This window comes from Schistocerca piceifrons, chromosome 5, assembly GCF_021461385.2.
Source record: "Schistocerca piceifrons isolate TAMUIC-IGC-003096 chromosome 5, iqSchPice1.1, whole genome shotgun sequence".
Classification (NCBI taxonomy): domain Eukaryota; kingdom Metazoa; phylum Arthropoda; class Insecta; order Orthoptera; family Acrididae; genus Schistocerca; species Schistocerca piceifrons.
In genome coordinates, this window is record NC_060142.1 from 71,890,626 (window position 1) to 72,026,777 (window position 136,152).

The 136,152-nt window shown below is 43.6% G+C and overlaps 1 protein-coding gene across 1 annotated transcript; it reads right to left on the reverse strand.

Annotated features, from left to right (window-relative positions):
- Positions 1-7,669: 7,669 nt before the first annotated feature.
- LOC124798231 (UDP-glycosyltransferase UGT5-like) lies at positions 7,670-119,321 on the reverse strand. Its single transcript, XM_047261546.1, has 7 exons — positions 119,211-119,321; positions 108,701-109,011; positions 80,072-80,323; positions 67,603-67,923; positions 63,037-63,259; positions 32,165-32,384; positions 7,670-8,318 (listed from the first exon to the last, which is right to left on the reverse strand). The coding sequence occupies exons 2-7, from the start codon at positions 108,968-108,970 to the stop codon at positions 8,027-8,029; spliced, it is 1,578 nt and encodes a 525-aa protein (XP_047117502.1). The 5' UTR covers positions 108,971-109,011; positions 119,211-119,321; the 3' UTR covers positions 7,670-8,026.
- Between the last annotated feature and the right edge of the window lie 16,831 nt (positions 119,322-136,152).

A 136,152-nucleotide genomic window follows, 5' to 3' on the forward strand; every position in this document is an offset into this window, starting at 1 on the left:
CTCGAGTTATGTAGTGATCATGCTCTAACAGGAAAATGAGCTGATCCCAAGTTTGATAACCACAATTGCTCATTCTCACGACATGACAATGGGAACAACGGTAGATCATGTAATAAACCTCATGGTAAAAACGATCACAATCGCGATCATAGACACCGTCCTTGCGACGCGTAAGTCTGGCACCAAAACAACTACAAAGACAGGGGCGATTTCAGAAGTCACGATTCATATTCTAATTCCGGAAATAAACATCGTTTTGGAGACAATCATAAATAAAAAACAACCAAATTAATAATCACGGACATTCATGTAATCAGCAATGTAATGAGTGGGGTCAAACCAACACCTTGCATAACCATGGAAATTCTGGCAACAAAAAATATCAGACTAACACTCAGCAAAACAAGTCTATATGGAAAAAGTCTGGCAAATCGTCATCACAACGGCAGGTAGAGATGGTCGAAGTTACATCACCGACCCCTAATTACAGTCAGCGATAGGGTAAAATGAATAAACGATGACTTCAGGTCTCCGCAGCTGAAGCGAAAAGACAGCGAAGAGATAACTCTGTTGCCGTAACTGTTAACTTTATGCAACTGGAAAATATTAGGGACATTCTGCTCCAAGAAAACTAAGTTAGACCTAAACAAATTGTGACGTGTGCGAAAAACAATGTTAAAGCAGTTTTGGATTCAGGTAGCGCAATATCACTTATTAGCGAGCCAGCATATAACAAATGCACAGTAACAATACCTCGTCCGACACTCCCTCATTGGAAAATTAAAATACAAGGTGCCATTTCGGGAAGACCGGTTGATGTTAAACATGCGACGTTTCTGGAATTTACTTGTCAGGGACATAGTTTTGCTATGAACTTCCTCATTGTCCCGTTGCCCTCTAATCAAATAATTTTAGGTATTAATTTCTTTGATCATTATAAAGCAGTAATCAACTTTTTTACTTTTTTATGTAATGAACGTTTGAGTCTGACAGAGCACTGAAAGACCTGAGTCGAAGCAAGGCCCCGGGAGTAGACAACATTCCATTAGAACTACTGACAGCCTTGGGAGAGCCAGTCCTCACAAAACTCTACCATCTGGTGAGCAAGATGTATGAGACAGGCGAAATTCCCTCAGACTTCAAGAAGAATATAATAATTCCAATCCCAAAGAAAGCAGGTGTTGACAGATTTGAAAATTACCGAAGTATCAGTTTAATAAGTCACGGCTGCAAAATACTAACGCGAATTCTTTACAGACGAATGGAAAAACTGGTAGAAGCCGACCTAGGGGAAGGTCAGTTTGGATTCCGTACAAATATTGGAACACGTGAGGCAATACTGACCCTACGACTTATCTTAGGAAATAGATTAAGAAAAGGCAAACCTACGTTTCTAGCATTTGTAGACTTAGAGAAAGCTTTTCACAATGTTGACTGGAATACTCTCTTTCAAATTCTGAAGGAGGCAGGGGAAAAATACAGGGAGCGAAAAGCTATTTACAATTTGTACAGAAAGCAGATGGTAGTTATAAGAGTCGAGGAGCATGAAAGTGAAGCAGTGGGTGGGAAGGGAGTGATACAGGGTTGTAGCCTCTCCCCGGTGCTATTCAATCTGTATATTGAGCAAGCAGTCAAGGAAACGAAAGAAAAGTTCGGAGTAGGTATTAAAATCCATGAAGAAGAAATAAAAACTTTGAGGTTCGCCGATGACATTGTAATTCTGTCAGAGACATCAAAGGACTTGCAAGAGCAGTTGAAGGGAATGGACAGTGTCTTGAAAGGAGGATATAAGCTGAACATCAACAAAAGCAAAACGAGGATAATGGAATGTAGTCGAATTAAGTCGGGTGATGCTGAGGGAATTCGATTAGGAAATGAGACACTTAAAGTAGTAAATGTGTTTTGTTATTTGTGGAGGAAAATAACTGATGATGGTCGAAGTAGAGAAGATATAAAATGTAGACTGGCAATGGCAAGGAAAGCGTTTCCGAAGAAGAGAAATTTGTTAACAACGAGTATAGATTTAAGTGTCAGGAAGTCGTTTCTGAGAGTATTTGTATGGAGTGTAGCCTTGTATGGAAGAGAAAAATGGATGATAAATAGTTTGGACAAGAAAAGAATAGAAGCTTTCGAAATGTAGTGCTACAGAAGAATGCTGAAGATTAGATGGGTAGATCACATAACTAATGAGGAGGTATTGAATAGGAGAGGAGTTTGTGGGACAACTTGACTAGAAGAAGGGGTCAGTTGGTAGGACATGTTCTGAGGCATCAAGGGATCACCAATTTAGTATTGGAGGGCAGCGTGAAGGGTAAAAATTGTGGAGGGAGACCAAGAGATGGATACACTAAACAGATTCAGAAGTATGTAGGCTGCAGTAAGTACTGGGAGATGAAGAAGCTTGCATAGGATAGAGCAGCATGGAGAGCTGCATCAAACCAGTCTCAGGACTGAAGACCACAACAACAACAACAAACATGAATTTTTATAATGCAGCAATTAATCTAACAATTTTGTTTCTACGTGTCGTTCTAAAATTTGAAGATTGGTTAAGTTGACAAGAATAAATCAATAGCCTATGTTTCATGTATAATTATTGTTTTCAATGCTCATCCGATTCTGTTGAGAGAAAAACAGTTTACCTTTGTACAATCGACACTTACGATATTGTAATCAATTTATGTACACTGAGTCATCAAAAGAACGAGGAAGCAGAGGATTGTAATGACAAGACAGGAAAGAACTTGCGAAATTGTACAAGATCATGCGGTAGCTTTAACACATATACTCAATAGCTGTTTCAGGTTAGAGAGCACAACTTCTGTGTACAGTCTTAAGTAATACCGGTTCATTTCCGAGAAAAGGTGAAAGCTGAGATACAGACGACGTCAGAAAACTGCGTTATTGAGCCAGCTGTCAGTTCCTACAAAAGTCCATTGCGCATTGTTAAAGAAAGAAAAAAGAAATGGTTCAATTAGGTTGGTCTTGGACTCACCTCAGATCAATATATTCATTCTTCTGGGAACTTGACGAATGTTATAAAATTTCTATGGCATACAATTATTCCAGTTTTTGGAAAACAGAGTTACATTCTGACTGCAAGAAGTATGCAGCTTTTTTATCCTTTGGTACATGTTCTGTAAATTGCCTTTTCGTTTGAACATTTCATCAGCAGCATTACTTCGTGGACTACACACTATTCTTCCAGACCATCTAATGAGACACATCACCACCTACAGCGACGATACGTATTTCGGTAGCAGAACCAAGCTGGCCAATAAATAACAAAATCTTAGACTTTTTGGGCTATTTTAGAAGATTCGAGCTCGACAGTAAACAAAGGAAAAATCACATTTTGGTAAGACGAGTGTAAAATTTTTAGGCCATCTTATTTCAACAGGAGGTATTGCACCCGAACCTGAACAACTATATGCAGTCACATAAATCCCATAACCTTCTACTAAACGACAAGTCAGAAGCTTTTTAGAAGTAGTAAATTTTTACTGTAGATGTTTGAGACTGAAAATTTTGACCACACCAACATTATGTCCCTTGACAGGCAAAAACACCTTTTGGCGCTGGAATGAACAAGCAGAGTTCGATACGCTGAAAGAGGCAGTGCTAACCGCACTTACTTAGCTCATCCTGCTCTCTCTGATAAGATTTCTGCTTATCTACAAATTCTTCCAAAATAGGAGTCGGTGCTCAACTGTCTCAAGAGCACACTGAGAATGGAATCATTGTCCAAAATAGTATTACGTTTGCCAGTTAGTGGTACGTGAATCAGAAAGAAAATACTCAATCACAGAAGTAGAGCCTCAGCCCGTGTCCTGGCGTTTACGAAATTTATGTGCTATTTATTTGGCAAGCATACAGAAGTTTATTCAGAGAACAAAGCTTACAGATTCTAATGACCTCCAAGTTAAGCTACAAAGGTTACGTCGTTGGGCACTGACTTTGCAGGAATATAATTTCATTATCTGTTACATTAGAGAAAACGACTACATTATTGTTGATGCTTTATCTCATACCCCATTGGCTTAGCTGATAACAAAACATATACTTTACAGTACACAAGTTTTAGCATGCTTTACCTACAAAGAAATAGCTTTCGAAAACTTTACCTCAAATTCATTACTCGACATAGCAGAAGAACAAAATAAAGATCCAGTTTGGAATGACATTAAAGGTAAGTGGAAAGATAGGAGAAATACAGCTATCAGATAGTTTTATTTGGTCAGAAACGGTATCCTCTTCAAACGTAGTTCTGTAAATGGTACACTTTGGGTGGTGTATATTCCAGAGGAATTTGTCAATAACCTGATATGGCACACGTACTTAAGCTCCGCGCATTTCGGTCCATGGAAGTGTTTCTACAAATTACGGACCACGTGCTGTTTTAACACCTTGGAGAAAAGCATACGAAAAGTACTTGGGATGTGGAAACTCTGTTAAAAAGCCAAACATTTCACCATCTGACATTGTATCCTACTCTTTCCAGTCTTACCATCCAAGCTAAAGGAATTAACAGGCATAGATTTAATAAGACCACTAGTTAAATCCAGAAATGGCTTTTCTTGTGTTTGCATCGCAGTGGTGTTGACGTCTAAATTTGAATCACTCACCCCTTTACCTAAGACTACAGTTGAAACAGTGTCCAAAGCTTTCACTAAGAAGTTGTAGGACATGTTGACAAGGTCATATCAGATAACGGTCCTTAGTTTCGATCCAATGTTTGGCTATGTGCATTAAAGAGGTACAAGATCCAGTCAATATTTATTTAATTACAGTCTGCACATTCAGATCCATCAGAACGTATAATGAAAGAGATTAACAGGTTGTGTAGACTCTGTTCCACAGTCGTCAGTTAGCTGGTACTGCAAAACTGATGCTGTTATTCATACTTCATTTTTTGCAAAGCGGGAACATGGTACATAATTTTGCCACCTATTTCATTCTCATGCAAATCAACAACATTGTGTGTATTTTTAGTATTCATATTTCTTATTTGAGTTGTTTTAAACCTACATGCAACCCACTGTAGTTGCTTTTGTTGCGTCCATTGCATCAGAATAATGACGCCTTAGCTGCCGCGTGAATGCACAGGTCGCACGTTTCTTTCTGGTGACACAGCGCAACCTTTGCGTGCAGTGAGTCTACAATCTGCGCTATTAATGTTAACTTTACTTTCTCTGTTTTCCCAGTCACACGACGAATTTGATTAAACAATACCTGTACGTTTACTGATGTCGTTCGTCACAGTTTCGATTAATATTCCGGCAAATTTCCTTACTTTTTCCTCAGTGTCTCTCAAATTGACTTGAATCAAATTGAAAAGTTTACATTGCTCCTCAGGGACTAACACAATGCTACTGCACTTACTTTGATTATTTGTAATTCAAAGTTTACTGACCTGACTTGCCGTCCCAGCAATTTAATTAGCCTTACAATCTAATGGCCCAAAGTCAGCGTGAATTACTTTCATACCATTTTTACTAACTGATTCTATGTTAGCAACGTTAGAGTTAATATCACGTTGTTTCTCAGACACTGAAGCAGGTTGTGTCAAGTGCCGTGTGTAGTCTGCGTTACAGATCTCATTGACATTACTTTGTAAATCAACAACACTGCCAATTTCAGAATCTAACTGATTCCTGCGAGCTGCTTTGCTCATTACAGCTGTTTATTAGAAATCTTAGTTTGATTATTTATCGTATCCTGCTTTTTATCCTGACATTAGGTGACATTTTCTATCTGCTCTTTCCTCTCTGGCGACAGATTTTGGTTTTGTTTTACTACAGTATTATTTTACACACAACTACTCTCATTTTGCAAAGTGTCAACAAACTCATCATCATGGCTTAATCTGTATCACAATCCTATCGGTTCATTTGAAATGTCAAAGTCACAAAAAATGTTCAAATGTGTGTGAAATCTTACGGGACTTAACTGCTAAGGTCATCAGTCCCTAAGCTTACACACTACTTAACCTAAATTATCCTAAGGACAAACACACACACACACACACCCATGCCCGAGGGAGGACTAGAACCTCCGCCGGGACCAGCTGCACAGTCAATGACTGCAGCACCCTAGACCGCTCGGCTAATCCCGCGCTCGAAGTCACATTCAGCGTCTCTGGCGCCATGATTCAAATCTTCAACACAGTCATTTGCTACAAACCCCGCACTTCCATGCACATTATCCCTAATTATACCACCTGTGGCTTGTAGCTGATGTACGTTACAAATATTACCGAATGGTAACCGCAGGTGAGTGCACAATAAAAAGTGTCCGATGGGTCCTTCGTTCGGTTTCGTCCCATATCGGATCTGTCGGGAACACTTCATGTAGACTTCCCTGCTTTTTTTTAAATTTGTGCAAATGCCAGCAGTTGTAGTGTCAAAATCGCGTGGCTAATCTAAATGTTGGTTGTTGGTTGTTGATGGCGCCGAGCGCGTCAGCACTTCCCTTCACACGTCGCCGCCCACCGCAAAGACCAGTCTCGTCACTTAGATCTTTGTTCGTCAGTTTCAGCAACTGTTTGTGAAGAATGCCGATGTGAAGAACTAGCACACTAGTTGCGTTAAAAGTTGTTTTTTAACGCAAGTGGTTCGCTTTTTCTTCACATCGGATATCTTGTTTTTCCATTCACACCGCCGCCGCCGACTGTAATCGGACTTCTTCTTTGCGCCTTCTATACTTGCTTCACACAGTCAAAGAAAAGACAGGACGTGATGAGAGCTCAAAAGGTAGTAAGATCTCTTCACACAGTGAAACCAAATTATGTTCTACTACAATTTCAAAATAACAACTTCAAATATTTATCGATAACTGCGAAAAAAATGTAATACAAGATAAATATATCGGCAATCGGTGTTGCCATGTCGATATCGATAGATCGTTATGTCAGAGAAGGGAATCTGCAGCGTTGATGCCCTGCTGAGTCATGAGTGAACCTCTCGGATAACTCATATTTCTATACCAGAAACCTCATACTAGCTGTTGTTTCCACACCAGACGGTCACAGGCAGCGGTGTTAAGCGACTTCCGAAAATATCAGCCAAATGTTGATGTGTCATCATGGGCTCCTACCACAAGCAGGTGGATAACAAACCTCATCAGTAATCTTTCCTTACAAAAGGAATGTAGATGGTCTCGCTAGTACCAACTTCAAGTTGCTGCGCTGAAACGGTAATCACTTGTCTAAGCAAACATGACGTACACATGTCGCCAATTTTGAGTTTTCTGTATGCCGTATTCATGATGTTTCAGTTTTAATGTGTATCTCTGCACTTTTTGCTAGGACATTTAATCAAGCCCGTATGCTAATGGCGAAAACGGGTCTCTGGACGATTTACCCGAAATTCAAAAAGTTTTAATAGATTATAGTTTCAGATGTGTGTGTTAATAATGTTGGGGCACAAAGTGCCAGAGCACACTGCACGTGTGCAGTAAACTAAATATTAAAGTTTCGTAAACGAGTAGAGCTACAGTATTAAACGACTCACGCACTGCCTCAGAGATGGTCAACTTTCATTAAGGATATCATAGAACAAGGCAAGGTATAATGGTATAAAACAGTCGGCAACTGATGAACTACGACTACCACACCATTAGTCGTCCGAGCAGGGCTATTATTTTTGTCTCCAGAATTATACAACAGATCATTTCAGTGCAAGTGGCGCTGTATCTGACCGACACATACGACTCTTACTGCAAGTACGCTTTATTTGTTCTACTCGTGAAAGTGTTTTAATACCAGAGTGCGCGGGAATAGTAAGTCAGTCCATCTACACTGTGAGATGTTAGACCCACTGTCACACGCTAGCACCAAGTATTTTACAGGCAATCTCATAATATTATTGGCGGTGCTTCAGAATGTCATCGGAAACTGGTTCAAATAAATTAGCAAAGTTCTTTTTGGCAGATCTTCTATCTACATCAGTCCCAAATACAGCCTCCTCGAAGATGCGACTGTGGATGGCACATTTAACTGTTATCGTGGCTTGTGGTGTGGATCATCTCAGTTCCTCTTCTTCCCCTTCGGTATGGGGCGAGAGGTCCCCACGAAGCAGGACGATATTTTGCGAATGACGAGGTACAGTACGAGCAGCACGGCGGCCAGCGTGGCCACCACGAAGGCGGCGACATCTATGAGCAGGTACTGGTACCAGGCCAGGTCCAGCGCGGCGGACCTCAAGTGCGGCGCCCCCTGGTGTCTGATGACGTACTCCACCCAGTACACCGCCTCCTCCAGCGGCGGCCGGGGCCGGTCCCGGAACAGCCGAGACAGCTGCTTGGCGCGCTCGTAATATCTGTAACGACAGGAAGGACAGAGCATAGTTAGAAAAACATCTGACAACATAATACTTTGGAGAAATTAACCAATCCCAAGATCCTAAAAACAATGTGTCCTCACTAAGTAAGATACAGTTGCTTAATTATACGCAGCGGGTAACGATACTCATTCAGTATTTAAAGCTTGTGATACACCAGATGGCTCACCCCCACCCTGAAATACCTTGGCCTCACCCTTGACCAACACCTCACCTGGACCCCTCCTGACCATCCAGCAGAAAGCCCATTCCCGCCTCCACCTGCTGAAACTCCTGTCTGGCCGGACATGGGGATTGCATCCTTCTACCATCCTCCACACCTACAAATCCCTCATCCGTCCTATCCTCTGTTATGCCAGTGTCGCCTGGATCTCCGCCCCCACCCGCTTTTACAAGGCCCTCCAAATCCTTGAACGCCATGCGCTCCGCCTTGCCTTCCGTATCCGCCTTCCTTCCCCCACACGGCTCCTGTATGAACTGATCCCCTTCCCCCACCTCCTCCTGTTCCTCCAACATCTCCGTGTCCTTTACATTGTTCGCAGGCTTGATCCCCCCCACCCTCTGGTTTCCTCCTTCCTCTCCACCCCCCGCCCGTTGCCGCGCCTCTATCGCTGTATCCCTCCCTCTCACCACCTCCACACCCTCCATCTCCGTCATCAGGGCAATTTCCAACGCCTCCCCCTCCCGGATGACGAACTTCGCCGTGACATCTACCCTTCCTTCCAACTATAACCTGGCCTTGTTCCCCCCCCCCCCCCCCATGGCCCCCTTTTCCTCTTCCCTCCTTCTCTCCGAGCGGATTTTCCTCCATCCCCCCCTCCCCTGAGACCCTGCACCCCATACTTGTCTCTTTTCTTCCTCTTCAGCGCGCCCCCCGCTCATGTCCCCCATCCCTTCCCCACCCTCCCTTCTTCAGGTCTCCCTCATCTCCTAGCACCTGACAGATCCTCTGTTTTGATCATCGTCAGTGTGCCACATCAGTGTTGTGTTTAGTGCTGTTTCTCCTGTGCGTCAAGAGGTGTGATTTTAATTGTGTACTGCCTTGAGGTTCGCCGTCAGTGTTACGTTATGTGCTATGCCATCCGTCGATACCTTTATGCTCTGGTCATACTATGCCTTGTGTTCTTTTAATCGTCGCAGTGTGTGGCTTTTTGTGTGTGCTACTTTTAAACAGTTTTTATCTACATTTTACAATCACCCCATTTTTTGTCTATTGCCTTTCATGATGTTCCCCCTTTTTTATATCTATGTTCACCTTATTCTCTCCTTTGCTGTTTTTAAATGTCTTCTGTTGTTTTGTTCTATGTCTTTCGGCTGAAGAGCAGCGCATTTGCTGCTGCCAGCCCGTCCCGATGGGGAATTGAAATACAATAAAGAAAAAAAAAACAGATGTCTTACGACTACTCCTGACTTCTTTAGGGTCCTGCATGTAACGAACAGCAAGGCCACTAAGGTGCAAATAAAACAGGCCTGTTATTTTCAGGCCGGCCGCGGTGGTCTAGCGGTTCTAGGCGCTCAGTCCGGAACCGCGCGACTGCTACGGTCGCAGGTTCGAATCCTGCCTCGGGCATGGATGTGTGTGATGTCCTTAGGTTAGTTCGGTTTAAGTAGTTCTAAGTTCTAGGGGACTGATGACCACGGATGTTAAGTCCCATAGTGCTCAGAGCCATTTGAACCATTTTTTTGTTATTTTCAGGAGACAGAAAATAAGGCGATAAGCGTACAGTTATTACATATTTACTTTGTTTTACTTCGATCTGAATATCTGACTGAAATCGCCGTGTGTGTCTGTACATTTATCCCAGAGTGAGACAAGACGTTCACTGCCTACAAGGAAAAATGTTTGCAGTTACCTACGTGAAACATGATTCTACACAGCCGTGCACCTCTTCGTCCGAGGCAAAATGTCTTTATTCAGGGCTCCAAATGGGGAGAGATCGGGACTGCATAGAGGGTGTGGGCGGGCCATGTGTCCCCAAGGTTGTTTTGACTATGCAACAGAAGTCTCCATGAAAAGCGGGAAAGCCCTTACACATCCTCCATGCGATTTTTATAGTTCTCGAGCCCTGACGAAAGACACTTGTGGCCATCGATTTACTTCAGACAAAGAGGTGCACGCCAGGGTGCAATAACTGCTCCGTAAGCCGAAAGGTCAGTTTTCATTACAGACTGTTATTCATTTAGTTATTTAAAGTTTTTTGTTCTGGATCTTCTTAACTTCGTTCCACGAATGTTTGTTCACCCGTTTAAATTTCATCAGCCAAAGTAACTAAAAATATTTGCCGTCAGCGCGCCTTCTTGATATACGCTACGTAATGCACAAGAGCTACCTACATCTAGTTGCGGAGTACCAAATGGTAGAGCTCATAAAAATCAAAATAAAAGTCCGAAACAACATATGCTGATCTTATAATTATTAATTATTTTTGGCATTAGAAGTCACCCATTTTAGAATCTACAATGCAACAAAAGGATGATTGCGACTTAAGTGTTAGGGACAAACATATGCTCTCGCGGACTCTTTTGGAGTTCTTTTTGAGGTCTACATAGGCATATGGCACCCCACTTTCTTCCGACCTCATTTCGATTTACCGCCATTTCTTTTATTCGTGTAACCTATATTAGTTAAATACACAGGGTGGTCCATTGATCGTGACCGGGCCAAAGATCTCACGAAATATGCGTCAAACGAAAAAACTACAAAGAACGAAACTCGTCTAGCTTGAAGGGGGAAACCAGATGGCGCTATAGTTCGCCTGCTAGCTGGCGCTACCATATTTCAGACGGATATCAATTGCGGTTTTTTTTAATAGGAACCCCCATTTTTTATTATATATTCGTGTAGTACGTCAAGAAATATGAATGTTTTAGTTGGACCACTTTTCTCGCTTTGTGATAGATGGCGCTGTAATAGTCATAAACAAATGGCTCACAATTTTAGACGAACTGTTGGTAACAGGTAGGTTTTTTAAATTAAAATACAGAACGTAGGTACTTTTGAACATTTTATTTCGGTTGTTCCAATGTGATACATGTACCTTTGTGAACTTATCATTTCTGAGAACGCATGCTATTATAGCGTGATCACCTGTAAATACCACATTAATGCAATAAAAGCTCAAAATGATGTCCGTCAACCTCAATGCATTTGGCAATACGTATAACGACATTCCTCTCAACAGCGAGTAGTTCGCCTTCCGTAATGTTCGCACATGCATTAACAATGCGCTGACGCATGTTGTCAGGCGTTGTCGGCGGATCACGATAGCAAATATCCTTCAACTTTCCCCACAGAAAGAAATCCGGGGACATCAGATCCGGTGAACGTGCGGGACATGGTATGGTGCTTCGACGACCAATCCACCTGTCATGAAATATGCTATTCAATACCGCTCCTACTGCACGCAAGCTATGACATCCATCATGTTGGAAGTACATCACGATTCTGTCATGCAGTGAAACATCTTGTAGCACCATCGGTAGAACATTACGTAGGAAATCAGAATACATTGCACCACTTAGATTGCCATCGATAAAATGTGGGCCAATTATCCTTCCTCCCATAATGCCGCACAATACATTAACCCGCCAAGGTCGCAGCCATCGTGGATTTTCCGTTGCCCAATAGTGCATATTATGCCGGTTTACGTTACCGCTGTTGGTGAATGACGCTTCGTCGCTAAATAGAACGCGTGCAAAAAATCTGTCATCGTCCCGTAATTTCTCTTGTGTCCAGTAGCAGAACTGTACACGACGGTCGTCGCCACTCAATTGCTGGTGCATAGAAATATGGTACGGGTCCAATCGTTGTTGATGTAGCATTCTCAACAACGACGTTTTTGAGATTCCCGATTCTCGCGCAGTTTGTCTGCTACTAAATGGTTCAAATGGCTCTGAGCACTATGGGACTCAACATCTGAGGCCATCTGTCCCCTAGAACTTAGAACTACTTAAACCTAAGGACAGCACAAACATCCATGCCCGAGGCAGGATTCGAACCTGCGACCGTAGCGGTGTCCGCTACTGATGTGAGGATTAGCCGCGACAGCAGCTAAAACACCTACTTGGGCATCATCATTTGTTGCAGGTCGTGGTTGACGTTCCACATGTGGCTGAACGCTTTCTGTTTCTTTAAATAACGTAACTACCCGGGGAACGATCCGGACACTTGGATTATGTCGTCCAGGATACCGAGCAGCATACATAGCACACGCTCGTTGGGCATTTTAATCACAATAGCAATACATCAACACGATATCGACCTTTTCCGCAATGGGTAGACGGTCCATTTTAACATGGCTAATGAACACGAAGCAAATAGGGTAATGTATCACGAAGCAAATACTGTCCACACTGGCGGAATGTTACGTGATACCACGTACTTACACGTTTGTGGCTATTACAGCGCCATCTTTCACAAAGCGAGAAAAGTGATCCAACCAAAACATTCATATTTCTTTACGCACTACACGAATATGTAATAAAAAATGAGTGTCCCTATTTTAAAAAAATGCAGTTGATATCCGTTTGAAATATGGCAGCGCCAGCTAGCGGGCCAACCATAGCGTCATCTGGTTTCCCCCTTCAAGCTAGACGAGTTACGTTCTTTGTAGTTTTTTCGTTTGAGCCAGTCGGAGTGGCCGTGCGGTTCTAGGCGCTACAGTCTGGAACCGAGCGACCGCTACGGTCGCAGGTTCGAATCCTGCGTCGGGCATGGCTGTGTGTGATGTCCTTAGGTTAGTTAGGTTTAATTAGTTCTAAGTTCTAGGCGACTGATGATCTCAGAAGATAAGTCGCATAGTGCTCAGAGCCATTTGAACCATGTTTTTCGTTTGATGCTTATTTCGTCAGATATTTGGCCCAGTCGCTATCAATGGACCACCCTGTATACTAAAACATAGTCAGTGAATATATGTGTGAATTAGTAAACAAAGAAGCACGTAAAATGCATAAGCAAAAAACATCTATCAGCGGAATTTCCTGTTTTGTCCCAGAAAGTACAGCTATGCATCTAGGGTGTAGTGTCAATCGTACCGTGTATGCTAATAAAATAAGAAGTTCAAAAAGTATGAAATCAAGTAAGTAAAGAATACATCTAAAAATGATAAAGGATTAACTTTAAATACAAGTCAGCTGCCTATGAAACGTAGGTAAATCTCAAAACAACAATATTAAATCGTCGAGTCAAAGTCTAAATTAATGTACTCCGGAAAATTCACAGAGACCAGAGGTATACAAATTCTCCTACCAGCTTGGCTGCCCCTATCTCCGCAGCAACCATTACAGCTGCTCAGCCTGCCGCAATAGAGACACCAGAGTACATGTGTACCGAAGCACAGTGGTTACAGCAGGGCAGCTCGGGTTTCCCCAAGCGTGGCGGGCTTCACGGGACCCGTCCAGTCTGCTCCAGTCCAATGAATGTGTCTGCGTACGTATTTTTACTGCAGCTCAGTTACCACGATGGCGGGAGCAGCACTGCACAAATCAACCTCAAATGAGACTGAGGAGAAATTACGAATTGGGAAAAATATACCAGTCACGGAATAGGGTCCAGCTGGGAAAAAGTTGTGTGTATATGGGTCAGTTTCAAATAAATCAGGTGTGTAGCAATGCAAAATGTGTGAAAAGTTGCTGAACACGAATTCTGGAGCCTCGAATATGTTGCGACATAGAATTAACTAGCAGTTTGCTCACTCGATATATATTTTGAAACCAGACAGAGGATTAGTGGCTGACAAGTGTGTGGAAATGTGTTCTAAGGACTTGAGGCCATTGAGCAGGATGTAGGCTTTCTAAATGTAGGGCAGACATTGATTGAGAGAAGAAAAAAATGTGGCCCAGTGGATATTAAAAACCACATTTTGGTAATATGCAACGTAGTGCGACGAAAGCTTAGTATGAAAGAAAACGATATTCTTTCAGAAACGTGCTCTTTAGATTGGTATAATACGAGAAACGAAGTTCGTCTTTGCTAAAATGCATTGGGGAATTTAGAATGAACTATTTTCTCCGATTACGGCGTCGCAAAGTAGTAGTCTTAGGTGTATAGGATCTCGACATCCGGAGATGGTTCTGCTTACTACAGGGCCATGAATCTGAGGTGACCTGATAGCTGTTCTGAGTATTGTCACTACTAGTCGAAAGAGAATGAAAAATGGTTCAAATGGCTCTGAGTACTATGGGACTTAACATCCGTGGTCATCAGTCCCCTAGAACTTAGAACTACTTAAACCTAACTAACCTAAGGACATCACACACATCCATGCCCGAGGCAGGATTCGAACCTGCGACCGTAGCGGTCGCGCGGTTCCAGACTGAAGTGCCTAGAACCGCAAGGCAACACCGGCCGGCGAAAGAGAATGAAGGTAAGAAAGAACCATTCATATTTAAATAAATAAATAAGCCCGAAACACACCGAAAAATAAAAAAGGACAAATAAAATCCACCATTATCTGGCCTAAAACGGCTCAGAATGGCTATATATTTATTGAGCCTAGTCTGATGATACTCGGACAAAAAAGTTCAACTTCCGAAGCCCTACTCATTACACTAAAATGAAAGCGTACAGAATAGACGGCTACGTAGCGTAGCACAGCGGGAAGACGGACAGGCAAGCAATGTTCCTTTAGACTGCTTGGGTGGGGCAAGCTCGGCTGGGAGTAAAGCAGGCTGCTCGTTCTGTGACGTAACGTGCGGCAGCTTCCAGGTAAGCGCGGGCAGGTTAAGAGCGGAGTGTGTACACCTCTGATAGAGACACGACCGCCCTGCCCTCACGCGACCGCCCGGTCTGGTCGCCGGACTCTTTGTCACTCCACGAGCCGCGCGACCCGAGCTCGCGGTTGAATGGTGGCTGAGTTGGCACGCTAACACCAGACCACTGCAGGACATGGGTCTCCTAACATAGATTAATGCACGAATGTACGTAATTACTTAAACATATGATACAAAATGAATAGGTAACTCTGTTCTTTACCAATGGACTAATTAAAGACGGATTGGTTTTCGTATCATCTATATTTCAGCTTATTCCACAATTGGTGGCACGTAAATGCATCGTGTGTGACTGTGATTTCAAATAATTTCCGAGTACAATGTATTTCTTCGTCTATTTGAACCAAATAGCTGTTATATCCTCGAACATTCTCGAACATCTGTACTAAAGTCGTAATCAAGAAACGTCTAAAAAACATTACACATTTTGTCGAGAATGAGTGTTACACGTATTGTGGAGGAGAACATCGTAACTAAAATCGTTCCCGGTCTCACCAAGTAATGTGTCTTGTATGCGTGGAAAAGAGCTCCAGCAGGTGTTTGTACACAAGAAAACTTCTTTACGTTTTGGGATACTGACGGCGTGAAGAAACTCTGGAACCAATGCGTCGATTTTCACTTATATTCGTCTGAAGTAAGTCTTAAAACTTTGAAGACGGGGCCGAGTCCCAGCGCCATGACGTTTTACTTTATTACTTCTTTACTATTAACTCTATTCGCACCAAATTTTGCTGACAGTATTCGCATATACTACTGAACGTACCTACAAAATTACATCATAGTACGACACACAGTTCAGGAGATATGCCGCTGTCGCTAGGGTCTTGTGCTCGAGTGTGACTTGGGCTGTCTACAAATGGTTAAATAAGATGCCATGTTTTTACCCAAATCTGCCATCGGTTCCCATCGAAACAACATGACCGGAAGAACAGAGACCACGCATTCATGTGACTGAGTCGCCTTCGGTGTGAATGCACAGTCACGTACGACTGCTGCGGCAGTCTCAAAGCAACGAGCACGGAGGACATGGAGAGTTATTGCGGATAGGTCACGCTATATGGCAATGTTGTAATAAAGGGTGGCACAGTGGTTAACGCAACTGCCTAGTAAACAGAAGATCTGGGTTCGAATCCTGGTCCAGCACGCATTTTCACTCAGCGCCGCTGATTCCGCATACACTCCCGATGCAGCTGACACCATGATTTCCTTCCCTTCCCTTTGTTTCTCCCCCCGTCCCCTTCAATTTACATAATACGAACCACAGCTGTGGATTCCGCCTGGTGTCATTTTTTAAAGACATGTACAAAAGAACAGAGGCGGAAATTCAGGCACTCTGATGGCCACGTCGGAGCTCTTTCGGCTGATCACGCGGGGTTCTGCCTCTGCATGCTGCGTGTCTTCGAACTTACTTTTGAGGTACCACAAGACGTGGTCGTATCTGCCTCTCGATGGTCAAGTCGCAGAAAATTGGCAAAACATCGTGACCTACCACGTTTTAAATGGCGTGCCTCAGATCAAACTTAAACTGACGAAGTACATTCCTTGTTAATTGATGATTAGCCTCGAACTCGTGCGGGCTATGGCCAGGAGAGCGACGTCCAGTCGGCTTGCCTCCACAGACACCTGTAAGAGATGTCGTACCCCCGTGACACCAAGAGTACCATCTGTCACCTTCGCTGCTCTTGCGGAGGTATCAGATGCACTGATCCAAATTCCTTCCTATCTGCCAGCGTTCCCTCACACTGACGGGACGGCGAGTCCATCCCCTCAGGAGGAAACAACGCCTTTGGATGCCTTCACAACCCGAGAAGCAATGTTGCAGTTGCGTTGAATATCGGTTCAGGCGTCGTATCAACCTCTGATTTCCTTCTGGTTGGGGTGGCGTCAGATAGTGACCAGTGACACTCCTATACGGAATGACTTTGGAAGCAGAAATCACCAACGAATCGCAAGAAACACAGTCGTACGCCACCTGGCTATTGTCTCCTCAGGATGGCCACATGGGGTGTTGAACCACCGTCAGAAGATGGATCTATGTCATAAGACTTGCTATTGGGCTTGACTCCTTCCCCAGCTACGTCAGTGGTTTGTGTTCCACAGCCTGTGACGCTTCCTCCTCCACCGCCTGTGCCCTCTGTTGACAAGCCGTATATGGAGGTCGCTGAAATGTGGTGGTGCCTTGATTCTACCACTCTACAACGTACTAGTGCTGCTTCTGTTTCTTGAGAGGACGACGTAAAGGAACAATTTGAACAGGCTGTTCAAATGGCTCTGAGCACTATGGGACTTAACATCTATGGTCATCAGTCCCCTAGAACTTAGAACTACTTAAACCTAACTAACCTAAGGACAGCACACAACACCCAGCCATCACGAGGCAGAGAAAATCCCTGACCCCGCCGGGAATCGAACCCGGGAACCCGGGCGTGGGAAGCGAGAACGCTACCGCACGACCACGAGATGCGGGCTGAACAGGCTGTGAATATTGTGGGTGGTTACGTTCCACCAGTTGAACCCCCCCCCCCCCACCGGCCCGCCTCCCCCCTCCCCTCTCTGTCACATCGCAGTGACGACCAAGCTTTCGATTGTCTTTTGCGGTCTGCCCCAGTTGGCTGTCACTGTTAGATCCCATGTCTCGACAGCAGGAGTGCCAGAACAGCTGTATCGCGTAGCTACGATGAATGTCAGCGCTATCTGTGCCCCTCATAAATTGGCGATGCTCCACGATACACTTCGAGTGGCAGATTTAGATGTGGTCCTCTTACGAGAAGTGCATATCGATGGTCGATGCTATCCTAACTGGTCTGGGGGCATTCCTTTGCTCTCCCATGTGTCAGATACTGGTAGCAGAGTGGCGATTCTCATACGTGAAGGATTACCGTTGACAATGTCCACTATCTTCCGGATGTGAGCGACATGGCTCATATGCTATTTGGTTTCTGAATTATTAACATCTAGGTTCATTCAGGATCAGGGAGGAGAGGGAAATGCTTCACCTTCTTTGTGAAGGTGATCTTACCGTTTTTCGTTGGGCGGCATAATGCATTGGTGCTGGTTGATGATTTCGATTCTACCATACATCCCAAAGATCAGCTGCTGCATCGATCGCATTGGGCAGAGCTTGCCACGATCTTCGACCATCTCCAGTTTGTGAACACACGAGAACAAGTTTATGACGACCGTCCGGGTTCCACACATTACGCCTCTCCCAGTCGCCTTGATTGCTTTTACATCTTGCGCCTGTTGCTAGAAGGAACCCAACTGGTTGCGATCTGACCTGTCACTTTTCCCGACCATGCAGCTTATGACTGCACAGTCACACTTGACCACCAGAGGCGTAGCATGGAAGGGGTGTTTTTAAGATGAATGTGGTCCTACTGCCGTCTCCCGACTATCGGCAGCTTATCAAGGTGGCTTGGGATTCATATCGCCACTGCTGTAGCGCTTGTCTGTCTATGTTGTCATAGTAGCCGTCTGGTGACAAAGCAGCCGTCCACTGGGCCTTGATAGTGTATAGCAGAGACTTGGCGGTTTGGAGGAAGCAATCCGCGAACTTTTATTACCAAATACTGAGGGACTGCTCTACGATGCCTTTTTCACCTGAAAGATGTACAATAGTGAACTGATACGTCAAAGATCCGCCTCAGTTGCGAAAAGTTACAGGTCTTTACCCAGGTTTCAGCTAGAGTAATATAGCCTTCTTCAGAAGCATAAAATAAACTAATACATGCCAGAATAAGGCACGGTCAAACATAAAAAACTGAAGTACCGTGGTACCATGTCAAGCTACGTTACTTAGCTGAGACACAGCCCTGGCCCCACTTCATGGAAAGCAGTCGGTTAGCCACGGACGCGCTTCTGAAGAAGGCTAGATTACTCTAGCTGAAACCTGGGCAAAGACCAGTAACTTTGCGCAACTGAGGCGGATCTTTGACGTTTAATTTATCACAGTTGCTGACAGAGCTGCAACATGTTACAAATAGTGAACTGCACCAAAGCACAAATTGCCGCTCTCACATGCCACCACCTTGAGTGATGCTAGCCCGCAGTTGTATGCCTTTGGGAGCTCCATTCATGTACCACCTTCTAGCAGACAGGCGACGATATTGCCAGGCCTTGATTCGTACCATCGCTGATGATGATGGCAGGTAGCACCCAGTGGCACTGGATGCAGCCTTCATGTCCATTATGGTACACTGCACACTAACCACCCTCATTCACAGCTGTTATTGAAGAAATGTCTCAGCACATATTTGGCATAGCATAAGAAATTCGGACAGTCCTCAGCCACTACACAGACCTGATCGCCCTCACTTGAACTCTACATCTGCCTCCAGCTTCGGCATGATTAGCCTTCAGCCAGGCCGCCATTCTTTTCTTACAGCTGTGATCCATTGCTCCATAGAGGTGGTCACACGTCTCCTGCAGAGTGCGATATCCTTGTTGCTGTATAATGGTCGGTTTATACAACCAATCTATATCGGGCGTCTGGTGCTACAGGGGTTTCCCCGCCCACGCCGCTGCTCGCCTTCACCCTAGAAGCATTGTTATGTGGACTATGACGACGTGTGATGATAATGTCCCTGGGTGGACATTATGTTGTTGCACCGACTATGCAGACGATTTGGTCCTCTGTCTTTGAAGTGCTCAGAATACCCGAGTGGTGCTTGTATGGGTGGCGACCTACAGTGAGGTGTCAGGCAGCTCCCTCAATGCACATAAACTGCGAGCTATGTGTATAGCCTGCCTGAGAGAAGTGTTGACCCACTCAGTGTGACCAGTACCTTAAGTTGTCTTGGAATCGGTTTTATGGCTGACATGCAGTGCTCTGCAGCCTTCAGTTTCTGAAAGCAGTGCAACGGATCACGTTTGGACTCATTGAACATCGCCTCCACTCCCTTTACTTCCTGCAATGCATGTGCTATGTTACTACCTACATAACACTGCAGATCCCTCACATGGAGCAAACTATTTCGGCCCTGCATACCCCGGCTCGATGCAGGTTAACTATGATGGGTCCCTCTGTTAACCAGGGGATGACCTCCAAGCTTCTCTGTGAGTTTCTTATCCTTCTCCAATCTTGATGGTGTGTGGGTCTTTACCATGTTCTGGATAGAGTTCGGCGATGTGGCGATGTTGCTTGACATATCTTACCAGATTACTGTTTGACGCATATGCGCCAGCCTCGTTGGTTCTTTCAGCGATGTCGTCGGACATCCCAGCACCTTTCTATCACATTGGACGCATTTTTCTGGAGCACAGCTACCTATCTGCCTCTCTGCCGCCAGTTTGTCTGTTTTAGAAGGCAATTTACACTAAGATGCATGTGGCCTACGATGCCATTGTGATAAAACAGAAGTACCTGCACAACTGGTGGTGGAATGTGTAGTGGACTGTTAGTGCTCCTTTTCTTGCCACTGCAGCACATTCCGCGTAATATGTCACCATCATCTGGAAACAATCGAATCATTCTCATCTCGACCAAGTTCACCTCTCCAACTCCCCACTTTGTGCCACATGCGGGGTGCCTGACACGAACGATAATCGTTTGTGGCCTGGCAGTAGACGTCTGGTTGTTGGTCTACCGAATTCTGGCATTCCTCACACGAGCTACTCCTGACCGAATAACAACGCAAACAGTCTTGTTCCTGCATCATGTGACCCACCCGCAGATGAAGACACACTGTGAATTGTTTCTCTGGCACTGCAATTCGATATTTTTTGGACTTATGGGAACAAACGACATTGCGCCATTGTCCATAATCTGAAATACAGACAACGTTTTTCCATCTTCATTTAGTGTGAGGTAGGAATGTCCCTGTAATGAGTAGTTGATGTAATGCACAATCTTTGATTCTTTTCACACTGTGGTCCCCAACGATATTCCCTTCTGTTTCGAGAAGACGTTCATGGATTTCTCCACAGCTATGGGTGACTTTCATAGACTTCACTCTGTAGATCAGAGAGGAAAAAAAAGAAATTCTCTGGTATATACATGGTACCCCTCCCTTAATTTCTTTCTTCCTTTCTTAGTTTAGGCAGGCCTGCTGCGATAGTCGTAGTGAGTGGCCAATGACTGAAGTGGTGCAGATATTTTTGTTTTTAGGATCCAAGAGGCGGTGGCAAATAGACCCCCATTTTTAATAGGTTGCTTTATACACAAGAAAGCGAGGGATGAAAAAAAAAGAGTGTTCTGAAATGTCGAAAAAAGAAGTAAGCAGTAGACCGAGTCAAGATCTGGCACAAAATTTCAGCTTGCCCAACTGACGTAAATCAATGTACACTGGCAGCTAATGTCTCAGTGCCTTTGTGTCTTGACTCATAGTGACTGCAGGGCCAAAATTTTGTCTGCTCTTTCGTACATGTCCGAAAGAACATAGTACACTACACGCTTTATATACCACACGCTTTATATATATAGCTTTTCGCGAACTCGATGCACTCCCCCATTTGCAAATCCTCATCGCCAATTTTGTAATTTTGAAAAGGCCTCGTCGCTACTGCTGTGGAGGACGAACTACCACTGTTGATATGATAAGCCGAGTTTGTGAGTTCGTGAAACGGCGCCCGGTGCAGTACACCGCTAAGACAATTTCTCACTGCCACTGGATCCAACACTACAGTTATATTTCGGGTAGCGTCCTTATCGTCCGCAGTTATTTCCTTTAGAAGGGGCTGAGGTTTAGATGTAGTTAGGATGGCAGCGCCGGAAGAATGTTCAGTTTATTTTTGTTTGATAGGGTCACAAGCGGCGTAGCCCCATAGGTTTAGCCCTTCTTCTTTCGTTTCCTTTTGATAGATACCCTTAACGTGTCAATTAAAAAACATTAATAGCAAGAAAGCGATAAAGAAATCAGACTACCAAACCGCTGGTCAGTGTTTGATTCTTGGTCGTCAGTCTTTTTCTCATTCGATATTTTTTCGGTGTATCTGATAATCAGAATATTTTCCTTTCCCTTTTTCTGAAATAAAAGTTTGGGAGGTGTGATTAATGACCAAATAAGCTTGCATTGAAAGCTATTTTCGTTGCGATACATGATGCTCTATGATAGGACTTTTGTACATGAAGGTACTCAATTTACGTGGGAAAAAAGTCAGTAGATCACTTGCCCACAAAAGGGAAAGGTCTCGTCTTGGTTCAGCAAACAGTTTTAATATGCCAGTGAGCTTCATATCAGCGCACACTCTTCTGAAGAAGCAAAATTTATTTAATGAATTGCTCACATTCAGAGATTTGTATCTTATTGAAGTGCGTCTTCAATAACAAGAGATTTGTACCAAGTATCTCTGAGAGACTAGCACTGAGTTAAAAAGTAACAGCCCTTCTGAAAAGACTTTAAAATCTAGAGTAAATTTTTTAATCTACTTAAGTCGTCGTGGAAATACTTTCCTGTTGACAGATACTTGGTATCAGTAAAACTGCTACATAAGTGTTTGTCATGTTGTGAATGTTTGAAACGTACAGCATGTGTCATAACTGATAATCAACAGTGACTTAAGAGAAAATATACGACAACAGAACGAAAAACGTTCCGCAAACAGTCATTTTCATGGTAATTGCGAATGTCTAGTTTACTCACTCCAGTAAAAACCGTCTCTAATCACGTCGTTAAACTCATCTTGTAGTATGAAGTACTGTCCTAGTTACTACAAACGTATTTTGTATGTAAACTTCCAGACGAAAACTTTTTCGGATTTGAGCTGTGTCTACTACAGCTGCTACTTCCGGGAGTGTTCGATACAGTTCCATTTAGTAATGAAAATACAAGCTTACAGAACGCAGGATCGAAATTTTGTCTGAATTCAGTCTTTTCTTGCAAGTAAATCTCAACAAATCGTTCTTAACGGCGCGAAATCGACAGGTGTAGAAGTAGCATTGGGAGTTCCACAACTGACAAGGAGAGATCCCCAGCGGTGGGGTCGACGTATTGAAACATTCTATACGGTTATACAGGTTAGAATTCCAGGTATCAGACACTGCAGCCTTTCGCTATGGTAGGTATCATTTGCGAGTAACTGACCCCTTCCCCCCCCCCACCCCCCCCCCCCCCCCCCACACACACACACACAAAAATCGGATTTTGCGAGACGCTTGACACATATAAAAATGTTACATTACGGAGACTGGTTGTGTGATGTAATGGATAAGGTAAGGGCTTCACATAGGTTTGAATCTCGTCAGACTCATTTATTTTCTTTATTTTTAAGTCTTTACCGGAATGACTTCCATCGCCATTTTTATTCAATTAATTAATTTAAATGTAATTTTTTATTTCCATTCCTTTGTAATTATAGTATCAACTTCATCATATGAACTTCTTTTTCTCCCTAACCCCCCTTTTTCCACTTAAAATCTTTGTTCATATGTTTTAAATTAACTTCATGTATTAATTTCGATTTAATTTCATTTGTTTCATCATCCTCTTTTTTCGTCCATGTTATTGCATTCATTATACCTATTCCTATTTTTCTTGAATTTCGTTTTACTTATAAACCCTTGTTTCCTTTAAATCTTCATCTGCGTTATTTTGTCCATAGTAAAGTAAGAATTAGTCTAAATTTTAAATGTTTGTTTGACGATTATCATGCAAAAAGAATTGCACGCTTGTAATAAAAAATACATTTTTCACACCACTGCACGGTCAATATAAATTGATTATGTCGTCTTTTGTTTGTAACCGGTAAATTGGAATTTTCAGATAACTGAATATTATCATAGATAAATAGAAATAAATTCACCTCCACAAACATTCCTAGTGAAAAAATAATGATATAAAGAAAGAAATGAAACGAATGAAAAAGTTCGTACAACGATTAAAATAATGTGACAAAGGAATAGAAATAAAGAAATACATTTAAACCCATTAAATGAATAAAGATAGTAACTAAAGTCATTTAAATTCAAAGAATAAAAAATTTAATGCACCTAACAAGGTTTGAACCTTCAACTGCTTGCATGTAAATCTCTTATACTATCCAATACACCACGCAACCAGTCTACTTACCATATAATTTTTAACGCTATTGTGTGTCAAGCCAAATTCCGAATTTTTTTCCTTAGTTACTCGCAAATGAGGTTCCACCAGAGTGAACGGTTGCAGCATGTTATTGCGGGGATCTTAACATACATCACCGTATATTTGGTTTCAAAAGTCGATCCCACTTCTGGGGACAGCTCCTTGTGAGTGTTTATGGAGCCGTTATGGTTTACAATTTATATAAATGGCCTACTGCAGTGACAGCCAAGGATTCGGCACACGAGCGGGGCTCTGGCTCTCTTGCCGTGGGGTTATTTCTCTCGCCCGTGGCTGCACACTTAACTCACTACGGCACCTCATTGTCTGTATGTGTGTGTCTGGGTGGGGGGAGGGGGACACTGAGAGAAACTGAGAAACTGCAAACGCACTGCCCTTAAATGTCAAGGCACTGTGTAAAACTTGATTGCGTATTTCATATTTCCAAACAACACTGATCGCAATAAAGCAAATTTCGAAAATGGTATAATTATTTTTGGCGCACTTACGGCATAAAATAATCTTTGTCTGGTACAAACTGTGAGCGTACTGACAGACACAGACAGATTCACAGATTTTCATATTTAGGCTTCCATGTAAATGTGAATTATTCAGTTTCGTAATCGTAAAAACCTTTCACACAGATATGTTGATCGAAATATTTTACCACGTTTGCAGTATTATTGTAGAGACGTGGACTCTCTTCAGGAGGAAAACGACGTAGACCTCGGCGGTAGTTGTAATGTAAGATAATTTGTCTTTCAAATATGAGTTACACTGCACATCACTCAGTTCGATCTGCTCATGCACGGGGGTGCTTTCAGCTGAAGCAGCAAACGGCCTCGAAAACAGCTGGAAGACTGTTGTAAGATCGGAAGTGTAGCCAAAACGTTAGAAAACTACGCTTGTAAGTCTTTCAAGACCAGAATGAATTCGTCAAAGCACGAATTCTTTAATTCCAGTTAGTTTAGGAAAATGGACGGTCTCTTTGTCAGAATTTGTCTCTTCCAGAATGCGGCATTCATTTTAAATACAATAGCACCAAATTAGAAATAAGTTGTTTCTCATCTTGCAATGCCTGGTACTGCGGGCAGTGTACAGTAAAGTTCACCTGAAACATGAGGTCTGTAACCCATTCCGGATCTTCGAATTTTTGTTTTTGGTCACCTTTTTCCATTGTGACAACGGGCGGTTCTAAACCGAGAAATCGTTCCAGGCATACCCCTTGACTAAACCAGTGCACTTCGCAGCAATATGTCTACTCTGTATGTTTTTCATTGAGTGTCATAGAAAACGGTTGTAGACGGCAGTGGAATAATGTGTGAGATTTCAGAAAGCTTACTGTTTACATCATCAGTTCCTTCACATGCTTCATGCCTGCCAATTTAGCACAATGTGCTTCTCGATGTACAGAGCAATGAATCCTGTTTGTAACTTTTTGCTCTTTCGTCTTCAAGTACATCTTAAAATTCTTTTGTCATGGTGTTTTAACGTAATTCCATAGCAAATCTTCAGTGCGTGTCGATTATGCAGCTGTATATCTCACAGTAAAACCATAGAATTCTTAGACTTCTCTTCTGTCACTACTGTTCATTTTTTAAGGTTTGTGACGATAGACAATTTTCTGCAAACAGCCACTGGACCTGTTAACTTCTTTTACACCAGGAACTAATAACAGAGGGTAAACAACGCTGGCACCACGAAACGCCGAGCTGAAGAAAGTGTGTCGACAGAGAAATGTCGTACCGCGGTGCTAAATGAAATGTCACACTGTACTGAAGACCGCCCCGCGAATCTGCCCGCAGCCCGCGCATCGGCCTCACTTGTGGTTGGCCACACAATGACCAATCCTCATCCACTGGATAACGTTGGAGGCCTCATAAGGCTGTTCTCTGAGCGGCAGTCAAGCGCGAAGCACCTGTTCCGCTTACTCGCTTTCGTTCAGCCATAGGCCCCCGCTTGTACGGGCTACAAATCAGGAGTCTCTTCCGGCTTTGCTTTTATTAAAGCATTGGCGGGTACTCACATTGAGGTCTCGCAGCATAGCAAAACGGCACTTAGGAAGTTTAGCATGGCGTCATCCGATAGAAGAATTGTCGTGTCTTCTCGTCGAGGGGGGATGTCGAGCTTGGATGGTGCCTTGGGGACGCGGCGGTATGATTCCGCGCGTTCCCTTGTTGCCGCGGGCCGCGCCCCCTGCCTTTTCGAGCATCTCGGCTGTCGAAGAGCCAGGTTCTGTCCCCCCCTCCCCCTCCTCCCCAAGAATAAGGAAAAAGTAGGCCAGGACCTGGAAGCAGGCCGCAGAACCGAAGACAGGTTTTCCGCCGCCTCCGTCCAGAACTCCCCTACAACCATCGCGCTATTAGGGCCAGCAATGTAACTGGGAAACCCAACGGTGCCAACAAAGGTTGTAACTGCCAGTCCCCTGGCAGCAAACCCCCTTTCCACTCCGGACATTGCGACGTCTACACAAAATGCAAATACACACAAACCACAGACAAATAATTACATTGTCGGTATTTGCGATCTCCTCCCTCCCTCCCGAGTCCGCTCCTGCTTGCCAGCGCCCAAAACCATCTCGCCCAACACACCTCGACCTAAATGATGGCAATCAGAAATTCTCCCCAAACACACATCTGCTACCCAATCCCTCACCTGATCCCAATTCCTCAAATCCCCCCTCCCCCCCCCCCCCCCAACTCAAGTTCACGTCCACGAAGCAGCGGCGTGCAAAGAAGGACAGAAAGGACAGACATAAAAAGAACAGGAATCCCCCCCCCCCCCACGCTAGCCCAAATCTCACGCCCCCCTTCCCCTGAGGACCCTGCGGTTTCTGAACCACCGACAGCACCTGTCGTCGGCCTGGAAGGGAACCAGGAAACCGCTGCCCTGAAAGGGAACCATGAAACCGGGGAAGATTCAGAGGGCTTGGTGCTGACGAGGAAAACATTTCGCCAGCCGAGACTTCCACCTGCTGTGGGAGTGGAACCCACCACGAACAGGTTTCAGGCTGTGGCCGATGCATCAGACGAACCACACGAAACAACAGCACAGAATCACACATCACACCACCTCCCACCGATCGTCGCGAAGTTTCCCGCAGGTACGAGGAGCTCCGCGCCATGATCAAAATACAACTCAAGGCGGACAACTCCAAAGCAAAACCAACAGGGAGGGGGTCATGATAAAGATCACACTACACAACATAGAAGACTCCAACACCATACAAAATGCCCTCACAGACAAAAATGTACCACACTCACGTTCCCCAACACTAACACAAGAAACAAAAACATCATCATTAGGGACCTCCCCAGACGGCTCTCTGCCCAGGCAGTCAAGACAGATTTGTTGTAAAAACTGTCGAGCAGACGGGCAAAAATGGGGCACAGAGTAAGTGGCCTTTATTTCAAGTCACTCTGCCGGACATACCGCAGAACAGGTGCGAGATCAAAGCTGTTCTGTCAGTCTCTGTCATCATGGAGCCGCTCCGCAGAAAGAACAAGGTGATGCAATGGTTCAGGTGTCAGGGACTGGATCACATACCCGCCCATTGCCAGATGACCGTGCGCTGCACGAAATGCGCCGAACTCCACGACATCAGGACTTGCACAATAAAACACATGGCGCTAGGCGCTACAGTCTGGAGCCGAGCGACCACTATGGTCGCAGGTTCGAATCCTGCCTCGGTCATGGATGTGTGTGATGTCCTTAGGTTAGTTAGGTTTAATTAGTTTTAAGTTCTAGGCAACTGATGACCGCAGAAGTTAAGTCGCATAGTGCTCAGAGCCAATAAGACACATGGACCCGCAGATAAGTTGCGTGCTGTGTGGAAAACACGACACGGCAGGGTACCAAGGCTCCACATAAAGCACACACAGAAGGAAAAGGTTGCTTAGGCCGCCCCCCACACACGAAATCAAGACACCAGCACCCCATCAAACCACACAGAGAGACAAAACAGGACAACACACACAGAAAAAACTTGGGTAAAACCAAGGCCTGACACACCAAGGTCAACGTATGTGGAGAACGTGGAGAAATCGAAACAAGCCCAGTCACCACAACTCCAGACACACACGTAACAACAACGACGGGAAAAACACAACAATGACCATATCCACCAACCCAGAGGAAGCTCTAGGGAGTCTCACACTCAGTCCACCCCTTCGGATCAATTGTTAGGCATTATGGTCCAGACCACGAACCTCGTCATGGAAATGATGAAGGAATTCAGGGAGGTCCAGAATCAGAACACTCACATCCTCGTTGCCCTTCAGGCAGCAGTCCAGCAGTCGCTCCCCTCTGCAACTTCCTCAGTAGTTTCAAAACCCCATCATGGATAGACGACCAATATCCAAGGCCTGACAATGTGCGTCTTTAACGCAGTCAGCATTGTTAATCAAGAGGTCGAGTTCAGAGAACTCATGAAGGGGTTCTCCATCGGCATATGCATGACGGGGAAACCCACCTAAAACCGGGAATAAAAGCGACAGCTCCCAACTACGTTAGGTACCATAAGGACGGGCCAACCCAAGGCACGGGAGTGGCCATATACATAAAAAGAGGGATTGCCACCACCAGGTATTCTTACCAGCTACCAATAAAATCGAAGCAGTGGCGGTGGAAGTAACCATTGCCACTGGACCCCTAACAATTGTTGCAATCTACCGAGCCCCACAAGACGAGATAGACGAGGGAGACACAGCTGCTCTAGTGCAAATCGAAGGCGACTTCACTGTCAAACACCCCGATTGCAACTCTAGAGTAATCTCCAGAGTAGGCGCCAAACTGCAACAAATAGCGTGCTATCACCACTTCGCAACACGGGGCCCAGTCAAGCCCACACATTTTCCAAAAAATGGAGGATGACGGGATTCTAGAGGTCGATGTGGAAGAATGGGTATCACTCCCACAGTAGCAGACGTCTTACAAACGTACAAACTGGAAGCTATACCGAGAACATATCGCCTCTGATATCGCTCGCGCTCAGCCACCTACTGCCAAAACAGTAGAACAAGTGCTACAAGACCTAACAGGTACCATCTTACAGGTAGCAGAAGATGCCACTCCCCCACAACGGGACGGCCCGCCCCCGCGAGTGCAACTCCCGGAACATTTGCTAGCTCAAATCCGACAGAAGAACAGAGTGGCAAAAGAGTGGAAGATCGCCAGAAATCAGGCCACCAGGAGGCTGCTCAATCGTCTACACAGAGAGCTGAAGATAACGCTCAATGAGAACAGAAACCAGCAGTGGCACACCAAAAGACACATTAGGATGCCGCCACTGCAAGGCGAGCGGGGTCTGGCTTACAGCCATACTGAAAAGGCCAACGCCCTCGTCGACACCTTTGAGAAGCAGTTTCAGGCGGCAGAACCCCAGGATAACGAAGAGCTAGTCCATCGTCGACTGGCTGTCTTCCTCAATGCTGAGGAGGACCCAGAGCACGAAACCCCACTTTTCACTCCCGAAGACTTGGAAAAAGTAATGAGGTCCCTCCCTATAAAAAAAGGCGCCAGGACGCGACAATACCACCAACCAGCTAGTTAAAAAACTTCCGTCCTCGGTTATCGAACACCTCGCGAATGTCTTCAACGAGATTATTCGTACCTGCGAGTTCCCAGCTTACTAGAAACATGCGGAAGTGGTCGCGATGCACAAACCAGGGAATGACCCTTTACTCCCACAGCACTACAAGCAGATTAGCCTCTTGCCAACTCTCAGTAAGACCTATGAGCGCCTCCTCCTTATTCCCATACGAGACCACATCACCAACGAGCAACTTCTGCCGGATTTCCAATCCGTATTCCGACAGGAGCACTCCGCCCCACAACAGGTCATGGGACTGGTGGAAGCAGCCACAGAGGGCTTCAGTCACAGACGCTACTGCGGGACAGTGCTACCTGATGTAGCCAAAGCCTTCGACTCAGTATGCCATAAGGGCTGTTATACAAGTTATATACACAGGGGTTCCGAGGGACCATAGTCAGGTTAATCTAAAGCTATCTCACGAACAGAACTTTCTCTGTCGAGGTAGAAACAGCTACCTCCACCAAAAGGCGTATTCGTGCAGGGGGTGCTACAGGGATTGGTCCTGGGGCCCATTTAATACAGTCTTTACACTGTGGACACTCCCACAGCCCCCCTGGCGCGCACCACACAGTAAGCTGACGACACAGCCTTTTACACTCGTAATGCGAATAACGTAGGCTACAAAGGGCTTTGGGTAACACAGAAACTTGGGCCCATCGCTGGCGCATCACCATCAACCCTGAAAAGGTACAGGCTATGCTGATCACCTGGAGACTCGGGAGACGTGGACCCCCTCAATGTCTCCCCCTTCACCTGCACCTACATGGATCCCGACTCCCTTGGTGCAAATCTGCCAAGTATCTAGGCGTAACCTTAGACTCGAGACTAACTTAGAAACCCCACAGACGACGTCCACAGGAAGGTCTGTGACAGAATGTCCATCCTATACCCAGTCCCAGCTCCCTTCCCTGCTCTGTAGGAGTAAATGTCTATCAGGCCCTTATACTCCCCCTAATGGAATATGCGTGCCCTGTCTGGGGATACGTGGCGAAGGCGCATCTGGACAAACTCCAGAGGCTGCAGAACCGCGCCCTCAGGAGGGCACTGCATCTACCCATGGGATTCCCCACCGACTATCTGTACGCTGCATCCTAAATCCCCCTCCAATATCTGGCAAGGGCTTCCTACGAGAGCTCTACCAGATCTGAAAATAACGTCATCCACTCCCTAGGTCGGTGTGACATGTCCCGTGATAAGCACAAACGCCCTATGACGGTCTTCGAAGAGAAAAATCCCAAAATCTCCAAGTCCTAATAACAATCCTTAATCCTTAAAATACCTAACATCTCGCCAACCCCAGGCAAGTACAAGACACCACCAGAACACCACCACAATACACAGACAGCCAAAACAACAAAGATAATCACACACACACAACACACATTGTAGAGTACAGCCAACAGGCTATAAACTCCTCCATACACTTCCCCAAGGAGGGGAAAGTAAAAGGTGAGAGACAGAGAGTTGTCTGTATCAACTTTGCCCCTCCAGACGATTGTGGCGGGATACAGGAAGGCCTGCAGAGCGTTGACAGATGGTGTAAGGACTGCCAACTGACTCTGAAGGTAAATAAATGTACTTTATTGCCCATAAAAAGACGAAGAGACCTTCTGCCGTCCGATTACTCCACCAGCGACGAACTATAATAGAAATACTGAGGAGTAAGGTTTCGGAGCGATCTGAAGTGAAATGCCTACATAAAACAATGTTGTCTGAAGACAAAAAGTGGTTCAAATGGCTCTGAGGTCATCAGTCCCATAGAACTCAGGACTACTTAAACTTAACTAACCCAAGGACATGACACACATCCATGCCCGAGGCAGGATTCGAACCTGCGACAATAGCGGTCGCCAGATTCCAGACTGTAGCGCCTAGAACCGCTCGGCCACCCCGGCCGGCTTTGTTAAGACGGATGACAGGCTAAGGTTCATTGGAAGGATACTGAAGAAAAAGCAGTTTTACCAATGAAGAATTCGCTTACAAAATTCTGTTTCTACCGATTCTTGAGTACTGTTCCTCAGTCTTGGAGGCTTAGCATTATTTAAATGCTCAAAAGACTACTACTTCCTCCCACATACGTCTCGTGAAATGATCACGACGTGAAAAATCAGCCAAATTAGATGTCATATAGGACTGTGCCAACAGTCATCCTTCACAAGCAATATTGCCGACTTGTGAACAGGAAAGAGATGAAAAGCGAGCAGTAGCAGGAGTGTCCTCCGTCACACACTGTATGGTGGCTTGTGGCGTGTGGACGACTATGTAGATATCATAATGTTACCGCACGAGGGAGGATGGTCGTCGTTAAGCCCCGATTCCGTCACTACCTGTTTCTGTGTTCCCTCGGTGTCACTCATTTCGACTTTCGCAACAGGAAACTCGTACACAATTAGAAAACATTTCGTTACAGAGAAGTGTGAAGGGGTGCCAGATTGGAGGCGGCTCACCTCGGGTCGTTGAGGAGCTGGTTGAGGGCGGCGGCCAGCGTGCCTCGGCTGAGGTCTCGGTAGAGCAGCTTGAGGCCGCTGCCGCCGGCGACGACGCGGTCCGCGTTGAGGAACTGGTCGCCGAACATGGGCATGGCGAGCATGGGCACGCCCGCCGCCACCGCCTCCTGGGTGCCCATCAGGCCTGAGTGCGTGATGAACACGCGCACGTTCGGGTGGTCTGCAAGCGGGAACGCGTTCACTGACCAATTGGACCAATTTACGAGTACATTTAACAGAGACCCCCTATACAGGGTGTTACAAAAAGGTACGGCCAAACCTTCAGGAAACATTCCTCACACACAAAGAAAGAAAATATGTTATATGGACATGTGTCCGGAAACGCTTACTTTCCATGTTAGAGCTCATTTTATCACTTCTCTTCAAATCACATTAATCATGGAATGGAAACACACAGCAACAGAACGTACCAGCGTGACTTCAAACATTTTGTTACAGGATATGTTCAAAATGTCCTCCGTTAGCGAGGATACATGCATCCACCCTCCGTCGCATGGAATCCCTGATGCGCTGATGCAGCCCTGGAGAATGGCGTATTGTATCACAGTCGTCCACAATACGAGCACGAAGAGTCTCTACATTTGGTACCAGGGTTGCGTAGACAAGAGCTTTCAAATGCCCCCATAAATGAAAGTCAAGAGCGTTGAGGTCAGGAGAGCGTGGAGGCCATGGAATTGGTCCGCCTCTACCAATCCATCGGTCACCGAATCTGTTCTTGAGAAGCGTACGAACACTTTGACTGAAATGTGCAGGAGCTCTATCGTGCATGAACCACATGTTGTGTCGTACTTGTAAAGGCACATGTTCTAGCAGCACAGGTAGAGTATCCCGTATGAAATCATGATAACGTACTCCATTGAGCGTAGGTGGAATAACATGGGGCCAAATCAAGACATCGCCAACAATGCCTGCCCAAACGTTCACAGAAAATCTCTGTTGATGACGTGATTTCACAACTGCGTGCAGATTCTCGCCAGCCCACACATGTTGATTGTGAAAATTTACAATTTGATCACGTTGGAATGAAGCCTCATCCGTAAAGAGAACATTTGCACTGAAATGAGTATTGACACATTGTTGGATGAACCATTCGCAGAAGTGTACACGTGGAGGCCAATCAGCTGCTGATAGTGCCTGCACACGCTGTACATGCTACGGAAACAACTGGTTCTCCCGTAGCAGTCTCCATACAGTGACGTGGTTGGTTGGTTGGTTTGGGGAAGGAGACCAGACAGCGTGGTCATCGGACTCATGGGATTAGGGAAGGATGGGGAAGGAAGTCGGCCGTGCCCTTTCAGAGGAACCATCCCGGCATTTGCCTGGAGTGATTTAGGGAAATCAAGGAAAACCTAAATCAGGATGGCCGGTCGCGGGATTGAACCGTCGTCCTTCCGAATGCGAGTCCAGTGTGTAACCACTGCGCCACCTCACTCGGTCACAGTGACGTGGTCAACGTTACCTTGTACAGCAGCAACTTCTCTGACGCTGACATTAGGGCTATCATCAACCGCACGAAGAATTGCCTCGTCCATTGCAGGTGTCCTCGTCGTTCTAGGTCTTCCCCAGTCGCGAGTCATAGGCTGGAATGTTCCGTGCTCCCTAAGACGCCGATCAATTGCTTCGAACGTCTTCCTGTCGGGACACCTTCGTTATGGAAGTCTGTCTCGATACAATCGTACCGCGCCACGGCTATTGCCCCGTGCTAATCCATACATCAAATGTGCATCTGCCAACTCCGCATTTGTAAACATTGCACTGACTGCAAAACCACGTTCGTGATGAACACTAACCTGTTGATGCTACGTACTGATGTGCTTGATGCTAGTACTGTAGAGCAATGAGTCGCATGTCAACACAAGCACCGAAGTCAACATTACCTTCTTTCAATTGGACCAACTGGCGGTGAATCGAGGAAGTGCAGTACATACTGACGAAACTAAAATGAGCTCTGACATGGAAATTAAGAGTTTCCGGACACATGTCCACATAACATCTTTTCCTTATGTGTGTGTGAGGAATGTTTCCTGAAAGTTTGGCCGTACCTTTTTGTAACGCCCTGTGTGTAATAACACGATATGGTTTTGTATTATAGGAATTACAGGGTGCAGTTGGAGAAGCAAGAGATATGTTAAAATGTCATTCCATAAAGCTTTAAGCAACTAGAACTAACACCAATATCCTTCACCGAAATTAATAAATCTCTAAAAAACCGAAAGCTCGTGTGATGTTGACAGAATTTCAAACAGAATTATGAAAACTTCTTTGAACTTAATAAATAATGTCCTTCATAATATACGAAATGCATCACTGGCAAAAGCAATATTTCCAGGTACCTTAAGTATTCAATAGCGTGTTTTATCCCATACATTCATATTGGCCATGCTGCATCTGAATAGAGTAAAAGGCAGCATGAATACACTGCTCCAGTGTCTCTACATCTCAGATTGGCTCTGCATACACGATACTTTTGAGACAAAGTATGGTTTAGTAAATGGTCTCTAGCATCGAAGCCATGCATTTCCGGACATATGTTCATTAGACCTTTTTTGTTCCGTATCGTCTTATCCATCAATCCCTAGGGTTTGTACACCGTGGAGAAAATCACCCTGTAAATGTTAATAGTCTTCTACCTAACATTAAATATGTATTTTTTCCAGACGATGCTCGTGCTACGATAAACCCCACTGGAGGGACAGCCACAGTGGAATTATTAGCTGGTTCTCAGAAAAGATACTCTCTCCAAATTGAAAAAAAGAAACACTATATTCAAATCTGTACAGGAAATACAGTCCTACAAAAACTGATGACGCATATGAGAAGAAGTCAGTAAATATGGTAGGACGCTCCAAAATTTTGGGTGTATATGTTGATTCTAACTTGAACTGGAAGAACTATGTTACTAAGCTTGTGAAATAGTTCAGTTAGCTACTTTTATAGTTTGTACAAAACCTTATCTCGGAAACAAACGAATTAATCTCGTGACATAGCTTGCAAGGTACTGACTGCACAAAAGCGAGCAATAGGAATAATATGTGGTGTTCACCCATAGACATCATGTAGCTATCTTTTCCAGGATCTAAACATTTTAATTGTGGCTTCACAGCACATATATTCCTTACACATATTCATCATAAATAATCCATCACAATTGAAGAACAACAGTGAGGTACATACCTACAACACTTGATGAAAAATGACCTTTATTATCTGTTACTAAAGATGTCAGTTGTTCAGAAAGTAGCTCAAAGTCCAGCAACGAACATCTTTGCCCACTAACATAAAATTTACAAATCTAACCTTAAACCAGGAAAACGCATATTCTATGGATACACTGGTTTAAAAACTGGTAGCTTATGTGGATAAATAACTTTAGGATAGAAATCGATCTGGCTCAAGCCGGTCTGAACTCACATCATATAAGAATTTAAAGGCCGATCAGAAATAATCACTGGGCTCTTGCATCCAAAATTATTCTTAATCCAAATTCGAGGCCGTAATCTGTTTTGTCAGTATCAGCTCTTGAAAACAATTAGACTGTTACCCTAAGGTAACTTAATCTTACGATCGTAACTTATTGATAATGTTAACAAATATAAATCAATTATTTCACAATGAAGAGTTTATTTATATGCTTGCAGTACTAACATTTGGATTGAGTAACCCAAAAGTGCTGCTGCCAGTCCCAAGCCTGCATAAAGAGGAGGATTGACACCCAAATAAGTCGTAAAAAAGAAGCCAGGTCACATCTCAGGGCACCTCTGGGGCTAAGTACCCCAGTTGTAACCCTGTCAACGCTTAGGTGTTGACCCCAACACAAATCATTCGATTCAGCATGACGGCAATTTCGCTTATAGAAGGCACTAACCCAGGTGGTAACCAATCCACAATGACAACGTTAGTGAGCTAACTGAATCTGGAGAGCTCCCACCAGCATGTGAGAGACAGAAAAGTAAGAAAGTGTCATACTTTGCTACCTTCAATGTCAACTCACTCTTCAAAACTGGAAAACTGAAACATCTTACTGATACTTTGGACAAGCAAAGAATTATTGAAACTGCATTACAAGAAACAAGACATACAGACAAAGCAACATTTGAATCGGAAAGATATCACATTCTGAAGGGAAAACCTGGCAAGCGAGTAATGAAGAATGTACCTCAACTGGTCACAGGTTTTATAATCAATAACCAAATCCTGGGAGCCATCACTGACTTCAGCTCTAGAAACAGCAGACTTTCCAACTTACCTTTAGGGGAGCAAATACAATATATAGCATGGTCAATGTACATGCTCCCATAAGCGACACTATTAGAAGCGACCCAGAGAAAGTAGAAGAATTTAGGGAAGACCTGGAGGAAACACTATCCAAGATTCGAACTAAGAATGCTATCATACTACTTGGAGATTTCAATGCTGAGCTAGGGAAAGAGAGAAAGTTTAGAAATATAATGGGGAACTATCCAGCCCACAACAGGACTAACCGGAATGGCGAACGACTAGTGGAAATTTGTAATACATTCAACATGATAATGAAATCAACGGCGTTTAAACGCCTTTCAAGAAAACAGAAAACATGAGTATCTCCCAATCCATTGCTAGGAGAGTTTCAGCTTGACCACGTAGCGATATCAAGACATGCAGAGTAGGAAATTCAAAATGTCAAAGTCCTCAGGGGTGCAAATTTAGACACAGATCACTTCCTATCCAAAATAAAAATCAAAATTCTACCAAGAGCCCATCAGACTAAAAACACTACCCATATTGTGAAGTATGATACAGAGAAACTTACAATTAGCACAGATTTTAAGGCGAGCTTGAAGTAGAAGAACCATCAAGGTTGGGAACAGTTGGAAGATGCACTGATCGACAGCACAAAGGAAACAGTTTGCCTGGAGAAGAGGAAGAAACATGCATGGTGCTCGGTAGGAGGTAAAGCAATCGGAAAGTGTTGGAAAGCGTGTGTCGGTTGGTACTCTCACTAAACACCACAAAATCTAAAGAACTTCCAAGAAGTAATGAAAACCATTGCTAGAACTATCAGAAGTCTCAAGAAGAAATATTTGCAAGAACGTTTAACTAAAATAGAAGAGGACTGTTGGAAGAACAGCACGTGAGACTTCTATAGAATATTGAAGACCAACTTAAGTAGCTGTGATCCTCCAAACCTCAGCTTTAAGAATAAAGAAGAAAAGACAGTGTATGGAGACATGGAAAAGAGTCAGATCTTGGCCGAATACTTTGAACACCTCCTGAATTGTGAAGCGCCATCCGATACATTCAATTACAATGAGAAAGAACCAAACCATGACGCGGAACCATGAACTATAGAGTAGGTTAAGAACATTATAAGAATCTTGAAAAATAACAAAACACCTGGGAATCACATGATTATCGCAGAACTCTTAAAGTATGCAAACCAGAATGTGATCATAGAACTAACACAAACTATACGAAAAATCTGGGAGGTAGAGCAGCTTGTATAACGTTGGATATCGGCACTAATACATCCTAAACACAAGAAAGGCGATAAGACGAACCTGGGAACTACAGGGGAATTTCTTAAATACCTGTGACCTATAAGGTATTCTCAAAATCATTGCTAAACAGAGTGGAAGAACAATGAAACCCACCAATTGATCAGCACCAAGGAGGCTTTAGAAAGGAGAGATCACGCGCAGAACAGATCCTGAATCTAAAACTGATAATCGCTTGTCCGCAGCTCGTGGTCGTGCGGTAGCGTTCTTGCTTCCCGCGCCCGGGTTCCCGGGTTTGATTCCCGGCGGGGTCAGGGATTTTCTCTGCCTCGTGATGACTGGGTGTTGTGTGATGTCCTTAGGTTAGTTAGGTTTAAGTAGTTCTAAGTTCTAGGGGACTGATGACCATAGATGTTAAGTCCCATAGTGCTCAGAGCTATTTGAACCATTTTGAACCATTTGATAAACGCTTATCAAAAACAGAAGAGCAAAAAGTTAGTGCATACGTTCATAGACTTCAAGAAAGTCTTTGATTCTGTAGACAGACACACACTGTTCCAAATTTTAGGGGAGATGAGTTTGGATAGAAAATCCAGTGAACTGGTTAAGCAGACCCTAAGCAACACAACATCCAAGGACAAGTTCAGAGGAAAGCTGTTAGAGGCCTTTAAGATTAAAACCAGGGTGAGACAGGGAGACGGACGCTGCCTTTTGCTCTTTAATTGTGTCCTGGATAAGATGATCAGAGAGTGGCGACATGGAATGAAAGGACTGGGTAAAACACGACTGGGGTGTAAGAATAAAAGAGTAAAGGTAGATTGTCTAGCATTCGCAGATGACACTGTGATCTTGTCCGAATCACTAGAAGAGGCAGTTAACCAAATCACAGAACTGCAGAGACAGGCAGCTAAAGCAGACCTACAGATCTCTATCGAGAAGACCTAATATATGACAAACATCACAACAGCTCCTAGACGGATGACAACAGAAGGAAGGAAAATTAAGAAGGTGGAGGGTTTCAGATACCTTCGAGAATGGATAGACATTGGACTGACCGAAAAAGAAACAATGAGAGGACGAATAAACAAAATGAACATAGCATATAAACTATCAAAACCTACAATAAGAAGAATATTTCGACAAACGCAAAACTGAAACATTACCAAACAGTCATCCACTCTGAAGTTCTGTACACAGCAGAATCTGTCAACATCGCAAGAACCAGAGTGATCAAGAGGCTAGAACTGATAGGACGAAAGATTCTCAGGAGAATATTAGGTCCTTGAAGAACAGAAGATGATCAATTTAGAAACCGAGCCAACCAGGAACTGAATACTAAGATAGAAAAAATTTCTGACGTCATCAGGAAAAGAAGGAGCACGTTCTTCGAACACATCCTCAGAATGGACCAGGGGAGGTTAACACGACGAATCACACAATTTCTGATGAACAAGAAAACCAAAGTACGATGGATTCAAAAGATACAAAGAGATCTGGAAGAAATCAGAATACAGGAACCAGAGATATACAACAGGGTAATTTTTAAATTAAAAATTCAGGGGTTCTAAACTTTCGAGGACAGAACGAGACCCAGAACAAAATCATCTTGGACAGAAGAACGAAGGAGGTTGAAAAGTATGAGAATGAAAGAATATTGGGAAAGAAGAAAGACCAGAAGAAACGAAGCTGAAGCGAATTAACGTGGTCCTAAGACTGTCAAAGCGAAAGAAGAAGAAGAACAAGAACAAGAAGAAGAAGAGTTTATTTATTCTTCACCTCAACTCAACAAAACATTAACATTAAATGTAGAAAGACCAAGCAAAAAGTCTATAAAAGTAAAATGTTAAGCTCTATACGATCTTCTCGTCCTAACGATAAATTTTGACTTAAAAGTTAAACTCAAAAATTTATTAAGAGACATTTGATTTCTCATCAAGCCACTGATTAAGAGACTAATCATTATGCTACCTTTGACATGGTCAAAATACAGTGGATGTTTAAAAAATGACTAAGTGAGCAGCCCAGAACTCAAAATATTATCAAGAGGACATGATTTTGACAAACAGGCAGAAATCTATTTTGCATAGTTCCTTACAACAAGTTAACAGTAGCAAATATTAAATACAAGTAGATATACTAAAATCATCATTGTTACAAACATTGTTAAATTAAATCTAAAATCTTAATTAAATGCCCAAAATTATTATCGAATCAAATTCTAAAATAATGAACTCAAACATAATCTTAAAGATAGCTAGTTTAAAGCTTACTATTATATTCTAAAATAAGTACATTATAGGTTAATAACTTTAAAACTTATCCATTAGAGAATAAATAAGTTAATATTTGAATTTAAAAATTAAGTAAAAATATATTAACTTTAAAAAGTTAATTTTTTTCTTAAATAACTAGATATCTTAGGAACCGATCAACATATCATTTCTAAAAATAACTTAACAATAATTATGACATATTAACTATAAGTTATTTGTAAATCAACCTTAATCGAGAGAAGCAAAATAACAGCTAAAATTTTTATAAACCCTGCTCCAAAGTTACAACAAATTAAGTTTACTTTAACACATTTAATTTAATATTTCATAAATCACTTACATCACCAATAAACTATGAGATAAATGAATAATATGACAATGGAACACAAGGAATTTATTTCTGTTAATAACTGAATAAACAAAAACTCAATACAATACAGTCTCGAACCAAAATGTTTTGATCTGCAGAGAAAAATTTTCAGTGTAACTAAAATACTTCACTAATATATTATGTCTTGAACCTCTTCCTAGATACAGTTTCCAATAGATCTACTACATTATAGTTTATCTCATCCAAGTTGAAACTATCTTAAAAAATTCCTATAGAATAATCAATAATGAGAGTGATGGGTGATGTGTAAACACCTCAGAGTCAATATCAATTAAATTAATTAAATTACGTTACTACCAAATTCATATGCATTAACAGTATTTCACATTGGATCCATTATAAATAAAAATTTGTATCCTTTTTAAGTGTAATTTTTTTGAGTAGGAACAAAACATAATGTGTTCATTATGTTAAAACAAACCATGCACACATGTCCTGTAAATTGAGTCTTTACACATTGTTTCAACGAAAGAGTCGTTCAAGTCATCTATGAAACATGTAATTAAATAACTAACTAAAATATACTTAAAAGATCTGACGATGCATGATGTGCCTTGTTATATAAAGATGTTGACAGACTCAAGTTTGCAGTCTGCAAAGTTGACTTGTACAGAACACAATGTCAGCCCGCAATGGAAGGAGCAGAGCAAAGCATTGCTGTTATGGAAACCAAGGAGCTTCGGTGGATTTCTGCCCTAGAACATCATTATCATATCACTAACGATGAAATCCCCTGTATGGAGTTGTACCTATCATTGAAACCAAAGGGAAATTATCTTCATTGCTATCGAGACGCACTTAGGGCAGATCAAGAAACAATAGCAACTATAGGGTTTTCGCTGAAAGACGACTGTAAACGACGTATCGGGAGACGGAAGCAACGTTCCGTAGATACCCTTCATATTGACCTCAGGAGGGCAGGTTTCCAGCCCTAAGAAGCATAAAATGGCACCATGTGGAAACTGAGAACTAGGGGGGCGTATCCTGCTACAGTGTGAGAGAAACAATTAAGAAGAATAAACGCAACTTACGAAGGTACATGTCTCTAATACCACACATATTTCTATGACACTCTTCACTCTTTCTTTGTATAGCGGGAGAGCTTCGATTCGTAATAACAAAGGTCAACAATGAGAGATATCTTTTGATAAAAGTGACTTACTTGTGAATGTAGCATAATGACACCATGGTAACAGAAGGGTAACGTCATAATGGTGACTTCACATAGTGTCACAGAAAGCATAGATCAATTGTAAGAGCAACTATTCATTTACTGACGCAACAGAAAGAAATGTCTGAAAGTAAAGTTGAGAAATCATCTATCAACCAATAGAGCTAACCAAATGGGAAAACCAGGATGCATGATGTCATTGTTGCCTCACTGTGCCAGAGCACACAAGCGCACCCACCATACACTACTGCTGTCTTGGTGGATTTCTATTCAGCTTTCGTGGTCCAGTCAAGACCAAGGTCCAATCTACATGAGTAGTCACCTTCAAATTACCGTGGAGCACCATGGCATGTTGGAGGGGCGTTTTCAGCTGTGAGTTGCAAAGCTGCAGTGACGACTACTGAGCTGCGACTGACGGGATGCTGTGACTGTCACCACCCAGCTGGCCTTCTGTAGGCCTGACCGCTAGGGCCCAGTAGCAGATCGTCATCTGTCATGTTGAGGGTAAGCCACTGCCTCTACTCTACCTGGTGTCTGCAGCGGGCACCAATTCTGCCAGCATCTCTGTCCTAAAGGGAAGCTGTAGCCTTCCCCTGCACAGCTACACACACTCCAAGCAGGGCTAGAGAGTGACACTCTTGGGCATTGATATTTGAATTCAATAAGAATGTTCTGTAGAGCAATTAGCAGAGTTTCAGGCCGCCACCCTGCCTGACTTGGTGGCACTACTGGAATTGTAGTCCACCTGTGACACAATAGCATTCTTAATGATTTCTAGTGTCTGACAGATCGTCACCACAATGCCATACAGCACAAGTTTGACGACCGTGGGTAACATGCACCAGCGCTCTACAGCATATAAACGTGCAGGGGTGCAGCAGCAATGTTCATTTTTCTGCAGACAAGTCCATTTCCTAAATCTACGTACACGACATGACTGTACGACCCTAAATGGCCTAGTGAACAACCCATCTGCCCTCTAGTACTTTGCTGGTTGGTATATCTTCACCTATCCATAGGTTTGTGGCTTCAATGAGCTGCTTGTCGTGTAACACAGGGAGCATGGAGGCGGCAGCTAGGATTGTTGTTGCATGGGGAATTGCAGAGTGATAACAAGTGCAGGCTCATCTGTGGCAGGATGTAAAAGAACGTGTGTGTAACAAGTGGGACTATGGCAGTCAATCTGTGACTGACGTGGAAATTTGCAGTGGTTACCATGTCAGTCTATGGAGATTTTGAGTCCCAGCCTTCAGAGTGGAACTAGGCTTGTATACCACGGACGTGGTGGAAGCCGCTTTTCATGGAACGAGGCAGGAACTGACATTATTCATTGCTTGTTTTCACTTTGCTTTACACCAAAAGTCATGGGCGGTATAGTTGGTCTTTCCTTGTCGCCCCCTACGTATAACTCACATAATGGGAGAGGCGTTATTGGTGATTGTTTGCCTACTGGGTTAGTGCATGTGCTGTTGTGCGCGTATGAAGTCCACAAAACAGTGATGTGAAAACTAGGTTATAGTGTATTTCTGATATCAAATCATTTTCACCTAACTGTGGAATGCTAACTGTGTCGTGGGACCTCACACTGATTTTGCTGTATCATGCTGGGGAGCAGGAACTCTATTGTACAGTATCTACCTGTTATCTGTGTGGACAATAAACAGAAAGGTCTGAACAAGTCACGGCAGCTAGACAAGTGGAACTGTACCATACGTGATAGAAGATGATCTTTACATTCTACATTAATGTGCTTTTAAATTTATTATTGTATGAAGATGTAGTTTTTAATTTTAATAATCCTACTGGTGGTTTCAGATTTTAGAAACGTAATTGCTGGTCTTACGTGAAAATTTTCAAATAAGAGTGTAGGGGGCTCCATGTAGAAAATTATAAGATGGAGATGTGTGGACATAGAACAACTGCGAGTACCTGAAAGGTTCACATTAAAATATATGTTGGAATAATTCTGACCTGGGTTCGACTGCCAGCCATATTTGTTCTGTCAGTATTAGGGTTTTTTTATACAAATCAAAAAAAAAAGTTTTGCATCACCTCGGTTCCGAGAGTTCCGGAACCTGTACAGAAAATTGGATACAGACCTACATAAACATCATTCCCGCTCTTTTTATTGCTCATGAAAACCACATATTGCATGTTGTACCACCATACAGTGAAACTTTCAGAGGTGGTGGTCCAGATTGATGTGCACACCCGTATGTCTGATACCCAGTAACAAGTCCTGTTGCATTGATGCATGCCTGTATTCGTCGTGTCATACTGTCCACAACTTCATCAAGGCACTGTTGGTGCAGATTGTCCTATAACTGAACAGCGATTCGGTGTAGGTCGCTCAGAGTGGTTGGTGGGTCACGTCGTCCACAACAGCCCTTGTCAATCTATCCCAGGCATGTTCCATAGGGTTCATGTCTGGAGAACATGCTGGCCACTCTAGTCGAGCGATGTCGTTATCCCGAAGGAACTCATTCACAAGATGTATACAATGGGGGCGCGAATTGTCGTCGACGAAGACGAATGCCTTGCCAATATGCTGCCGATATGGTTGCACTATCGGACGGAGGATAGCATTCACGTATCGTACAGCCGTTATGGCGCCATCCATAACCACCAGCGGCGTACGTCAGGCCCACATAATGCCACCCCAAAACAGCATGGAATCCAACCTTGCTGCACTCGCTGGACAGTGTGTCTAAGGCGTTCAGCCTGAACGGGTTGACTCCAAACACGTCTCCGACGATTGTTTGGTTTGGAGGCATATGCGACACTCATCGGTGAAGAGAACGTGATGCCAATTCTGAGCGGTCCATTCGGCATGTTGCTGGGCCCATCTGTACCGCGCTGCATGGTGTCGTGGTTGCAAAGATGGACCTCGCCATCGACGTCGAGAGTGAAGCTGCACATCATGCAGCTTATTGTGCACAGTTTGAGTCGTAACACGACGTCCTGTGGCTGAATGGAAAGCATTATTCAGCATGGTAGCGTTGCTGTCAGGGTTCCTTCGACCCATAATCTGTAGGTAGCGGTCATCCAATGCAGTAGTAGCCCTTGGGCGGCCTGAGCGAGGGATGTCATCGACAATTCCTGTCCCTCTGTATCCCCGCCACGTGCGAACCACATCGGTTCGGTTCACTCCGAGACGCCTGGCGCCTGGACACTTCCCTCGCTGAGAGCCCTTCCTGGCACAAAGTAACAATGCGGACGCGATCGAACCGTGGTATTGACCGTCTAGGCATGGCTGAACTATAGACAACACGACTCTTGTACCTCCTTCCTGGTGGAATGACTGCAACTGATCGGCTATCGGACCCCCTACGTCTAATAGGTGCTGCTCATGCGTGGTTGTTTACATCTTTGGGCGGGTTTACTGACATCTCTGAACAGTCAAAGGAATAGTGTCTGTGATATAATATCCACAGTCAACGTGTATCTTCAGGAGTTCTAAAAATTGGGGTGATGCAAAAGTTTTATTGATGTATGTATTATCGCTGTGAAACGTGGGATATGTTATATATCTGCAATTAATGTTAGGAAACCCGTGTGGTATTGCTTTCGAAGTGAAGTGGGGCTCAATCACCACGACCTTTCTGTAACAGCTTATTGCCTATAAATTGATCATGCTGTGTAACCTAATCGTGTCATTTTCTATGTGACGGTTATGTTATGGGGACTTTGGTAACATACAACATAGTTGTAATGTTAATGTTCTAATAGATGTGACTCTGCAGGCTTTTTTCCGAGTTCAGTCTGAATAACTCAAGTTCCACGGCACAGTACGCAAGTCTCGTAGGGTCGTTATGTTCCTACTTGGCGTTGAGTATGGTCCTACTTATCATCGATTTAACATTTTGTAATTACGATTCCAAAAACGCTGCTAAGTCAGACCGTATTAATCAGTACAACAGGCCTGTGAGCAAATAGTCATCGTCAGGTCATCTGTAAGTAAACGGTACATAATTCTGGTACAATATTTCTAATATTACACGTAAATAATAACTAGAAAACATTACTATACTATTTGTTACATACTTGATATGGCTATGACATCAATACGTTATAGTGGTTCCGTCACTGTGTCTTTATTTTAATTACAATCTATTTGTGTTCTTGGAGTAATAACGGTTGGTTGTACTAAATCTGACTTGTCATCAGATAGAATTTTCAAATTGCCTTTCCTTTCTTTAGAGCAACTATTATGTAATAGTTTATTTGACAGATGCATGGTTGCCATCAGTTTCGCTTATCAAGCTGTAATTTCGGTTGTGTTTGCGAGTGGAATCGTTGGTGCACAGACATACATTAGTAGGCTGACAATGGAGCATCTTTTACTGAAACCTCAAGTTTTTTTTAAGTAAGAGCGCGCCATCAGGAAGTTTGTTTGTGGTACTACTACTATTTTCTGAAACGAAATTACGATGTGAGCTTTACGAGGCGATCTAAATAAATTCTACAATTGAGTAAATATCTGCGTAACAGTTGATTTTCTTAACACGATTTTGTAATGTATGTGTTAAACTCAAGTTACACGTTCACAGGTTTAAATCACACAATGGTTTTCGTAAGAACACTCAAATGAATTAACACACTTGCTATCAACGACAAATAGCACGCTCTGCTTATAGGAGACTGCCATAACGAACATACTATTCGAAGAATAGCCGAAGTTAATCAGAACTGGTTAAGAACATATCAGTTAGCTACGTTTCTTAAAATCCGTTAAAAATGTATAAATTATTTCAACATTGCCGGTATTTCGGATAAGACAAACTGTATTATAATTGTGTTACTTCTGCCAGTACCTCGTCTCCTACCTTCCAAACTTAACAGAAGCTATCCTGCAAACCTTCTAGAACTAACACTCCTGAAAGGCAAAGGTCTCGAGTTCGAGTCTCGGTCTGGCACACAGTTTTAATCTGCCAGTTAAGTTTCGTATCAGCGCACACTCCGGTCCAGAGTGAAAATCTCATTCTGTATTACAATTATTTATGGTTACATACAATACAAAAACAAAAATATGGAACTTGTTTCTAGTTATGCTTACATTGAGACATGTTCTTTCTCTTGTGTCATCCGTCTGCTGTACGAAAAATTACAGCCAAACACGACGCATTTTTCTAGATGTTACGAAACTCGAAAAATGGTTCAAACGGCTCTCAGCACTATGGGACTTAGCATCTGAGGCCATCAGTCCCCTAGACTTAGAGCTACTTAAACCTAACTAACCTAAGGACATTACACACATCCATGCCCGAGGCAGGATTCGAACCTACGACAGTAGCAGCAGCACGGTTCCCGAATGAAGCGCCTAGAACCGCTCTGTCACAGCTGCCGGCGACGAAACTCGAAACGTAACGTAGTTATATCAGTTTGTCCCCATTTTGACGACTGTTTTATCAGTAAATAAACAGCCGTTTACACGTCCTTTGTATTGGCCTTCACACGGCAATTCTTCGGTGACACCAGTGGTACTGTATAGGGTAAAGCCTGTATAGTAATTTATGTCTGTGCGTTGGTGGTCTTGCGTAATCTCTGATTGTTTCGTAATATTTTGTGTCTCTATCCGTTTTATTGACTGATAATTTCAATGAAGTCGTCGGATCCCTATCACCGAGAGCAGCAATATCGCGGAACGATAGATCGTTATCTCAACAGGACCACTTGCTGCCACTGCGAAATTCGGACACGTGCTGCTTTACGCATCTCCTTCATACACGAGACGTAACACGAGCTTCTAGCAAGCAAACGACAATCAAAGGGCCTTTCTGAACACGAAAACCGCTGCGTAATGTTCTCTTATATGCAAAATGTAGACAGTGTCACTCCCACCTACTGCGTGCAGTTACTAATCATTTGCATATCAAAACATATAGTACACCAGGTGGTGCCAGTTCGACTTTTCTTGCGTGACTCTTTTGTGCTGTAGCAACTGTCTTTGCTAGCTGTGCATACGGAGGTAGGGAAGGAGGGGAGAGGGAGAGATGGAGGGAGGGAGGGAGAGAGAGAGAGAGAGAGAGAGAGAGAGAGAGAGAGAGAGAGAGAGAGTTAGGCGGGAGGGAGGGGGGAAGAGAGAGGGATAGAAGTTCTGAAAGAATACTATATGATGATGAATATTAAATACATGTTAGTACTGACCTCCTAATGTACCAGTTAACGCGAAAATGACACAGCAATAGAATGGAACTGAGCTTTCAACAGTGAAAAGAGTGTGTTGAACTTAATATCTTCATTCTGTCGATTTTACTAGGGCAGTGGTCGCCAAACTACGGCTGGCTAGCCACCTGTAGCTCTCTGGTCCACGGAGAGTGGCTCTTCCACAAAGTACCACGTGAGGGCGTGCTGCTGAAACTTGGTGGCCCATGTGCAAAAGTAGATTTTTCGGCCTGATCGAGTCCATTTACTTCGTTGTAGACGTTACGCCTAATCTAAATCAGCTTAATAGTAACCCACAGGAGAAAGTAAACACAATTCTGTTGGCTTCTGTCTCGGGCTCTTCGGCCGACGTTTGTTTGACGATTTTTCTTACACTTCGTCTGCAAGAGTGGCTCGCATTTTTAAATTCCACCCGCCATTGCTGGCGAAGAGTGGCTGGCGTTGGTAAAACTTCACCTCCATTGCTGGTGGTGGGCTAGTGTCGAGCTCGCGGCCGCAGATTGTGCCAACGCCCAAGGGCTTTTCCGTGGTCATTACAGCTGTGGTTCTCCCGCTCCTACCTTCAACGTTCGTTCGTTGCAGAACTGAAATTCGGGTTCTGTTTACCCTGAAGATTTCTTCTTTCTTGTTTGAGGTATTGTCGTGTTTGTGTTTTTGCATAGCTTCCCTGAACAAGCAGGTGTGACAGCTCTTTTCTACACGAGTAAATTCCTTGTCGGCGAATTTTACTATGTGGACAGCCTCACACAGCGCGTGCCCCGCTACGGCCGATTTGGCCACCACCTGCAATGCCGCTTACCTTAGGTGATGACTGATCGTCCAGTCATACCAACACAGATTTTTCCACATGTACGTGGTATGCGGGATATTCCCGACATCGCAAGTGGGGTCCTCTCTCTTTCCAATCTGAGACACTCTTTGAATTTGTTTATAAATAGCCTCTACGCTGTGTTTCCACAATACAAATCCGATTCTGTCGGTCACCCTGGGAATGTACGACAGAAAGGCTGTACCCGACATGTCTTTTTCCGATGTGTCACGTAGCCCAGTTCTTGATTTTATGTAGCTTTTTATGTAACGAGTGGTACTCACAGAATTAAACAGGGAAGCAATGCAGATACGGAAGCATGACAGCAGCTTCAACAAGAAGGGAGAAAGCCTCGGGGTGAACGGATCATGGATTCCCACGCTACAGCAAACGTAGCAAGGGGAAACCCGCAGTAGTAATGACTACGGAATAGCCCTTGCACTTTGGCGTGCCAGGTACATACAGTCTGCGGCCGCGAGCTCGACTTCAGTCCACCACCAGCAATGGAGGGTGAAACTTCGACAATGGCAGCCATTAGTGCTGGCGAAACGTCAGGAAAATCTCATCAGACAAACGTCTGCCGAAGAACCCGTGACAAAAGCCAACTGGCAGTTCGCTAACACGTGGCCACGAATTGTAATTTTGTTGATGTTAGAAATTACTTCATTTGAAAATAAATTATATCTTTTTGTTTAAGGTTTAGAAAGAAAAATTTTGATTCACTTTCTAATTATTTCAGAAGATCTCCTAGAAAATAATTGTAATACTGAGATTTGCTAACTGAAGAAACACTTTTAACTATGAGTGAAACTTTTCTCATCAACTTTCAAAAATTCAAAATCAGCAAAGCGACGTTAGTCTTTGTTTAAAAACCGATTGATAGTACTGTACCACTATTAAATTTTTATTTCTGTGAAATTGACACTGGAACTTTGAAATGCAGTTGCTGGATTTAAAAAAAAAATGGCTCTGAGCACTATGGGACTCAACTGCTGTGGTCGTAAGTCCCCTAGAACTTAGAACTACTTAAACCTAACTAACCTAAGGACATCACACACATCCATGCCCGAGGCAGGATTCGAACCTGCGACCGTAGTGGTCGTGCGGTTCCAGACTGTAGCGCCTTTAACCGCTCGGCCACTACGGCCGGCAAAAAAAAAAAAAAAAATCACGTGATTGTGAAGCTCCAAATTTGGACGTCTGTGCTAATATAGAAGTAGTAGCGAAGCTCAAATGTGAATTTAGTTTACAAATGGTCTGTTTTCAAAGACCTGGAGAAAGAAGACGTGTTCATTTTTAATCTTTGTAGTACTATTCCTGGCACATAATTACAATCAGCTGGAAAAACTAATGTTTGCTGTTCTTTCCTCATTCCAAACTGCACGTTCATCTGAAGAATCATTTTCAACCATAAACCTAATCATGAGTAAATTGAGAATTCGTATTACGCATGAGGTCCTGGAACCGTACATAAATTTAAAACCGACAACACTCAATTTAACTTACCCGAAGGAGGAATTTTTAAATTTCACGTTCAAGAAATGTTCCAGCAGGAGAACCGTACAAACATATCGTCATTTGACCGTCGGGTACGCTCCCGTATGAACGACATAGCAATAAGCATAACTTGCGTAGAGAAGCAGCTTAAAGATTTGAAAATAAATAAATCAGCAGGTCCGGATGGAATCCCAGTCCGATTTTACAAAGAGCGACACTGGCCTCATACCTGGCCTGCATTTATCGTGAATCTCTCGCCCTGCATAAGAGGAAAAAGCCTTTGTTCTTAAAAGAAATTTCAGTCCTTGTACTGTTGATATTTGGCGCTGTTAACAAACGAATTTGTCGGACAATGGGCTAATCCAGCACTATCACGGTAACGATTTACTCTTGGACCTTTCATTCTGATCAAGCAACAAATCTGTAGATTACCATCCACGTCGTCGGAAAGACATGGCACGTGTGTGTGACACTGGAGTTGCAGTCGTGCGGGCGGGGGTTCAAATTCACTCCCGGCTATCCAGATTTATATTCTCTGCGATTTCTGTAAATCACTTAAGGCTAGCCCCTAGGCAGAGTTTCCTTCACACGTATCCCGAGCCCGAGCTAGTGTTCCGTCTATAATGACATCATCGTTGACGTCATGTTTAACGTTAAACTTCTTCCGTTTGTACCAAGTACGTCATACACGTTGCAGATTTACCTGTAACAGAGAAAAACTACCCTCGCTTCGCAGATAAAGGACAAAAAAAAAAGGTTCTAATAGTGCCGAAACTCTGATCAGCCTCTAAATTCGCACACAAAATCGGGAAGCTTCCCGTTTACCGTCTGCAGCAACCGCTGAAAAATATTGGTACTAGACCATTAAAATGGGATACTCATTGAGAGATACGTTCGTGGACATAGATAACTTTACAAGATATTTGTCATTTGAAAGACCCCAGGAACCATGGGGCGTGCCAAGTTGAGGTGACTTGCGCATTTCAACCATACGCAAGTACACTGAGATGACGAAAGTCATGGGACAGCGATACGCACGTATACAGACGGCAGTAGCATCGCGTACACAAGGTGTAGAAGAGTAGTGCATTTGCGGAGCTGTCATTTGTACTCAGGTGATTCATGTGAAAACACTTCCGGCGTGATTATGGTCGTACTATGGAAATTAACAGACGTTGAACGTGGAGTGGTAGGTCGAGCTAGATGCCTGGGACATTCCATTTTGGAAATCGGTAGGAAATTCAATATTCCGGGATCCACAGTTTCAAGAGTGTGCCAAGAACACCAAATTTCAGTCATTACCTCTCACCACGGACAACACAGTGGCCGACGGCAGCGACGTTGGCGTAGAATTGTCAGTGCTAACAAACAATCAACACTGCCTGTAATTACTGCACATACCAATGTGGAACGTACAACTAACGTATCTATCAGGAATGTGCGCCGAAATATGGGCTATGGCAGCAGACGACCGACGCCTTTGCTAACAGCACGATGTCGCCTGCAGCGCCTCGCCTGTGTTCGTGACCATACCGGTTGGACCCTAGACGACTGGAAAACCGTGGCCTGGTCAGACGAATCCCGACTTCGTACGATAAGAACTGATGGTTGGGTTCGAGTGTGGCGAAGAACCGACGGAGCTAAGTTGTCGACAAGGCACTGAGGGAGCTGCTGGTGGGTCCAGAATGCTGTGAGCTGTGTTTGCATGGAATGGACTGGATCCTCTGGTCCAAATGATCACACTGATTGGAAACGGTTATGTGTGGTTAATAGGAGACCATTTGCAGCCATTCATGGGGTTCATATTCCCAAACAACTATGGAATTCTTACGGATGACAGTGCGCCATGTTACCGGGCCACTACTGTTCGCGACTGGTTTGAGGAACATTCTGGATAGTTCGAGCGGATGATTTGGCCACCCAGAACTCCTGACATGAATCCCACAGAAGAACCACAGAATCCCACGTGTACAACGACGACATATCTGTGGAGAGGCAGACATTGACGTGTTTCCTGAACAGGGGAAGCAACCTTTTTAGCAACTGCAGAGGCAACGGCCTCGATGATAGACTGATCTGGCTTTGAAAGATTGGCCGAGAAGGTTTCGCTGTGCCGGTACTGCGAATGGCGGAAACCAACGGGAAACTTCCCAAGAGCATGCAGCTCTACTATATGGCTAAATGTATTTGGTTCTCAGGACGTCGTTATCACGAAAGATATTTCTCTGGAGTGTAGCGTTGTATGGCAGTGAAACGCGAACAATAAGCAGTTCAGTCAAGAGAGAACAGAAGATTTTGAAATGTGGGGCTACAGAAGAATGATGAAGATTAAATGGATATACCGAATTAAATGGCAAAAATATTGACTATAAGAACGGTTTGTTGACAGGATACACCCTGAGACTTCAATGAATTGTCAGTTTGGTAATGGAGGATATCAAATGCTAGCTGGACGCCCGAAGGACTGTGACCTTGCGGACGGGGAGCATTACAAACGTGCATACCTCCAAGGTGTCGACTCCCAGCACTTCTACATCTACATCTACATCTACATTTATACTCCGCAAGCCACCCAACGGTGTGTGGCGGAGGGTACTTTACGTGCCCTTTCCTGTTCGCGGGAAGAACGACTGCCGGAAATCCTCCGTGCGCGCTCGAATCTCTCTAATTTTACACCCCTGATCTCCTCGGAGGTATAAGTAGGGGGAAGCAATATATTCGATACCTCATCCAGAAACGCACCCTCTCGAAGCATGGACAGAAAACTACACCGCGATGCAGAGCACCTCTCTTGCAGAGTCTGCCACTTGAGTTTGCTAAACATCTCCGTAACGCTATCACGCTTACCAAATAACCCTGTGACGAAACGCGCCGCTCTTCTTTGGATCTTCTCTATCTCCTCTGTCAACCTGACCTGGTTCGGATCCCACACTGATGAGCAATACTCAAGTATAGGTCGAACGAATGTTTTGTAAGCTAGCTCCTTTGTTGATGGACTACATTTTCTAAGGACTCTCCCAATGAATCTCAACCTCGCACCCGCCTTACCAACAATTAATTTTATATGATGATTCCACTTCAGATCGTTCCGCACGCATACTCCCAGATATTTTACACAAGTACCTGCTACCAGTGTTCGTTCCGCTATCAAATTATCATACAATAAAGGACCCTTCTTTCTGTGAATTCGCAATATATTACAGTTGTCTATGTTAAGGGTCAGTTGCTACTCCCTGTGCCAAGTGCCTGTCCGCTGCAGGTCTTCCTGCATTTCGTTGCAATTTTCTAATGCTTCAACTTCTCTGTATATGACCCCATCATCCGCGAAAAGCCGTATGGAACCTCCGACACTATCTACTAGGTCATTTATATATATTGTGAAAAGCAATGGTCCCATAACACCCCCCTCTGACACGCCAGAGGTTACTTTAACGTCTGTAGACGTCTCTCCATTGAGAACAACATGCTGTGTTCGGTCGGTAAAAGGAGCCAATTATTAACTTAGCTCGGTTGTTGAGTATAACCCCCACCCATAATAATTCACAGGAACTATACACTTCTACTCCACTACAGGATAAACTACTACTAACAGCGACAAACACGCCACCACCGGTTGCATGCATCCTTTCTAAACACCGTCTGTGCCTTTGTAAAAATTTCGGCAGAATTTATTTCTGGCTTCAGCCAGCTTTTCGTACCTATAACTATTTCAGCTTCGGTGCTTTCTATCAGCGCTTGAAGTTCCGGTACTTTACCAACGCAGCTTAAACAGTTTACAATTACGATACCGATTGCTGCTTGTTCCCTGCATGTCCTGACTTTCCCCCGCACCGTTTGAGGCTGTTGCCCTTTCTGTACTTGCCCGAGGCCATCTAACCTAAAAAACCGCCCAGTCCACGCCACACAAGCCTTGCAAACCGTGTAGCCACCTGCTGTGTGTAGTGGCCTCCTGACCTATCCAGCGGAATCCGAAACCCCACCACCCTATGGCGCAAGTCGAGGAATCTGCAGCCCACACGGTCGCAGAACCATCTCAGCCTCTGATTCAGACCCTCCACTCGGCTCTGTACCAAAGGTCCGCAGTCAGTCCTGTCGACGATGCTGCAGATGGTGAGCTCTGCTTTCATCCCGCTAGCGAGACTGGCAGTCTTCACCAAATCAGGTTGCCGCCGGAAGCCAGAGAGGATTTCCTCCGATCCATAGCGACACACATCATTGGTGCCGACATGAGCGACCACCTGCAGATGGGTGCACCCTGTACCCTCCATGACATCCGGAAGGACCCTTTCCACATCTGGAATGACTCCCCCCGGTATGCACACGGAGTGCACTTGGGCTGCTAGCGAGGGTCTCATCGCAACCAGAGGTCCTGCTCTCAGCGGATCCAGTTGACGATTTCTTAGTGGAACAGAATAAGCTTTCTGGGCCTGCGCCTACGGAATGGCTGCTGCAGTTGTATAACAACTGTCTTCCTAAAATCTGGAAGAGGAGAATGATCATCGCCACACTGAAACCCGGCAAGCAGCTGCTATGCCAAGAACTTTCGCCCTATAATGTTCGGAAGAATATTACTTAATCGTCTCGGCAGTGTCACCGAACCACAACTGATCCCACAATAATCTGAGTTTGGTGCAATAAAAATTGCACAAAATGATTTAGAGCGCGGTTTGGTCACAGGAGCAGTGTTTGTGGATCCGTCCACAGCTTACGGTACTGTGCAGCACAATACCGTGTTCCAAGAACTATATCAATTAATAACGATTTTTGGTACCTGTAACACTTGAAAATCCTCTAAGGCCGAAATCTAGATTGTGGAATAAAACCTGTTGTACACTCAAACGACGGTTAAATCTGTCAAAGAATTAACGAGAGCTTTTGACTTTACCGAATTCATGGGAACTGTCCTTTAGGACCGTAGATTCTACGTCGATCTAGATGGCGAGGAAAGTAGATGGAGAATACAAAAACGCGTTCTACACCAAAGTAGCGTCATAGTACCATCCTTGTCTGAGATGTAAGAGTATCGATTACCCACAACTTTTTAACACAAAAATCTTCAATTATGCTGCCGATCTGGCGCTAATGGCTCCAGTCAAATATTCCGACTTCACACCCTCGCAGGGGGAGTACTAAAATAAATACGCGAAACCGAAACCGGCTAAAACTAAAGTATGCGCTTTTCGTCTACGAAAAAAAGACGAAAATAGAAAATTAAAAGATGTATGGGATGGCATGGATCAGAAGCACTGTCATAATCCAAAATACCTGGGGGTGGCTCTGGACGGTGCGCTGACGTTCAGGCAGCAGTGTCCAAACTTTAAACAAAAACTATGCGCCCGCAATAACATAATCAGTAAGTTCACAAGCAATGGATGAAGTGGCCAACCGACAGTACTCAGAACATCGGCACTTGCATTACGTTACTTTGCCGCTGAATACCCCTGCCGTCTTTGGTACAGTTGTACCATGTGGATGTTGCCGTCAACGAGACATATAGAATGACATCAGAATGCTTGAGGGACGCTGCTACCTACAAACTCTGCAGTTTGGTGGGGATAGCCTCGCCAGATATAAAGACGGTAAGTTACCGCTAACACAGAGAGATGCAAAATGGAACTGAAAGCTGCTCACCCATTGCGTGGACACCAATTTCCGCTAAGCAGGCTGAAATCTAGGAAGAGCTTACCAGAAACTTCCGTCCACGAGAGAGCATCACCGTCAATGGCACGACAAAACCTGTGGTCAACCAGAAACGCAGATATAGCATCATGGATCCCAGCTTCGGAGGCCCTACCCTCAGTAGAAAATCTGCAATGTAAAACGTGGAAGTCCCTCAACAGACTGAGAAGAGAGGTGTGTACAACAAAGGATAATATGGCCAAATGGAACGAAGTGGGGGTGCATAGAACACAGGATAATATGGCCAAATGGAACTATCTTGGGGACCTGTCAAACCACCTAGCCCCTCTGCAGCTGTGGCAACTTTCCTCTCGGCTGGAGGATTTACTGTGGGCCAGAGACAATGCCGTCGAAGTCGCTAATTTTTGGTCTGACTACATTTAGAGTTTGTAATGTATTTATTTACAACTATTATTATATGGCTCTAATTGTCTCAAAGTATATATATATATATACTTTGAGACAATTAGAGCCATATAATAATAGTTGTAAATAAATACATTACAAACTCTAAATGTAGTCAGACCAAAAATTAGCGACTTCGACGGCATATATGTTGTTGTTGTGGTCTTCAGTCCTGAGACTGGTTTGATGCAGCTCTCCATGCTACTCTATCCTGTGCAAGCTTTTTCATCTCCCAGTACCTACTGCAACCTACATCCTTCTGAATCTGCTTAGTGTATTCATCTCTTGGTCTCCCCCTACGATTTTTACCCTCCACGCTGCTCTCCAATACTAAATTGGTGATCCCTTGATGCCTCAGAACATGTCCTACCAACCGATCCCTTCTTCTGGTCAAGTTGTGCCACAATCTTCTCTTCTCCCCAATCCTATTCAATACTTCCTCATTAGTTATGTGATCTACCCACCTAATCTTCAGCATTCTTCTGTAGCACCACATTTCGAAAGCTTCTATTCTCTTCTTGTCCAAACTATTTATCGTCCATGTTTCACTTCCATACATGGCTACACTCCATACGAATACTTTCAGAAATGACTTCCTGACACTTAAATCAATACTGGATGTTAACAAATTTCTCTTCTTCAGAAACGCTTTCCTTGCCATTGCCAGCCTACATTTTATATCCTCTCTACTTCGACCATCATCAGTTATTTTGCTCCCCAAATAGCAAAACTCCTTTACTACTTTAAGTGCCTCATTTCCTAATCTAATTCCCTCTGCATCACCCGACTTAATTAGCCTACATTCCATTATCCTTGTTTTGCTTTTGTTGATGTTCATTTTATATCCTCCTTTCAAGACACTGTCCATTCCATTCAACTGCTCTTCCAAGTCCTTAGCTGTCTCTGACAGAATTACAATGTCATCGGCGAACCTCCAAGTTTTTATTTCTTCTCCATGAATTTTAATACCTACTCCGAATTTTTCTTTTGTTTCCTTTACTGCTTGCTCAATATACAGATTGAACAACATCGGGGACAGGCTACAACCCCGTCTTACTCCCTTCCCAACCACTGCTTCCCTTTCATGTCCCTGGACTCTTATAACTGCCATCTGGTTTCTGTACAAATAGTAAATAGCCTTTCGCTCCCTGTATTTTACCCCTGCCACCTTTAGAATTTGAAAGAGAGTATTCCAGTCAACATTGTCAAAAGCTTTCTCTAAGTCTACAAATGCTAGAAACGTAGGTTTGCCTTTCCTTAATCTTACTTCCAAGATAAGTCGTAAGGTCAGTATTGCCTCACGTGTTCCAGTGTTTCTACGGAATCCAAACTGATCTTCCCCGAGTTTGGCTTCTATTAGTTTTTCCATTCGTCTGTAAAGAATTCGTGTTAGTATTTTGCAGCTGTGACTTATTAAGCTGATAGTTCGGTAATTTTCACATCTATCAACACCTGCTTTCTTTGGGATTGGAATTATTATATTCTTCTTGAAGTCTGAGGGTATTTCGCCTGTTTCATACATCTTGCTCACCAGATGGTAGAGTTTTGTCAGGACTGGCTCTCCCACGGCCGTCAGTAGTTCCAATGGAATATTGTCTACTCCGGGGGCCTTGTTTCGACTCAGGTCTTTCAGTGCTCTGTCAAACTCTTCACGCAGTATCGTATCTCCCATTTCATCTTCATCTACATCCTCTTCCATTTCCATAATATTGTCCTCAAGTACATCGCCCTTGTATAGACCCTCTATATACTCCTTCCACCTTTCTGCTTTCCCTTCTTTGCTTAGAACTGGGTTTCCATCTGAGCTCTTGATATTCATACAAGTCGTTCTCTTATCTCCAAAGGTCTCTTTAATTTTCCTGTAGGCGGTATCTATCTTACCCCTAGTGAGATAGGCCTCTACATCCTTACATTTGTCCTCTAGCCATCCCTGCTTAGCCATTTTGCACTTCCTGTCGATCTCATTTTTGAGACGTTTGTATTCCTTTTTGCCTGTTTCACTTACTGCATTTTTATATTTTCTCCTTTCATCAATTAAATTCAATATTTCTTCTGTTACCCAAGGATTTCTACTAGCCCTCGTCTTTTTACCTACTTGATCCTGTGCTGCCTTCACTACTTCATCCCTCAAAGCTACCCATTCTTCTTCTACTGTATTTATTTCCTCCATTCCTGTCAATTGCTCCCTTATGCTCTCCCTGAATCTCTGTACAACCTCTGGTTCTTTTAGTTTATCCAGGTCCCATCTCCTTAAATTCCCACCTTTTTGCAGTTTCTTCAGTTTTAATCTACAGGTCATAACCAATAGATTGTGGTCAGAGTCCACATCTGCCCCTGGAAATGTCTTACAATTTAAAACCTGGTTCCTAAATCTCTGTCTTACCATTATATAATCTATCTGATACCTTTTAGTATCTCCAGGGTTCTTCCATGTATACAACCTTCTTTCATGATTCTTAAACCAAGTGTTAGTTATGATTATGTTGTGCTCTGTGCAGAATTCTACCAGGCGGCTTCCTCTTTCATTTCTGTCCCCCAGTCCATATTCACCTACTATGTTTCCTTCTCTCCCTTTTCCTACACTCGAATTCCAGTCACCCATGACTATTAAATTTTCATCTCCCTTCACAATCTGAATAATTTCTTTTATTTCATCATACATTTCTTCAATTTCTTCGTCATCTGCAGAGCTAGTTGGCATATAAACTTGTACTACTGTAGTAGGTGTGGGCTTCGTATCTATCTTGGCCACAATAATGCGTTCACTATGCTGTTTGTAGTAGCTTACCCGCATTCCTATTTTCCTATTCATTATTAAACCTACACCTGCATTACCCCTATTTGATTTTGTGTTTATAACCCTGTAGTCACCTGACCAGAAGTCTTGTTCCTCCTGCCACCGAACTTCACTAATTCCCACTATATCTAACTTCAACCTATCCATTTCCCTTTTTAAATTTTCTAACCTACCTGCCCGATTAAGGGATCTGACATTCCACGCTCCGATCCGTAGAACGCCAGTTTTCTTTCTCCTGATAACGACATCCTCTTGAGTAGTCCCCGCCCGGAGATCCGAATGGGGGACTATTTTACCTCCGGAATATTTTACCCAAGAGGACGCCATCATCATGTAATCATATAGTAAAGCTGCATGCCCTCGGGAAAAATTACGGCTGTAGTTTCCCCTTGCTTTCAGCCGTTCGCAGTACCAGCACAGCAAGGCCGTTTTGGTTATTGTTACAAGGCCAGATCAGTCAATCATCCAGACTGTTGCCCTTGCAACTACTGAAAAGGCTGCTGCCCCTCTTCAGGAACCACACGTTTGTCTGGCCTCTCAAGAGATACCCCTCCGTTGTGGTTGCACCTACGGTACGGCTATCTGTATCGCTGAGGCACGCAAGCCTCCCCACCAACGGCAAGGTCCATGGTTCATGGGGGGGACGGCATATATATATATATATATATATATATATATATACTTTGAGACAATTAGAGCCATATAATAATTGTTGTAAATAAATACATTACAAACTCTAAATGTAGTCAGACCAAAAATTAGTGACTTCGACGGCATATATATATATATATATATATATATATATATATATATATATATATATATATATACTTTGAGACAATTAGAGCCATATAATAATAGTTGTAAATAAATACATTACAAACTCTAAATGTAGTCAGACCAAAAATTAGCGACTTCGACGGCATTGTCTCTGGCCCACAGTAAATCCTCCAGCCGAGAGGAAAGTTGCCACAGCTGCAGAGGGGCTAGGTGGTTTGACAGGTCTCCAAGATAGTTCCATTTGGCCATATTATCCTGTGTTCTATGCACCCCCACTTCGTTCCATTTGGCCATATTATCCTTTGTTGTACACACCTCTCTTCTCAGTCTGTTGAGGGACTTCCACGTTTTACATTGCAGATTTTCTACTGAGGGTAGGGCCTCCGAAGCTGGGATCCATGATGCTATATCTGCGTTTCTGGTTGACCACAGGTTTTGTCGTGCCATTGACGGTGATGCTCTCTCGTGGACGGAAGTTTCTGGTAAGCTCTTCCTAGATTTCAGCCTGCTTAGCGGAAATTGGTGTCCACGCAATGGGTGAGCAGCTTTCAGTTCCATTTTGCATCTCTCTGTGTTAGCGGTAACTTACCGTCTTTATATCTGGCGAGGCTATCCCCACCAAACTGCAGAGTTTGTAGGTAGCAGCGTCCCTCAAGCATTCTGATGTCATTCTATATGTCTCGTTGACGGCAACATCCACATGGTACAACTGTACCAAAGACGGCAGGGGTATTCAGCGGCAAAGTAACGTAATGCAAGTGCCGATGTTCTGAGTACTGTCGGTTGGCCACTTCATCCATTGCTTGTGAACTTACTGATTATGTTATTGCGGGCCCATAGTTTTTGTTTAAAGTTTGGACACTGCTGCCTGAACGTCAGCGCACCGTCCAGAGCCACCCCCAGGTATTTTGGATTATGACAATGCTCCAGATCCATGCCATCCCATACATCTTTTAATCTCTTTATGTATTAATTTTATATATTTAGTCTCTTTTTCAACCCTTCCGTCAGGGGCCGGTAGGAGCCACCGACAGAGGACTTTGCACCTATCCAACGTCACCTCCGGGAAGTATCATCGGCCAGTTGCTGCCGAGTACACTCTCCTTCCTGCCAGTGGGGAACTTCGTTGTATTAGTCTTTACTTTCTTAATCTTAACTAACTTTAAGTCATACATGAATGACTGACATTGATTGCGAGTGGGTATTGATGTAAATCAATGGGGGAAAGATGAAAACGTGTGCCAGACCAGGATTCGAGACCGGGTCTCGTGCTTACCAGACAGTTGCTCTGACCAATAAGCCATCCGGTCACAGTGGTTAGTGCATCTGCACGGCCTACCCTGGTACTCCTCCCGTCAGACCCAAATTTTCAACTTATCCACACACTACGAATACAGTGCCCATTGCCCACCATCCTTATTACTCATGGCGTTTCCCCGATTCTCGTAATAGTTGGAGCCTGGTGTGCATCCGAACCGAAGAGATCATTGTCCGTTTCGTCTTAATTATATACAGGGCTATTACAAATGATTGAAGTGATTTCATAAATTCAATGTAGCTCCATTCATTGACATATGGTCACGACACACTACAGATACGTAGAGAAACTCATAAAGTTTTGTTCGGCTGAAGCCGCACTTCAGGTTTCTGCCGCCAGAGTGCTCGAGAGCGCAGTGAGGCAAAATGGCGTTAGGAGCCGAGAAAGCGTATGTCGTGCTTGAAATGCACTCACATCAGTCAGTCATAACAGTGCAACGACACTTCAGGACGAAGTTCAACAAAGATCCACCAACTGCTAATTCCATTCGGCGGTGGTATGCGCAGTTTAAAGCTTCTGGATGCCTCTGTAAGGGGAAATCAACGGGTCGGCCTGCGGTGAGCGAAGAAACGGTCGGACGCGTACGGGCAAGTTCCACGCGTAGCCCGCGCAAGTCGACGAATAAAGCAAGCAGGGAGCTAAACGTACCACAGCCGACGGTTTGGAAAATCTTACGGAAAAGGCTAAAGCAGAAGCCTTACCGTTTACAATTGCTACAAGCCCTGACACCCGATGACAAAGTCAAACGCTTTGAATTTTCGGCGCGGTTGCAACAGCTCACGGAAGAGGATGCGTTCAGTGCGAAACTTGTTTTCAGTGATGAAGCAACATTTTTTCTTAATGGTGAAGTGAACAGACACAATGTGCGAATCTGGGCGGTAGAGAATCCTCACGCATTCGTGCAGCAAATTCGCAATTCACCAAAAGTTAACGTGTTTTGTGCAATCTCACGGTTTAAAGTTTACGGCCCCTTTTTCTTCTGCGAAAAAGACGTTACAGGACACGTGTATCTGGACATGCTGGAAAATTGGCTCATGCCACAAGTGGAGAGCGACAGCGCCGACTTCAACAGGATGGTGCTCCACCGCACTTCCATCATGATGTTCGGCATTTCTTAAACAGGAGATTGGAAAACCGATGGATCGGTCGTGGTGGAGATCATGATCAGCAATTCATGTCATGGCCTCCACGCTCTCCCACCTTAACCGCATGCGATTTCTTTCTGTGGGGTTATGTGAAAGATTCAGTGTTTAAACCTCCTCTACCAAGAAACGCGCCAGAACTGCGTGCTCGCATCAACGATGCTTTCGAACTCATTGATGGGGATACGCTGCGCCGAGTGTGGGAGGAACCTGATTGTCGGCTTGATGTCTGCTGAATCACTAAAGGGGCACATATCGAACATTTTTGAATGCCTAAAAAAACGTTTTGAGTTTTTGTATGTGTGTGCAAAGCATTGTGAAAATATCTCAAATAATAAAGTTATTGTAGAGCTGTGAAATCGCTTCAATCATTTGTAATAACCCTGTATATGTGTCGTCTACCCGAAAGAACAGCCACTAAATATATTTAAGTAACTTTTTGTTTTCTAGGCGAACGCCTGATAGAAGTCTGTGAGAGATCGGTGTTAAGTATTGTAAGCAAATGTTTTTTGTTTAGCTGATATCCTACTGTGTTGTAATAAATATTCCTCTAGTTGACTTGGAACGTGTGGTTTCTCAGGCATGTAACTACGTGAGATTTACCAGACAGAAGAGTGGAGAATACATCAGAGTGGGTCCAAGGCTTGAGAAGAGAAAGCAGATTCAAATGGATGTAGGTTGCGACAGTTACGCAGAGGTGAACGGGGTTGCGCAGGATAGAGCAGCACAGAGAACTGCATCAAACTAGTCCTCGGTCTAAAAACCACAACAAAATTTTCGAGGAAGTGGACTACTACTGCAAACCAGCTTTTTTCTCACGACTGAAAAAGATTTCCCAATAGAGTGAAGCGTATAGCAGCGTAGCAGCTTTCACCGCCCATGGAAGCGGAGTTGAGACAAGCAGGAACATACTGAGGACGTCGTTCTGCGGCATCCACTTGCTGGCCATCACGTTGGGCGGCAGGCGCGGCACCTTGGCGGGGTCCACCTTCCAGAGCACCCTCTGCGGCAGCTCGGCGAAGACGTCCAGCAGCGCCTGGAGCTTCTCCGGCGCGAACGAGTCTGGCCGCACCATGGTGCCCAGGCTGAAGTACACCACGCCCTGCGGGCTGCCGTCCAGGAACTGCTGCAGCTCCTGTAAACGAGTACCAGCCACGAAGGTGAGTAGGGAAGGCGCCGAGCTCGCGCCAGAGTACAGTGGGTGTTGGCACTTTAGTGGGTCAGTGGTGGCTTCATATAAATTACTAACGAACAAAGTGGGCGAGCTAAAATGGTCCCGGAAAGTATTTCATGCACCTTAAGAGAGGCAACCCAACGTACATAATCTGCTCTGGGTTCGGATGATGTCGGTTGGGTCGCCTGTCTTAAGCTGCGTGAAATATGTTCCGGGACATTTTTATTTTGAGCACCCTGTACAAAAAAACATATTACAGTGCCAAACATAGTGTCATTTAACCAGCTTTGCATTTGAGTCGATCTGAAATATTTGCTTCACGATGATACCATCTGTGTCACATTAGCATGTCACATTGCTTCAGTTTGACTAAATTAAAATCGTAATTTCTCATTTCTCTCTCCGATACAACTAAAATTCTACGATACATATTTATCCCGAGCTTGTCTGCAGTAAAGACGATTTACAAGAAATTCTGTTTTCAAACAGTCTCCGCATACTTCGAGAATCTCTCTCTCTCTCTCTCTCTCTCTCTCTCTCTCTCTCTCTCTCTCTCTCTCTCACTATTGTGAATTTGAGTAGGTTCAAAAAATGTTCAAATGTGTGAGATGTCTTATGGGACTTAACTGCCAAGGTCATCAGTTCCCAAGCTTATACACCACTTAACCTAAATTGTCCTAAGGACAAGGACACACCCATCCCCGAGGGAGGACTCGAATCTCCGCCAGGACCAGCCGCACAGTCCATGACTGCAGCGCCCTAGACCGCTCGGCTAATCCCGCGCGGCATTTGAGTAGGTTTTCTATCTACTTGATGTAATGCATGCAATTACAACAAGTAAGTTTAATCCCCTTTTATGTCTGTATGACTTAGGATATTACACCATACTGCATGTTCTACATCTATACCACACTCCGCCAAGGCACCTAATGGTGTGTGGCGGAGAGAACTTTCGGTACCACTATCTGATCCCTCCAGACCTGTTCCACTCGCGGATAGTGCGTGGGAAGTATGATTGTCGGTAAACCTCTGCATTGCCTGTAACTTCTCAAATTTTCTCCTCGTGGTCAATACGCGAGATGTATGTGGGGGGAAGTAATATGTTGACTGACTCCTCCTGAAAAGTGCTGTCAAGAAATTTCAGTAGCAAATCTCTTCGTGATGCACAACGCCTCTCTTGTAACGTCTGCCAGTGGAGTTTGTTTAGCATCTCCGTAAAGCTCTCTCGCTAGCTAAACGATCCCGTGACGAAACGCGCCGCTCTTCGTTGGATCTTCTCTATCTCCTCTATCAGCCTTACCTGATGGGGATCGCAGATAGATGAACAATACTCAAGATTCTGGTGAGCAAGCGCCTTATAAGCCACTTCTTTCGTGGAGGAGTTACATTTCCTTAAGATTCATTCTCTGAATCTGAGTGTGGCCTCTGCTTTTCCCACTACTTGTTTTGTATGGTGATTCCACTTAAGGTCACTCTGGATAGTTACGTCTACATATTTTACGGCAGACGTTGTCTAGAGCTGTTTGTGATGAATAATGTAGCTGTACAGTTGTGGATTTGTTTTCCTATGTATGCGCAATATTTTACATTTATTTTATCGCTAGCTTTTTGGGAGTAGTAGTTTTCTTAAGTTCTCAGTTAGCTTTGTTTTTGAAATATTCCACGTAAAATTTGAGGAGTGAACAGTTAAAGTTTTGTATTAGTCTACAAGCAAATACAAGAACTAATTACTTCAGTTAAAAGTCATCCATACTAAAATCGCTATTCAGTATTAAAAGTAACTGAATAAAACAGTGATCATAAAAAGTGTTTGTACGACATTAAGTTTAAAGGCCCATATGATTAATGACCTGTATCACATGTACATAAAAGTGTTTATTTTCATATATTTGTGTTTAAAAAGTGTTTCCATATTCTGTCTAGCCGGCCGGAGTGGCCGAGCGGTTCTACGCGCCACAGTCTGGAACCGCGCGACCGCGACGGTCACAGGTTCGAATCCTGCCTCGGGCATGGATGTGTGTGATGTCCTTAGGTTAGTTAGGTTTAAGTAGTTCTAAGTTCTAGGGGACTGATGACCTCAGAAGTAAAGTCCCATAGTGCTTAGAGCCATTTGAACCCTTATTCTGTCTTTTCAGAAGTGTTAAGTTCCGATCTCAGTCAACTGATATAGTTTCTGGGTCCCCATACTACGAGCCAATGTTACTACGATTTCTTATAGTGAAAGTACTTAGGAAGTGCAGCAGTTATTTTAACAGATTTTGTGATATTAAAAGATGTAGTGCCCAAGACTGTTCAGTCTGTAACAGATTCAGGCACCTCATGTTTCACTTAATCTCTCTTTAATGCAAAGAAGTATATTGTACCAAACATAACATATAGTGGTCGTATCAGTTAACATACCAGTTTAAGGATCTGTTACTTGTCAGTGTTTTCGCAGACAAAAGCACTTCATGTCCATATTAGTTATGCTGCTCCCTTGTTAAATGATTTTGTGTAACGAGCCTCAGCTTGTTTGAGTTGAATATAGAAAGCAGACGTTAATGAGAGCCAGTGTATTGCCAGAACCTTTTCAGTTTCAGTCTGTGCTGCTCATAGAAAAATTAGTGTTTCAAGAATTGCTAGATTGTGGTACTGTTTCGCCTCCTACTTGCAAAACAGACTCTAGTGCCAAGTAAAGCCATGCACAATAGTCAATTTTCTTAAAGAACAGTATAATCTCATGGTACCATTTTGTCTAATTAAGCTGAGAGCCATTTTTCTTTCCCTTAGCTACAGTTTACTTTATGACCACCAGAACCTTGGTCCCATTCCCATTACTTCAAATATGTCCCGCTGGCGAAACATAACCTTTTGTATAACGAAGCATAGTCCGATACCTAAACCATCAGCACAGTTACATGGTAATGGGAGAACATTATTTGTGAATTGCTGTAATAGTACTAGCCAGCTGTGATATACCGGGTGATCAAAAAGTCAGTATAAATTTGAAAACCTAAGAAAACACGGAATAATGTAGAGAGGTAAAAATTGACACACATGCTTGGAATGACATGGGGTTTTATTAGAACAAAAAAAAAAGTATTGCTAGATCTCTTGCGCGCGTCGATTGATGATGATCGAGTGCTCAGCCGCCACTTTCGTCATGCTTGGCCTCCCAGGTCCCCAGACTTCAGTCCATGCGATTATTGGCTTTGTTACCTGAGGTCGCAAGTGTATCGTGATCGACCGACATCTCAAGGTGTGCTGAAAGGCAACATCCGACGCCAATGCCTCACCATAACTCCGGACATGCTTTACAGTGCTGTTCACAACATTATTCCTCGACTACAGCTATTGTTGAGGATTGATGGTGGGCATATTGGGCATTTGCTGTAAAGGACATCATCTTTGCTTTGTCTTACTTTGTTATGCTAGTTATTGCTATTCTGATTACATGAAGCGCCGTCTGTCAGACATTTTTTTAACTTTCGTATTTTTTTTGTTCTAATAAAACACCGTGTCATTCCAAGCATGTGTGTCAATTTCTACCTCTCTATCTACATTATTCCGTGATTTATTCAGTTTTCAAATTTATACTGACTTTTTGATCACCCAGTAAATTTTCTCATATAATAATTTTTATATACAATTGTCATTGATTTAGGACCTATCAGAGGTCAAAACAAAAATAAGAAACTGCCCTCGTGTATTGGAGCACCCACTAAAATGTGTGCTCTTTCAATTACACAATTAGGAGTATGAGGGAGAGGGAGGAACATAGGTGCATGTACTTCCCATCATATCACTACTTCAGGTAATATGTGGAACAAGGAGAATAAAGTTTAATATATAGGTGATATTGGCGAAAAGGTTGCCTTTGGCTGACAATTTCCGCAATAGATGCGTTCTTTATCGTCCATTTTCAGTATTGTATCAGTGATGTAGCCCATTATGCTATATTTTTAACATATGATTAGTTTTGGTTTTATAAGATTTTCTTGTGATGGTGTGTGGTTCGATTTGTTTTGCCATGGTAAATACTTCGTTTCTATGACTGTCTTTTCTTCGGTACTCTAGTGAGAAACTATTGACTTTGGACATCGATATTAGTCGAATTGTTGATCACAGTGCAATATGACTGTTTGTTGACATGTTAGCAGTAGCTTACATGTTATGCAATATATGAGTGTTGATCTCAGCTGTCGAGCTGCCATTCGCCTGCGGCACAGTGGCCGTCCACAGCGGAGCCCCCACCATACCGCCGTCCCCTCCCCTACTGCACTGCTTGTGCATGTACGTGCCAAGATATTTTGCGGGCCCCATACCTGTGGCAGCGGCTTCGGCTCCTTGACGTGCAGGCCGCCAACCTCGACGAGGCCCGGCACCGTGGGCATAGGGTGGCCGGCGCTCCAGTGGCTGTTGACGAGCAGCAGGCTCGTGTTGCGCACTATCTCCCTGATCGGGGGCACCGCGTCGCCGAACACCTCTCCCAGCAGCTGGTCCATCCCTCGCTCTGCGAACCACCAGTCGCAGAAGCGGGCCGCGACGTGCAGGAACGAGTTTTTCACCCTCTGCCAGAAGGTGAAGGGCGCCGAGTTGGGAGAGAAGTACAAGTCCATGTAGGCGGGATGGTCTGGGTTTCCCATCTGTAGCAGAGTAAAAAAAAGGTTGTAAAATGTATTTCTTTTCATTATTTAAATTAACGTTTACAGTACAAGAAAGGGACTCCTTACATCTGGTAATCTACTGGCATCTAATCTAGTCCAGACTCACAATACTGTTCGTTGCATGATGTAACAACATGTATCATGTTGCGACATCTGAATCACAGAGTCTGCACCGTTTTGATGCTTTAGTTTACGGGTTTTATTTGAACAGAGGTCAAATGGTGATCATTAAGCCAAAGAAATAGTTATTTCTCCATATACAGCCAAAGTGCTGCTTTGAAACATGGTTCTGCTGCAACTAGCTTCAACTATTACATCATACGGCAGACTTTAAGCTCACAGTGGTATGCTACTACTACTACTACTACTACTACTACTACTGCCACGTGATCAGGCCCAGTGGACCGCACGCATCTACAAGTTTCCTCCTCCACTGTATTCTGTCCATTGCAATTATCCGCCATCCATTCACATCTATTGACACTTGGTTTAAATCTTCATGGAGTTCATCCCTCCAACGCTTCTTGGGTCTCCCTGGCGGTCTCTTTCCTGTAGGTGTGAAATCCAGGAGCTTCCGAGGTCATCTGTGATCCTCCATCCGGGCCACATGGCTGGCCCACTGCATTCGTTTGGCTTTGACAGTTCCTGCTATGTTGGACTCCTGGTATAGTTCCTCAAGCTCTTGGTTGAATCTGATCCTCCATTCCCCTGTATCTGCATCTTCTGAAGCATGCATCTGTTAATATATGTATCATGCATCATGTGTTAATAACTCCAATAACTATCGCAGCGCTTTCTTTCTGGGCCAGTTTCCGTTGAAAAAAGGCGGAATTTGCCGTGGGACATCCATCGTGGAATATAACCACTTGAGTCACTATAGATTCATGAAGTCCCCGTACGTGGCAGCACTATATGTAGCCTTCAAAATGGCGTCTGTAGCGAAGGTGCATTCCAAGCAGACAGCTGTCACTGAGTTCCTTTTGGCGGAAAACCAGAGCATCACAGACAATAATAGAACGTCTACAGAGACCTCACAGTGAAGAAAAGCATGGTTAGTCGTTGGACGAGACAGCTGTCATCATCGCGGGGAGGTCCCGTACACTTGTCCAGTCTCCCGTGTGCTGGCCGGCCGCACACTGCTGTGACTCCTGAAATGTTGGAGCGTGCGGACACTCTCATCTGAGATGACCTACAGATCAAAATCAGACACTTCGCTGCTCAGTTGGACGACTCTGCTGCTAGCACTGACACTCTCTTCCACCTGTTGGGGTACTGAAAGGTGTGTGCTCGCTGGATTCCTCGCCGCAGCGAAGGACCATCTTTGAGGAGTTGCTTGCACGTGACAAGGCAAATCGTGGCAATTTTTTGTCGAATATCTTTACAGGCCATGAAACATGGTTTCATCATTCCGAAACAGAAACAAAACAGCAATCCACATAGTGGTGCCAACTCTCTTCCGAAGAAGGTCAAAGCCGCACCTTCAGCTTGTAAAGTCATGGTGACGGTCTTCTGTGACTACAAAGGGGTCATTCTGTTTTATGTCCTCGTTCATATTGTAATGATCAACTTTGAATTGTACTGTCCTACCCTTAGGAAATCGAAGAAACGATTTCAGCATGTTCGTCGGCACAAAATTGCGAACGAACTTCTCCTTCTGATTGACAACACGATTTCTCACACACGTCTGAGCACCTCACAAAACTTCATTGGACTGTTCTTCTTCATCCACCCTACAGCCCGCATCTCGCACCTTTCGACTTCCATGTGTTTGGCCCAATGACGAATGCACTGCGCAGGAAGTAATACATGAACGATGGGGAGGTTACTGATGCACCAAGACGTTGGCTCTAACGTCGATCAGTACAGTGGTACGACGCGGGCAGAGATTGTTTTGAAGAATCGGATTTTATAACCAAAATAGTGGGGAATTTTGTGGTGTATTGGAATCCTGAACGAAACCAACCATCTTTTAAAAAAATGTGTTGCTTCACTTATTGTACGCCTCTAGTACGTTAAATTTATCGTTAATGCAATGGAAGTGGTCTGGTCTGCGTCATGATCAAGTTCGCATAAAAAATTGTACAGAAAAGATATAAATGTACCTGAGTGATCACTTCTCTGAGCCAACAAGAACCAGCTACAAAGAACCTAAAACATTCATTCTAAAAGCCCAAGCTAGGTCCAGACACAGCACAAACTTCAAATTTTTATCTTCTTCATCTCATCATCGTCTAAAACCCACGGTAGGGCCTCACTTAAATTTGCTTCTATGTTCCCGTGAAAATATAGAAAAAAATGGTTCAAATGGTTCTGAGCACTATGGGACTTAACATCTGAGGTCATCAGTCCCCTAGAACTTAGAACTACTTAAACCTAACTAACCTAAGAACATCACACACAGCCATGCCCGAGGCAGGATTCGAACCTGCGACCGTAGCAGTCGCGCGGTTCCGGACTGAAGTGCCTAGAACCGCTCGGCCACCACGGCCGGCTAAAATATAGGAATAGACCCACTTCATTTGTGTAGCTCAGTGATTTATACAACACTAGCGACATACAAGGCAAAAGGGCAAGTAGGGGTAGATGAAGATGGATAGGAAGGAGGAAGGGAGAGAGCGTAAAGCTGTGTATTAATGGACAGGGTCCTTACCAGAGGAGTGCCTTCGTGACTTCATGCGATCGAGTTACTGATATATGTTAATCCACAGCACAACAGCTGGCTTCACCGACTGTAGCCGAAGTGGAGAGGATACTAAATTCAGACTGGCAATAGTAATATAATTGAATAAAACGATTTCGGTTTTCAAGCCATCGTCGTCAGGAGTTCACTTACTACCGGGGCTGCTATGGTTACTCGCTTATATAGGCATGATGACATCATCAGCAGCCAATCAGATAGACCCAATGTGACGCGCGCGCGTAAGTCGACCCAGTAAGCTAGCGGAGCTATTGCCCGCGGCAGCACCGGTGACGTCAGGTGGCGGTAGGGGCAGGCGCCACGTTTGAAACTGCCGCTCCCGCGTCGCGGATCTGTCTTTGCTTTCTTTCAGTGTCCAACGACCGCCCCCATGCCCTGCTGAGTGTGAAACCCCTATGTTGAAATTGTTGTTGTTCAAAAGAAATCTCGGCCGCTTGCTTTATAACTGTGTCCCAAGATCTAGATGCATGAGCCAACATTTTTGTATTTTCGAATTTTTTTTATGTCCGTTTTCGAGGCAGTGCTTCGCTATGGCCGACTTGTCAAGCTCCCTTTCTTTTATATGACGCTTGTGCTCAGCACAACGCTCAGAAAACGTGCGAATTGTTTGTACGATATACATGCTGCCACATTCACAGGGTACACCATACACGCCAGACACTGGAACAGCAATGTCGTCTTTAACAGGGCGCAACACATCTCGTATATTGGGGAAGGGCCGGAACACTGGTCTTAGCCCATGTTTGTGCAGCAGACGTCCTGAGTTGCTGCTAGTTGCTCCACAGTGCAGACACTCTAATTCGACATGATCGACGGCACACGATCAAACACCTTGTCGTTCAACTCGCCGTCTCTGCTGCCAATGTTGACACACTCTTCCACCTGGGGTACTCAGCGGTGAAGTAACTCCTTCAATGTTGGAACGTGCGGACACTCTCACTTGAGGTGATAGACAGCTCACGAGCAAAGAACTTGTTGCTCAACTTGCCGTCTCTGCTGGTAGTGTTGATACACTTTGCCAGCAGATGGGGTACTGAAAGGTATATGCCCGCTGAGTTCCTCGCAGCATAACACCAGACTATGAAGAGCAATGTGCGTTACAAAGCAAAACGTGACAATTTTTTTTCGAACATCTTCACAGGCTATGAGGCATGGGTTCATCAGTCAAAAACAGAAGCAAAACCGCAATCCAGTGAATGGTGCCACGGAACCTCTACTCCGAAGGAAAAGTTCAAAGCTGCACCCTCAGCCTGTATTCTGTTTGATGTGCTCCCTCACGGTGCCACGATCAGCTCTGAAGTGTACAGTGCTACCAGCAGGAAACTGATGAAACGATTTGAGCGTGTTCGTCGACACAAAAATGCAAATGAATTTCTCATTTTCCGTGACACCGGAAGGCCTCGCACAGGTACGCACACACCCGAGAGGAGCTGACAAGGCTTCGTTGGCTTGTTCTTCCTATAAACCGGATATCGCACCTCCCGAATTCTATGTTTTTGGCGCTATGAAGAATGCACTCCATGGCAACCAGTACCTGACTGTTGGGGAGGTTATTAACGCAGCAAGACTTTGGCTCCAATGTCGACCTGCGAGCGTAAAGGGTCTCCCAGTAAGGTGACGAATTGTCGTCGTATTGAACGGAGATTATGTTCACAAATACGGTTTTGTAGCCAGAAGAATGGCGAATGAAAACAACCTGCTTTCAGGGAAAAAGTGCTGCATTACTTTTTGAACGCCATCCGTATTTAAGCGCAAGTCATTCAGTTTCATCTCCCTCCTATTCATCCTTCACCAGTTTTACCTTCGTGTTTAAATGGAACGTTTTCAACGGCTTTCTCACTGGCATATCTTCTGCACTTCCACGTTAGATGCAAGAGCTTCTCTGTAACTGGTTACACAATTAAACCACTGTTAACGATATATGAAGTAGAGCTCCGCGTGCTAGCCCTGTTGGGCCATTCGGTACCGACCGACCGACTGTAGTGTCATCCTCTGGTAAATGCGGCATAGAGGGGCGAGGGTTCAGCACACCGCCCTACCAGCCGCTGTCTGCTCTCTTGGCCTTGGAGAAGCTACTTCTCAATCAATTTCTTCCTTAGTCGTCAACACGGTGCTCACGCCGCGCCGTTCCTGTCCTCTCACAAGGAAAAATCCCTGGTAATACTAGGATTCGAACCCAGGTCTGCCACATAACGGCAGTGCTGGTCATTGAGCTGCTACTGAGTTGGACAATAGGGTACGCAGTTGTAAGGTGGCTATAATTTCGCACCTTACAAGCACTCATCTACATACTTTTCCGTGATTTGCAACCGCAGTTAGGTATCATTTGATAGGTTATATATCGTATATATGAATATTTAAAGAAGACTGACATTGCCCCGTACAGCTTGTAAATAGTTATTAACGCTTATTGCACGAAAGCTGATGGAGTGTCTTTATTATCAAAACGGCGTCATGAATGATTGCCTGTACGAGTAGAGGTTGGAACGCCAGTAGAAATGAAATGGCAGGCGTAAATCAAGCTGTGGGTGGAAAATCCCACACAGGTGTGTTGGTCCTGCTTCACACAGGAAGTTCCAAGACGGAAGGTCTGGGCACCTGGGCGCGGAAGCACAATACAGCGGCGGTCGGCTGGTGTTGTAGTAGGGGCGGAAGGATAACTGGATAATACTTCAGAAACTCTGAAAATCTTGGACGCAGCAGAGAGGAACGAGGAAACGTTACCCACCACACTGGGTTATTTCCGAGGATTTTTTACTCTGAGAAGCGTACCATTGTATGAGTATAGGTATTTCCTCGTAAACGTTCCGCGCTCGACGACAAAAGATTAAAATATGGTTGGTCGGCGTTCGAAAGAATCTGTAGAGGGAGAATAATCCGTGGTTTCGAGAATATGATTCGTCTTCTGAATTACGCGAGAGGGGAGCCGAGCTTTGATGGGAAGCCAGCAGTGGAGAGAAGTGGTCTTACGTTTGGAGCACACGGGTTTGACGGTCGCTCAGGATCAGCTTTTGTTGGTACAGAGGGACTTGCTGTCTTTGCTCTCAGGAGATTTTAGAGTTAGAACGATTAGGCACTGTACTGTTGCGAACTTATACGATTCTGGACTTCGCCTCCTGGTAGGCAGTCGTCGTCGAATAGGCAGCGTTCAGTGATTGAGAGCACTTATTCTGCCTATACTCACGTTGAGGCGTTACCTGAACTCCATCCTTGTGGCTGGGAGTTCGCGTTCCTCGTTTGTCGAACACAGAGACGAGAAGACATTATTAGATTATACTAATCAGAGGATCGTCTTCTGCCGTCGTAGTGTTTGAATGAGCTTTTTTGATATTCTGTGGCTGGAGTTCTTCTGTTGTCGCAGACGTGTACGAGAACCATCACTCTAATGCACCGGACGCATATAGTTAATTGCTTCGGCTTACACGGGCTATAAACCTAGACAGCTATGATCACGTAAATTATATTTCGACTGAGGTTGCACGCCACTGTAGTTTATCTTACGAAAGTAGTGTCTTCTAGTGTTTGGTATGTAGATGATGTCAGTCATCTCGAGTTATTTATATTAGATCGCGTAGCCATAAAAAGGGGCAGATTTGGGCAATTGATCAATCATATTAGTTACGAAATTCATTTGCATCTCTCTTTATGTCCATTGGACATTGATATATAGACATTTGCAATAAAGGGGTCTTAATCTACAATAGTCCGCCTCCGTAGCGTAGCGGTAGCGTTACCGCCTACCACATAGGAGACCCGGGTTCGATTCCCGGCAGGGGACTGAGTGTTGTGTGTCCTTCATCATCATCTTCATCATCATTGACCCGCAAGTCAACGAAGTGACGTCGCCTGAAAAGGATCTGCAATACGTCGGCCGGACTACCCCGAATGGGGCCTCCCGGCCAATAATGCCATACGATCATTTCATAGCCGGCCGGAGTGTCCGAGCGGTTCTAGGTGCATCTGGAACCGCGCGATCGCTACAGTCGCAGGTTCGAACGCAGCCTCGGGCATGGATGTGTGTGGTGTCCTTAGGTTAGTTAGGTTTAAGTAGTTCTAAGTTCTAGGGGACTGATGACCTCAGATGTTAAGCCCCATAGTGCTCAGAGCCACTTGAACCATTATTTCATTTCATTTCAATCTACAATAAATGTATAAGCGGAAACAGCATTTATCATTTGCCAGTTGCTAGTGCCCTTAATCACTGATTTATGTTTATGTTGTAATTGATATCTTAAAGAGCAAGACGGAGATAATCACCATTAACGGGTAGTCAAACAGGGCCAAATCTTCATTTTTGCGTTCTTGTTTCCGTTGCGCACATACATTTTACACCTGCCTGGAGTAGCATCTCGGATAGTCTAAGCTTATTTGTACACCACATTTCAAATATCTTATTGCTGGTATCCCATTGCAATGCTCCTCTTGAGGTAACAAGCGGGATCCGACTCCTCCTGACCTTCGCTGACTACTTGTCGTACACAGCCCTACATGTACATGGAATAATCGGCCTTACTATTTCCTTTTCTTCTTCGATATCTGTGATTACTTGAATGACTAACCTGCTACTGTTACTTTATATCTCTTTGTCGTATCCCCAACATATTTTTCTTGATTCGGTAGTGCAGCTACCAAATCGCTACAAGTTGAAACGATGCGCGATCGCCGGCCGAAGTGGCCGTGCGGTTAAAGGCGCAGCAGTCTGGAACCGCAAGACCGCTACGGTCGCAGGTTCGAATCCTGCCTCGGGCATGGATGTTTGTGATGTCCTTAGGTTAGTTAGGTTTAACTAGTTCTAAGTTCTAGGGGACTAATGACCTCAGCAGTTGAGTCCCATAGTGCTCAGAGCCATTTTTTTTTTTTTATGCGCGATCGATAGTTCGCGCCACGTCTCCTGGAACAGTGTCTTTTGCGTGAAGGGGGCGTGGCAGGTTTGCTGCGTATGCCGTTGAGGCTGCTTTCCTTGACAGACAGTCAGTGAAGCAGCGCAGACAGCGCAGGTCTGCGGGGCAACGGGCCGGCTGTTTGTTGTACCGCACGTGTCAGTTCCAAGTTGGTCTGGCTGAGCATTTTCCGGACATGAGGGACGTGCACAGGAAACGAGAGTGGACACACTATTCCTTTGAACGACCAGGTCTGGAGGCAAGACGTCGGTCGCCGTCATCCCCGCATCTCCTGGTAGTTCCAAGTTTTTCCACTGTTTTTCACCGCACAGCGGCTTTGTGTGATCGGTGATCTACTTTTAGTTCATTGCTTCAGTTCTGAGATCACGTAATATTCATAGAGACTCATCTTGCTCATTACTGTGAGCGTGATAATTATGACTGGTTCACTTATTGCGCGCGTTTGTGCCCTCATGTTTCTATATCAGACTCAGTTCAGCTACCTGTTGTTGTTGTTGTTCCCTATCACTACGTCTGGCCAGACAATTTGAGAATTACATTACTCGTATCAAAACACTGTGGTAACTGCTATAGAGTTCTCATTTGATTACGTGTTTCAAATTATCTACGTTTTCTAAATTCCCTTTATGTTCAAAGTGTCATTATTCATGACATCCAAATTATTCTTGTTTTGCATGGTACATTTTGCATTAAATTGCCAAGTCGCTGTCTTTAGTCTTTTAGAGCCACCAAGCTTACGTGCCTTACGGGGGAAAATCCTGTTGCATGCATTTTGCGGGTTATACTTCCAAGCCAAGCTTCCGTTTACGTAGGCGAGGTTCATTAGCCAACTGTTTGCGTCGTGCTTCCTCATTTGTTTTCCGTCCAGCGCAACGTTTAAGTACTTGCCATTTCCGCCTCGGGTCGTGACTTGAAGCCGAATCTTGGCTGCTGTACATCTACATCTACATCCAAATCCATACTCCACAAACCACCTGACGGTGTGGCGGAGGGTTCCTTGACTACCTCTATCGGTTCTCCCTTCTATTCCAGTCTCGTATTGTTCATGGAAAGAACTATTGTCTGTATGCCTCTGTGTGGGCTCTAATCTCTCTGATTTTATCCTCATGGTCTCTTCGCGAGATATACGTAGGAGGGAACAATAGACTGCTTGACTCCTCGGTGAAGGTATGTTCTCGAAACTTCAACAAAAGCCTGTACCAAGCTACTGAGTGTCTCTCTTGCAGAGTCTTCCACTGGAGTTTATCTATCATCTCCGTAACGCTTTCGCGATTACTAAATGATCCTGTAACGAAGCGCGCTGCTCTCCGTTGGATTTTCTCTATCTCTTCTATCAACCCTATCTGGTACGGATCCCACACCAGTGAGTAGTATTCAAGCAGTGGGTGAAAAAGTGTACTGTAACCTACTTCCTTTGTTTTCGGACTGCATTTCCTTAGGAACCTTCTAATGAATCTCAGTCTGGTACCTGCTTTACCGACGACTAATTTTATATGGTCATTCCATTTTAAATCACTCCCAATGCCTACTCTCAGATAATTTATGGAATTAACTGCTTCCAGTTGCTGACCTACTATATTGTAGCTAAATGATAAAGGATCTTTCTTTCTGTGTACTCGCAGCACTTTACACTTGTCTACATTGAGATTCAATTGCCATTCCCTTCACCATGCGTCAATTCGTTGGAGATTCAGTTTTCTAACTCGGTTGTTGTACCACGGTGGCTCTTTTCCGTCTCTTACGATCTTGCTTGGCACGTACTCATCTAATGCATATGGTACGATGGCTTTGAACTTTGTCCACTGATCCTCAACACTATCTTTACTTGAGACAAAACTTTTGTGTTGAGCCGTCAAGTACTCTGAAATCTGCTTTTTGTAACTTTCACTAAACAGAAAAATCTTCCTACCTTTTTTAATATTTCTATTTACAGCTGAAATCATCGAAGCTGTAATCGCTTTATGATCGCTGATTCCCTGTTCTGCGTTAACTGTTTCAAATAGTCAGGGTCTGTTTGTCACCAGAAGGTCTAATATGTTATCGCCACGAGTCGGTTCTCTGTGTAACTGTTCAAGGTAGTTTTCAGATAACACACTTAAAAAAAAATTTCACTGGATTCTTTGTCCCTGCCACCCGTTATAAACGTTTGAGTCTCCCAGTCTATATCTGGTAAATTAAAATCTCCACCCAAAACTATAACATGGTCTGGAAATCTACTCGAAATATTTTCCAAATTTTTCTTCAGGTGCTCTGCCACAACAGCTGCTGAGCCAGGGCCCATAGAGACATCCAATTACCATGTCTGAGCCTGCTTTAACTGTGTCGGGCCTAGGGAGGGAATTCTCTAATCGAAAACACCCACATGTGCACTCCACACGTACTACGCTACCCTTGTAGCCGCTTCCTGCGTGTAGTGCACGCCTGACCTATTCAGGGAGACCCTACGTTTCTCCACCCGATTGCGGAGGTCGAGAAATTTGCTCCTCAGATCTCCGCAGAATCGCCTTCCACTCGGCTCCAAACCAGAGGACCGCGATCGGTTCTGGGTTCGACACTACAAATAGCTCAGATTCCACCCCGAGAGCGACGCTTTCCGGCTTCACCAACTCCTCCAACCGCCTGTATGAACTGAGGATGACCTCTGAACCCAGACGGTAGGAGTCATTGGTGCCGACATGAGCAAAAATTTGTAGTCGGGTGCACGCAGTGCTCTCTATCACCGGCGGCAGGGCCTTCTCCACATCTCGGATGAGACCCCCCTGGCTAGCAGACAGAGTGAACACTGGCTTCCTTCCCCGACCTTACCGCTATTTCCCTAAGGGGCTCCATCACCCGCCTAACGCTGGAGTTCCCAATCACTAATAAACCCTTACCCCCCCCCCCCCCCCTGTGTGCCTGCTCGGACCTTGCTGTAAGTGGAGGTGGTTATCTTTTAGCACCTCTTCACAAAGTAATCTGATTTCTTAAGTTCTTAATCGCCTTACTTAAAAATTACTTCTCTGTTCATCAGGCTATCACTGTTTATTTGTGTCCTGGGGCAAGTTCCCATTGGTTGCCTAGAAAGGAAGGAGTATATAGTGTGCAGTGTATCGGGACGACCTAAGAAATTTCTGGTCCATTCGACTGGTCCAAACTGCCCGACACACAGTGGTTTCATATCAAGCAGTTTTAATTGGTTTTGCATTCTTTTAATGAATTTAAGGTAAGCCTCAATTATTTTTTGTGTTTTACTCAAACACATTCTTGGATGTTTGTGGACTGCCTCTTTTGAGGACTGTTTCCTTAGAACCTTTGAAGTGACAATTAGTGAAATATTATCTTGATTCTCTTATTGAAATTTGCTGTAAATATTTCAGCAACAGAAAACAGTGGCATACTAAGTTTTTATATTTTTGGAAAGAGAATAACATTTGTTGTAAACTTAAACTTTCATACCTTATGGTCCTATGAATGACTTTTGGAGAGCAAGTATTTGAAATAATACTATAACCTTTTTTTTATTTGGTATCACTTAAATATTTGGTAACTTTGTTGACCGATCGTCAGTAATTGCTCTTCAATGATTCTATCTAACTGCGTAGTTTTATCTTAATGTGTCAAGGTCCTGTAGACCAAAATTGGTAAATTTATTTTTCCTGAGGAGTTTTAATAAAGATCTTGATACAAATGATGTTCAGTCCTTATTTTGCCCAGCCTTCCTAGACAGCCTTACGCCAGTTATGCATACCACAAGTAATATCTAATACGTTCTTATTTTATACCTTAGGCATATGTACACGGTGTAATGGGCATATATGCAGAAATTTTTATATCTGGTACCTTAATACGCATATATGTTAGTGTGTTGAAAGTTGTTTCGCTGTATCAAGCTGTCTTCCCACAAATACAACACAAACTTTATGACGTGATATTTTCTGCACAGTCGTAAATGTACCACAAAGTGAACTACACCTGTCAGTATCGATTAACCGTTTCACGTCTGTGCTTCCACACTTCAACACCTGACCTGCTACCCACGGGAAAATAAACATTAATGACTTGCTCTTGCCACGTGTGCTTGGAGGTACTAACCAACCTAAAAGCATACTACTCCTAACAGATATGATACTGGTTTAATATCGTTCAGTACACTGATTCCAGTCCCCAATAGAAACATCTGCATTTACACTGTTACACACTGTATAAATCATTTAAGCTACTCATACATAGAAATTTGGGAGTGGTAAGTGGTACTTCTAAGCTGCTATTTCCAGCGTGAATGTTAACAAACCTTCAGAATCAGATAACACATCGTCACAGCCTGATTCACATATAAAATAAAAGAAAAATATCGGTTTGACGTGCCTCAGAGATAGAGGGAAGCAACTCATGTGTACTGATACTGCTTCTGATCATTTTCTGGGTAATTATGTCTCTCATTATAAGTAGACTAGAGAGAGATGTAAGGCGCCTTGTTGGAAAGTAGCAGGCGTAATTCCATAATACCGGAAAATGTCTCAGAATTTTATCAGTATACTCAGTACTGTACCCTGTCGTAGGCAGCTGGAAAGGCCATGCTAGTAACGATGCCAACAAGAGGAGCGCGGAACTTGTGCGCGAACACGGCCATGCAGTCGACGTAGAAGATCTCCGCGATCACCAGGTCGTAGTGGTCTTGCGAGTGGACCAGCTTCTCCACTTCAGGGTGTTCGTAGACGGTGCGGCAAGCGTCCATACAGAAGTGCCAGTTGTACAGGAGCCCAAACGGGCCGGACACCATCTCCACAAGGTCCATAGTGAGCTAAAACGGCAAAAAAAACATCGCTATAAAATCGCAGAAACTTCATTGCATCATTATTTCTTTCAGAGTTACGAATAAATCCATTCGGCGTGACGAACAAAAACACAGTGCGTGTTTCTCAAGTGAACATGAAAATAGAGTGTTCCATACTGGAATCCAATTTGCATGTGCCATACATCTATCACCAATTTGTTCTCCCCAAGTACCTATAGGACTCTCCCATGTGGGTAAAAAAAAATGAGGTATATGAGTAGCCACTAAAGGAGTTCAACGAAAATGTAGGGGGTATGAACAAAATTCGTAATCTGGCAGACCCCTCATGTAAAACGGCTGTACTTTAGTGAAAGTGAAACAGAAACGTGCTATCCAGACGGTAATTAGAAACTGATGCATTGAGTTGTAAGGATGACATAAAGGATCTCCAGAAAGGCATACAACATGAATGCTGCTATCAGTCGATATCTATCTCGATTCCAAAGAGTCAGATGAGCCTGGTACTTTTTTTTTTTTTTTTTTGTCATCAGTCTACTGACTGGTTTTATGCGGCCCGTCACGAATTCCTTTCCTGTGCTAACCTCTTCATCTCAGAGTAGCACTTGCAACCTACGTCCTCAATTATTTGCTTGACGTATTCCAATCTCTGTCTTCCTCTACAGTTTTTGCCCTCTACAGCTCACTCTAGTACCATGGAAGTCATTCCCTCATGTCTTAGCAGATGTCCTATCATCCTGTCCCTTCTCCTTATCAGTGTTTTCCACATATTCTTTTCCTCTCCGATTCTGCATAGAACCTCCTCATTCCTTACCTTATCAGTCCACCTAAGTTTCAACATTCGTCTATAACACCACATCTCAAATGCTTCGATTCTCTTCTGTTCCGGTTTTCCCACAGTCCATATTTCACTACCATACAATGCTGTACTCCAGACGTACATCCTCAGAAATTTCTTCCTCAAATTAAGGCCGGTATTTGATATTAGTAGACTTCTCTTGGCCAGAAATGCCTTTTTTGCCATAGCGAGTCTGCTTTTGATGTTAAGTTTCTCGCTGTTCTCATTTCTACTACTTCTCATTACCTTCGTCTTTCTCCGATTTACTCTCAAACCATACTGTGTACTCATTAGACTGTTCATTCCGTTCAGCAGATCATTTAATTCTTCTTCACTTTCACTCAGGATAGCAATGTCATCAGCGAATCGTATCATTGATATCCTTTCACCTTGTATTTTAATTCCACTCCTGAACCTTTCTTTTATTTCCATCATTGCTTCCTCGATGTACAGATTGAAGAGTAGGGGTGAAAGGCTACAGCCTTGTCTTACACCCTTCTTAATACGAGCACTTCGTTCTTGATCGCCCACTCTTATTATTCCCTCTTGGTTGTCGTACATATTGTATATAACCCGTCTCTCCCTATAGCTTATCCCTACTTTCTTCAGAATCACGAACAGTTTGCACCATTTTATATTGTCGAACGCTTTTTCCAGGTCGACAAATCCTATGAAAGTGTCTTGATTTTTCTTTAGCCTTGCTTCCATTATTAGCCGTAACGTCAGAATTGCCTCTCTCGTCCCTTTACTTTTCCTAAAGCCAAACTGATCGTCACCTAGCGCATTCTCAATTTTCTTTTCCATTCTTTTGTATATTATTCTTGTAAGCAGCTTCGATGCATGAGCTGTTAAGCTGATTGTGCGATAATTCTCGCACTTGTCAGCTCTTGCCGTCTTCGGAATTGTGTGGATGATGCTTTTCCGAAAGTCAGATGATATATCGCCAGACTCATATATTCTACACACCAACGTGAATAGTCGTTTTGTTGCCACTTCCCCCAATGATTTTAGAAATTCTGATGGAATGTTATCTATCCCTTCTGCCTTATTTGACCGTAAGTCCTCCAAAGCTCTTTTAAATTCCGATTCTAATACTGGATCCCCTATCTCTTCTAAATCGACTCCTGTTTCTTCTTCTATCTCATCAGACAAGTCTTCACCCTCGTAGAGGCTTTCAATGTATTCTTTCCACCTATCTGCTCTCTCCTCTGCATTTAACAGTGGAATTCCCGTTGCACTCGTAATGTTACCACCGTTGCTTTTAATGTCACCAAAGGTTGTTTTGACTTTCCTGTATGCTGAGTCTGTCCTTCCGACAATCATATCTTTTTCGATGTCTTCACATTTTTCCTGCAGCCATTTCGTCTTAGCTTCCCTGCACTTCCTATTTATTTCATTACTCAGCGACTTGTATTTCTGTATTCCTGATTTTCCCGGAACATGTTTGTACTTCGTCCTTTCATCAATCAACTGACGTATTTCTTCTGTTACCCATGGTTTCTTCGCAGCTACCTTCTTTGTACCTATGTTTTCCTTCCCAACTTCTGTGATGGCTCTTTTTAGAGATGTCCATTCCTCTTCAACTGTACTGCCTACTGCGCTATTCCTTATTGCTGTATCTATAGCGTTAGAGAACTTCAAACGTATCTCGTCATTCCTTAGTACTTCCGTACCCCACTTCTTTACGTATTGATTCTTCCCGACTAATGTCTTGAACTTCAGCCCACTCTTCATCACTACTATATTGTGACCTGAGTCTATATTTGCTCCTGGGTACGCCTTACAGTCCAGTATCTGATTTCGGAATCTCTGTCTGACCATGATGTAAACTAATTGAAATCTTCCCGTATCTCCCGGCTTTTTCCAAGTATACCTCCTCCTCTTGTGATTCTTGAACAGGGTATTCGCTATTCCTAGCTGAAACTTGTTACAGAACTCAATTAGTCTTTCTCCTCTTTCATTCCTCGTCCCAAACCCATATTCTCCTGTAAGCTTTTCTTCTACTCCTTCCCCTACAACTGCATTCCAGTCGCCCATGACTATTAGATTTTCGTCCCCCTTTACATACTGCATTACCCTTTCAATATCCTCATACACTTTCTCTATCTGTTCATCTTCAGCTTGCGACGTCGGTCGGCATGTATACCTGTACTATCGTTGTCGGTGTTGGTCTGCTGTCGATTCTGATTAGAACAACCCGGTCACTGAACTGTTCACAGTAACACACCCTCTGCCCTACTTTCCTATTCATAACGAATCCTACACCTGTTATACCATTTTCTGCTGCTGTTAATATTACCCGATACTCATCTGACCAGAAATCCTTGTCTTCCTTCCACTTCACTTCACTGACCCCTACTATATCTAGTTTGAGCCTTTGCATTTCCCTTTTCAGATTTTCTAGTTTCCCTACCACGTTCAAGCTTCTGACATTCCACGCCCCGACTCGTAGAACGTTATCCTTTCGTTGATTATTCAATCTTTTTCTCATGGTAACGTCCCCCTTGGCAGTCCCCTCCCTGAGATCCGAATGGGGGACTATTCCGTAATCTTTTGCCAATGGAGAGATCATCATGACACTTCTTCAATTACAGGCCACATGTCCTGTGGATACACGTTACGTGTCTATAATGCAGTGGTTTCCATTGCCTGCTGCATCCTCATGTCGTTGATCATTGCTGATTCTTCCGCCTTAGGGGCAATTTCCCACCCCAAGGACACGAGAGTGCCCTGAACCTCTATCCGCTCCTCCGCCCTCTTTGACAAGATCCTTGGCAGAATGTGGCTGACTTCTTATGCCGGAAGTCTTCGGCCGCCAATACTGATTACTTATCAAAATTTAGGTAGTGGTGGGGATTGAACCCAGGACCGAAGACGTTTTGATTATGAATCAAAGACGCTACCCACCCTTTTTTTTTTTTGGTTCACTTTTTGTTCGTTGCATCTGCTCGGGGTGGACGTCGTAAGAAATCCGTTTAAGTTCGTTATTGATCGATTAACTCAGTTTTTTTATTACAGAGGGCAGCTAACCCTCTGACCGAACACGCTGAGCTACCATGCCGGCTATCCCTAGACCACGGGTATGGTACATTACTAAGCTTCGTTTAAGCGCCGTTCTCGCAGAGACGATGCGCTACAGGACAGATTTTATTATTATTATTATTTTCGATTATTCCCATTTAAGAGTGCGTTTGAACTTGAATTCCTTTATGATGATTGTTTACGTTTCTTCTGAACCCAAATTTTCTTAATGTGTTCACTGTGTTGTTTCTTTCGCTCCGCTGTCCATTTGCATCCTGGTCTCTTCTGTGTTGTGGTGTCAAATTTATGTTTTTTGATGATGTTCCTGAATTCAGTTCTATTTGCTGCATCATTTACTGTTATGTGTACTTGTCTGAGGTCCTCTTCAACTTCTTTTATCCATTTTGTTTTTCCCCCTGCCTGAGTTGATGACTTTGAGAATTCGCTTTGAAATTCTGTTTTCATTCATCCTGTGGATATGTCCGTAGAACTGCAATCTTCTTTTCCTTATTGTATCAGTAATCTTGTCTGTGTATTTATATAATTATGATGTTGCTCTCTTCTTCCAGATTCCTTGCTCTTGTATCGGGCCAAAAATTTTCCTGAGAATTTTCCTTTCTTGTTTCTCTATTTCTTTGATTTTAGTTTGCCCACTTATTTGTGTTGTTTCAGATGCATACAGTGCCTCCGGAAGTACGACAGTGTTGTAGTGCCTCAATTTTGCGTTAATAGATATGGGCTTTTTGTTATAATAGTTCCATGTGAGTTTATATGCTTTCTGTAGTTTTTTTATTCTTTCCTCACTGGCCTTTAGGTTGATTCCTGATGGCTAGATGATTTCTCCCAGGTACTTAAAATGTGGTACTTGTACGATTTTCCCATGGGTTGTCACAATAGGCAATTTGTCTTGTGGCACTCTATCTATGGACTGGGTTTTCTCATATGAGATTACGTCTTTATTATTATTATTATTTTATTACTATTATCGGTCTTCTGATTGTTTTGATGTGGCCCGCTATGGAATCGTCTCCTGTGCCAAATTTTTCATCTCAGAGCAGCACTTGCAAGCTACATCCGCAATTATTTGCTGGATGTATTCCAGTCTCTGCCTTCCTCTACTTTTTTACCCTCTACATTTTCCTTTACTACCATGGAAGCTACTCCCTGATGTCGTAACAGATGTCTTATCATCCTGTCACCTCATCAGCGTAATCCATACATTGCTATCCTCGCCGATCCTGCTGAGAACCACCTCATTCGTTACCCTATCAGTTACCCAATTTTCAACCTGCGTCTGTAACACCACTTCTCAGATGCTTAGATTCTCTTCTATTCCGGTATGCCCACACTCCATGTTTCACTGCCATATGATGCTGTGCTACAAACGTACATTCTCAGAAATTTCCTCTTCAAATTGAAGCCTAGGTTTGATACCTCTGGGCTTCTCTTGACCAGGAATGTCCTTTGTGCCAGTACTAGACCGCTTTTTATGTCCTCATTGCATCGTCCATCATGGGTTATTTTACTGCTTGGGTAGGGGAATTACTTAATTTATTTAACTTCTTGATCCTCAGATTTGATGTTAAGTTTCTCGCTGTTCTCTTTTCTGCTACTTCGCATTGCTCTCGTCTTTCTTCGGTTTACTTTAAATCCATATCCTGTACTCATTAGACTGCTTATTTCTTAAAAAACACATCCTGTAATTCTTTTTCACTTTCACTGAGGATAGCAATATCATCGGCGAACCTTTCAATTGATGTCCTTTCGCCTTGAATTTTAATTTCACTCCTGAATCTTTCTTTGATTTATGTCATTGCTTCTTTGATATATAGACTGAAAAGTATGGGTAACGGCTACATCACTGTGTTATACCCTTTTTAATCAGTTCACTTCGGTTTTTTTGACCTTCCAGTCTTGGTGTTGCTTCTCGGATCTTGTATATATTCTTCGTCACCCGCCTTTCCCTACAGCTTACCACTAATTTCCTAAGAATTTCGAACCTCTCGTAGCTTTCTACATTGTCTAACGACTTTTGCAGGTCAGCAGATCCTGTGAGAGTGTCATGATTGCTTTCACCATCAACCACGACGTCAGAATTTCGTCTCTCTTGCCTTTACCTTTCCTAAAGCCAAACTGATCGCCCTCTAACAGACCCTTAATTTTCTTTTCCATTCTTGTGTTTCTTGTCATTAACTTGCATGCATGAGCTGTTAAGCTGATTGCACGATGGTTCTCGAACTTGTCGGCTCTTGTTAACTTCGGAATAGTGTGGATAATATTAATCTGAAAGTTTGATGGTATATTTCCAGTCCCATACACTCTAGAGACCAACGTAAATAGTCACTTTGTTGCCCCTTCCCCAGTGAATCTGGAAATGTCGCGTGCTTGTTATCTATCCCTTCTGCCTTCTTTGATCTTACACCGCTAAAGCTCATTTACTTCCTGTGTCTAATACTGGATCCTCTAGCTCTTCCTTGTGTATCTCCTTCCAACACGACATCACACAACTACTCCCTCACAAAGAGTCCTTCAATGTACTCTTTCCCACCGTCCCCCTTCTTCTCCGCATTCAACAGAGGAATTCCCATTGCATTATTAAGAAGCGGATACGAGGAATTTAGCTGAACAGGAAAATAATAAATGCACCATTCCAATTGTATAGCTGCACGTATTCAGCTCCCTTTTTTCTTTAATTTTCACAGACACGAAGCTACTTTGTTTCTCTCAATTAAATTTTACGGCCGAGAAGTAGATTATATTAAGCTTTATTTTCTCATAACAAAACAAAAGAAGACAAACTGAAATGAAAGAAGGCAGTTCTTTAAAGAACAAGCGACATTGCCAAACAAATGAAAGCAGCAATATATTATCTTGGAATGAACTAAATTATGCGGAAATGCGGAAATGTCTGTGATAGGAACGGAATTTAACTATTTGGGAAGGTTTTTGATTGGATATGAGAAGATGCAGTGAAAATTTAATAAGAGAAACAATTATGAACAGTGAAAATATTCAAAAATTAAAGCTTAAAATTAATAATGTTTTAATAGTTGCTGTTATCCATCCTCAGTTGGTACTTCAATTAAGTCTGCTAAACAGATAGCACAAAACTATTCGTTTCTTTTTTATCTGAAAGTTGATTTTGCTTTTAGAAAACTTAGTTGCCTGTCCCATATTAAGCGCCCTTGGAGATATAATAATTTAACAACACATAAATTACTTTATTTTTTTCGGCAAGGAACACTAGCAGTAATGGTGATTATAGTGGTACGTTTATAGAGAGCTACAATAGAGATGTAGTAAGTACTCGTGAGAAAATGAATATTTATGTATACGCTCATATGGGAATCAAAATATTGCTGTAGTTAAGTCATTTCGCATACAGTTCTTCGTTAGCTTTTGTAGGCCGTCAGCGTTTTGCGTGGTATCCATCATAAACTCATGATCAAAAGTATCCGGACAACCACAAAACATACTTTTTCCATATTAGGCGCACTGTGCTGCCACCTACTGCCAGGTACTCCATACGAGTATCAGCGACCTCAGTAGACATTGTGAGAGGGCAGAATGGGGCGGTCCGCGGAACTCACCGACTTCGAACGTGGTCAGGTGATTGGGTGTCACTTGTGTTATACGTCTGTACGCGAGATTTCCACACTCCTAAACATCCCTAGGTCCACTGTGATAGTGAAGTGGAAACAGGAAGGGACACGTACAGCGCAAAAGCATACAGGCCGACCTCGTATGTTGTCTGAGAGAGACTGCCGACAGTTGAAGAGGGTCGTAATGTGTAATAGGCAGACATCTATCCAGACCATCACACAGGAGTTCCAAACTGCATCAGGATCCACTGCAAGTACTATGACAGTTAGGCGGGAGGTGAGAAAACTTGGATTTCATGGTCGAGTGGCTGCTCATACACCATACATCAGGCCGGTAAATGCCAAACGGCGCCTCGCTTGGTGTATGGAGCGCAAACACAACGATTGAACAGTAGAAAAGCATTGTGTGCAGTGACGAATCTCGCTACATAATGCGGCGATCCTATGGCAGGGTGTGGGTATGGCGAATGCCCGGTGAATGTCATCTGCCAGCATGTGTAGTGCCAGCGGTAAAATTCAGAAGCGGTAGTGTTATGGTGTGGTCGTGGCGGCTTGCACCCCTTGCTGTTTTGCGTGGCACTATCACAGCATAGCCCTACATTGATGTTTTAAACACCTTCTTGCTTCCCTCTATTGAAGAGCAATTCAGGGATGGCGACTGCATCTTTCAACATGGTCGAGCACCTGTTCATAACGCACGGCCTGTGGCGGAGTGTTTACACGACAATAACATCCCTGTAATGGATTGGCCTGCACGACTCCTGACCTGAATCTCATAGAACACCTTTGCGATGTTTTGGAACATCGACTTCTTTCCAGGCATCACCGATCGACATCGATACTTCTCAGTGCAGCACTACGTGAAGAATGGCCTGCCATTCCCCAAGAAACAGTCCAGCGACTGACTGAACGTATGCCTGCAAGTGTGGAAGCTGTGATCAAGGCTAAGGGTAGACCAACACCATACTGACTTCAAGCATTACCGACGGAGGGCTCCACGAACTTGTAAGTCATTTTCATTTTCAGCCAAGTGACCGGATACGTTTGATCACTTGTATAATGCAGACTTACACAAAGTACATTTATTGATGTCACTTATCGCCACGAACACTTTATTTTCAATAATGTTACCAGAAAACACACCTCATTAACATTCTGAAATAATTTTTGACGTAAAACACGCGTATGTCACCATAGATACAGGCAATTCATCCTAAATAATGAAAAGTGTGAGGTCGTCCACATGAATGCTAAAAGAAATCCGTTAAACTTCTGTTACACGATAAATCAGTCAAATCTAAAGGCTGTAAGTTCAAATGAATACCCAGGGGTTATAGTTACGAGCAACTTAAATTGAAAGGCACACATACAAACTCTTCTGGGGCAGGCTAACCAAAGACTGCGTTTTATGGGCAGGACACTTATAAAATGTAACAGATCTACTAAAGAGACTGCCTACACTAGGCCTGTCCGTCCTGTTTTGGAGTACTGCTACGCTGTCTGGGATACTTACCAGATTGGATTAGCGGAGTACATCGAAAAAGTTCAAAGAGGATCAGCACGTTTTGTATTATCGAGAAATAGGGGAGATAGTGTCACTGACATGATACAGGTTTTGAGGTGGACATCATTAAAAGAAAGGGGTTTTTCGTTGCGGCGGAATCTTCTCACGAAATTTCAAATATCAACTTTCTTCTTTAAATGCAAAAATATTTTGTTGACGTCGAGCTACATAGAGGGAAATGATCATCATCATAACATGAGGGAAATCAGAGCTCGCACGGAAAAATACGCGTGTTCGTTTTTACGCTCGCCCTTCGAGATTGAAATGATAGAGAATTATTATGAAGGTGGTAGGATGAACCCTTTGCCAGGCACTTAAGAGTGATGGGCAGAGTATCCTTGTAGATGCAAATGAGGTAGGAATTAGGAAACGTCAACAGCTGCAGTGCTGTTGTTATTGTGGTCTTCAGTCCAGAGCCTGGTTTGATACAGCTATCCAAGCTACTCTATCCTGTGCAAGCTTCTTCATCTCCCAGTACCTGCTGTAACATACATCCTTCTGAATCTGCTTCATGTGTTCATCTCTTGGTCTCCCTCTACGATTTTTACCCTCCGCGCCGCCCTCCAACACTAAATTTGTGATCCCTTGATGCCTCAGAACATGTCCTACCAACTGAGCCCTTCTTCTAGTCAAGTTGTGCCACAAACTTTTCTTCTCCCCAATTCTATTCAATACCCCCTCATTAGTTATGTGATCTACGCATTTAATCTTCTGCATTCATTTGAAGCACCACATTTCGAAAGCTTCTATTCTCTTCTTGTCCAAAATATTTATCGTCCATGTTTCACTTCCATAGATGGCTACACGGCATACAAATACTTTCAGAAACGCCTTCCTGACACTTAAATCTATACTCGATGTTAGCAAATTTCTCTTCTTCAGGAACTCTTTCCTTGCCATTCCCAATCTGAATTTTATATGCTCTCTATTTCGACCATCATCAGTTATTTTGCTCCCCAAATAGCAAAACACTTCTACTATTTTAAGTGTCGCATTTCCTAAACTTATTCCCTCAGCATCACCCGACTTAATTCGACCACATTCCGTTATCCTCGTTTTGCTTTTGTTGATATTCATCTTGTATCCTCCTTTCAAGACACTGTCCATTCCGTTCAACTGCTCCTCCACGTCCTTTGCTGTCTCTGATAGAATTACAATGTCACCGGCGAACCTCAAAGTTTTTATTTCTTCTCCGTGGATTTTAATTCCTACTATGAATTTTTCTTTTGTTTCCTTTACTGCTTGCTCAATATACAGACTGAATAACATCGGGGATAGGCTACAGCCTTGTTTCACTCCCTTCCCAACCAATACTCCCCTTTCATGCCCTTCGACTCAGTGCTATGGAGTGAAAAAAATACAATTTTTACGATCAGGTAAATATATCTGGCCCCTCAGGGATACAGAAGTATTCTGCAATCCGTACATCAAATTTAGGAAATACCAGTATGATTATCATTATTACTGTTGGTTCCTTCTGAAGAAAAATGCTTCGCTGTACCGATACAGATGTGTGTTCGGTGGGTAGAAAACAATGATGAGAGTCGAATGCAGTATGGGGAGACTTACAAGCGAATGGCCCAATTCAACATATAAAAATATACCCTGAATTTTTTTGTATGGGAAGAATATACCTTAAGAAAGACCATGTCAAAATTTTAGCTGCTAAGACGCACTGCAAGTTTTTGAAAAGAATGTTGAAAATTGCCAAATTCGTAGCTAGCCAGCCAGCTAGAGGAATGTACACCCCTACCGGAGCTGTATAAAACTGCACACGGCAGGCGCATATCCTTGGTTAACAGCTAACAGGACGCGGCGCGATCGTAATTTGCAAAGCGAATTTCAGTTTTTGTTAATAATTTCTCTGATGCAATTGTCCATAGTTAATGTTAGTTCATATTTTCAACACATTTAATGTCCAAAAGAATTAGCACTTGTTTTTGTGGTAGTATCAGCGTTAACAATGGAGGTAAAACTGAATTAACAGATTTGTGCATAAATTCGTAGCGTTTATGTTTCACATGTGATATCCCGGTTGCCATGGGTTTATTTATCAACTGTCATTTTTTATTTGTAGTTAACTGTTGCTATTTCAGTTTACACATTGTCATTTTATCATATGGAGATAACGAGTTGAGCTGAGGGCGCTAGAGAAAGGAGTTCCCAGTGAGGAAATTGGGAAAATTTCCGACATTGTGCTCTGTTTGAGTTCAGTAGAGGGGTGACAGCAGCGGAGGCAGCCAGAAACATTTACACCGTGCGTGGGGATAATGCCACTGGAAAGAGCACGGCAAGAAAATAGCTTTCTCGTTTTAAGGAAGCTCGTTTTGACATTAGTGACTCTCCATATTCAGGATGACCTTCGGGCTTTGGTAAAGATCGTTTAACCGCATTAATCCACAGTCATCCACGTCAGCACACTCGAGAGTTGGGAAATGTTATGAATTGTGGTGATTCCAACCAATGTGCGATATTTACCTGTATTGTGCGAAGTTCAAAAGTCGGATGCATGGGCACCACGTGCTCTAAGCCAAAATCGCAAAAATCGGCAGGTGGCCGCTTTGTAACAACAACGACTCTGTACTATTGTACATATAAGTAGTTCTTTTCATCTGATTTTACGATAAATTTGTGTAATTGATGTTCTGATTTCATTTCTTTTTGTTTCATGCCATTATGTTAACAAAACTGTAAATAAGTTTCAATGTGAATATTAATGTTTATGTCAAATGTCAAGTAATGTTGTAATAGAATTGAAATGTAACAAATGTTGAAACTGTTGTAAGATGTTTAAAATTGTAACTGTGCGTCTGGTCCATACGTAGGCAATGTGTTAGGATATGTAGAATGCAAAACCTCGGGTGAATACCCGGTCTGTCAGGGAGCGGTAAAAGGTGGATGGCAGGCGAGCGCGGGAAAATGCGCGGGCACAGCATGGCACAACGGGCACAGTAGTAGTTGGAGTTTGGCACTGGTTTGAGCAACACCTTCTGGAGCGAGGAGGCTATCCTGGAAGATATAGCTTCACTGAGCCTCGGGTATGCCGTTCCAACGCCCACACAGCATGGCAAAATTCCATAGGCACTAAATGGAAAAGTATTGCGACGCTAAGAAGAACTAATGTACCGATACGTCAAGAGCCATAGCAGTGGTTGTATGTGTGCTCTGTGCCTCGCCATCTTGCCACCCACCAACCGCCGCATCGATACTAGCAGATTGAAACTTTTAGTACTATATTCATATGTATCAGAGAGTGAACTGTTTGTTTGGTGCAATAATAACCTAAATTTTACCAGAACTTTTCCATCATTTAATTGTCCTCACAACTAACCTAGACAGGGTTCTTTCCAAACGTTGTGCAATCCGAGTGTCCAGAAATGAAAATTAAAAATTGTTTTAATAATAATTATTTGCAGAACTAGCTATATTAGAACGGTGTTTAAAGAAATGTTTAGTTAATGAAGCAGTAAATGAATAGCGAAGGTCTAACGAAGTCGAAAGATAACTTTAGTATTGATATAGTAATGAAGTTTATTATTTCGAGACAGATTTAAAGGCATTTAATTGAGCAGTAAATGAGACGAAAAGAGTAGTAACTTATATACTGGAAATCGTAAATGAATAAAAAACTCAGTAATCAATTTTTTTAAATACAGCGATCATAACAGTTTCAGGGTCCCCCCTTCATTCATTTGAATTCTGAAGTGTTCTAAATTGGTTTGACCAGCAAAAGTTAAAGTCAATATAAAGTCAAAATTTATCAGTGTTTTATCTTTATCATAATTGACATTTTGTGTGTGGCATGAAAGAACATTTCCTAGGTTAACCTGTGCCCGATTTTAATCAGATTAATAGGCAGTATAAATTTTTGTAGTAAACATTATAGTGTAGTGTTATGTATTGATGATTTTCCATATCAGTACAGAACGTGAAACTATCAGTTCAATAGATTTTCTGGTTCTAAAATTCTACTATATTATCCAGTGTTACAACTTGTTGTCTTGCATGAATATATACCAACTTGTACTGGGAAGAAAGTTTATGCCTATTTAGGCTGGCGACCGTATTATTGTCACATTGGTAGCATCCTCTGGTTTGATTTTGATCCATCCTGATGTGTGATTACATTTCGAACTTACTTGACGGATCATTGTTATTACAGAGTGGATGTAAGTCTGATTTGCCACCATTCAGGTACACGCGGTCGATATCTATGCGAAAATCCTTTCTCATAAGGTGAATCCCGCTCACTTACCATGGCACAAGCTTTAACGAGTACTGTGTCAGGGATTACAACTTGTGCATATCTTCACGCCCGTCATCTGTTGGCTTGTGAGCAACACCGTCCACTCGTATCCTGTACCGTTACTGATGACTAGAAATGGTGTCTTTATGGTAACGTGAGAGAAAAAAAGGAATGATTGAGGCCAAACGAAGCCACAACTACCCATACAAAGACTTGCGAGCATCTGCAAAACATAATGTTATGCATCTGGTGGAACAGCCAGAATTGCTTCGTCGGGATGTAACCATCACTGCTGACACGAGTTGTCGACGACTGAGACGTATTGCAGACGCAGTTCAAGGACAACGAACAGGAAGACGGCGTGAAGTGGCGCTGCTCCACTGTAGCTCCCCCCCCCCCCCCTCCTTATTTTGCTAGACTGACAAAAAACACTATACAGGAGTTGGGTTGGGAGGTCATTCTGCACCCACCTTATTCACCTGATCGTGCGCCCTCGGATTTTCACCTTTTCCGCTCTCTGTCTGACAACCCTCAAGAAAGTTGCCGGCCGCGGTGGTCTAGCGGTTAAGGCGCTCAGTCCGGAACCGCGCGACTGCTACGGTCGCAGGTTCGAATCCTGCCTCGGGCATGGATGTGTGTGATGTCCTTAGGTTAGTTAGGTTTAAGTAGCTGCTAAGCTGATTGTGCGATGTTTCTCGCACATTTCAGCTCTTGCGATCCTCCGAATTGTGTGGATGGTGTTTTTCCGCAAATCGCCAGAATGGTAAATTCTACACACCAATGTGAATAGCTCTTTTGTTGTCACTTTCCCAAAGGATTTTAGAAATTCTAATGAAATGTTATCTATGCTTCTGCCTTATTTGATTTTAAACCGCCCAAAGCTCTTTTGAATTCTCATTATAATACTGGTTCCCCTACCTCTTCCATATCGACTGCTGTTTCTACTTCAGACAAGTCTTATACCTCATAGAGGCGTTCAGTACACTCTTTCCACCTGTCTGGTCTGTCCTCACCATTTAACAGCGGAACTCCCTTTGCACTCTTCATATTACCACCCTTGCTTTTAAAATTGCCGAAAGTGATTCCGACTTTTCCATAAGCTGACTCAGTCCTTCGAAAATCATTTCTTTTTTTTCACAGTTTTATGCAGCCATTTCGCCTTAGCTTCCCTGATCTTCTTATTTATTTCATTTTTACGTGAATTGTAGCGCTGCATTACTGAATTTCACTGAACATTTTTGTGCTTTCTTATTTCATCAACCCACTGAAGTATCCCATCTCTTACCTACCGTTACTCCGCAGTTACCTTCTTTGTATCTATGGTTTTCTTTCCAACTTCTGTGACTGCCGTTTCTAGAGATGTCAGTTTCTCTTCAACTGATCTGCCTACTGAGCTTTCCGTTATAGCAGTATATATAGCCATAGAGAACTTGAAGAGTATCTCTTCATTCCTAAGTACTTCTGTATTCCACTACTTTGCACACACATTCTTCCTGCGTACTTTCTTAAACTTTAGCCTACTCTTCATCACTACTAAACTGTGAGCTGAGTCCACATCTGCTCTTGGGTACGCCTTAAATCCAGTACCAGATTTCAGATCTCTGCCTGACTATGATGTAATCTAATTGAAATATTCCCTTATCTCCCGGGAGGCCTTCTCCAAGTATACCTCTTCCTTTTGTGATTCTTGAACAGAGTGTTCGGCTTTACGAACTGAAATCTATTGCAAAACTCAATTAGTCTTTCTTCTCTCTCATTCGTAGTACCAAGCCCACACTTCCCTATAAGCCTTTCTCCTATTCCTTCCCTTGCAAGAGCAATCCATGCCCAATGACTGTTAGATTTTCATCTCCCTTTGCGTACTCTATTACCCGTTCAATATCCTCATATACTTTCTCTGTCTCTTCATCTTCAGCTTGCTGCGTCGGCATGTATGCTGAACCATCGTTGTCTTGATTTGTTGCCGATTCATGAGAACAACCCTACCAGTGAACTGTTCTCAGTAACACACTCTTTGCCATACCTTGCTATTCATAACGAATCCAACCCCCTTTACACAATTTTATGCTGCTGTTTATATTACCCCAAACTCATCAATATTACCCCATACATATCTGACCATAAATCCTTGTCTTCTCTTTATTTCACTTCAGTGGCCCCCACTATATCTAGATTGAACATAAGCATTTCCCTTTTCAAATTTTCTAGCCCCAGCACCAAGTTCAACTTTCTGAGATTCCACGCACCATTTCGTAGAACGTCACCGTACTTCTCATGGTCACCTCCACAGTCTTTTTATGGTCACCCATCTCTTGGCAGTCCTCTCTTGGATATCTGATTGGGGGACTAGAAGGGAACGTTTCGCCAATGGGGAGATCATCATGACACATTTTTCAACTACAGGCCACATTTCCTCTGGATGCACATTATACGTCTTTAACACAGTGGTTTCCGTTGCCTTCTGCATCCTCATGCCGTTTCTCATTGCTTATGCTTTTTCCCCACGCCAAGGGCAAGGGAGTGATCTAAACCATGGTCCGCTCCTCCACCCTCTTTGACAAGGCTGTTGGATGAATGAGGGTGTGTCTTCTCATGCCGAAAGTCTTCGATCAGCATTGCTGGTGATTTTTGTTCAAAATTTAAGCGGACTTGGGCTTCGAACCCGAGACTGAGGATGTTTTGATTACTAATCGAAGACACTACACCATTCTTAGTATATTAATTTATGTTCATTTTATTTACATGCAGGCAGGACGCCAGTAACGACGAAAGCACAAAGGTGATTCCTTTAATGGCAAATTTAAATCACAATACAGAAACAGAAAGAAATGAGGCAAGACTGGCGGTGTAGACGTAAAGTCGAGCGTTAGAGTCCACTACATCCTCAGTTATATACGAGGGTTATTCCAAAAGTAAGGTCCGATTGATTGCCAAATTGAAACCACAGTGAACATCAGAAATGTTGTACTTGTAACAATTAGCTACACCTTTCAGCTACTTCTCTACGTAGTCGCCGTTCTGACTTAGACTTTTGTCATAGCGTTGTACCAACTTTTCAATAGCCTCATCATAGAAGGCAGCCGCCAGTGCTTTCCGCCAATTCTCCACGCTGGCCTACACCTCGTTGTCTGTGTCAAAATGTTGTCTTCAAAGACAGCGGTTCATGTGACCAGAGATGAAACTCAGGGGGAGACAATTGCGGACTGTATTGTGGGTAATCTAACATTTCCATTTGAAAACGATGCAGGAGCATGTTCATTGCCCCTGCAGAATGCGGCTGAGAATTGTCGTGAAGACGAAACAGCACGACAGTTACGTAATGTTGGCTGCATAGCTTCAGGCGACATTTCTCACCAGGCCCTCGTACTTGGCGGCAGACACTATTTTCTAGACATCTTTACGCACTCACTGCGAGCTCAGAAATGAGAAGAGCGACGTGATGCTAACTGGGGTTATACTAGAGACACTACCCAACACATCTGTGCAAAGCTTTATCGGATTTTCATAGTCGTTTCCATTTCGCGACCGATCGGACCTTACTTTTGGAATAACCCTCGTACTTACGAATACTTTGAATTTAGGAGTACTTTTTAATTCTCATCGTCCTACTAAACTAATTTACCACGAATTAAAATTCATGAAAGGACAGGATTCGAACACCCTATCTGCAGAGTCTCTCTCTCTCTCTCTCTCTCTGTCTCTACTTCTCTCTCTCTCTCTCTCTCTCTCTCTCTCTCTCTCTCTCTCTCTCTCTCTTCTCTCTCTAAACCTCTTCCACTTTCGGTGTTGGCTCCTAACACCCATACTACCCCCAAAATCTACCTAACCTACAAATACCCCCGCCACTTTCAGCCTAAAAGATAACTGGAAGAGATTTTTGCCACCATTTCAGGTTCTGGTCGTGAACAAACGAAATACGCCTCAGATTGTTGTGTTAAAAATAAGGAGTGATCGTCGAGGATTAAACACCGTATAACTACCGTGATACCTCAAGTCCATACCCTGCTATATCTTCAATCTCTTCTCACAGCTGGTAATCCCCAATGCTGTGGAGGATGCATAAACAGTGATACCAAATAATTTACAAGGAGCGAACTATACGACGCCCTTTGCATAAAAGCGTGTAGTTGCCCGTTAAGTTGTGCCAAATCTGTAACAGTTCTACAACGCCCCCACTAGAAAGGTATGAGTACGCCACACCTTTAACCCACACCTTGACAATGTGTGGAATAGCAGGGAAGTAAGCGACCTAAGGCTGAATCAGTTTGGTGGTCTCTACGGACTGCGCCGTCCGATGCAATAACAACGGCACAACGGCAACGCTCGGCGTGTGCTGCCAATTGTCGACAGCCGTATCACAAACGAAACGGTGCATGTCGGAGCCGACACAGGCGCATGTGGGACAGAGAGCGTCCTCGGCAAGATTTACTGTGTAGTGTACGAAAGTTGGTAGGTGGGGTATTTTTCAGTCGCTAGCACATACCAAAACGCCCTCGTTGTAGTTGAAGGAAAGGTTAGTGTATGTTACTTCACACACGCTTCCAACCAACCGCCCTACGTCGGCGTACAGTCACATAAGCAGGCAATGTCTGTTGAAAGTAACGCTGGAAGTCCCCAGTTCTAGGCGCAAGTGTGATCGGTTTCACATCCAACACACAGCTCGACCAAATAAGTGCGAATGTGACATAGTGACAGTGCGATATGTCCACCATGAACTGGTGGCCTGAGGACTCAGGTGCCACCTCTACACTTAGTGTGCTGGTGAGAGGGCCCTTGTCCAAAACATGTAGATGATGCATCATCAGCAGAAAGAGAGCACGCACCCTTTTTTGCACATATATCATACCAACGCCGCCCGCATGTGTGGGCAACGTCAGTGTGTCTTAATGGGTATTGAACACCCAGCCATCGCTTAATAATGACCAAAGGTCGCCTGGTAGTTGGCAGCCACCGTTGCATCACTCCCAAACGTCTTATCATTGGTACCTTATTGAGGACACTGGCATGCTGATGATCAGTGCTCTGGCCATGTCCACGCAGTGCGACTACTGCAGGACGATATGGCTGCTCGCCACCTTGTCGAAGCTTCAAGCCACGCGATTGCCGTACATGTGTCTCCTGCTTATCTTGTCAAGAAAACTATATTGTCAGTGTAGGCGCAATAAGTAAAACGCAAGTTGCGGAGGCAAATGCCCTCCAAACGCTGGCACAGACCATGAAGTGCAGGCTCGATAGCGACGGCGAATAAACAGGCTGACAATGGGCAGCGTTGTCTCACTCAGCACTCAATAGTAAGTGGAAACAAGTGGTGGCTATTGAACAGGACCGTCAAAGGGGTCCCACAGATGAGACAGAGAACTACACCAGCTGATACCTGGGACACACTCTTCTTCTCTAACGCAGCCCGCCAGAAACAGTGCTCAACTCGGTTGAACGCGTGATCTAGGCCGGCCGCCACGAGGGTATCTTCCAAACGACATGCAGACATGAGCGCCACCACATCTCTACAACAACTAAACGTAGCTTGTATTTTACTGTCACTTCCCACACATGTTTCATCACCGTGAATACCATCCTTGACAGTAGTGAGGAGGTGAGCATGAAGAATGCATGTAATCCAAATTCATTTACGATAGCGGATGGCAGTCTTGCGGTCTGCTCCTTACTTATGGTTTTGAACATGGATTACCGTGCCCTCCAAAAATTCGCATGGGAAGCGAATGTACAGATCAAGAACTTCGCAGCACATCTGTCGCCAAACTTCCACTGGCAGGTCAGACAAGGTGCTATAAAATTCAAGCGGAAGACCATCAGTTCCAGAAGACTTGCTTCTCGCACCGTGTAACAGAGCGACACACAACGTATCCAGTGTGACTGCCTCCAAGAATGTGTCGTGTTGTAGTCCCCTTCCCAAAGGCGAAAGGTCGGGAAGGGTGACCTCAACGTCACTGACCCGCCAGATAGAGAGCGCAGAAATAGTATGAGGCAAGGGAGATGGCGATCTCTGTCTCTGCAAGTTGCCTGCCCACCTCAGTAACTGCTGTGATGAGTCACGTTTTACGATGTCTCCGTTCCTTGACGACGTGATGCAGCCCGCTCGAACTTGCATTCCTTCCAATCTGGCTGCCGTGATATGCAGGAGCTGCGCCTGTGTCTGGTGGACGGCCGTTTGGCGCCCCAACAATGCTGGTTGCGACACTAATTCCCTCCAGATCTCAGAGGTCGACCGTCGTCAAGACTCTCTGTCACACCCACATAGCATGAGCGTGTAACAAATAGGTGGTTCGGCACAATAAGTTCACCACCGTATCGCAGAGTCATAGGTATGACATCGTCCTTCACATTTGTGCCAGGTATTGGTGACGACTACCCGACAAGCTTCTTCCCGGAGAATGTTGGTGTTAAGAGTCCATGATCCTCTACTACAGCTTGTCCTTTGTCGAGGCAGGGCCATGGCGCAGATGGAGGCCTGATGGTCAGTGAATGCAGTGGACACTGACAGTCCCTGCCTGAAGACCTCGAGAAACGTAACTCTTGTCCAAACTGCTGGTTAAGTGCAAATATCCGCGTCATTCACCATGGATGAGAGTTCTTGTATGGTGCAATGCGAGATTTCCGACCATCGCTTGAAGGACCGGACACGGGACATGGTGATGGAGCTCTTCCTCAGGGCGTAACAAGCTGTTAAATTCCCCGCCCGCCACTGAATGTTCCGTGGAACCGTGAAAAAACAGAGCCACCTCGGTGAACAGGCTGTTCACACTCTACACACTGTCGTCGGTTGCGTTGTCGCGTCAGCACGAGGTATCTGGACGAGGCATCTCTGCAGGCATTCCAAGTGAACATGCCCTCCTGCTCGCAAGCCGAGCGAGTCCGCGATTGATCGTCATTAATAGCGATCGCTCGACAGCCATTACCGCGACCGCCATCCATCATGGGATTAGTTCGCACTGTTCAATTCGCTCCTGATGCACTCTATTCAGTACAGGATAAACCTCGAACGTGAGCCACTTTTCTTCCACATGACTTAATATCTCCACATAAGGACCTAGTGCACAACAAGTGATGGTGAAACTTCAAACGGCAGCTAGAAGATTGGTATGCTCCGAACCTCGAGTCCTGTGTAATCGACAGTCACTACACCGAAATTGTCATCCGAGTGACAGAAATGATACTATCGAATAAGCCGTTCGCACACTGCTTCAGCGACGAATTTCAGGTAAACAGTTCTGCAGACGATGGAGATATGTATTCCGAGGGTTTCCTGTTGATCGACGTGCATTACTTCGCTCAGAAGTAGCTCTACTTCGTATGCCTTAGGTCGTGCGTACCGGACATGGAACGTTACTTTTATCGTCGTCTTTCTGTGCGAAAGCGACATCGTCGGTCGAGGTGATCTATCGAAACTACCGTACCACTGTTCGCGCTAGTAAACAACGGCCTGCACAGAACCCCGCACCCATCCGCTTCGGAACACGTCTGAGAACCGACTGTCCCCCAGACCACGGCTAGAGACTGCATCTCATTCTAAACATCAGTGATACATCGCATTAGGTGTATAGTTTAAGTTCTGAGAATTGGCTTGTGTCAATTCGGATGTTAGCACTAGACAGTGCTGCGCTCTCTTGTCACGGGTGACAGAGCAATAGGCAGAAAGACTTTTAAAAACGCTGTAAAGAGCGGTTCTTTGTGCGACAAAAACCAGTAACTTCAACAATTTTTAAAAAATACTTGGAGTGGTACTTAGAATCTAAAACTTAGACAGTGGATTTATCTCGTTGTGTTCTTCCTTCACGAAAAATTTCAAGGTGGGTTTCGACATATAGGTTTGAACCGTGTGAGACCTTAACTTTTCCCGGCGAATCGAATGTTCAAATAACTTATGGGTTTGCTGCCGGTTGACGTCGTCGAACACCGCGGCCGGCGTAGTGGACACTGATCAGTTTTCTGCGGATTCTCGTTCACTAGTGTTCGCTTCCATTCGCTCCGGTGCAAAGAAGGCTTAAGAAGAGATGCGTACGTGTAAAACGTAACTGATTTTTACCCCATTTCACACGATTATACCCCAAACTTAGAGCCATTTGAACCATTTTGAAGTGTCCACTACCGTTCGCTTGTATTTGCGAACGAGCATTTACGTTAGAGGCAACGGCAGGGAACAGGAGATATGCGAGTATAACCTACACTGACTTGACAGAAGTGGTGGAACAGCGAAATGCACATATAAAGATGGCGGTAGTATTACGAACAGAAATTATTTCGTTCAAATGGTTCAAATGACTCTGAGCACTATGGGACTTAACATCGGAGGTCATCAGTCCCCTAGAACTTAGAACTACTTAAACCTAACTAACCTAAGGACAGCACACACATCCATGCCCGAGGCAGGATTCGAACCTGCGACCGTAGCGGTCGCGTGGTTCCAGACTGAAGCGCCTAGAACCGCTCGGCAAAGTTTTCGTACTCAGGTGACTGACATGATTATAGCCGCACAACGGGAATGGACAGACTTTGCACACGGCATGGTAGTTGTGGCTAGATGCATGGGACATTCCATTTCGGAAATCATTAGGAAATTCAATATTCCGAGGGCCTCAGTGTCAAGAGTTCGCCGAGAATACCAGATTTAAGGCATTACCGCTCGCAGTGACCGACGACCTTCACTTAACGACTGAGAACATCGTCGTTTGTGTAGAGCTGTCAGTACTAACAGACAAGCAAGGCTACGTGAAGTAACTATGGACGTGAACGTGGGATGTACGACAAACGTATCCGTGCGGCGACATCTGTCGTTAATATACAGGGTGATTCAATAAGAATACCACAACTTTAAAAATGTGTATTTAATGAAAGAAACATAATATAACCCTCTGTTATACATCATTACAAAGAGTATTTAAAAAGGTTTTTTTTTCACTCAAAAACAAGTTCAGAGATGTTCAATATGGCCCCCTCCAGACACACGAGCAATATCAACCCGATACTCCAACTCGTTCCACACTCTCTGTAGCATATCAGGCGTAACAGTTTGGATAGCTGCTGTTATTTCTCGTTTCAAATCATCAATGGTGGCTGGGAGAGGTGGCCGAAACACCATATCCTTAACATACCCCCATAAGAAAAAATCGCAGGGGGTAAGATCAGGGCTTCTTGGAGGCCAGTGATGAAGTGCTCTGTCACGGGCTGCCTGGCGGCCGATCCATCGCCTCGGGTAGTTGACGTTCAGGTAGTTACGGACAGATAAGTGCCAATGTGGTGGCGCTCCATCCTGCTGAAATATGAATTGTTGTGCTTCTTGTTCGAGCTGAGGGAACAGCCAATTCTCTAACATCTCCAAATACTGTAGTCCAGTTACAGTAGCACCTTCGAAGAAAAAGGGACCAAAAACTTTATTGGCTGAAATTGCACAGAAAACGTTCACCTTAGGCGAGTCACGTTCATACTGAGTTGTTTCCCGCGGATTCTCAGTGCCCCATATACAGACATTGTGACGGTTGACTTTCCCGTTAGTGTGGAAAGTTGCTTCATCACTAAACACAATCTTTGAAACGAAAGATTCATCTGTTTCCATTTGAGCAAGGATAAAATCACAGAAATCGATTCTTTTAATCTTATCAGCTGCAGACAGTGCTTGAACCAATTTCAGACGATAAGGTTTCATAACTAACCTTTTTCGTAGGACTCTCCATACAGTTGATTGTGGAATTTGCAGCTCTCTGCTAGCTCTGCGAGTCGATTTTCCTGGGCTGCGAACAAATGCTTGCTGGATGCGTGCTACATTTTCATCACTCGTTCTCGGCCGTCCAGATCTTTTCCCTTTGCACAAACACCCATTCTCTGTAAACTGTTTATACCAACGTTTAATACACCACCTATCAGGAGGTTTAACACCATACTTAGTCCGAAATGCACGCTGAACAACTGTCGTCGATTCACTTCTGCCGTACTCAATAACACAAAAAGCTTTCTGTTGAGCGGTCGCCATCTTAGCATCAACTGACGCTGACGCCTAGTCAACAGCGCCTCAAGCGAACAAATGTGCAACTAAATGAAACTTTATAGCTCCCTTAATTCGTCGACAGTGCTTAGCTCTGCCTTTTGTCGTTGCAGAGTTTTAAATTCCTAAAGTTGTGGTATTCTTTTTGAATCACCCTGTATACTATGGCACCAGCACGACATCGCCTGCGTGCTCTCCTGGGCTCGTGCCCAAATTAGTTGGTTCCTCAAAGACTGGAAAACCGTGGCCTTGTCAGATGAGTCTCGATTTCAGGGATAAGAGCTGACGTTAGGGTTCGAATGTGGCGGAGACCCCACGAAGCCATGGACCCAAGTTACCAACAAGGCACTGTGCAAGCTGGTGATAGCTCCATAGTGGTGCAGACTGTTTTTACATGGAATGGACTGGATCTTCTAGTACAACTGAAAGCGTCATTGAGTGAAAATGGTAATGTTAGGCTACTTAGAGACCATTTGCAGCTATACATGTTCCCAAACAACGATGTCATGTCACCGGGAAACAAGTCTTCGTAATTTGTTTGAAGAAGTTTCTCGATAATTCGAGTGATGATCTGGCCATCCATATCGCTCGACATGAATCTCATCGAACATTTATGGGACAAAATCGAGAGGTCAGTTTGTGCACAACAACCGTCGTCAGCAACAATTCCGCAATTGTGGACTGCTATGGAGGCAGCATGGCTCTATGCTTCTGCAGGGGATTTAAAGCGACATATTGAATAGATGCCGTGACGAGTTGCAACACCAACCCCAGAAAAAAGGAGGTCCGATATGGGGAAGTGTTCCAACGACTTTTGTCATTTCTATATATAAACGCTGCATTACTGTTTGTTGAAACTAATAATCAGCACAGGGGATAGAACACTACACATTTAGAGTCGCATTGCAAAATTTTGATATTCTGAGAGGGCTACTTTGCATGTTGAGAGTATTCTTTTCGACGAAGCAAGGGAAACGGTGTAGGCAAGGAAGAATTACGTGACCGAATTTGTACGTAAGCGTGATATACGAGATGATAGTGCACTTAACCCTGAATTTGCGACTTCGTAGTATTACTTCAAAAGTTTCCACAGATTTCGGTTGATGCTTTTCACTGGCTTCTCCTTAAAACCAAGGAGATAATTTAAAAAAAGAACACTAATTACTGACTACCAACATAACCTGAAGAAAGGCTAGCATTTACACTCTGGTAGAAACTTGGGACATTTCCTTTACTGCAGTGCTTGTACAGCATTTTAGTAGCCGTTGTATCAAAGATGTCTGCAGTAGCACACGTGAAGCAGTCCAAGGATTTTATTACAGTATATATAAAGAAGACAGTATCAATAAAACGTGGGTAATGGAATGTGACATATACAGACGACCTGTCCCATAGCCTACTTGATAAAACCTGCTATATATTTTGCTAGAGGACAAATTGCATTATTTCAGATAAATCATTTTCATTTGTCATCGGAAATCTCTAATGTGACAGTGACGAGTAAGCCATGTAATTACAGGTAGCATGAGCGTTAACAACGAGAAAGAACAGGTCTTTCGTATATTTTCAATTTTAATCAGCACAATAGATACATATTCACACTTGCTGACTTTCAATTAAATTTATTGTACAACTCATTTTTAACCCTCGAGCGGAGCGCCTATTTATAAAGTGCGCCAACCAAAAAATAACATTATTTTGTATTTTTCCATTGTTGTATTTCAGTTGCGAGACTGCTTCTATTTCTTCATTATTCCTAACACAGTGATAAGCCCCGTTGTTATACATACACGTGAACAACAGTAATATGAAATACACAGCAAGCAAGATGAGAAGAAGATTACGATCCTTTCAAGAAAATGATCCAGACTGAGTGCTAGCAGCACAGATCCCTAATGATGCAGTTGTCTATGAGGTAACTAGTAATCTAAACAGTGTTTGCGGAGGATCTGATGGAACAGCGCTGTTTCATGCTTGGTGTGGCTTATTACTGTGCGGTAACACATGTACGCGGCAACAGAGTAATAGAGTGAAAGTTTACTTTATAATTGTTTAATTAAACAGTGATTGAGCTCACATAATACAAGTTTATTTTATCGTTGTTTAATTAAACTAAGATTAAACTGTGATTTTGCCCATACATGTTTACCTTGTTAACATAAAGACAGATATGCTCTGCAAGTATGTAAGGTACGCCTCGTGCCCGCTCGTGACATGAAAATAATCGCTCCCGCTCCAGGATTAATAAAATTAAATACAGAGCGTGTGGTCATGAACTCTATTTCCCGCTGAAGTAAGTCCATAAAGAATTTATCGTTTTCTTCATATCCCCAGTTGCACCTCTGAGTGCTTCGGGGGAATCTTCTACCAATCATTTTCCTTTTCTTTCGGCACTTGTGCTGCGGATCTCTTGGATCCCAGGAACGCCTATGACTCTACAATGTTTTTTCTATCAGCAGCATAACATTTTCTTCAGACCATTGCATCGCTCACGCAACTCATGCCAGCACCAGAAGCAGACAAGACAGCAGGCGAAAGTTTCCAGAACTCCTGGCGCCGATGTGTAGAGGACGCGATCTTCCTCTGATGGTTCGCTAAAGGACCGACAAGCAGCGGAACACGAGCAAACACTGATGAACGCGTGCCACACAGGACCGAATGCTGTTCGCCAGCGCTCGCCTACCGTTTACACTAGAGAAAATCGTCGTTCGGTGATGCTCGTTCTTTCGTGTTCGCTCCGGTTTAAAGCAGGCTTTAGGAGGATTCTAATCTCCAGGTATCCTCCAGGAACGTCTGCAGTCTTACGTGGGAGGAACCAACTGCATGTAACACTTAACCAGCAGCACAGAAACAAACAGATAGCAATAAAGCTGCAAATAGACGATAACTCTTGTGCAGTGACAATATCGATGTGAATTATAAAAACTGATCCACGTATGCACGGGTATGTATGTATGTATGTATGTTCCACATATCCACCTAAAGTAATCGACCAGTTTGAACCAAACTTGGTAAACATATCACTTGATGTCTGAAAATAATCAGTGTGGGGGTAGAATACCCCTGTATCAAAGTGGTAGGAGTGGGGGTCAAAACTCAGTGTAGCCCACGACGTGAGAATAGCCATATACGAGGGTTGCCCAGAAAGTAACGCACCGCATTTTTTTTTCTTCAATAATTCTTTATTGGACGTAATGAGAATTTATCTACACATTCTACTTTTTCACGTAATCTCCATCCCGTTCTATGGCCTTCCTCCAGCGCGAAACAAGGTCGTGTATGCCCTGTCGGTACCAATCCTTGGCCTGTTGAAGGAGCCAGTGCTTTACTGTGTGAATCACCTCCTCATCGTCCTCAAAATGTTTTCCACGAATGGTATCCTTTGATGGCCCAAACAAGTGGAAGTCTGAGGGGGCTAGGGCAGGGCTGTCAGTGTAGCAGCCGTGAGTGGTCCCCCGTACCGCTGCAAATCGTGGAGCTCCGCCGAACCGCATTCGGATGACATCACCCTCCGTGCCAAGCGACTAACTGTACTTCTGTTGACAGCATATGCTCCATAGAGTTTGCACAAGCGTTTGTGAATGTTCCCCACAGTTTCTCTGCAGTGAGAAATTCAATGACGGCACGTTGTTTGTTACGTACATCATATACAGACCCCAATTTGAAACTGTCCTGCAGCTACGCTATCTGTCGGAAGTGACAAAAATATATCATTATGCGATACATAATTCAGAAGATATGACGTCATGTACTGAGATGACAGAAAAACTGCCGCATTTCGTTTTAATTCTAGTAATTCTATTAGCAAGACTATTCGCACACAGTATCCACATACGCTGCTAAATATACCTACAAAAGTATATCACTGTACGACACGGGAGATATGACGTCACAAACGGTGAGATGTGTGAGAAACTGCCGCCGCATGGAGAACATTTTCATTTATTAATTCTTCAATACTTATTCAATCCACGACACATTTCGCAGACAATAGACACATACACCACTAGATGTACCTACGAAGTTCTATCACTGTACAGCACATGTTGAGAGGGTACGTCGTCATAAACATTGAGCTACGTGAAAATGAAACTACAGGACGATATTCGCTAGACATACGATGAAATATGTGTACAGTACTCAAAAAATGGTTCAAATTGCTCTGAGCACTATGGGACTCAACTTCTGAGGTCATTAGTCCCCTAGAACTTAGAACTACTTAAACCTAACTAACCTAAGGACATCACAAACATCCATGCCCGAGGCAGGATTCGAACCTGCGACCGTAGCGGTCTTGCGGTTCCAGACTGCAGCGCCTTTAACCGCACGGCCACTTCGGCCGGCTTACAGTACTCCTGAAGTATTTTAAATATGTGTGAAAATACAGTTGACACTTGCCTATGTGGACGAGGCCACGGGTAAAAAGCTCATGTAAGCCCCTGCAACGATTTCAATCAAATTTGGACAAATATTAGTCACATTCTGGAAAGAAGTACTGTAGGAGTAAGAACTTCTAGCCTCCTATTGCGGTGAACGTGACAGCTTGGAGAGAGACAGATAGGCGATGGGGAGGAGGAAATAGAGACTGACGGGAGGAGTTGAGGACAATGGACAGAGAAGGGAGATAGAGAACGAAGGAGTTGGACAGAGACAGGTGGAAGAAGAGATAGGCAGGGACATGGAGGGGGGAAGATGACTGGACAGAGGGGGGAAGCAAATGGAAAGAGAAAGAGATGAGGACGAAATGGACATAGAGTTGGAAGAGAGGGAGATGGACAAGAAAAGAAAGGCGAGGAGATGGAGAGTGAGAGGGGGAGGAAGAGACAGACAGAGAGAGATGGAGAAGAAAACTGACAAAGAGAGGGGGAAGAGGATATTGAGAAAGAGAGGAGGAGGAGATGTACAGAGGTGGAAGGAGCAGGCAGGAGGAGATGGACAGGGAATGTGGGGTGGAAGGCCTAGACACGGAGAGGGAGTTGTCGAGACGGACAAAAAGAGGGGAAAGGAGGAAATGGACTAATAGAAGATTGGAGTAAATATATACCCGGACAACGTCGAGTGCTCAGTTCGTAGAGAAATAAAAACACCTGAAAGTGTCCACTACAGTGGGCTACGCACCTTGTCGGCGTAAGAGGGCAGACTCCCGGCGATGCTGATGTCGGTGTAGTTGGGCTGGGGCGACTGCCGCGGGAAATGGCTCAGCACGGTGACGTTGTGGCCCCTGGCGGCCAGCTCCGAGAACAGCCGGCCCAGCATGACGAAGTGGCTGGGCGAGACGAACCAGACCGGGGCCAGGATGTTGGCGGCGCCGGCGACCGGCGCGTTCTGCAGCAGCAGCAGTGGCAGCAGCAGCAGCAGCGCGGCCCACAGTGGGCCACCGGCCTTCATGGTTGCAGGACGCTAGCCTGGTCCGCGAGCGAGTGCGGCTTCTGAGACAGACAGGCAGAGGTCCCGGCTCCAGAGATAACCTACCGAGATAAGCTCTCCCGCCTCTTATATCGTTGTCAGTGCGATAAGCTATCCCGAGGCGCAGACGGTCCCATATCGAGCGTAAAGGCAGTGTACCGTTACAACAGTACCTACACCCTCCATCTGTGGTACATTGCGTCTCCCTGACATATGCTGCGGAACCTTTTACTTAAAACACCCTGCAAGCTAACCTTTGTGTTGCGACTCTGACCTTAATGTTTATTTAAGATTTTGAAACTCCTCGCTAATCATAATGTAGAACTGTACTGGATCTGAAAAAGTCAATTTGAAAAAGGCATATAGCCCGCGAAAAATGACTTTACTACTCAAATTGCTCACTTGACGAGTTTCAACGCCGGCCGGTGTGGCCGTGCGGTTAAAGGCGCTTCAGTCTGGAACCGCGTGACCGCTACGGTCGCAGGTTCGAATCCTGCCTCGGGCATGGATGTGTGTGATGTCCTTAGGTTAGTTAGGTTTAATTAGTTCTAAGTTCTAGACTGATGACCTCAGAAGTTAAGTCGCATAGTGCTCAGAGCCATTTGAACCATTTTTTGACGAGTTTCGGATTTATTTCCAAAAAATTCAAATAGTTGAAATGGCTCTGAGCACTACGGGACTTAGCCGGCCGAAGTGGCCGTGCGGTTCTAGGCGCTGCAGTCTGGAACCGCGAGACCGCTACGGTCGCAGGTTCGAATCCTGCCTCGGGCATGGATGTGTGTGATGTCCTTAGGTTTAACTAGTTCTAAGTTCTAGGGGACTAATGACCTCAGAAGTTGAGTCCCATAGTGCTCAGAGCCATTTTTTGAACTACGGGACTTAACATCTCTGGTCATCACTCCCCTACAACTTAGAACTACTTAAACCTAACTAACCTAAGGACATCACACACATCCATGCCCGAGGCAGGATTCGAACCTGCGACCGTAGCGGTCACGCGATTCCAGACTGAAGCGCCTAGAACCGCACGGCCACTCCGGCCGGCATTTATTTCCATCACCAGCCATCTAAACTGTAAGATGTCAACAAATCTGTACATGGAATATGAAAAATGTAACAGACATTAACGAAGTGCAAAATGCATACATGGAAACCTACTCAATTGGACAGAGGGTCACGGGGTACCAGCGTTTCTAGACGTACGTGTACCATAAGCTGACAGATTACTAGTTCTCGTAGAGACACGGAGGGGCAAGGAAGACAAGGTTGGCTACTAGACCGCAGGAGATACAAGATGGCGCCATGAGGGTAATATCTGTGTTTTCGTATGCAAAAATTTCAAACTGTTTTTCTTTCAAAGGTTAAAACTATATTGTAACTATAATCATGAAATGTACAAATATCAACTGAAAATTTCGTGACTGTTAAGCTGTACAATCATACGTAACAATCGCGAAGAAATGTTACGGTCCATGTCGTAAGGCTGAAGGAAAGTATAAACCTATACTATACAGAAAAATAAGCGGTGGCAAATATTGTAAAGACGACTGTGATGCATTAGTAACTGATATCCATAATCATTACGAGGTAACTGGTTCACAAAAATAAACAAGGAAAAAAAAAACAAGACTTGATATGCACAGAAGCTCTATCTGAATAGGCCGCATATTTTTAGTAACAACACGCATGGAGTAGAATAACATAGTGAAATCCAATGAAATGGAATGGCTCAACTAAAAATTTATTGTGAGAGGTGAAGGTCTTGTGATGTCATGGCGTGCAGGTAAGAAATAGGGTGGTATGAGACTCAGGAGGGAGGAGATTGCGCAAAGAGGGTCGGGGAGAGATAGCGGAAACCGGATTCAGTGAACGTCGAAGCGACCTATTTGGCTCCAAGGCAGTGCTACGTTATACGTAGTAATATAACCATGGTAACCTGTTTTCTACGAGATTTCATGTCTCAACCAACTAACCTTTGTAACCAATGGACCGACATGAACCAAACTTGGAACACATATGACTTGTTGTCTGAAAAGAACCGCTGTGAGGTAAGAACAACTTACCTATGAAAGCGGTAAGTGGTGGAAGCGGAAAATAAGTGTATCACACGACCTGTGAATATCCAGACTGTATACGAGTATTTGTGAATGAGACCAGTTAGCGATTTGCAAGGAAGTTTATACACAAGTACAAACCGCTAAGAAACGTTTTCTTGTTGACAACCTACATTTTCGATGTTTATGCAGTCAAACTGTTGCATCAGGATTGACATTTTAATTTATTACTTCTTTACTACGAATTTTACTAGTTTAGTATTTCGCAGACAGGATCCACGTATGCCGCTGAATTTACGTACAAAATAATATCATTGTACGACACATAGCTCAGGAAGTATGACGTCATTAAGTTAGAACTGCTTGAAAATTAAACTGCAGGGCAAAATTCGCTGAAGATTCAGGTGAAATGTGTGTACAGATATGTGTGAGATACGCTAAATATTTGTGAAATATATGTGACATCTGCGTGCTCTGTCAGACCCATAGGAAAAATGTTCCTCCTAAACCTTTGGATCGATCTATCTTGGCACACTTATTACTCAATGTTTTACTGTGCAGGTAAGAATCACCATCCTGCAGTTATGGTGGGGATGGTAACTTGGCAACGGAAGGAGAAGAGGTGGGGGAGGAGAGAAACAGAGCAGGCGGAGATGCACACAGATAAGGGGAGGGGGAGGTGAACAGAAGAGGAGGAGAAAATGGACAGAGAAAGGGAAAAGGGTGAGATGAAAGGAGAGAATAGGTGGAAGACAAGGACAGAGACTGTGAGAAATACGGAGAGAGAGAGAGGGGGGAAGAGGAGATTGCCAAAGGGGGGAAATGGACAAAGAGGGAGGAGGGAGAAGATTGACAAAAGGGGAAGGACGAAGTGGACTGACAGGAGACTGGAACAAATATGTGCTTCGTCAACGCCGTGTACTAGGCCCGTTAGTTAATACTAACAAGGAAGATTTGCAAAGGTAATGGATTCTTAATGTAAAGAGGTTCATCTTAGAGACAAACACTCGTACAGTGCATATGTATGTCTCAACTAGCATTTAAATCAAAATTATTCGCCAGAAAAATATTAACCTGTAACTTCTAATGACCTTCGACAAACTTATTTGGAGATCTGATCTGAAAAACAGATCTGTTGTTGGAACTGCATTCATCTACAAAGTAAAACACATATAATTACTGAAAGACTGAAAGACTGCGTAAATCAAGACAGTGACGTGTGGCACAAAGAGGGGAGTGTATCGCTTGTTTAAACAGAGCTGATAGGTAAACAGGAAAAGGAGTCAAGATATGACCAAAGATGGTCGTGAACATGATTAACCACTTGTTTGTTCCAAGAACAAAGGAAGTTTCAACGCAGTAAACAGACGAATGTCTACACTGTTGTTAAATCAGTCTAGTGTTTGCTATTTGAGATACACAATAAGTAACTCTCGACAGGAAACTTCATCCAGTCTCAGATAGTACACAAAAGAGCATCGTTTACCACGTTTATCCATAAATTAACTCACCAAATCTGTTTGCTCCGTATTACTCAATGAGATAGATACCGTAAGCTACGAATGCTCACGGATGAATGAAGAACCACTTTATACCATTACCCACGTTCCCACACAACTCTGTACTTAACACAAAGGAGAGCTAAGTTCTATTTCAGTTTGAATAGGTACGCTGCACAAAAATTTACTTCATGATATCGAGAAACGAATCCTTTTACGTGCATGCGCAAGGACACACGTCAAAAGCGGGCTTAATAAAAAACTACGTTCCGATTTCAGCCAGCACGTATAATGTAGCATGGTAAAGACCAAACTCAGCAACCACACCTCACAGGAGGGAATTATGCCCGAGATAGGTCCGATCGAACAAGAAGTAAAGGTTCTACCGCAATGGCGTACAACGGCATTCATTGATCTTATTACAATTTTGTCGGACAGGTGGTCATTAACCAAGATACGTGATGTGGCATTGGAAATGACGTGCTGCAATAGTTTGACGGATTGTAGTCCGAAACCGGTCTTCACTGGTAGCTTAATCAGATATTCATGGTTTATGCGATCTAAGTTTAAAAATAGTAGCGCGCCGAGTCTTTATTGTCCGCCAGTGTACAGATGACACCCCTTAGATCACAGTAGATCGCAGGCAGCTGATATTACAATGCGTCCAGGTACCGCAAGATATTAGTGTTTTCCTAGTATTTTTATGTAATACCGGTTGCATTCGCTGCTTCACAGTACGTGTTATGATTTTAAAGTCTGTGTTAAGTAAGTTGATAGGGCGCATTTCATGTATCCTTTTACAGTTTCCTTCTTTGAGTTCCTCTGATACAGATTCAGGCTGCCACAATTCATTAGCAAGTTGAGTTAATGCTGGGGCCAAGATATTCCGGTAGTATTGATAAAATTTCGCACCGAGACCGTCGGGTCCAGGAGATTTTCGCTTAGTGGCGCTGATCACGGCCTGTTTTACATCGTCTTCACTGAACTGTGCCTCAAGCGTATCATTGTCGTCACTAGACAATATGGAAACTATTTCATTGACTAATTCGGTTCAAAGAGCGTCACTGATCTCCTACCTGTAGTGAAGTTCTGTGTAGTAGTTACACGCTTCTGACAAGATATCGCGTTGTAACGACAGCCCCTGTTCCATCAACAAGTTCTTCAATTACTGTCACATTCTGCCGCCGCACTGTTCGTAAAGTTTGATACAGTGAGGCTTTTTCCTCTGACGTGATGTCTTTTGGTTGGGATCGCGTTATCGTGCCTTCCATTTGTTTGCGATTCAGATTTGTAATTTTCGCCTAATACTTCTTTACACAGCGATAAGCGTCATCAGCTGTGATGTGGGTGGCGTGGTGTAGTTCACGGAGACTTGAGAAATAAAATTTTATTATTTGTCTGTCCTAATAGACTAATAACTTCTTACTGTTTTTCTAAGTTTCTGTTCGGCTCTATGTAGCCACCATTTAATAGTCGATCTGTACTGGGTTTTGGAGCGCTTTACTTGCTCCCATGACCGGATGTCTGCACCCAGTAGTTTGTCTTGCAACAAGCTGATGTTCATTCTCCGGTAGTCTCTGCCGTGAAACACTTCTGGCAATTGGAGGTTCATGTAGCATTGATGGGTACTGTAATGAGAAAAGCCAACTGGAGCAATACCGCTCTTCACTATATTACGGCCGACAGCGGCAGAGACGTATATGCAGTCTGTTCGGCTGGCCGAATTGCAGGCTATATGTGTGTGAATGCGACGCGGTTCCCGTGTATTTTTTGTCAGGTGTCAAGTAGTTTCAATCCATGGACGAGGTGGTCGAGATTTTCCCATTTATTGAAGTTCAGTGTTCGATTTTTTGCTGAAATAATACAGTTACAACCTCCGCTTATGATACAATTGGCGGCATACTCATTAATCAAAAAAAAAAGGCACGTCATTTTTATAAAAATAAGAACGTTCCTCTCGGGGGTTACTGCCGGATGCTGCGTATAAGCTGACAACATGAATGCAATTGGCTCGACAGGATATGCCCCGTCCATTTGTCAGCCGTATTATGTTCGAGTGATGGATACCGTCTCGTAGTAGGATTGATGTTCCTATTTAGTCCTCTTTGCTGATGTTCGTTCTGTTCTACGCAGACATCTTGTAAGAGAGCGTCGTCTACATATGTGACGTATACGAAGTCTGTATGCGCTCTGAATATTACTTCACTCTGAATTCAGTTAATGTTAATCATTGTTATGATGTACGTGAAAGTATCGGTCATTGAGAAGGAAATATAGCCGAACCACTAAATGCCGCTCTGTCCACACATTGACATTAGCACACACAGTTCAACATAAAAATACGGTTGCCGGCCGGAGTGGCCGTGCGGTTCTGGGCACTACAGTCTGGAGCCGAGCGACCGCTACGGTCGCAGGTTCGAATCCTGCCTCGGGCATGGATGTGTGTGATGTCCTTAGGTTAGTTTGGTTTAATTAGTTCTAAGTTCTAGGTGACTGATGACCTCAGAAGTTAAGTCACATAGTGCTCAGAGCCATTTGAACCATTTGAAAAATACGGTTGGCCCTCATTTCTGTCCGCTTCACCGTCCATCCTCCAAGAATCACCCGGTGGTATGCTTCGATTGTCGTCGGAGTCCTTAGGTTCCCAGGTGGCAGTTGCGGAAGTTGTCTTAGTTTAAGTTTGGCTGTTTTTCAGTTTTTCGGCCACTTGTTGGGCTACCGGCGTTAATTGTTCTGCTGCCTGAGTTGTTCTTCCGCGAGCAATGTGAAGTATCTTTTTGTCAGGCGAGGACATCTTTCTGGGACTCGGATATGGGCTTTTTAGAATTTTTTGAAGTAGGAACTGCTTGTTCGGTGACATTCGAAAGTTCGTGACACGTCAGAGTGTGATCTGTGCCATTGTCTGTAACCTGTGGTGTCATTTGTCGGTCGTTGTCGTTTGTGATGTTACATTTGTTCAAAGAGTCGGTTGCAGGAGCGTTGGATGTGACAGCAGTGTTGTGCGACGGTGCACAAGATGTGGCTTCTTCCCGTGCAACAGATTCTTTCGAAACTGAATCATCTATGAAGCATGAGGGCGGACTGACTAAGATGAGGAACATTAGATTGCGAGGTTATTGAAATGCTTGCTTGAACGTAGGACAAAAAAAAAATGGTTCAAATGGCTCTGAGCACTATGAGACTTAACATCTGTGGTCACCAGTCCCCTAGAACTTAGAACTACTTAAACCTAACCTAACCTAAGGACATCACACACATCCATGCCCGAGCAGGATTCGAATGTAGGACATTTCCACGCCAGCGCTCACAGGGACAGCACTGGTTTGCGACACAGTTACGAAAGCTTTGAAACCACACATGTTGATAAAGGACGGTATGTGAGATTGTAAATCGTTTTCAACAGTTCTCACACCATTATCCACTTTTTAGTGCGTGTTACCGCCCCACCGGTCGGGAGTTACTATGTACACTACTAAATTTAGAAAGGGCCTGTTTAGTGTACGCTAGGCCTAGTTCTGAGACGTAACCCAGCGTAACCAATGGTAACATAACTCACCTCGCCTGTGCTTGTACTCGGCATCCCCATTCGCCATTTTCATAATCCTTTGGCAGTATTCGTCGTTCCTCAATTTCGCGGTGTATACGTTACTCAGAAAATCCTTGTGCCATTCCAAAAACGTCTTCTACATCTACATTTATACTCCGCAAGCCACCCAACGGTGTGTGGCGGAGGGCAGTTTATGTGCCACTGTCATTACCTCCCTTTCCTGCTCCAGTCGCGTATGGTTCGCGGGAAGAACGACTCGCGGGAAGCCTCTGTGCGCGCTCGAATCTCTAATTTTACAATCGTGATCTCCTCGGGAGGTATAAGTAGGGGGAAGCAATATATTCGATACATCTAGAAACGCACCCTCTCGAAACCTGTACAGTAAGCTACACCGCGATGCAGAGCCGCTCTCTTGCAGAGTCTGCCACCAGAGTTTGCTAAACATCTCCGTAACGCAATCACACTTACCAAATAACCCTGTGACGAAACGCGCCGCTCTTCTTTGGATCTTCTCTGTCTCCTCCGTCAGCCGACCTGGTACGGATCCCACACTGGTGAGCAATACTCAAGTGTAGGTCGAACGAGTGTTTTGTAAGCTACCTCCTTTGTTGATGGACTACATTTTCTAAGGACACTCCCAATGAATCTCAACCTGGCACCCGCTTTACCAACAATTAATTTTATATGACCATTGCACTTCAAATCGTTCCACACGCATACTCCCAGATATTTTACAGAAGTAACTGCTACCAGTGTTTGTTCCGCTATCATATAATCATACAATAAAGGATCCTTCTTTCTATGTATTCGCAATACATTACATTTGTCTATGTTAACGGTCAGTTGCCACTCCCTGCACCAAGTGCCTATCCGCTGCAGATCTACCTGCATTTCGCTGCAATTTTCTAATGCTGCAACTTCTCTGTATACTACAGCATCATCCGCGAAAAGCCGCATGGAACTTGGGACACTATCTTCTAGGTCATTTATATACATTGTGAAAAGCAATGGTCCCATAACACTCCCCTGTGGCACGCCAGAGGTTACTTTAACGTCTGTAGACGTCTCTCCATTGAGAACAACATGCTGTGTTCTGTTTGCTAAAAACTCTTCAATCCAGCCACACAGCTTCTTGCGGTACTGGAACTTCAATGTATACTTTCGCATTTGAGATTACATTTCAAATCAGACGGTAAATATCAAAACACGTGCAGAAATAAACGCCATTCAGCAGCGGTGGCGGTAGCGCTGTGGCCACACAGCCAAAAGGTACGGCGGCGCGACCGCGGGTAGGGGTTATAAAGAGTTTATTTCGTGATTCAGAAAATTATTTATTTTCCCACGGTTGGGCCTTATCATGTTACATCAGAGTAAAAAAAACTGGTTCAAATGGCTCTGAGCACTATGCGACTTAACTTCTGGGGTCACCAGTCGCCTAGAACTTAGAACTAATTAAACCTAACTAACCTAAGGGCATCACGCATATCCACGCCCGAGGCAGGACTCGAACCTGCGACCGTAGCGGTCGCTCGGTTCCAGACTACAGCGCCTAGAACCGCACGACATCAGAGTAATAACTGTCACGGTCAATGGTACATAAAACGTAAGAACGAAATAAGCTTAGCATCATGTGTCACTGTCAAGTAACGTAGTTCAAATGAAACATCGACGATTCATAGACAGAAGTGCCACTGTGCAGTATAGAAGGTAAAAGGAAGAAATACGCAGTGAGACGAATGACACTTTTATTCAAAGACGGTAATCACAGTGAAGTCACTGGAATTTATGATGGTCCCCCTGCACATTAGGAAAAGTGGGACGTGGTTTTCAATAGGGCTTGTGATCATCACGGTCGGCAATAATGAGCTCCCACGCTCGCCACTAGGTTCGTGAGGAGTTCATGAGGTTTGGTGTTCCATCCTCCAGCAGCGCAATTGACATCTGTTGGATGAACGTTGGCGCATATGGAAGTGCAGCAATACGTCTCTGCAACGCAACCCGCACGTGCTCGATGGCATTTAAGTCTGGGGAAAGCGCGGGCCAGTCAATTCGACGAATATCTTCTGGTTGCGAGAACTACTTCACAGTTCGACACGGCCGCGCTTTGTCAGCCATAAATGCACCCGTGAAAAAACGTACTTGGGGAATTTGTACAGTATCACAATAATGCTGACCGGTGAGTGTAGCGTGTTCAAAAACGGGTCAGTACCCCTATGCAACATTATGCCTCCCCACACCATGACACCTGGACCACAAAGACGATAACGCTCGACAGTGTTACTGGGCGTATCACCTGTTCCCACCTCTCGCCATATCAGGGTACGTCCAGCATTTATGTTTCAAAACATACAAACACATCGAAAATATTCAAAGCATGTTGTTTTGTGAGACTGCTTTTCACATTTCTATGTTATCTTTTACTGCATTATGCACGATACCTACTGAAATATTTAGCATTATCGTGTCTCTTAATTGTTGATTTCATGATTTATTTCATTTTATTTTAGGATGGAGGAATCTCTTTGACGCTCTTTTGATCAACTGGCTTGGTTCAAATGGTTCAAATGGCTCTGAGCACTATGGGACTTAACATCTGAGGTCATCAGTCCCCTAGAACTTAGAACTACTTAAACCTAAGGACGTCACACACATCCATGCCCGAGGCAGGATTCGAACCTGCGACCGTAGCAGTCGCGCGATTCCAGACTGAAGCGCCTAGAACCGCTCGCACACACCGGCCGACGATCATCTGGCCTGTGGCATATTATGCACATGTCACGGGGCTATACAAAACTTTTTACTCTACCTACAACTTTTGTATTTTACGTTAATCGACAAACTGCACTTTTCCGGGCCCAGAGTAGTGTGGGTTCTAGTAAGATTTTGTTGTTAATTATGCAGCCTGTGATAGCTGTGTTTGTAACATTCGAATTATGTGATTTTCTGTTCTGACTAGGCCTAAGGACGATCTGCATTGTCCCCCCTTAATGTAGCGACCGGCTTTTAGCCTGCTCTGCCACCAGCGCATCTGGTTATAGGTTGAAGAGTTCCGGTCTCTAAAATCCGTTGCATCTCGAACCCACTCAGTGAAACATGCTTGTAGCATTGTCTTCTTTACTTACGGGGTAACCGCCTCGTGGACGGCGACAGGCGCAGTCACGAATAGCTCGAATCAGCCCAGCACTTGCAGCTGCCCGCTCGGCACAGGTCTCGGAGAGCACTGCGCAGGCGCGGTCTCTGGGAGCCCCACACGGCTCACTGCCCTCCCTTCACGGCGCTGCCACCGCCCGGGGACGGCACTCATTTAATCAGTGGCTGAGTTCCTCGATTAGCGTGAGCACGCACACACACACACACACACAAACGATCTACGCTTCTATGGCGCGACTCCCATTGGTAAGGGCCCTGTGTGCAATTTTTGCGCAGCCACAGGTCTGACGTAAAAATTAAGCTGACATTGGTGAGATGGTGTTCGTTCTGAGACAATTCCTTAGTCCGAGTTACATACATTCAGGGGCAAACTTAATTGATTTGTGACTCCCTGGGGAAAATCCGTCCTTCTAAGAAACCCCTCCCCCTCCCCCTCACCCTACACATCCCTCACCCCCTCAGAAATCACTTGCCGATACAATAACACCTCCGATATCAAATTAATTGACTATTTAATTAAATCGAAAAATTAACTAACCCCTTCCCCTCTGGTAAACTCTAACGCCCTTGCCGCAGTGGTAATACCGGTTCCCGTCAGATTACCGAAGTTAAGCGCTGTCGGGCTGAGCTAGTACTTGGATGGGTGACCATCCAGTCTGCCGAGCACTGGTGGCAAGCGGCGTGAACGCAGCTCTTGTGAGGCAAACTGAGGAGATACTTGATTCAGAAGTTGCGGCTCCAGTCTTGGAAACTGACATACAGTGGGAGAGCAGTGTGCTGACCACATGACCCTCCATATCCGCCTGCAGTGACGGCTGCTGTCTGAGGATGACACGGCGGCCGGTCGGCACCATTGGGCCTTCAGGGCATGTTCGGAAGGAGAGAGTTTCCTCTGGTATATCCCCCAGTTCCCCTACCCTCCCCCACTTGGAAACTGGCGGGAAAAAGACTCAATCTGTCCTGGAGAGAAAGGATCTCATGACAGGAAATTCAAATCAACGTCAGTTACATAGCAAAAGATATACTATGTACTTATAAAATTATATTCACAGGGGTTGGATCTCTCTTTCATTTGGTGCGGAAAGCTCATCATTCTCTGCTGTTTTGTAAAATGCAGGACTTGTAAAATACACCAAAAAGAAGTAATTAAATAAATCGCTTCATTTTCAATCAAACAATGAATATAGTCACGAAATCGATGTCAACATAACTCGCCGCACGTAATTATACTGTTAGCCGGCCGGGGTGGCCGAGAGCTTCTAGGCGCTGCAGTCTGGAACCGCGCGACCACTACGGTCGCAGGTTCGAATTCTGCCTCGGGCATAGATGTGTGTGATGTCCTGAGGTTAGTTCAGTTTAAGTAGTTCTAAGTTGTAGGGGACTGATGACCTCAGAAGTCAAGTCCCATAGTGCTCAGAGCCATTTGAACCATTACACTGTTAAAAATCTTCCAGTCATGTCTTTGGATAGACAATAGGGCAGATGTGCCATGAGCTGTGCCAGCCAGGACATTGCGTGCTCACGTGCCAGTTGTCTCCTGAAATTAGCACGTCTCAAGTGTCGACATCCTGTTGTGTGCAAATGCATGGCAGAATTCCGTCCAGCCAGTCCAGACGAGCAGATCATGGTGTCTCAGAATAATGTGCTCATTTTTTATGACGTCCTTGTAGCCACATCAACCCACAGCCAGAGTTCTTTCTGTGTGTGGTGACGTCCTTTGTCACCTCAAGTGGCTACTTCTACGTGTGCATGTGTGAACCAACCCATCCAAACATGTCGACCAAGGTATCCCCGAATACTGCAGTCTGATTGGTTCCCACCAAATTAGTGGGCAGAGCTTGAGTCTATATAGCCTACCCCTTCCTACCCTGGCCTCATTCTGCTATCATTCACGGTCTGGTCAGTTTCATTTAATTCCTCCATCGTGTGTTACTACTCTGTTTGGTTCGTCGTCATCTTCTCTGTACCAACATGAGGTGTGCTGCAGTGCCATCAGGCAATAGCAGTAGCAACACCAGTGGCGAAAAATGCCTGAGGAAATGGGAATTACATTCTAAGCTAATCAGCAACTGTAACTTTTTATACCACTACGAGCTTCATAGTAGCTATATTAAATACATTTCATCTTATTGTTTCAGTATGAGTCCTCCAAATAGTGGATGAGTTGGAGGTGGAGAGGCTTCAGTGGCAGCAACAACAGCAACAGCATTGAAAGTAGTATATATATATATATATATATATATATATACATATATATAATATACTGCTGTTATTTAGAAGTCAGTCTGCGAATCTTTGCTGGTGTACATGATTTCGAACATAAAAATCGATAACTGTAACTTTTTCACTAAGAATTTCGTAGTATTGAATACAAGTTGCCTTATTGCTTCAGTACATATTCAATCAGCAGCAACATCAGCCCAATAAATAGTATACATATTTCTCTCCTCAGTAGTGATGTGTATGTGTAATATGTTGCTGCTTGACAAAAATTTTATTGTACACTACTGGCCATTAAAATTGCTACAGCAAGAAGAAATGCAGATCATAAACGGGTATTCATTGGACAAATATATTATACTAGAACTGACATGTGACTACATTTTCACGCAATTTGGGTGCATAGATCCTGAGGAAACAGTACCCAGAACAACCACCTCTGGCCGTAATAACGGCTTTGATGCGCCTGGGCATTGAGTCAGAGCTTGGATGGCGTGTACAGGTACAGCTGCCCATGCAGCTTCAACACGATACCACAGTTCATCAAGAGTAGTGACTGGCGTACTGTGACGAGCCAGTTGCTCGGCCACCACTGACCAGACTTTTTCAATTGGTGAGAGATCTGGCCGGCCGCGGTGGCCGTGTGGTTCTGGCGCTGCAGTCCGGAACCGCGGGACTGCTACGGTCGCAGGTTCGAATCCTGCCTCGGGCATGGGTGTGTGTGATGTCCTTAGGTTAGTTAGGTTTAAGTAGTTCTAAGTTCTAGGGGACTTATGACCTAAGATGTTGAGTCCCATAGTGCTCAGAGCCATTTGAACCATTTTTGAGAGATCTGGAGAATGTGCTGGCCAGGGCAGCAGTCGAACATTTTCTGTATCCAGAAAGGCCCGTACAGGACCTGCAACACGCGGTCGTGCATTATCCTGCTGAAATGTAGGGTTTCGCAGGGATCGAATGAAGGGTAGAGGCACGGGTAGTAACACATCTGAAATGTAACGTCCACTGTTCAAAGTGCCGTCAATGAGAACAAGAGGTGACCGAGACGTGTAACCAATGGCACCCCATACCATCACGCTGGGTGATACGCCAGTACGGCTATGACGATACACGCTTCCAATGTGCGTTCACCGCGATGTCGCCAAACACGGATACGACCATCATGATGCTGTAAACAGAACCTGGATCCATCCGAAAAAATGACGTTTTGCCATTCGTGCACCCAGGTTCGTCGTTGAGTACACCATCGCACGCGCTTCTGTCTGTGATGCAGCGTCAAGGGTAACCGCAGCCATGGTCTCCGAGCTGATAGTCCATGCTGCTGCAAACGTCGTCGAACTGTTCGTGCAGATGGTTGTTGTCTTACAAACGTCCCCATCTGTTGACTCATGGATCGAGAAGTGGCTGCGGGAGCCGTTACAGCCATGCGGATAAGATGCCTGTCATCTCGACTGCTAGTGATACGAGGCCATTGGGATCCAGCACGGCGTTCCGTATTACCCTCCTGAACCCACCGATTCCATATTCAGCTAACAGTCATTGGATCTCGACCAACGCGAGCAGCAATGTCGCGATATGATAAAACGCAATCGCGATAGGCTACAATCCGACCTTTATCAAAGTCGGAAACGTGATGGTACGCATTTATCCTCCTTACACGAGTCATCACAACAACGTTTCACCAGGCAACGCCGGTCAACTGCTGTTTGTGTATGAGAAATCGGCTGCACACTTTCCTCGTGTCAGCACGTTCTAGGTGTCGCCACCGGCGCAACCTCGTGTGAATGCTCTGAAAAGCTAATCATTTGCATATCAGAGCATCTTCTTCCTGTCGGTTAAATTTCGCGTCTGTAGCACGTCAACTTCGTGGTGTAGCAGTTTCAATGGCCAGTAGTGTATATGTAATATGGGGCATAATTTTTGTTATATTGTAGACAATTTCTTGGCAGAAGAAGAGATAGGGAGAGGGGTATGTGTTTGCTCGTAGTTTCTGCGTGTGTGTGTCTGTGTGTGTGTGTGTGTGTGTGTGTGTGTGTGTGTGTGTGTGTGTGTGTATGTTTTTATTATTAAAAAAGTTAATTTGTTGTTTTAGGTGATATCAGTGAGGTGGACAAATGCCTCTGCGCAATTCAGGTGAGGACGAAATGCCACAGTGAGTGGAGGAGATGGAGATAGAACTTCATTGTCATGAGGAGGTGTTGGATGACCTGGACGAGATGCTAAGGAGACAGAACGAGATGCTAAGAAGAGAGAACGAGATAGGTGATTTTTAAACATGTTCTCATTCTATTTACTAATTGTAATAATCTCCATTTTTTCTTATCTTGCAGCAGTTGCAGCAGCAGCTGGCGATGTATGGAATGTCATACTTAATTTTCGTTATTCCCTCTCTCTTCGACAGCGGCTGCATGAGGGGAAAAATTCCTGCAATATGCCGTGGCGCCGGTACCGGCGGCAATGAAGCCTGCTTCGCCGAAGTGGTGCCCAGTGAGGCATACCTCGCTGGCAAGGGCTCCTCTGGTCACTGTGCGGGAAGCTGTGGCTGCTGCCACCACCACCACCACCACCATCGCCGCTGGTGCCCCTGCGGCGCCACATCAGCACTGCTCTGGCCTCCGTGGGCCACCCTCAATCTGGCAGGCAGGTCAGGGCTGTAGCAGCAGCAGCCACTGTGGGGCTGCTCGCACAAGCCCAGTACTGCAGCATCTCCTCCTCCTCCTTTTCATCCTCACTGGTCTCGCAAGGTACAGCACATACCTCTCTGATCCACCCTGCAAGCAACTTCATCATCATCGTCATCTAGCTGTAGTTACAGTATTAGTAACAGCAACGATACTGTGGCTAGCGGCAGTTCCCTCTAGTGAAGGACATGAGGTCAGTGACACCATACCACAGTTAGAAAGAATACTCAGGGACTGTGAACGAGGAGCGAATCTCGTGCACTAGGATGGAGTGGGAGGGAACCGCAACCCTGTTGGGTTTCTAAGGGCATACTTTCCTGTTGTGGAAACAGAGCAGATTGTTAATGATCTGTGGTATCCCGCCATTAAATGCGGTGAAGTGCTGTGTATTGAACTGTCGTAACCCCCATAGTTGCCTCTGACGTTAAAGAGACCAGTCTTCACCAAAACGGCATGATAACGCGGAGCTCATAAAACACCGAATAGTTTCTTGAATCCACCATGAGAGCTGTACCGGCCTGGTTTTCCGAGATGGAAGTTAGGGGGTCAGCTAAAGCACTCAGCGGAATACCACACCTGGACATCCATATGCACATCTGTCATGCAGTAATCCATCAGCATCAGCACCATTATTTCCAAGACTATACCAGGAATAATGATATGTGACTACGTGCCAAGGCCAGTGAGTGTACGTGAAGGAAGTGGGACACAATCACGTCATATCAACATCAGCACTTCCTGATCTCCAAGGCCATTCCAGGAACCATGACATCAGCATCATCACATCTGCCCACATGCTAAAGCCATGGAGGGAAGTGCCCCCACTCCTCAACTGCCCCCAATCAGCAGCCAAGTACGATACAATATTTGATTTTCCAAATAATTTGTCAGTTATGTTTGCATTGCTGACTGCCAAAAACTCGTGTAAAGACTGGCTCTTCAGCCACGCTGGCAAATTTCATTTGAGGCTATTCACCATGGAATACTGGAACGGAAGATATCAAATTTCTCTACAAACAGATAAAAACTAACATTTAATTGTAAAATATAAGTAACGAATTGGGAATTATTCTGTGTTGTCTATGAGTTTTACACCACCCAGTGAAATTTGAAAACACGAAAAACAACTCCTGCTTCACATATTGCTTGCTCCAGTCACAATCAGATTGCTGAACTATGGGAAACAAGTGTTTACTGCCGTCGGCAGTTGGCTGCACTGTATAATTGAGGGACGTTTGATCGTTTCTTACTGCCACCAACAGATTTCCACACAGTTAAGAAATTCAACAAAGTCGTAATTTAGTAAGGATACTGGAAACATTCTAAAACGTTTGCAAATTACGTCAGCGTGAGAAGTGCAATGTTTAGATTGCTTGTTGAGGTTAAAACACGGAAAATCTCTGTAAGATTCAAATCAGTTAATGTGACGTCACATATATCTACAATATGAAAGAAAGCATGAGTTAACTTCCACATATATAGGTGTTTGCCAAATTAGTGTCCAAAACTCTGAAGTATGTACCCCTATTTAGATTATATCATTAATAAGACTTGAATTTCAAAATGTAGACTTAATAATCTGACGTCAGAAACAAACCTGACGAAACCTGTAGCTGCACAAAAAAACTATGTTAACTCAAATTACTACTCTAAGCAGGCAGCAACAGACGTAACTAATATACATCACAATACAAGCTATAATTAAATATTACGACATTTAAATTGTCCTTAAGCTAAAGATAATGCATTGTGGTATTCACTAGAAAAGCTTCTATGCCACTGATTGCTAATTATCGCTATTACTACAAATTACACTGGCCTGCTAAAGGCTATGTAAAATAACAGTAGTTTGCAGTCAGATCTATGGTGGCAAAACACAACAGTGTCGTAAATTTATTATTTTCCACATCTAAGACATTGAAAAATTCTAAAATGTCTACAAAATAGATAGAAAGCACACAAAGTATGAAAAATACATGAAAAAACGTTTTAAGACTCAAATCAATTACTGTAATGGTCGGGTATGTTTGCAATGTAAAAGTAAGTGTGAGTTTAAGTTTCACATATACACTGGTTCGGCAAATTAGTTTCCAAAGTTCTAAGGTATGTACCCCAATGCTAGATTTCCATGTCTGATAACAGCTGACACTTTAGGATGCGGGCCTAACAATTCAATCGGGATACAGCACATGTCCTTTCGTGAGTGAGCCATCGGACGGTAATATTGCTGCGTTTTTTCACTTATATTGGCAATTATGGTTTTCAGAAGTACCGTATGTCAAAGCATGTATGACAGGTGATAAATCCGCGATGAGTTATCTGCCTTTGAAGGTGGTTTAAGACCAAAACTGGTAGCAAAATAAACATCATTATCACATACAGCACAATGTAATTGTGTTGACCAGCGCCTAAACAAGAGATATAAGGTTCACTGGCATCCTTCTACAGTTAATATTAAAAATCGGTACATTCATATTCGCGCTCACATGTTAATATTATGGTAACGGAGTAGTTGAAAAATTTATTACTCATTGTGTAGATACATAAGATGCCTTGTACAAGGATGAAATACACGATACATTCTGTACAGGTCTGCAGCCTATACTACTATGTTCTTTAGCCAATTAAGATGTGAAAAGTTTCCTGTAGGCACATGTCTGGATACTTTATAAAACCTATAAGGTGGTTACCAATAACATCGCCCAACAGCTGCAGATCATTAACCACTCAGTCCCATCTGTCTTATTGTATAGTATAACCTTAGGTTTCACTGTATACGCGAGATGCCATCTCCAAGCGAGCATTACGCTCCAGCTACGAAAAACTTGATAGAACTACCGTTAATGATGCTTTACATTGCAGATTCATGAGTTACAATAGTGTCTGAATCAACGATGCATTTGCATTAATTAATGATATCGTAGTATATTCTGCAAAAAAGGTCGATGAATAACAATGCAACAGGATAACGTAAAGGTACATCCCGCGATTTGTATGTGACTGAGTACCAAATCGCGATAGACAGACTGTAGCACTGACAGTATTGTGGAGACCAAAGCTTCCCCTGATTTCAATACAGCACTTCTGCAGTTCATTTAGCTTACTAAAGCCGCATGCAGCACACAAGAAAAAAGTTAAAATGCAACATAGCTACAAAATCATTATTACTAGTAAGGTCTTTCTACATCTCTTCCATAGTCACTAAACAATCAAAAGTCAATAGACTTCTATAGTTCCTAACCGTGTGTATACAGAATCAAAATACAGTGACCTACTGGACTTCCTGTTACCATTAGGTATGTTAACAGTAACAGAGTAACGTATTACTGTATATTAAAGTGGATACTAAATCTAATTTTTGTCTAATGTTCACATTTATGCAGTAATGACGATCAACTAATGAACTGCTGGTATATCTTTACAATGCCTTAAATGCTTCATTGAATAAACTTTGACCCCCTCTCTTCAGTGCATGAGTAAATCACACACAAAAGCCTATGAGGTTAAATGGACACATATCCTATGTATACACAACTGCCATTAATGATCAAGCAATGTTCATCTGATATTGAAATTTCAATTACACAATTGCATAGCTAAGGAGATCTCTAAAAAATATACTAACACTGCTGTGTATTGCAGAATGTGTTTGTTTATATTTACATGATCACCAACACATACTACTTATGTGACATAAACTGGCAGGCATACTAAACTGATATATTAACATGCACACACACACACACACACACACACACACACACACACACACACACACACAGTGGATCACAGTTGATCACCAAAACTTGACCTGCAAATGCTGTGGAAATGGAAAGAGTTATTGACATGCAGTTTTCACAGATTGGGTTGGTAGTCAGGGGCTCGCATTGTTAGACAATAAACAGATTATGACAATACTTATAAAGTATACTTTTTGTGCAAACAAACACTCTTTTAATTTGAACTATGGCTATTGACATTAAAAAACTAAAAGGGGGTAGTTTGGAATGTCAGTGATGTTTGTTGCAGGATTCTAGTGTGAATCGTTTATGAAATATTGTATTCTGCATAGTTTCCACACTGGCACTTGTGTGCGCCATTTAACCTGCATAGTTGCTAGGCACAATCTTATATTTGCTTATAGTTTGCTTGTGTGTTCCTTAAGTGCACTGCGACTTGCTAGTCAATGTATGACAGTTCAAACAGTAGGTCGTGAGTGGACGATGGGATTTACCAATGCAGGAAAATCCAGTGCTCATGGTGTATGGAGAATGTGGCAAGAATGCAGTTCGCTCTTGTACAGAGTATGCGGGAAGATACCCCCAATACATGTCAACCATCTCCGCAATTATTTATCAACTTCTTCAACCATTTCCCTGAAACTGGTAGTGTAATAGCTAGAAAACGCAAAAGAAGGAAATAAGTGACGACAGAAGAGAGGAAGTTAACGTTCTTGCTGCTGTTGCAGTTGATCTACACATTAGCTCCTGTGCAATCGAATGAGGAAGTCATGTGAGTCAGTAAAGTGTCTATGCAATCTCCTTTGACGTAGGCTCCATCAGTATCACATCTCTCTCCATCAACAGCTGCATGAAAACGATTATGAAAATAGTGTTAACTTCTGTAAATGGGCATTAAGGCAGGATACTATAGATGTGTCATTTTTCTCGGTTAGTGATGGAGCCACATTCACCAGTCACAGCCATGGAAACTGCCAAAACATGCAGTATTGGTCTGTTGACAATTCCCGTTGGCATTTTTAGCTGGAACGTTAGCATCCACGGAGTATGAACGTGTGATGTGGATAGTGAACCATTACCTCAAAGGCATGTTTTTCATAAACGGAACACTGGACACACACAAGTATCGCAGCCTCCTAATAGACCATTTACCACAGATGTTAGAACATGTTCCTCCACATCGAGAGGAACCTGTGGCATCAACAGGATGACTGTCCAGCCCATAGTGCACGAAATGCTACAACATGTCTTCATGATTATATCCAAATCGTTGGATAGGACGCAGAGGACCTGTCTGTTGGCAGGCCTGTTCCCTGGACTTGACGCCTGTAGACCTTTTTCTCTGGGGAAATCCGAAATATATTGTCGACAAGGATATATTACCTACAACCGATGATAAGCAACGACTATTTGCGCAGCCTGCTCTGATGTGTCTGCTGAAATGCTAGTACGTGTGCAGCAGTCGTTCCATACCAGACTGGAAGTGTGTATTGCCGCTGCCGATGGTTGTTTTGAAAGAACCTGTGATGGAAAGTTGTCTCGTTACTGGTCAGAATCTACGTAACTAGCGTATGCACTTGTGTTGTTCCTAAGTGTGTGCTACAAAAGGTGTTGTAAAAGTATCTGAGCGGGAACGTTTCAGAATACGATGTCTTAGAAACGGCTCGCACTAGAATCCTGCAACAAACACCACTGACATTCTAATACCCTACTTTTTAGTTTGGTAATGTCAATAATCTTTGTTCCATTTCAAAAAGTGTTATGTTTGCACCAAAACACATTTCCTAAGTGTTACTATAATCAGTTTTTTGGCTAACAAAACGAGCTCTTGACTACCAACCCATTGCGTGAAAACTGCACATCATTAGCACTTCCCATTTCTGCAGTACTTGCAGTACAGTTTTAGGTGAATCATCGAATAGCATGGTGTAAGAGCACGGTGTTAGATCTTTGATGATTGCTAAAAGCTGCAGTCAAATCGTTTACAAGACATGAGAACTGGATATCAGTTGACAATTAACTGCCACTCGGTTATGACGGGTGGAACCCATTGCATTCAAGCACCCAGTCCGGTAATGTGTTTCCTGCACTTCCATTCTGTGACTCCATTGGTTCTGCTAGTACTAGATTGCAAGCCATGGTTCAGACAGTTATTTGTTCATGAAACTACACTCCAAATATATGGTAACGGAACCAGCTTCTTTTGGTAGTTCCATAAAGTTTTTCCTATATTGAGCGCTATATTGGCTTGGAGGTGACATCTCGCATATACAACGACACTTAGGGTTGTACTATACGATAACATAGAAAGGATTCACTGTTTAAAGTTGATGACGTCCAACTGTCTAGGAAAATATATATAATATTATTTTTTATGCCAAATCGTAAGTGCAGCAGTGGTCAATATTTTTGGTAAATAACTTGAAGATTTTATGAAGTATTCAGATATGTGACGACGGGAAACCTTTTCGTCTTCCTTGTTTGCAGAAAATGGTACTACCAAGCTGGAGGCCACTACAGGGAGGATCGCGTGTTTGGTCTCTGTGCAAGAGTGTTTAGGCATGTAAACAGTGACTTGCATCTGACTTTTCAACTACTGTGTTATGGAATATAATTACATCACTTCAGGAATTATTGTTAATTCATTAACGCTACTGCTGCTGCAATCACATTATTTCATCTCTGTTTTCTGTGTATTACGACGTCGATATCTTCGTCTCTGCAAACAGGTACTGTCATGCTGTCGCACTGCAGTGTTGAGGTATCATGTCTCGTAATATTTCCAGCCTTTTGCTTTAAGCTTTGCTTTCTGGAAATCCAAATATGAACGCAGTGGTTGAGAGCTTGATATTAAGCGTATACACTGAAATGAAAAAAAAAAGGTCATGGGATAGTGATATGCAGATAGACAGATTTCTATGCCATCAGTGTTTGCAAAAGTTATTGAAAAGGCTGTGTATGTAAGGATAATTGATCATTTTATATCACATTATTTGCTATCAAATGTACAGTTCGGCTTTATAAGTCGTTTAACAAGTTAAACTGGTATATTATTTTTTCTCTGTGAGGTACTGTAAGGGTTAAACAAAAGGTTTCGAACGCTTGGCATATTTTTTGATTTAACTAAGGCATTTGATTGTGTTGATCACGAAATATGGCTCCAGAAGTTGGACCATTACAGAATACGGGGAGTAGCTCACAATTGGTTCACTTCTTTAGCAGCAGACAGCAGAAGGTCATTATTTACTATGTTGGTAATGGCTGTGATGTGCGGTCTGAGTAGGGTACAGTCAAGTGTGGGATGCTGCAGGGATCAGTGTTGGAGCCACTCCTGTTCCTCATTTATATAAATGATATGTCCTCTTGTATTAAGGGTAAGTCTAAAATATTTCTGTTTGCTGATGACACTAGCTTGGTAGTAAAGGATGCTGTATGCAACATGGGCTCGGTTTCAAATAGTGCACTATATGACCTAAGTTCATGGCTTGTAGAAAATAAAATAACGCTAAATCAGAGTGAGACTCAGTTTTTACTGTTTTTAATACACGATTCAACAAAACCTGACCTTTTAATTTTAAAGAACTGGCATAAGATTAGTGAAACTTAACAGTTCAAATTTCTAAGTGTTCAGATTGATAGTAAGCTGTCGTGGAAAGCTCACGTTCAGGATATTGTTCAAAGAGTTAATACTGCCATTTTTACTATTGAAACGGTATATGAAGTGAATGACCGTCCGACACGAAAATTAGTCTACTTTGCTTACTTTCATTCGCTTATGTCGTATGGTATTACATTTTGGGGTAACTCTTTCCATTCTAAATGGGTATTTTTGGCTCAGAAATGGGCGGTTCGGGCAATAAGTGGTGTAAGTTCATGAACCTCTTGTCGACCCCTGTTCACGAGTCTGGGTATTTTGACATTGGCCTCTCAATATATATATATATATTCCTTACTGTCACTTCTTGTTAACAATATCAGCTTATTCCCAAAAATAAGCAGCTTTCACTCGGTTAATACTCGGCAGAAATCAAACCTGCATTTGGATCGAACTTCCTTAACTCTTGCGCAGAAAGGTGTGCATCCATTTTCAATAAGCTACCACTCGAATTCAAAAATCTTAGCAGTAATCCACATGCTTTCAAACCTAAACTGCAAAGTTTCCTCATGGGTCACTCTTCCTATTGTGTCGAGGACTTTCCTGGAAAATTAAGCTGATTCTTGTTGTATTGTTGATTGCGTTTACTTAAACTTATGGAGTGACTTTTTTCCGGTTGATAAACATTTACTTTAATCTGTTATTACTTTTGTGTTATAATTTCATGTACCGACACGTTCCATGATCTTGGAGACTTGCTCCTCAATTTGTTCCTACGGAACTTGACGTGTAAATAAAATAAAATAAAAGATGGTGGTAGTATAACGTACACAAGGTAAGAAAGAGCAGTGCATTGGTGGAGCTGTCTTTCGTACTCAGGTAATTCATGTGAAAAGCTTTGCGTCGTGATTAGTGTTGCACGATGAGAATTACCAGACTTTGAATGTGGAACGGTAGTTGGAGCTAGACTCATGGGACATTCCATTATGGAAATCGTTAGGGAATTCACAATTCTGAGATCCACAGCGCCAAGAGCGAGCCTAGGATACCAAATTACAGGCGTTACCTCTCACCGTGGATCACGCAGTGGCAGACGGCTTTCACTTAACGACCAAGATCAGTGGCGTTTGCGTAGAGTCTTCACTAATAACGGACAAGCAACAACACCGCGTAAGGTAACCGCAGAAATCAATGCGGGACGTACGACGAGCGTATGTGTTAGTGTGGCGAAATTCAACGTTAATGGGCTGTGCAGCAGACGACAAATGTGAGTGACTTTGGTAACAATGAGACAACGCCTGAGCACTTCTCCTAGGCTCGTGACCGTAGCGGCTTGACCCTAGATGACTGGAGAACCGTGGACTGGTCAGATGAGTCTCAATTTCAGTGGAAAGGAGCTGATGGTAGCGAGCGAGTGTGGCGTGGACCCCAAAGAAGTCATGGATCTGTGTTGTCCATGGAATCCATGTACCAAAACAACGATGGAGTTTTTATGGATCGCAATGCGTCTTGTAACTGGGCCATAGTTGTTCATAACTGATTTGAAGAACATTCTGGACAGTTCGAGCGCATGATTTGGACACCTAGGTCCCCAGATATGAATCCCTGAACATTTATGGAAAGCAATCGACTGATCAGTTTGTGCACAAAGTCCTGCAACGGCAACACTTTCGCAGTTATGGGTGGCTATAGAGGCAGCGTAGCTCAGTATTTCTGCAGGGGAACCCCATTAATTTGTTGAGTCTTTGATACGTCGAGTTGCTGCAGTATGCCGGGAAGAAGGAGCTCCGACATGATTCTCGGAGGTGCCCCATGGCCTTTGTCACCTCAGTGTATTTCCGCTGAAGTGGCATCATGGATTGGTAGAATGTCTAACGTAGTTTCCTGTTGAGACCAATTAAATTTTAGAACACGGCTACTTCCACATTTACATCTACAGACCTGCATGTTACAGAGAATAAAGTCACTTTACTCCTTGTTGTGGCATTTGCTTAGCACTCGAAGCAGCGCAGGGTGGTCATACAATGTTTTGCGTCTTTGATGGCTGATTGTACTTGCAAAGCGTACGGAATCGAATTTTCGTCGCGATTTTGCTGATATTACTATAAACAAGTATTTTAATAACTCTATAGACAATTTGGACGTGGCAATATCTACTTTGTGGTTGCAAATTTCGAGATGTAGTTATTTTCTGAGATGTCAGCTCTGACACGTCTTATGAGATGTCGCATCTCTCACTATTTCCGTCTTTGGTCGTGTGTTTCTAAGCAGTGCAAGTTAGGTGAGATTTAGTAATAAAAGGAGATTATTCCAACCTTCTGTAAGAAGACGATTGTGCTGTGTGTGGTTAGTTGGTTACAGTTGTTATTTTCGTGACCCATAGTTTTCGCAAATGAAACTGCATAGACTGAATACACATTTTACGTATTTATACAGCGCTGCAACGGCAACATCGTACTCTTCACGTAGCTGACCTACTTTTAGGATATTGTGAGCAACAATACGGGACAAATACTGTAAAAGATTTAGGAGAGCTTTTTCAGTGCAAACTGCTGTTTTCAATGTAGCCTTCAGTAGGCCTGTGTCATTTATAATAATAGCAGTAATTTTCAATCAATATCATAGGTTAAATTTCAATTGCGAATAGCGTGTCTCTGCTGGGCCTCCTAAAATGGCACAGAGAACAATTTAAATCCGCGAATATATACTTTGAAATTGTGTTGTGAGCAATATCAAGAGAAGGCATAATTGGTATGTGGTGTCACACTCATTGATTTGCATCTTACAGCGTTTTTTTTTCGGTTATTAACCTCAACTTGCAAGGTAAACATCGTACTTTTTGCGCTGCCTACATAATTTGCAGACATTTTAAACTTTTTCCGATATCTCAGAGGTGGGAAATAATTAATTTATTACTCTTTTGTGTTTTACCATTTAATGTGTTCTTATTGTGCATAGCCTTCGGTAGACCTGCTTTATTTGTAATAATAATACCAATAATTGGCAGTGAGTAGCTTACTTTACGTTTTTCCTGCTGAATAACATGATGGATTCTCTTTGGTTCTCCTAAAACGGTGCTTGGGAACACTTTAAATGCGGAAATATTCAATTTGGGGGTGTGTTGTAACTGCTGTCAAGAATTCATCAAGAGTAGGTCTAATTAGGTACATTTGGTCTGTGTACTTACCCGCTTAGCCTAGCATTTTATCTAATACGTATTTTTCTGCAGTTATAAGCTTGGCCAGGTTACTTTCACGACGATGAAATATTAATCCTACATTATAGATTGTCAACTGTTATTAGACGCGGAAATCTAACACTGGGTTCATAATTTAGAATTTTGTACACTCATTTGGCGAACACGTTTTTACGTGGAAACGAACTCATGATTTCTTTTACATTGTAGACGTATGTGACATCATATTGATTAACTTGAGCCTTAGAGCTTTTTTGTTTATTGACCTCAACAAACAGTATAAAGATCTCACTTTTCAGACTGCCAACGTATTTTGCAGACTTTTAGAGTTTTTTCAGTATCTTGGATGTGAAAAATAATTAATTTACGACTCCGTTGCGTTTTTTGACAATGGAGCAAATTATTGGACGTAGTAAGAAATCGTATACAAAGATCAAATATCTTCGATTAAACAATGCTGGTGGCAGTAAGCGCACCTCTTCTGCAGTGCAATCACCTGTTCGTGACAGGAGCAACAGGATGTGCAACAGGACTTGATTTTATTTCGGGTTTTCAGTATTTTTACATTTAACAAAAATCTCATTTTCAGCTAATATTAATTCCTAATCCATAATTTATATTTTATGTACAAGTGATCCTTTTTAATTGTTTAGAGAGAGACATGGTATCTACTCGTTCCAGTATACCACGGCTAGAATATTTCATGACCTTGGCATGTGACCAGAGGCGATGATACTGACGTTGTGAATCCTGGAACGGTCTTCGAGATAAAATGCTGATACTGAAACACGGTCACCCCTCCCCCCTTCCGTTTGCGTGCTTTCCACCTTCTCAAGTGGCCAGATGTCATGAATTCTGGTATGGCCTTGGACATATGGAAGTGCAGGTGCTGATGTCAGTACAATATGACACGCGAAATTGTATCATACTTATACTGCATCAGCGTTTTAGGCAGAAACGGCAGTGCACTACTAATATGAACTGGGTCCCTCATTCACTATCTTTCATCAAAGCTATACCAACTATGAAACCTCCAGAGATCACGTGGTTTCCTGTAGCGCCTATTGTCTCAAAACATGGAGTTGCTTGTGTAATATAATGTACTTGTGGGAAAGTGTTCCTGTCAGAAGCACTTTCTTGGATGCTGTTAAGAATGATGATTTTACCATCAGCTGATTGATTACCTTTTGACCAATAATTTTGTAGAATGCTTCTCCAAGTTCCATATAACTTATGCAATCTTTGGAGATTATGCTGATCCACTACGCCTTTTGTTATAACTAGAAAATATAAAGTTATACTCTCACCTCTTGGACTGCATTTCTGACTGTTTTGTAAACCAAACTGGAACGTAGCCTTCCTGGTAAGATGAAGTATAGCAATTAGTTTACGTTGCCAACGTTTAACAACAAAATAAATGAGCAATTTCTACTTCCATGCTTCATAACCGCCCTCACGTCTTCGTGTATTTTTAGTTTAATTTTT

Bases quoted from the DNA above. Each gene is read 5' to 3' on its own strand.
- LOC124798231 (XM_047261546.1), bottom strand. From the start codon at position 108,970: ATGAAGGCCGGTGGCCCACTGTGGGCCGCGCTGCTGCTGCTGCTGCCA. The intron at 80,324-108,700 runs GTGCGTAGCCCA...TTGCCGTTTTAG, and splicing joins TGCCCTCTTACGCCGACAAG to CTCACTATGGACCTTGTGGA. The intron at 63,260-67,602 runs GTATGGGGCCCG...ACTCGTTTACAG, and splicing joins AGCCGAAGCCGCTGCCACAG to GAGCTGCAGCAGTTCCTGGA.